Raw genomic sequence first — 144179 nt, 5'->3', positions numbered from 1 at the left:
AGCAAGGGAACATGTAAGCAGAGCGGATATCCAGCTCAAACATGTTAGGGATACTGTAGTGATATACTCGGCCAGGTATTTTACAATCTTGTTTATATCACCATCTGTATTGCAAAAATGCAATAAGGGGATTCAAGGGATTGCTACTTTACCCAACCAATTGACCCTAAGCCACCGCCATCTAGGAAATAGAAATTGAAATACGTTTTTCAATGACGTGTTCAGTAATTTGTGTGAACGTACTGTGAAGTTTGCTGAACGCAGTAAAATATGACGATAGAAGGAAAGTACATTTGATTTTGTGTGACGTTAATTTGCCAAAAAAATAGATAATTGTGCAGTGTAAAAATGAAAACATAAATGCAATTTTATCAGAGGAATAAAAAGATGTAAGGGTAATTAAAGTGAAATTCCCTAGGGCTTGGCATGACTAGCCGATTGATCGTAACGGGCCAATACGACCTCCAAAAACGTCTAGACCGAATTAGAGGCCAAAAATGTGTGTTGGCACCCACACACCGAAAAGAAGATACACACATATAAAAAGCATGCATCACCCCCCCCCCCCCCCCCCCCCCCCCCGTGTGCTTTGGGGCACCTCAACATCCAGGACCCTCCTCTCCGGTTTACGGGCCGCCATCCACGGCAAACAGGTGGCTCTATTTTCGGGGGAGTCGTACCCTCTACATGGAGATACAGCCGCCATTTTCTATCCCCCGCCGGCTTGTGTTTTCTGGTGTGCACGTCTGCGTGCTGTGGGTTTCGTTTTGGGGAGGCTGCGTTTTTGGTACGTGACATTCCGTTTGATATTTGTCCTTGTTTTTAGCAGAATGAAGCTTTAATGGAGAAAAACTGATAGAAGGTGTATGTCGTAAAAAAGTACTATTGTCATTAGGCAGAAGTACAGAAGATGCAGAGTGTAACCGAAGAAGTGAAAGGATTGATTTCAGAACTTTATTGTATGTACTTATGTAATAATATAATGTAATACCATTCTGTGAAAAGTCGCGTTCGTGTAAAAAGAAACAAGTTGAAATAAGTGAAAATGTTAAGCGACAATTCAACACAAAACGGTAAAAAAAACCGCTGGAGTGAGTGAGTTGGGTTTTACGGCGAATCGACACAAAATGGTCATATATCGCCGAAGGTACCGTGGGACGGGATAACTAAAATGGACCCGAATGCCAGTGAACACAACCTTCAACACGGTATAAACCACTCCTCATCTTTGACGGAGGCCGAGAGTTTAGAATGCATAACAATCCCTGAAGGATGAAAATATAACAATATTGATTGAATGTACGGGGAGACATTTTACGGCCGCCACAAGGCACAAACAAGGCAATTGTGAGCATAAAAACAAGCAAGAATATCCAACAGGGAAAGCCACGTTCTAAAAACGCAGCCTCCCCAAACGCGCACACGATCAACACGCACACCACACACACACACACACACACGAAGCAAACACAAAAGGACAAAGCAAACAACTGAAACATGTGTAGGATTCAAACGTGCCTCCCCGATACAGTCACAGCTTTTAGAAGAAAAAGAACTGATTTAAATTTGTCAGTTTGGTCTCACCTGGCGGGGATAATTTTTATTTACACTGTCCTGTGACTTTGCAACATGGTGGGGGTAAGAGTGATGTAAGATGGTGCACCATAAACCGGTTTAAGGTAGTAAGACTGGTCAGGTTTTTTTCACTGCATACGGTAGTCGTTTTAAAAAAAACAACAAAATTTCTCGGACCCGCGCAAAGATGGAAAACATTACGAAATTAGTGAAAGAACGGTAGATAGACAGCAAACAAACACTTATTTTCGCTTTTTACAGCGTCTTTTCGTGATTTAAATTTACGACATCATGAATTACCTCCCTTCACGCGGCACAAGCTTTACTGCGCAACAGACGTAATGTAAACAAAACAAAAAATGATTTTTTTGAACGCCGCTGCTTTTGAGAGAAAAAGGAATAGAATGAGGGAAGAGAGGTGGAAGGCGGGAGTTCGAGGAAGTGTAACAGAACCTCCGATTACAACAATGTTAATGGATCTCGATCATTTATATAGTAGTCGCAACTTGACCGCGATGGTTGATTATTTCATTGTAGAAATATGGTGTGCTTAGGTTAGCCGTGTGTTTAAATGTGAATGCAAAGACATGAAGTGTTCAACGTACACTCCTTTTCATTATGTATTATAATACAAAGGTCAACCATCAGGGTCAAGTTGCGTCCACTATATTGTAAGCTATAGTACTTTTACCACGCTATAAACATGATAAATTATGGCAGTGGTTAGGATTACGGATCGTAATTTTAGAATCGGAGGCGTACACATTATTTATGCAGGTTTTATGATGTATTTGGTACATGTAACTGTTATTCTAGCCTATCCACATTATACTGGCTTGCTAGCGAAGTTTTTTAAAAAAAAAAATTTTCAAGGTCAATGAATTTTCAGGGAAGTTGAAATTGGCAGTGGCTAGGTAGCCGGTTCCGGTTACTTAGACCAAATGCCTAGGTAGCCGGTTCTGGCTACGTATAGCCTACTAAAGGTCTAGGTAGCCGGCCCTATAATCATTATTATATATATACCAACTGTATTGTAGAGGATGATTACATTATTAGCTCACCTGTCACAAAGTGACAAGGTGAGCTTTTGTGATCGCGCGGTGTCCGTCGTCCGTCCGTCCGTGCGTGCGTGCGTGCGTCCGTAAACTTTTGCTTGTGACCATTCTAGAGGTCACATTTTTCATGGGATCTTTATGAAAGTTGGTCAGAATGTTTATCTTGATGATATCTAGGTCAAGTTCGAAACTGGGTCAGGTGCCCTCAAAAACTAGGTCAGTATGTCTAAAAATAGAAAAACCTTGTGACTTCTCTAGAGGCCATATATTTCACAAAATCTTCATGAAAGTTGGTAAGAATGTTCACCTTGATGACATCTAGGTCATGTTCGAAACTGGGTCACGTGCGGTCAAAAACTAGGTCACTAGGTCTAAAAATAGAAAAACCTTGTGACCTCTCTAGAGGCCATATTTTTCATGGGATCTGTATGAAAGTTGGTCTGAATGTTCATCTTGATGATATGTATGTCAAATTCGGAAGTGGGTCACGTGCCTCAAAAACTAGGTCAGTAGGTCAAATAATAGAAAAACATTGTGACCTCTCTAAAGGCCATATTTTTCATTGGATCTGTATGAAAATTGGTCTGAATGTTCATCTTGATGATATCTAGGTCAAGTTCGAAACAGGGTCATGTGCGGTCAAAAACTAGGTCAGTATGTCTAAAGATAGAAAAACCTTGTGACCTCTCTAGAGGCCATACTTGTGAATGGATCTCCATAAAAAATTGGTCAGAATGTTAATCTTCATGATATCTAGGTCAAGTTTGAAACTGGGTCACATGCCATAAAAAACTAGGTCAGTAGGTCAAAAAATAGAAAAACCTTGTGACCTATCTGAGACCATATTTTTCAATGGATCTTCATGAAAATTGGTCAGAATTTTTATCTTGATAATATCTAGGTCAAGTTCAAAACTGGGTCACATGAGCTCAAAAACTAGGTCACTATGTCAAATAATAGAAAAAACGACGTCATACTCAAAACTGGGTCATGTGGGAAGAGGTGAGCGATTCAGGACCATCATGGTCCTCTTGTTTTGTTATTTGAGTACCATTATCTATCTTTATGATGGATCTTTTAATCGATAGTCTAGATCACAGACGAAAAGGAATCTGCATTTGTCTCTTAGATGACTGATCAAACTTAGAGCAACTTTATTTGTTTGAAAAGATACGCAAAGAACAAGTGCATTCATGAAAATGACCCACTATCTGATTGAATGAAAAATATTTCTTAGGATTTAATGGGCAATTTACGAATTATAAACCGGTCGATAGAGAATTTGTTTTACATGCAGGCAAATCAAATATATGTCAGGCATGACATAGTCATTTTCCAACTGACTGCTTAACTCATTCATGTTAACCATGGCTAAATGACCCAAATGGCCGACAGAATTTCATTTTGCCTGCCGATCGCGGTTCTGGCCATAATAATATATCTCATCTAGTGATTTGTCGTTGAATAAATCATTGCTTGGAGTTCAGATGCGAAGGAATTATATCACGAGGGCGCAGCCCTCGAGATATAATAATACGCATCTGAACGACAAACAATGATTTATTCAAGAGCAAATCACTACATGAGATATATTATTTCGATTCTAACACGTTACCAAGGACTTTTAAGTACATCCTTGATGTCATTCATTTAATATTTGCCCGTTTTCAATTGGTTTCTTTTTCAGCGCGCCGCTAGGCCGTTTGACGCTATGACGTAATAATTGTGACGTCAGAACAATGATTTGTTGTACAATAATTCACTGTTTTCATCCTTTGTTTAATAGGAAAATGAATCGGATCGTGTTAGAAGCAATGATATTTCAATTATATCAAAGCCGATTGTACAGTTTCTATATAAATTATATATATATATTTATAAAAATTTTTTTATTGTTAAAAAAAAGTGGCCGCGCCTTAGCTCCAAAATTTGACCTAGAGTCCCCAAAGTTTACAGGAATGTTGGTCAGCATTGTTCAGTTTTTGCAACTGGGGTTTCGTTTTCCTTTCATTCAGTGTTGTAGGAGTTTTGACCACTTATTCACTTAGTCTCTTGTTTTAGCTCAGATAGACTTGTGTTTTAGCCTAACCTTCATTTTAAAAAATTTATGCAGACATATTTTGATTTTTCTTTTCCACATATTTTTAATGGTTTACCGTATTTTTGTTCATGGATTATGCACTTGTATGTATTTGTTTTTGAAAACTGTCACTTTTGTTAATTGAAAAATTCCTATTATATTCTTGGTGAAATAATTAATTTTGTTGACAAATGGGTATTCCATTAAGCATGTATGGAAATACACTAATCATTTTATCTACTTTTTGGGTTTATGGACTTGAAGTTGATGAAGACATTTCTATCACCGTAACAGTATCTAACACTGAAGTTAATACTAGTGAAGTGACTTTAATGTAGCAACCCTTGAGGGATTGGGAACTGTGAACGTTATCTCAATTTTAGCAACCCTTATGAGGGAATCTGGGACTTTGGGTTAATGTAGCACCCCTATTAGGGAATATGGGACCATTGAATGTGAGGTAAATGTAGAAACCCCTACAACAGAATTTCGGACTAATGAACATGAGGTTAATGTAGCAACCCTTATGATGGAATTTGGGACTAGTGAACGCCCAAGAAAATTTAGCAACCTCTTGACGGAATTTTGGGATAGTGAAGTATTAAATGTAGCAACCTTATAAAGGGAATTGGGGGATAGTGAATTTGGGTAAATGTTGCAACCATATGCGGAATTTGGGGTTAGTGAGTCAAGTAAATGTTGTAACCTCTTGACGAAATTGGGATTTGTGAACGTGGGTAAATGTAGCAACCCCCATGATGGAATTTGGGGATAGGGTGAATGTTAGGTAAAAAGTAGCAGCCCTATGATGGAATTGGGACTAGTGAACGTGGAGGTGATTGTAGCAACGACTGAAAGAAGAGGAAGAAGCAATAGGCCTTACTGGAGGGAAGGAGACGAATTGTGGAATTGGGCATTTTAGCTGATGGCCTGTGGGTTGCCGTTTTTGTGGTGTACCATTGCATCTTAACCATACTACAGACATAATCAGCAACCTTGAAAAGTAAGTTCCTGAATTAGTGTGCCACAAATGGGTAAATTTTGACAAATTGAGCTTTTGTGATTAACTTTTTTTCCGTCCACCATCTGTGTATCCATAAATAATTCCTGAACAAATCCCAGATATAAGATATTTCGCATAAATAACATCATCCAAATAATGACCCAAGGATCCAAATAACCCTGTCACAGGGCTTATCAGTTTACATTGCCTTGTAGTGTCAAAACCTCAGAATAATTGGAACTAATCGGTCATATGATCCTTTTGGTAAAATGCTCTGGGGATATTCTAAGTTTTAAACTTTTTGACGGCGTATATCACAAGGTAAACCCTTAGAAACCTCGAGCTGCGCTCTCGGTATTTCAAACGGACTACCGAGGGATACATGCCGGCAAAAAATTCTATAACAATCGCATGAACGCCTACTGATTTTTCTTTTCAGTTCCGTGTTCCAACACCACTTGTTTAAATCTTAACAGCGTCCCCACTGGGAAAAGACATGGCCAAATATGGGCTGGAAATACTAAGCTTGCAACAGGTATAAAGAAAATGTAATTGAATGACTTTTTAAAAGAGACTCTTGTTTTACTGGATTGCAAAGTCGGCAAGTGATCACAAATGAAAGACTTACACAATTGTATGAAGGATTTCAGTATAATTTGGAACAAATGTTCACTAAAAAGTAAAGGTCACAGAAATCATATATTTCTTCCTTTTTTATGCCACCCACATCTAGTTATTGACTGAAGTGTTAGTCCACCCATAATGCAAATACAGCCACCAGCTCTAGTTTACATTAATATGAATGTTTGTAACTTGTCACTATGTCAATCATATGTTCTGTTTTCAGCACTTATTTATGCAGGCTTGACAGGGGAGCAGATAAACAAAGTATTTCTGTCTCTGAACATGCCAATAGTAAGTGGGTGTTTAATGAGAGAACAAGGGAAGTTGGAATGGTTATAGAGGAGTATGCAGAAGAGACGATGAATGAATGTTTACAAGAGGAGCTAAGATTAAATGAAGAGTGAGTTTACGTATCTTTTTATTTTGTTATATGTATCCTTTGTGTTTTCAGTTGCAAATGGGCAGGTACATGTAATTATTCTTTTTGGTAAGCGCCCCTTGCCAGCGGGGGGATAGAAAATGCTGGCTGTATCTCTATGCAGAGGGGTACGACTCCCCCGAAAATGGAGCCACCTGTTTGCCGTGGGTTGGCGGCCCGTAACCCGGAGAGGAGGGTTCTGGATGTTGAGGTGCCCCATGGCATCCAGGGGAGATGATGCGTACTTGTTTGTATGTGCGCATCTTCTTCCCGGGATTTGGGTGCCAATACACATCTTTGGCCTCTAATTCGGTGTAGACGTTCTGGCGGTCGTATTGGCCCGATACGATCAATCGGCTAGTTATGCCAAGCCCTAGGAAATCTCACCTTTACGTTTACATTTTCTATTGCTTATTTCAAACTGCATCTTTATGTGATAATTTTTATATTTTCACAAACACAACTTTGGAACAAAATACGTTACACAAAACCTGTCTTTATTCTGCTGTATTGTCACATTTTACTGCGCTCAATAAACTTCATATTACGTTCACACAAATGTATTTAACAATATATTTTCATATGTACTTCAATCTATGTTTCCTAGAAGGCGGTGGCTTAGGGCCAATCGGTTGGGTAGAGTAACAATCCCTTGAATCCCATGTTTGCTTTTCTGCATTACAGCTGGTTATATGAACAAGATTAAAAAATACCTGGCCGAGTATATCACTACAGTATCCCTAACATGTATGAGCTGGATATCCGCTCTGTTTTCATGTTCCCTTGTTGGACTCCGCGGCGGGTGGGGGCTGCGAGTGACGAATTATAAACATTTAATATGGAAAACCAAAATAAAAAACGACCGCATACCGAAACAGATTCTAACGACACGGAAGGTGAGAATCCTCACCGACCATACACTTCCAACATGGCATTTCCACGATTTCTTTTAATCCATTCAGACGAAACATTCAAAATGTCAAGCCTCTCGCCATTTATAATTGAAAAAAACATCGAAGGTATTGCTGGTGTACCGAAATCAGTCAAAAAACTGCGAACTAGTGATCTGCTTGTTGAAGTTGAGAAAGCCTCACATTCACGAAATTAACTTTCCTTAACTTCATTTTACAACCGGCCATGTAAGTGCATTGCACACCGTACTTTGAACACCTCAAGGGGGGTCATTCGTTGTCCTGACCTTGCAGGGGTTTCGGAGACGGAGATTGTGCAAGGCCTTTCAGATCAACATGTCACTGCTGCTAGACGTATAAAAATCAAGCGATTAGGAAATGAAATTCACACAAATACTATTATTCTTACATTTGGCACTCCGTTTCTTCCTTCAGTCGTAAAAGTTGGATACCTCATTACAAAAGTTACAACATATATTCCTAATCCTCTTCAATGCTATTATTGCTTTAAGTTTGGGCACAATGAGAAAAACTGCAAAGGCGATTACACTTGCCCAAAATGCGGACAGGATGGACATTCTCATGACCACGACACTTGTAGTCGTCCATTGCGTTGTGTGAACTGCAACGAGCCACATTCAGCCAAGTCTCGTGACTGCAAGACATGGAAAATCGAAAAGGAAGTTCTTCATGTCAAATTCACACAAGGAATTGGATTTCCAGAAGCAAGACAAATTGCCAATGCCAAATTTACATCTCCAACACTTGCACAAACTTATTCATCAATAACTAAATCTGTCTCTAGCAAATCAACACAGTGCATTGATGCCTTTACTCAAACAGATTCAGTGACTGCTCAACAAAGTCCAACTCAAACTTCTGTACCAAATGAAAAGCCTAAAGTACCAGCAAAACCTTCAGAGGCATCTCAACTTCAAAGGGCAGCTGCTAAACCAACACTGCCACCAGCTATACAAAATGTTCCTAAGTATTCAGGTACGCCGTCGTCACGACAAAACGTTTCATCAAACACTAATCAACGTGGGGTGAGTCAAACACCCAAACAAAAAATTGACTTGAGAACTGATGGGTTTGGAAAGGGATCAAATGATCCCATACAAACCCATAACCGGTTCCCTCATGATATGAACCGGTTAACAGGGGAGGATGATGACGATCCGCCATTATCTGCTCCGCCTAGTTTAACCAGCACAAAGGAGGGGAAAATCAAAAGGTTCCCTCCTGAGTCAATGCAACACTAATACTTTAATTTTCCAGTCGTTTAATTTTTGTTTGCCATTATAAATGGAAAGTAAAATTATCCAGTGGAATAGCCGTGGACTTAAAGCAAATTATAATGAAATTTTCCTTCTCTTATCAAAATATAATCCTTCACTTATGTGCCTTAGTGAAACATTTTTAAAGGAAACGGACAAAATAGCTTTCAAAAATTATTCAGTGTATAACTTCATAAACACTAACACTGATAGAGCGTCTGGTGGTACATCTATTATTATTAATAATGCATGTCCGCACAGACAAATTGTTCTAAATACAAGTATCCAATCAGTTGCAATAAACGTAACATTACATCGACCGATTACTATCTGTTCGATTTACACACCTCCCAAATTTAAACTAAATCTTGAAGATCTTGATGATCTTATAAAACAATTACCACAACCGTTTTTGCTTATGGGAGATTTTAATGGTCATCATGAATTCTGGGGCTGTTCTGACAGCAACACTAGAGGTCAAATTATTGAAACTTTTATTGAAAGAAATGCCCTCTGTTTATTAAATGATAAATCCAAAAGTTATCTTCATCCTGCAACAGGTAACCTTTCTTCGCTTGATTTGACAATTTGTCAACCGAATATCTTTCTTGATTTTGAATGGAAAGTACTGGATGATTTGCATGGTAGTGACCATTTTCCAATTATTATTTCAAATACTTCTAATCTGCCATCAGACCACCCTTCATATTTCAAATTTAATAAAGCTGACTGGAAGCAATTTGAAACGCTATGTAAAAGTGATTTGACTTTGGAGAATTTTACTAATTTTTATGATCCTATTGATCGATTTTCAGTTCTTCTGTCCGATATTGCTGACAAGTCCATTCCTAAAACTTCAAGAAATGGTAAACATAAAAATAAGCCTTGGTATAATGATGATTGTAAGACTGCTGTTCGAAAACGTAGAGCGGCCATTAAAAAGTTCAATATACGGCCGACGAAAGAAAACCTACAATCAGTTAAGATTCTGAGAGCAAAAGCTCGCAGAACTATAAAACAAGCAAAGAAAAAATCATGGCATTCATACGTTTCAAAACTTAATTCTAGGTCATCGGTTAAAAAAGTCTGGGAAATGATAAGCAAAATAAGTGGAAAAGGAAAATCTTCAAATGTTTCCCATCTTACAAAGTCAGACCAGTCTATTGCATCTAGCAAGGACATTGCCAATACAGTTGGTAAAACTTTTTCAAAAAACTCTTCATCAAACAATTATGATAAAAGGTTTCAAAACATAAAATCGACTAAAGAAAGTAAACCTTTAAATTTTGATTCAAATAATGATGAAGATTATAATAAACATTTTTCACTCACAGAATTGCTTGACGCTTTAGATAAATGTCACGATACCGCAGCTGGCCCGGACCAAATTCATTATCAATTTTTAAAACATTTACCACAAGAATCATTAGACCTCCTACTAGAAATTTATAATATTACATGGAAAACTGGCATTTTTCCAGATTCCTGGAGAGAAGCTATAGTTATTCCAATACCAAAACCCGGGAAAGATAGCACTAACCCCAGTAATTATAGACCGACTGCACTTACCAGTTGTTTATGTAAAACGCTAGAACGTATGATCAATTCTAGACTAGTTAGGTATCTTGAATCTCAAGGCCTAATTAAAAACTTTCAAAGCGGTTTTCGCAAGCAGCGCAGCACAACTGATCATCTTGTTCGACTGGAAAATTTTATTCGTGATGCATTTGTTAAAAAAGAGCGTTTAGTGTCTGTCTTTTTCGATTTAGAAAAAGCCTATGACACTTCATGGAAATATGGTATTATGAATGATCTTAACGACTTAGGTTTAAAAGGTCGTCTTCCAACATTTATATCGCAATTTTTATCAGATCGCAATTTTAAAGTACGTGTTGGTTCTACCCTTTCTGACTCTTTTGAGCAAGAACAGGGAGTTCCATAAGGTTCTATTTTATCTGTCACACTTTTTAGCATCAAAATTAATAATATTGTGAAATGTTTGTCACCAGGGATAGATTGTTCATTATATATTGATGACTTTCTAATATGTTATCGTTCAAAAAATATGCGTACGACTGAACGCCAATTACAGCAGTGTTTGAACAAAGTTCAAACTTGGGCCATGGAAAATGGTTTTAAATTTTCCCAATCAAAAACTCAGTGTGTCCACTTTTGTCAATTACGGAAACAACATTGTGACCCTGAGCTTTTTCTAAATGGTACAAAAATACCCGTTGTTGACGAAGCAAAATTTCTTGGTGTTATTTTTGATAAAAAGCTTTCTTTTATACCACACATAAAATACCTGAAAGCCAAATGTTTGAAATCGTTGAATCTTTTAAAGGTAATTTCAAATACTGATTGGGGAGCAGATCGCAAGGTTTTGTTATGACTGTATAGAGCTTTGATTAGATCCAAGCTAGATTACGGTTGTGTTGTTTATGGTTCAGCCAGAAAATCGTTTTTACAGATGCTGGATACTATTCATAATCAAGGTCTTCGTACTGCTCTTGGCGCATTTAGAACATCGCCTGTTGAAAGCTTGTATGTTGAAGCAAACGAACCCTCCCTTTACACGAGACGTGAAAAACTTTCATTGCAATATGCTCTGAGGGTAGCTGCCAACAAATCCAACCCTGCTCATAAAATCATATTTAAATCCAAATACCACGATTCATATGACAGAAAACCAAAACAGATTAAACCTTTTGGATTTCGCATTGATAATTCTATGAAGGAAACAGTTTTGAATTGGATGATTTGAAAGATAATTTAGTTCTGAATACACCACCATGGATTCTTAATTCTCCAACAGTTCTTTTTTTGATATGAAAACCGCATTGAAAAAGGCTGAAACAAACCCTGAAATATTCAAGTCCAAATATAACAAAATCAAATCGGCTTACAAAGATCATTTTCCTATTTATACAGATGGTTCAAAAGATGACTCAAAGGTTGGGTGTGCCGCCGTTAGCCATCTGCATCAATCAAAATTACGTTAACCAAATAACGCTACAATTTTTTCAGCAGAAGCAAAAGCAATTGATTTGACCCTTAATTTTATTTCAGAATATAATGAAGAAAAGTTTATCATCTTTTCCGACTCACTTTGTGTATTACAATCAATACACAACCGTAATACAGAAAATCCTCTCATTCAAAACATTCTTCTCAGGGTTCATGAACTATCTTTTAAAAAGTCCATCATATTCTGTTGGATTCCTAGTCATGTTGGTATTTATTGAAATGAAGATGCTGATACTGCAGCAAAGAAATCACTTTCATTAAATCAATCTAAATTGAAATTACCATATACTGATTTTAGGTCAAATATCAACAAATACATTTTAACTAAATGGCAGTTCTCATGGAACAATGCTTCGTTCAATAAACTTCGTGAAATTAAACCTACTTAGGTGAATGCACCAAGGAATAGATCTGTTCGCAGGAGGAAGTTGTTCTTTCTCGTTGTCGATAGGTCATACTCGGTTGACTCATTCGTAATTGCTGAACAATGAAGATAAACCTGAATGTATACCATGTCAAACACCACTTACTATTAAACATATTTTAATCCACTGTATAGACTTCGATTCACAGCGCAACTCATACTATAATGTTGAATCTCTAAAAGAGCTGTACGAGCAAATTTCAGCCGACAAAATTTTGCAGTTTTTGAAACAAATAGGTATATATCATAAAATCTGAACCTTATTTGATTTTTATTCACCACTTTTATACTTTTTAATGTTTTCATTTGATTTTTTACACTATTTATGTATATACGCTTTTACTTTAATAGTTTTATTTATGCTTTGCAACTAACGTAATCCATTTAACATTTTCTCGGCGATATATGACCTTTTTGTGTCGATTCGCCGTAAAACCCAACTCATTCATTCATTCTTTTTGGTAAGATTAACTATGAAATAATGCACGGAGGGGTATCTGGGGTCTTCCTCCACCATCAAAGCTGGAAAGTCGCCATATGACCTATAATTGTGTCGGTGCGACGTTAAACCCGACACACACAAAAAAAACAAACTTTATACACTTTCACAAAAACATAGCTTTATACACTTTCACAAAAACATAGCTTAATGACGTATAATTGTTTTGATTAGTTCACTGCAACATAATTATATTTTTCTTGTTCAGAGAGTATTCTATCATGATTAAAGTAATACTCATAGACAAAATCCAAGAGCTTATCAAATACGATTTCCTTGCGGCGAATAATAAAATCAATCTTTAGAACATAATTATGTCGAAAGACATTAGCCATATAGCTTCATATAACAAAATGATAGGATAGGAAATGATTTGTTATATTTCGTAGGATTACAACTGATGTTGTTTTGCAGCAACAAAAGTAGATTTGGTCTGGTATTTATGAAGAAAATGAGATTGTCGCTGAATGTTTAGAGGAATATACGTATTCAACACGGAAACTGTATGTTGAATATTTACCAAGTTTAAAGAAGACTATTCTCATTAAAATATATTCAGAACATGCTTTGCATATAGATGACCACTTAGCAGTTATTTTGCAAATTTGTAAAGAATTAAAGAAACATTAACATTCATTTTGTAACAGGAGAATACAAGGCAACCAAGCAAAATTATAGCAGAGTCGAACGACTGAGTCATTTTGTAAGTTTAAAAACCCCTTAAGGGACTCTAAAAGACCAGAAATTACAATAAAACTGTGTCCACTGTGAACCACTACCCAGCATTATAATAGCACACTCGGTTAAATGAGTCTGGTCGTAAAGGGCAACCAATTGATAACAACCCCTCACGCTCCCTACCGATGGCGTATGTGGAATTCTGTTGTAATTATACCGGACTAAATTATAATAAGAATGAAATTTGTAATCCCAAAATACTTGAAAATATAAGAATATTTAAATGATAAGCCATATTACACATTGCTGGATTTAAAGTCAATGAGTGTCGCACTAATAAACAAGTGAATTGAATTATTTTGCTTTTACAAAAAACAGTTTCACAACACTCGTTCTCAGCTGTAAAAAATCTTTGTTTCTAATACTGTCTGGTGCCTCATCCATCTAGATTTCTACAGAGCAGTTGTGATGGGTGACGTGTAGAAATAAAAAAAATACTCTGTCTTCGTTAACCTAATAAGTAAGAAAATTACAGAATATTTGGAGAACAAAAAGGATTAACAATATAGAAATACTGACGTAAGTGGATGCATCGCCAGTAATAGACAGCGAACTAAGAAATGTGGCCCGCTTAACAAAGCCATAGGTATTGCCTCGTACCATACGGTAACATACCACAAAACGTTTTTAATTCCTCTTCTACTCAACCAGGGTAGATACAAAGCTCAAACCTTCATTCTGAATTTTGATGAGGCCCAAAGGGTGACAATTATTTTTTCTCTCCATTTTTAAGTGTAATTATGAATGATATTCATTCTTTTATCATTACTTGATGAAAATGTGTATCTTTTCTGTATTAAATTCATTGTAACATGAATAATCTTGTTGGTCGCCATAATTATTGTAGAAATTGAGGCCCGTGCAGGTTTTGTAAAACATATTTCAAACCTTTACAGACATGTGGCAGATATATTTGATATATTTGTTTTACACTGTTGAACTAAGAGAGGCTATTTAAGGTTCATGTGACAAGCATTCTGGTAAACAAGGAATAATAGAAGCATTAAAAAAATGGATATTAACTGTATTATAATCGATTAGAGAATTTTCGTTGAAAATTTTAACTAAATAGAGGATATTTGTTTGTTTTAGTGTAAGATCGAAATATATTTCACCGAGTGAACACTATAATGCAATATATTCACGAGTGGTGTTGACGAGTGAAATATATTTCGATCTTACACTAAAACAAACAAATTTTCTATTTATTTTATGTTTTTTAAATGGTTTTAACAAAATTATATCCAGTTGTCCGCGCAACGTCACGTGCATCCCATCATGACGTCATTATGTCGTGACGTCAGGATGTAAATAGTTCTATTACGTTTCCTGATTTCTTGATAGAATGTATATATTTATGATCCTGTTAGTATTTCTGTACATTTATATCTTTACTGAAGTATATTTTGCAAGGAATTACCTATCATCTATATAATTCAAATTCTTTCGCATTCAAGTGTAGTTCCGTACCAGTGAAAAATAAAAATGATATTTTCACTGTTTGAAACAGTGAAAATATCAATTTTATTTAACTGATAAATTTCATTATTCCACTGAAGAGCATAAAATAAAGTGCCTTGTGTTTTAGTAACCATAAAAATACCAGCACTTTTTCTTCAGCTGTTAAATATATAAAGCAGTTAATAATTTTAAATAGTGTACATGTCTTGAATGAAATGCTGGTCAATATTCAAAACCACTGCCCGAGGTAAATACATGACATCAGATACTTATTTTCAGTGTTATTTTCACTTATTATCCAAGTAAATATGTGTTGAATATGGAACAGACATATAGCACTATGGACTTCAGTTTATATTAGCAGTCATGTAAAAATAACTACACTAAAATGTAGACAATATGAATGTTTATCTTGCCTCCTACAAGTTTCTTGCATTTCTATTGGTCAATAATTGGTCAATAACGTCACGTGGAGACAGGATATATTCCATATCCTGCTAGTACATTTCAGATATGAATTTTGATTAAAAAAAATGGCTGCCGCTTCGTTAATTTACAAAATATTAGATTATAGCATGTAAGTAAAGGGCAGTCGGCAAGATAAAATCGTTACAATATGAATTTTGATTAAAAAAAATGGCTGCCGCTTTGTTAATTTACATTTGATATGGATTTCCTCGACAGCGTATATCCCGTATCCTGTCACCAACAAACAGTGTAACTAATAATACACCAGGTGCACATAAATTAAACATTTGAAAATTGTTTAATCCGTCTCAAGTATTTGCAAAATTTCTTAAAAGTATTATGCTTGCCGACAACTTTTAATATGTAAGTGAAAATACTTATGTTCAGAAATTAATTCAATGGCTAGAGTTTGGCATTAGCATTTTTTAGAAGCGAAACGTATGAATTTCGTTATGTACAGTGTCGTGGTTTACTTATTATCCGGCGCCGAAAGCGGAGGGATGATGATTTTGCGTTCTCCGTCCGGCTGTTCGTCCGTGCGTCCCTGAGCACGCATGACTCTCCCACGATTTAGTATCATGTGGTCATTCCATTGTTTAAAAACAAAAGAATGATCGCTTAAGGAACAAATAAAAAGTGTTTATGGAATGAATACAATGGATTTCTTTTGTCTTAGACCACATCTCCTGTCACCTAAGGTCCGAAATTAAACATACTCATAATTCAAAAAGTTATAAACTAGAGTCGCCACACCTCACATAATTAGCTCACATGAGCACAAAGTGCTCAAGGTGAGTTTTTGTGATCGCCCTGTGTCCGTCGTCCGTCGTCGTCGGTCTGTCGTTCGTCGTCGTCAACAATTTGACTGTTAACACTCTAGAGGTCACAATTTTGGCCCAATCTTAATGAAACTTAGTCAGAATGTTACCCTTAATAAAATCTTGGACGAGTTTGATATTGGGTCATCTAGGGTCAAAAACTAGGTCACCAGGTCAAATCAAAGGAAAAGCTTGTTAACACTCTAGAGGTCACAATTTTGGTCCAGTCTTGATTAAACTTGGTCAGAATGTTACCCTTAATAAAATCTTAAGTATGAAACTCATGAGAATTGATCAGAATGTTTGCCTTGATGACCTCTGGGTCAGATTCGAATCTGGGCCATGTGGGGTCAAAAACTAGGTTACCAGGTCAAAATAAAGGAAAAGCTTGTTAACACTTTAGAGGTCACATTTATGACTATCTTCATAAAACTTGATCAGAATGTTAATCTTGATGATCTTTAGGTCAGTTTGGAATCTAGGTCATGTGGGATCAAAAACTAGGTCACTAGGTCAAATCAAAGAAAAGCTAGTTAACACTCTGGAGACCACATTTATGACCATATCCTAATGAAACTTGGTCAGAAGGTTAATCTTAATGATCTTAAGGTCAAGTTCCAATCTGGGTCAGGTGGGATCAAAAACTAGGTCGCCAGGTCAAATCAAATGCAAAGCTTGTTAACAATCTAGAGGTCACATTTATGACTGTATCTTCATGAAACTTGGTCCGAATGTTAATTGTTATGATCTTTAGGTCAAGGTCGAATCTGGGTAATGTGGGGTCAAAAACCAGGTCACTAGGTCCAATCAAAGTAAAAGGTTAGTTATCAGGAGTTAGAATTATGTCAGGTGGGCGATACAGGGCCTTCAGGGTCCTATTGTTATTAATAAGCACGTGGGGGTTTTTTTGTCCACATGTAGTATTATATCCCCTGACCCAGTAAAAGCAGTTTTTCTCCTTGATTTGAAAAAAAGAAAATGTTTATAATTCAAAAGGTGTACAGCTAGAATTACCAAACCTCACAAAATATTAATTTAGCACATAACCTTTGCTCACATATTGTAATATCCACTTTAACCAAGTGAAAGCAGAGTTTTCCCTTGCTTTGGTAATAAAAACAATGCTTATTATTATAGAAGTATTTTAATAAAAACACCAAACCTTATATAATAACTGATAACATGATCTTTGCTCAGTCACATGTAGTATTATCCACCTTGGCCACCAAAATAGATTTCCCCTTGGTTTGTAAAAATAGGGATCCTTTTACTGTATCTAAGTAACCTATTCATCCGTATGAAACTTAATACAAATGTAGATCGCTATATCTTCAGGATTACTTCATTAACCAGAGTTATTGCCCTTTAATTAATTTACAGTCCCTAAATTCCCACATAACAAAGTAATCCATTGATGGACCTTCATGACATTTAATACAGACATATATCACTGAAGGGCGTCGGTGCATGCATATTGTCATCAGGATCTCTTCAGTAACTGCAGTTATTGTCCATTAAAATTGTTTTAAAATTCATCATTCCACAAAACAAAGTAACACATTGATAGATCATCATAAAATTTGATACACATATAGATCGCTATAGGAAAGATCTTTTTCCCTTGATTTTGTACAAAATAGGAACCAATAAACCATTGCGCTGCCCTTTTGTACATAATTTGTATATCTGGAAATTAAAGGCACTGACCTTCAGATTCTTGTTTAAAAATGATTTGACTTTAAAACTGAAGTTTCGTCCTACTATGTACATCTGAACACGAGCCTAAGCCATGCCAAATGAGGAAAGAAACATGACTGAGTTGGGGATAGAACCCGGGCCGCCGCGCAATAAAAAAATCCTGTGTTTACTTAAAATGGTTGTTAAATTTAAAGCATTAAGGCAGTTTATTCCGGTTACCCGTTACAAACCCTTTTCAATTTTGAATGGAAAATTAGTAAACTCAAGTAACTTTTCTATTTTATTATCACAGCAGCGTTGTTTGTGCCGTGTGGCTGTCGTAAAAAGTCTCCCCGAACATTCATTCAGGGCTGTTATATTTCGATCTTCTCACATCGTTCAGCACGACTTTTATGTCGTGTTATTTGTAGTGTTTAATTGATCAGCTTGAACATTTCGGCCTGGATGGTTCCAATACTTCCGCTTATAGCTTTGGGTATTGTATAATCACCCCTTGGATATGGTGCCTGCTTTTTAATTTGTCTTTTGGCAGTTCCTGTGACATGCAGGCTCCATAACCTCAGATCCCCTTTCTAAATTCCAGTTTGTTTAGTTCTTCCCATTGTTTTCTCATTTAGGGCAAACCCAATATTTTAACTGGGGACCATATTCCGCTTTTCATGGAGTTACAACCTAGTGAATCATTGAAGGTTCCATGTGCACCGCCGTATGAATACATCTGCGGATGTTTTTAATTGATTTTTGTACTTGTAGCATTTGTAAATGTTAAGTTCTGCTCAACCCGGGGTTAGAGGGCGCGGATGGTAGCATGCATTTCCACTACCGCCCATGAACAGGCTCAATCAAACCGAGCCTGCAACATTTCCGTTTAGGTCGTGTTGGGCGACCTGTGGTTTTCCAATTTTGTATTTGTTTCATGCTCCTATTTTACGTTAAGTGCAATGAAAAAATACTGCCGACAGAAGACAGAAACTGTCTTCTTTTTTTTTTAAAGTTTGAATGTAAAATATGTAATGTGCTGTGGAAAGAGGTTCGCGACATCAGTAACTATATTTTTAATGGCAAGTGGTGCTTTACATGATATTTATTCAAGATGGTCTAAATTTCAGAATATAAGAAAGAGTTAAACGGGTATGACCTATTCTAAAGACAATTCATCCCTGTGAACAGGTATGTTCCCTTGGTTTAATTCACTTAAAGTAGGTTTTATCAAGAAATATATTGACTGAAGCATGGTTCCAGTCCAATAATCATTTAGATAGATTTATGTATTTACAAACGTTTAAGATCAGTATATGGTTATTTCGAATAGGGATTATTTTGCTGTAGTATCAAAATTCCCATTTCCTCTAATACCAACCTTATTCGGACTCCCACAGAATACCGGTATAACAGACTTTTAACGAATAGTGCATGGATCCTGATTGAAAAGCTTTTCGAAATTTCGGCATTGAATCGACTGTAAAACAGAAAGTGAGACCGAAAAAAAAATAATTAGGGCATACGACATCATTGAAATGTTTAAGCGAGATTGTCTTCTTGTACAGCCGATATACGTGAAAACATTTCCGTATATTTGGATCCAATTTCTTTCATTAATGTAGTATTATTAGTATTTATCTTAAATAAACGTAAGACAATAAAAAAAGTTTTGTTGCCGTATCTATTTAAATAATTCGGACCCAAACCAACCATGTTCCCATAAGGTGATGGGAAAGTTCTCCTCGAGCACATTCCCTCTCCAGGAACAGCTTGCCAAGACATTGTCTAGATATCGAGAGGAATATACGAGAGTCTGCCATTGTGATACTAGTTAAAATCAACATCACAGATGAAGTCCTGCGTTGTAATTGTTACATATATGAATACACGTGTGCTTGAAAACAAATACCTGTACACATTAAAAGAAGTCATAAGAAAATGTGTTACTGTAAAGATGTCTTGATCAAAGTTTCATTCAAAAGCAAAAATGAAAACATCACAGCTTTCTGTAAACTATTTGTGAATTAATCTGTCAAAAAATTCTTTAGATGTATTGGACACAAGCAAGCAAGCAGTAGCAAACGGCTGGTTTGATTGTTTGCTCATGAACATTTAGGGTTAAAGCACCTACACAAAAGGAACTCTTATACAGAAATCTGAATGTATTACATGGTCCGAAATAATCAGTACATATAAGAGCAATGAGTTCTTTTGACGGCCACTGTACTTAACTATTAAAGCACATAAATTAGAAAAATTCGATTTAATCTTAGAACGCAACCATGCATCATTATAGCGGTTTTAAATATGATTGCATGTAGTTTTGTAGATTCGTCAAGTATTAAGAGAAGACCAGTCGGGACATTTTTATGGAATAATACTCATGAAAGCGAACAAAAAGACTCATTACATACTAGTAGTGTTAGATCCCTGTTATAAATATATATTTTATTGACTTTTATAGCATTTTGTTTTTACCCCCCTTTATTATGAAATTATTTAAAATGCTGAGTATTTTCTTTTATTTCAATGTATTTTCTAGTTAGTTTTACATTTGCATTTGATAGATATCGGTATATTTCAACACTCTGAACCAAAACACAAGTTTTAAAACTGTGCCTGGCTTCTAAATTTATTTAATTTCAATCTATGTTGGTTGCGCTAACCAATATAGGAAAAGGGAGGTTATAATAATAATTCAGACTTGCATTTCTAATAAATTTCAACTAAATATATAGTTGTTAATGCAAATAATGAACAAATATAATAAAGTAAGTCCTCTATTTATATCATTCCTTAAGCAAAGTACGTTTATCAAGTTTATAATCATGCTTAAATAACTCTATCTTAGTTGGGCAACCAGGATAGAAAAAAGCAACAAATTTTAAAAACATCAGTGAACATCTATCTTGCATAAAGCGCCCAGTGAGCATCAATAAGTGTAAATGATCAGATGATAAAGTTTGGAAAAAATCCATTACATGATCAAAATCTGACCGACCACCAAAGACGCATTTGAGAATATGGTCGGTACTTCTATGAATTGTTCAGAAAGTCAGGTTTAACACCACGTTTCAGAAACTGTTACAGCATAAAACAATTGGTACTCATCAGTTAGCTTATTATCACCACTGTATAAAATTGCAAACACAGGAAAAACACATTTGGATGCGTAACAGGAAAATTTTGTAACAGTACAAGGTACAAAGAAAACAAGGACAAAGTCCAACAAAAAAATCACCTTTCAAATAATGCGCCAGCCAAGTACAGCGTAAGGTCCCTTGATTTTCATGGTAAAATGGAATAATTGTTATATTTTAGTAGTTTAAGATAAGTATAAATATTTATTCACAAAACATCACTAGGTTTGTAGAAAAGATTATGACGCAGATGTTATGTCTATAAATATACAAAGCCTTTAAATTCCTGATCTGAATGTATTATGTGGAAGTATTTTTGTTTTCATGTCGGCTTGTATGCCTCTGTAACATTTCTGTGTTTGCTTTCTTTTGAATATATGTGTGATTTCATTATTTAAAATCTCAGAAAACTATTATCTGTGAACTAACATATATTATGAATATTTTATTTGGAGTAATTTACCTTTAATGTGAATACCTTTCAGATGTATTAGAACTATTCACTTTGGCAACATTCACTAAGATAATGTACTAGTGGTTTATACGTTCGACGAAATCTTGGCGCCCTTCGCATTATTTGCTTTGTCCATCACATTTAAGTTCAAAGGTCTGTAAGTGATAATCATATCCTGTTAAATATTTAAGACTATTTCTGCTTGACCCTTACTAGATACATTTGTATGCGCTAGAACAATGTCTGTTGTAATATGATTCACTGCGAGAAGCGTAACTTCCTATTTAATTATTTGTGAAAACGAACATATGGTCTTTCTTAAGTCACGAATGAACATTAAATCAACAAGATGTACAAGGATATTGAAATAATGATCGTGCAGCAACATCATAATTAAAGACTAATAATACATCTCAAAGGAATCTTTGTCAGAATATTGCTGAGTAGTGTGACAATTGCCAGAGGCATATTACAGTTATTGTTAAGTTTGTCATGTTTTGTTATTTTCCTACATATCTGCGAAATGTCACATGTTAGCGCCTTTGAACGTATATTCCATATGAAAAGGGCGCTCAACAAATCTGGTATAATAAATAAAATAAATTAATTAATTAAGTACGTTCCAGATGTAGATATATTTCCCAAGTGGCACTTCTTTTCTGTATTATTTGATGAACTAAGCAACCAGAAATAAATTTTTAAAAGTAAGATATCGTTTATCTAATAGACAACACAGGCAATAGGCAAAATAAAATAAATCTTTGCAAATAAGACGAACAAAGACTGTATAATCGTGCAACAACATCTTAAATCAAAACTAATGATATATCTCAAGGGGATATTTGTCTGAAATTTACAGAGTAGTTAGAAAATTGTTGGAGGCATATTGCAAGAACTGGTATATATAAGCCAGAGGGAGATAGATTTCCGTGGTGGCATATAACTCAGGAGATAAATTTCCCTGGTGGTACAATTATTAGGTACGACTGCGAGTGCTAAAAAAGCCGATGAAACTGTAACAAATTTTATGACTTAAGACCTTTTTGACTGATGTATGAATATTTTTTATACTGAGGTAAATTGGCAAAATATGCAAAAGAAAATATTCTCCAATATTTTAAGTGGATATTTAAAGACAAAATGTAACTTAAGGTATTGTATCTGCAACCTTAAATCAAATGCACATTAAAGGAAAAAAACACACGAAGGTTGGCGTATTAAAATTGCACTGTCAGTCCCTGTGTATGCGTGCGTACGTCCGTGTAAATTCTTGTCCGGGCTGTAACTTCAGCATTCATTGGGAGATTCGAAAATAATTTGGCAAAAATGTTTACCATATTGAGGAGTCTCGCGCTTATGATCCGGGTCTCTCAGGTCAAACTCACAAAACAAAATGATGTGATTTTTTTCTTGTTTGCTTCGGGGGCATTTGTCACTAATAGTGACAGCTCTTGATTTTTATTTCCGTTTTTACCTCTTGACGGCCAGTAACATCAGTCAATCAAAACCATTGCATACTCTTGAAAGAAGACCATACAAGGATGCTACAAACCAATTTTGCTGATGATCCATGGAGATGAGAAGTCGGTTAAAGATATTTTTCTGTTTTAGATTTGCCAGCTTCTAAAACAATTTTATCGGAGTTATTTGAATCAAATTTGACAGAAACAAGGTAAGGGTAAAGTTCTGTGATGATACATTAATTGTTTCATGAGAAGAAGCCATTTGAAGATTTATCTAGTTTTAGCTCTGGCGGCCCAAAAATCCGCCTTTCGATGCCTTTTGAAGAAATTTGAGGGAAGATATTACAAAGATCTTAAAGATTAGGTTTGATGATGATCGTTCTAGAGGTTCAGAAAAAGTCACTTAAATATTTTTAGCTCACCTGTCAAAAAGTGACAAGGTGAGCTATTGTGACCGCTTGATGTCCGTCGTCAGTCGTGCGTCGTCCGTCGTGCGTCAACAATTTCTAAAAAAATCTTCTTGAAAACCACTGGGCAGAATTACACCTAACTTCTCAGGAATGATGGGCAGAATTACACCTAACTTCACAGGAATGATCCTTGGGTGGCCCCCTTTCAAAATTTTTCAAAGAATTGAATTCCATGCAGAACTCTGGTTGCCATGGCAACCGAAAGGAAAAAATTTAAAAATCTTCTCAAAAACCAGATGCCCTAGAGCTTAGATATTTGATGTGAAGCATTGCCTAGTGAACCTCTACCAAGTTTGTTCAAATCATGACCCCGGGGTCAAGATTGACCCCGCCCCAGGGGTCACTTGATTTTACATAGGAAAATCTTAAAAAATCTTCTTCTCAAAAACCAGAAGCCTAGAGCTTAGATATTTGACATGTAGCATTGTCTAGCGGACCTCTACTAAAGTTGTTCAAATCATGACCCCAGGATCAAAATTGATCCCGCCCCAGGGGTCACTTGATTTTACATAGGAAAATCTTCAAAATTTTTAAAAAAAATAAACCAGAAGGCCTAGAGCTTAGATATTTGACGTGTAGCATTGCCTAGTGGACCTTTACAAGATTTGTTCAAATCATGACCCCCGGGATCAAAATTGACCCCGTGCCAGGGGTCACTTGATTTTACATAGGAAAATCTTCAAAATTTTTCTTAAAATAAACCAGAAGGCCTAGAGCTTAGATATTTCACATGTAGCATTGCCTAATAGACTTCTACAAAATTTGTTCAAATCATGACCCCAGGGTCAAATTGACCCCGACCAATGGGGTTACTTGATTGTAAATAGAAAAATCTTCAAAATTCTAAAAATAAACCAGAAGGCCTAGAGCTTAGATATTTGACATGTAGCATTGCCTAGTGGACCTCTACAAAATTTGTTTAAATCTTGACCCCCCCCCCCCCCATGGTCAAATTGACCCAGCCCCAGGGGTTACTTGATTGTACATAGGGAAATCTTCATGAATTTGCTAAAAATAAACCAGAAGGCCTAGATCTTAGATATTTGATATGAAACATTGCCTAGTAGACTTCTATAAACTTTGTTCAAATCATGACCCCCGGGGTAAAATTGCCCGCCCCCCCCCCCCCCCCCAGGGGTTACTTGATTGTACATCAGAAAATCTTCAAAAAAAATCTAAAAATCATCAGTTTGACATTTGAAACATGTAGCTCATATTACTCAGGTGAGCGATCCAGGGTCATCTTGACCCTCTTGTTATCTAGTTTTATTTGTGGCGGCCCGAAAGAAGTCAAACGAAATCATTTTCATCAGTTTGAGAGAAGAACTTACAATGTAACCCCATCTGGTGTAATTCTGACCATTAGTTTCAGAGATGTTTATGAAAATTTTGGACGATGGACGCCAGACCACCACTCTTCACTAATGGGTTATACTAATAGCTCACACTGAACCTTCGTTTAGATGAGCTAAAAATGTACCGAAAAGACAGTATATTTACCTTCAATTGATTAGTTAAAATTGTGTCGTTATGTTATTTAACGTAAAAACAAGGAAGAATATCAAACAGGGAAAGACACGCACACCACACACACACACACACACACACACAAAGCAAACTCACAAGGACAAAACAAACAAATAAAGGAACACAGTGGGGCATCGCCTTGGAACGGTCAGTGGCTAAACCACTACAGGGAATAAACTGGTTTATGGTGCACCTAACCTCACTCATACCCCACCATGCCAAAGTCACAGGACAGTGTAAATAAAAGTTACCCCCGCCAGGTGAAACCCCAATATACGCAAAGGCATCAGAAGGCATGTAATGTAAAACAACTTATGTTGGTCATATAGACAGCAGTAACACTGTCGCCTCTAATGTGATGTTCTAATATGGCTGTATGGTGTCTATTATGGTTACTTTAAACACATTTTCTTTACAGTTTCCTAACGGACTTATTTGTCAAAGAATGCCATCGAAAATGACATTAAATCCTTATTATAACACCCTACAGTGACTTCATCGGCCAAAAACAGAGATGATTATATTGTATGCGGTATGAAAGACAGAACTGGCTTCTTTTAGTGTTGTCGGATTATTTATTTTCTGCACTTGCTCTGTCTTTATTGTCCGTAAAGCTAGATAAGAATGCCATTTTATTACATAATTTCTTTTTGCCTGTTTTATGGCGATTAATGGTGATTTTTACTTTGCTCTGCCGCCAGTAAAACACTGGGTACATGTTAATATGTTTTAGGTTTTGTTATTTATTTATCTTTTTTTTTCTTGTTTACATAACGTGCCTTTTGTTGCCATCTCAGAGTCCCACAGTATTTATTCGTCTTGCAAGCGTCGTACAGCGAAAGTTTTACGTACCTCTTTATTAGCGCTTATACTTCGCATTCACCGCGCAGTTCGTTTTAATTATATACATTTTGTATCAAATCAAGTGAGGCCTTTGCCGTGTTTCCCTGTATAGAACATCTGTGTAAACTACGCAGAAAAGAAATAAATGGGTAAAATGGCCATTTCGAAATATGTAACGTAGTTTAATACTTCAATTCGAGTTCTATTTGTTTAACGCATAAACTTGACTTAACCGCATAATAGTCAAAGACAAATAACGAGAAGCCAAAATACACATGTTTTCCAACCAAGTAAAAATGGAAAGTGATGGTTTTCATGTTTGGGTGCACTAGTGACATTTACTGCTGTTACTGAGGCCCAAGCGTTTTTACAATACAGTCAAACCTGTCTATAAAGACCACCCTTGGGAAAGCCAAAATGTGGTCTTTATTGGGAGGTGGTTTTTATTCACAGGTTGAAATACACTGTAAATGTTAAAATGGGAAGCAAAACAGGTGGCCTTTAGAGCCAGGTGGTCTCTGTTCAGAGGTGGTCTTTAACACAGGTTTGACTGTACTATGACAATTTGTCAGTAACTTCATTCATTTAAAGGTACGTTTGTTACAATATAATTATATGCAGATATAAATTTTTATTTAGAATAGGAATGGCAAGTGAAATGTAGTTATTGAATAGTTCATTATTTTATGTTTACTTAAAGGTCCAATACTAAGGAAAGTGAACATTTTAATTTCTTTTAAAAAGCACAGAAACTATTTCATTTTATTGGAAAATGAAAGTTGGTATGTAGAAATTCGAAATAAATCGCAGTATATGTACAATTATTTTTCTATGAAGTATGAAGAAAGTTAAAAAGACCTGGGGGGTCATTCTGTCGATTCATTGAAATTTCAACATAATACACATACATTTCTTTGAGTTCCAGAGACCTTCTGTAAATTTTGACCTGCCAATCTTCATGATTTAGTGTCTTGCAGAAGTCTATGCACTGGCTATGAAAAAAATTGCCTACTCACTTTCCCTTAGTAATGGACCTTTAAGAACGCGTTTCAAAGTATTTTCTTAGGTTTCTAATTCTAATTCAGAGACTGAACTTTAAATTTGCATCCCATCATATCGGCCGTTTGAAAAATCTTCATCTGGCGGCAACAACACAAATGCGCGAGGTTTCTTTACAAACTATTTACACATCTAAAAGGAAACATGGAGACAAGAATGACATTTCATTTTGTTGATGACACATAAATTGTATTTTCTATGACCACAAACACAGTCCAGATACGGGAAACTGTGGCTGCTACAATAATTAAAAAAAAATATCAAGATCTTTCATCCAGGGTTAGCTTTACAAAAAACTAGAAAGCGGCCCGGTTCGTTCTTTTTATCAGGTAAGATGTAGACATGTACACAGCATATGCAAAAAACCGTTGTGCAGAAATCGGTACCTGAATATGTATGTGTATGCTTTATAAGGAAAGACAAAGCAGCGATATAAATATCTGACTAATTTTGGTTGTTTAAACAATCTGTATTGTGTGAGGCCTAATTTTTTCTGGGAAACTTCAGTGTAGAGAGTTAGTCTAAGAAAACGAAAGACGCGAAACGGAACGAAAAGAGCCCGAAAAGTAAGTCACTTGTGACATAAATTAGAACGTTTTCTGTTGCATGTGTGACTCACAGTATGCACTAACCGTGGCTCCCTATCAGTACCTTGAGTGCTTTGATCTTATGACGTCTCTTTTCGTTTTAAAGACATATTTGCGTTACTATACTTTTACGGCCGCCAAACATAGGGGTAAACTTTGTACTTTGTAAAGCCGATTTATATTGGTTACTTTGCAAAAGGTAATATTTGGTCTCCGGGTTTTTGATTTCTTGATACGATGAATCCAGGTTGGTCCTAATTTTCGGAACGTACCGAGTTCTATGTGTGTTCATGTTGATTTCCTGTAAATTCCTAACGTAAATCCGGCTCGCTGAGGCGAGCTGGCAAAACCGTGTGCAATGAGAATATGGAAATTAGGATATTATTTTGTTATGCTTCGGCTAGCACTAAAGTAACTGTGACGGTACTTCGCAGTGGCTAATCCTTTCCATCCCTCCCTACCCCCACCCGCAGCCCAGCTCTCCAAATGATACCGCAAATAATAGTTGCTGGAATAACGCCTCCGATCTAACCGTACTATGCGCAACCCTATTGTAGTGGGTTGAGGTCGGTTGTAGCCTAGCAGATGCACAAACATATTTATCTAGTTACGATTGGCTCATTACGCACCATCGGTGCAAATTTGTGAGACCAGTGACAGAACATGGTACTGACAAGAACCTAATCGATTGTATCCCAATCATCATCGAATATGTACACTTTTTGGGACAATAAATTAAATAAATTAGAAAAATAGATTACACTTTCAACTAATTTGTCAAAAGTACCATGACATAAGACGAAAATATTTCAAACGATATTATTGTAGATGGTCGAATATGAGACAATTCCAAACATTATTGTCAAGCAAAAAACTCTTTTCATTTTTGTCGAGCCCGCTTGCGGATGCGAAGACATAGTCGTCCAAATGGCTGTTCGGTGTGTGTTCCTATTTTAAAGGTCAAGGTCACAGCTGAAGGTCAAAGGTCATGTCAGATCTTGTCCGGCCCATAACTTTGACATGCATTGAGGAATCTTGTTTATATTTTGAATGAATGTTAAACTCAATGATACGGAGTGTCATGTACAAATCCAGGGTTCCTATCTCAAAGGTCAAGGTCTGAGTTAGGGATCAAATGTCATTATAGAGCTTGTCCAGGCAATAAATTTGATAAGTATGCAGCAATCTTTTCTTTCTTTGGCGTAAACGTTCACCTCTATCAAACGGAGTGTTGTGTGCAAACCTCGGGTCCCTATCTCAAATGTAAGGAGTTGACGTCATTGGCGTGGGCCGCACATCATATCCTTTACTTATATAAATAATCATAGCACAAGCATACTGCATGGTAACAATTTGGAACATTGGCAGAGACACTATGTTACAAAATGATACAAACGTAAGATGCCTTTATTGGCTAGTTTATTCCTTGTATAACAACAGTGAGTCTAAGCGCGGGGAGACTTTTACTGCCGCCATACAGCACATAAGTACCGTTGTTGCGATAGTTCATAAATCCTGTAAGAAGATGATTTGGAAGCACATAGGTTTTAAAACTGGAACACAAGGTATTTTGGTATATCTTAATGTTGTCTAAGATCTAAGTATGTAGAACAATTTAAAAGAAAACAAAGTTATTCCATACTGTTAAATGTTAATAGCGAGTGTATTAACATTCCCTTAAAATGACAGATTATACTTTTAAGATGTGATTAGTTCTAATTATTTTAAATAAATTGAGTTTATACTGTTCCCCAGTGCAATAATTTACCCTTTCTAGGTAATAACTTTTGATAAAATCTACCGTAGAGCGTCCCAAAATGTTGAAAGATGACTGGCATGGGAATTGTTTTACATAAGACTAGTGCATTATGGTCGTGGCCAACCTTTATTCAAATGTAAAGGATGCCAGTTGTTCCAACATTACTTAAGCTTTCACCATTATTGTCAGCAAGTATTTATGTTTTAATGATTTAAATGTTTTTGTTTTGAAACTAGTCTCTCTTATCTTTGACGTTTTCATAGATAATACATGATAATACATTATAATTGTATTTGAAAATGAAATTTGAGACTGAAATATAATATTGTATCGATTGTAATGGTCTTATATTAATAAGAAAGGATAAGCTTCATATCATATTCATTTATTTCATTAAGTGACAGCTTTGCCAAAAGCCTTCAATAAAAATGGTATTTTACTAAGAACTGAAAAACCTGTTGCAAAGATACGATAAATGTATCTTTTCGTTGATAGAGCGATGTAAATTCATATTACGATATCATAGAAAATATCATGTGGTATTCAAATGTGATAAAATTATATGTGTATGATTATATAGATATATTTATATACAATTCACAAAAAAACACACAAAAAACAACGTTATATCGTAATCTGATTTTAATGCTGAGTTCCCTCCTCCAGTTTTACACATAACAATTTAATGTACTTATACATTAGAAAGAAGGAAAATGAAATAAAAAAATGTCGTTTGTTAATAAACATATTTTATAAACTTTAAACTTTTCTAACTATTGCTTTTTAGGTCTCCAGATTTATCATAATTTATTTTACTGAAGTGTATAACTCCTATACGGAAGCTAAAGGTTCAAGAAAATAATCTTCACATGTTTTAGCCTCCTGCGAGTGTTCACACATTAAATGCCATTAAGTACATAAACGCCGGGCATGTATATAAACTTTTCTCGTCCCTTCTTTCAGGGAGGAAAACTCGATATCCAGTTAATGATATTGGAAAATGCGGCAGTTATTTGACACGATAATCCTGGCTTAAAGTGGACTACAATTTAAATAGTGAGCAACACCGAGCGACGAACTTAATCAAAGAAGTCAGCTAGATTATTTGTTATCTCCAGGCTGTAATTTCTTAACATCTGGTGCTTAATTACGTAAACAAATAAAGACATGGTCATTGTCAAGTATTGCTTGAATACCAATAGATGACAGATATCATTACATCTAGACAGCATTAAAAGAACAAATATTATAGTACAGCTTTACTCTAAACAGACCGCTTCACATTGAGTTTGCACTTCTTTTATCAACAAACGTAACAAATACTGACGAAATGTAGCCCTTAAAATAGATAATGTCTGTGCGAGATTTCAATCGGATAGATATATTCCTTTACCTCATTTCAAAATAAGAATGTTCTAGACACTTGTTCCATCCTCCATAATTTGGGAAAATGTGCGTGTTTTCTTGGAGTCAAAATTTTCAAATGGTGATGACAAATAACGCTTTTTCCTGGTACTTGGCTCAGATGTTGAATCTGTTAATGACATATGTGACTGTACCTTTGCACAAAGCTGTATGCACAGCGTACTTAAACAGTATATATATTCACGACTGTATATGATCACTGGTGTGTGAAAATAATGTGGGAATTATGAATATTTCAGATGATGTTGTACTATCAAAGTTTTCATAAGATTAAGATAAATCATATTTCTAATCAAATTGTCATATCCTATTAAATATCCTGCACAAAGTTTATCCTCCGAAACGTCCAAAATCACTACATTTTCAAAGTTTTAATATCCCACGATGAGAAACGAACTTGCCGCCATGATCACGTGTCAAACAATTATTGTGGGTTTTATATGATATTATATAGGATTTCACTTCTTTGACATTCTGTGGTGGCTCTGTGTCCAAAACAGCCTGGATCTTGGATTGTTGTGGCTTGAGACTTTCTGATGTCAGTGTATGTGGGCCGGTGGTCTAGTGGTAACACGCTTGACTGCCAATCCAGAGGTCCGGGGTTCGAATCCCGGTCCAGGCACTGGAAATTTCTGAGCGTCTCCCACCTAACTAAGAGGCCTGTACTGGTTCTTCCCAGGAAAGACGGTTTCGCGTGTATCGGTGGTATACACCGGGCACATTAATGAGCCAGACTGTCTATTCGCAAAGAGCTAGGTTAAGTTAGTCGGACAGGCCTGTATCGAAAATGATTTCTCTCTATCTGTTCTGAGGGCTTTATCTCACTCTGTCTCTCTGGTCAGATCGCTTTGTGTCTGTACTAGCAGAGGATGAATTTCGCGTCCTGTGTTGCTGCTCTTTTTCTTACTCCTCTTGCTGACAGATAATATTCAAATCTTTTCTTTTGCTAAATTTGTGTTTTATCCTGAGACTTTTCGGTGTTGGCAAGTCCAATCTTCTTGTAGCAATCTCGAGAGAATAGATCAGTCTTCATTCTTGCAAAAGTTGTATTATAAATATTTATTAACCTTTATGGCACTTTTTTAATTTTCCATAGTCACTATTTCCATGCTCGTCGCCAAAAATGTAATGTTCTTGTGGGTTCTTATATGATGCGGGGCTTATCATAGCAGTGGGCAGCTTGCTGACCAAAAGTCGCAATACATTACACTTCACCTATGTTGTTTTGTATAGTAAATGTTACATCTGGATCATTTCTTTGAATGCATTTCTATGTAAGTATAATTTGTATTACACTGATCTACTGACAGTAATGTTGACTTATAAAAGAAAATACATTTTAAAACAATATAGGACTGGTATACATTGTCCCTCATAAAGACAAAATAAAAGCATTTAAAATTTCTGCTGCATTGAAATTACTCTATACGTACGTTTAGTTCTATGTTTTCTATGTACCCATGTTTTATCAGAGTAGTTTGCTCAATTCCTTGCATATATTGATCTGAGGAATGCACAGGCATAGAAACATCTGCATAACACTTTACTTACTGTGACAGAATTTTTGTTCACACACTTACTCCTATCCGACAGGGAAACCAAGCTTACTTGTTTAATAAAATAATTGATACTTTAGTTTAAACATAATTTATTGCATACAATATATGTATTTATATAATTACTGCACATGTATCTATAAAATTCAATCAGTTTATTTCCCCCAAAAGTGCCGTTTTCAAGAGCAGATAACTCTTTTTCAGTACTGATGACCTATGACCTTTATTGCATATCTTTGCTATACGTAAAGCGCCTTTGAACGTGTTTAACATGAAAAGATTGTCCTTCAATATCCAAAGTTTGAAGAAATTCTATTATTGGGAGAAATTTCGCCCATCTCATTTACTCTAGCGTACGCCTTTAATAAATAGAAACCCACTTAAACAACACAATCTGTAAGTACAGATAAAGAAGTAAATTTGAGAACGACTACAAAAATTCTTATAAGGATTCTTTTTCATTTCCTTACAACTAACTCGTTCTGTTTAATACGCGCGTGTAGAATGTATTCTGAAAGCGACAGAATCGCATGTTTTCTCTTCGAATAAATAACTGATGTCAAATACTTTTGATAGTCATTTTAAGGATTTTATGACAGTCAGATTGTATGTCAATAATGCAGTCTGAAAATGGTGTCAAATAAATCATATTGGTAAAACCTGGATGCGGACCGCAATATGAGCTTACACCAATTAGTCGGACTTTGCTCTCAAAGTAAATTAAAAGTCAAAGGAAAATCAAGTATAACCAGAGCAATAGGGTGGTCATTTTAACTGTTCGGGTTTAACTACTTCCAACATAAAGGTTTTGGTGTACTAGTATGTAAGGAAATGAAACACATGAAATCCTCAAAAATACCATTGCACATTTTTGAGATACTGCATCTGGCCTACTACCTATTGTGGCCGTTACTGTGAACCATATGCAAAACTGTTGTACTACTGGTATACTATAGCATTACAAAATGTAATGTTTGCTTTGAATACCAGAAAAAAAACGTTGTTCTTTTAGATTTCTGTTTTGATAGGCTACCTTTAGTATTTTACAATCTTTGTCAGAGAGTTGCGGGATGTCGAAATTCAGAACATAGAGAATTTCTAATCAAATTAATACATACAGAATTCTAAATAAGATTTGCCGGCATTTGAGATAAAAATGGTTGAACACAAAACATGTGTATCTCAAAGTCGAAACAAGAAAACAAAACATGCAAAGGGGAATCGTAAAACAAAAATGTATTCACAAACAGTTACTGCGGATGAGTGGGGTACTTGATAATATGAGCCGCGCCATGAGAAAACCAACATAGTGGCTTTGCGACCAGCATGGATCCAGACCAGCCTGCGCATCCGCGCAGTCTGGTCAGGATCCATGCTGTTCGCTAATGGTTTCTCTAATTCCAGTAGGCTTTAAAAGCGAACAGCATGGATCCTGACCAGACTGCGCGGATGCGCAGGCTGGTCTGGATCCATGCTGGTCGCACACCCACTATGTTGGTTTTCTCATGGCGCGGCTCATATCAACTTTTGCTCGAAAACCATAAACAGTTATAGCAATTACTTTTAAAATGCTTCTTCAACTGCTTAATGAGTGTATTTGAATAAAAAAAATGATACTAATATTTCGTTTACTTCATTTTGTTATATATATTTCAGTAATTTGTTTATTATCAAAATCTAAAGGAAGCTGTCCTTAAAAATCAATTAAATCAACTTAATTGTCAGAGTTACATTTCTTTTGAGGACATTTTTTCCTGTATTTCCTAAGTAACTAAAGATTATAAATCACCAATAAAACTTTACGTTGGAATTAGTATAAAGTTCTGACATTATTTCTAGTTATATACCCAGCCTACAAAGCATCTTAAATAGGACAGCACACAAGGCTGAAATTCGCTACAAACGGAGTGATTTCGGGATCTGAGTCATTACAGTACAGTCGAGTTAAAATTCGGAAAAGAAGCGATAAATGTTTTACGAGATTTACTCTATCGGTAAAAAGGCGGAAAATATTTTAGAAATAGGTGACAGTCTGTCTTGCACTTGTTCCGGTTGTAAGAATAACCAATTTAAATTTGCTTATAAGTTACATTAGGGCAGCATTTAGGACGTCACGTACAGACGTTATGGTGTATAATTTTACGGATCCATGAAGTCTGAATTCCTGCGAATGATATTGCATATTTAGCTTCTTAGGTTAAGATAATAGATATTCAATATGAAAGAAATAGCTTTTATTTAAATAATGATCGTAAAAGGGCCTACTTGATCCCAAAAAGTATAAACTTATTCCAGCATTTCTCCTGTAGTAAATTATAGTTCATTACATGAATTTCCCTTAATGGTATTTATTTGGTCCTGGTAGGGTATGCGAGGCGTTCCGCTATTATTCTGCTTTGGTGTGTCATTTGCTTCCAAAGGATATTCATACGGGTCTGTTAACATACAAATATATATCCTACTAAATAGACAAGAGTGAAATAAGTAATTCTTAATGCTATTAAATATTTTTGTTGGCTGAATTTTGCATTATCATTAACTGAGCATAATGGATTCAATTCTACAACAGTCAATTATATCTCTATTTTTTTCTAGATTTTTCAAACTGCAACGGAGGGTAATCACAATGCATTTTTATGTCTGTTAACTTCACTAGTACTGATCCATTTCTGAATAGTGTATGTGTTTCTTTGATTGGGTTTAACATGTTTTTGTCAACAATTTTAGTCATATAAACGAACGTCGGTGTCTGTGCAGTTTAAAGTTAGTCCCGGTAAGTTTTCGAAGACAGGGAACATGTAATGGAAACCGATTAATGACATAAGAAGTGCGAGTTTAGCAAATCAAGTAGAACGACTAATTCTAACATGCTATTCTCTGTTTAAACACTCATACGCTAGAATGACGTCACGTTAACGTTCGGTGACGTCAATGTTTTTGTTGCGACCAAGAAAGAGCGCTACTATATTTCATATACTGTTCTAGATTAAGGGCATATTAGAATCGAAATAATTTATACCAAAACCGTATTTTAACACTATTTATACACTCGGTCGGTAATACTTCGTACAAATAATTTCACTCGGGCTACGCCCTCGTGAAATTATTACGCCCGACGTTAGCCGCCCATCGTGTATAAATAAGTGTTAAACCCTCTTTGCTTCTGAAAAGTTGAAGTAATGAGACTACCATGATGAAATCAAAAACTCGAATCTACGATGCTGGAAAGTAGAAACAACGAAATTACGATTGTGAAAAGTCGAAAATAATTTCGTACTTTCTTCATTGTACTTTCGACCTTAACCATCGTGGTCACCAAGGCGTTGTCATTCCACTAATGTAACATGTCTGTCTGTCGTGCACTTCATGTCATTCTATACGTTTTGATAATTTTTACGGCTGATAACATAAATCTTCACCTTTTAGATAATTTGTAGTGTTGGAATTACGGCAAGATCATGTCAAAGCAAAAAATAAAAAAAGGGGAATATTTTGGTGCCGACTTCATTCTTGGAAGCCATTTATATAATGGTTTGTGATGAAACTGGTCAAAACGATAGATAGCAACAAGAGATCGAGCCTAACTTAGGAGTCGTTAATTATTCATGTTTTGTGCACTCATTTTCTAGTTTTGTATGGAACATAAGTTTAAGACTAACGAAGGGAATTTCGTTAACTAAAGATAGTGACAGCTGAAAGAAAATGTAAAATACAAGAACTATTAAACGTCTGATATCATTATCTGATTTACCACTACTTTGTAATCAAATCCTGTATGTAAAAACTTTCAATGAACTTGAAGGAATTTAAAAAAGTAATGCTTAGACATAAGACAGTGTGTCTTGTTAAATCAATACTTACTGATATATCAATTACAATACACCTTAAATTGGTAAAGTGAAATTAATGTAATAACGCCATTCAATGCAATTGTTGTCTATAAATGAAAGTTAAACATTTTAATAAGTCATTTGGTTGGTATGCATGTTATCATCGAGATGTACTTATATATTGAACAGGTACACATATATATATATATATATATATATATATATATATATTGGCATCTGGTATATATATATATATATATTGGCATCTGGTTAGTTCAGACAGGCAGTACATAGTCCAAGATTACTAAAAATGTGGAACTGTAACAGTTTTTGGACTAACATCATAATGCTAGCTTTTATTTGACGACAAAATATCACATTAGCAACGGTCTTTATTACGAGTTTCTGTAGGGAATTTGTTATCTTCTGTTGTAATAACTTAACTGGTACTTAAAACCAAAGCAATTAATATCGATACTGACAATGACCATGTGAAGAATGACCTGACATTGCTAGGCAATAATTGTTTCTTTAAGAATGCCATTAGAGGGCGCATGCCATTTTGTTCAAGTAGGAAATAAAAGACACGCTACAGTGCAAAATATAAACCCAGAATAGATTAGGCTTACGATCTTGGAACGGTCAGTATTTTTTAAAAGGAACTTTGGGTTTTAACGTATTTTTAGATCATCAATATTTTACTGGCTGATTTAAATGACGTTATGTTTGGTGTTTCGTATTTTACATATAGTGTATATTAGAAAGTTGCACTATTAACGTGTTTTCCCATTGAGTGTTTGTCGCAAAGAATTATGCGTTGCAAAGTCAGTAAATGGTATTAATTAAGTAAATTGTATATGTAATTACTTATATGAGTAGTCCTTCCTGATTGCCTTATTTGATTTATGTGTTAATGAACATATCGTATTCTATTATAAGAGAATAAGTGATTACCTTTTCCAAATGCACGTATGGCATTTTTCGACTAGATGAGTAAAGAGTTTCCCTCGTGTTTTACTAAGTATTTCTTTCCAGCAGCGTAAACAGCTTTTGTTCTGATACCCTCTTAATGCTTTTGCATTAAATTATTGACCTTTAAGTAAAGCATGCAGCAAATCTTCTTACAGAAATGAAATGCCTCTTCGATTCTAAATAAGCAGCTAAAGTAGTGTGTCTTCGATAATGAAAGGTCTTTGCATTTTGAATAAATCGCATTCTAGCGGATGTTTGATACTTTACAGAATTTGTACTGTGTCAAGCCTTTGCATTTGTAAACACTCACTTGGAGTCCAATATGATAATAGCAATTAATCTTCCGTCTTCATGCCTGGATTGTAATTATTACCTGAAATATCTATGATGTCGATCTAGCTCCATATAATCATAAATCTGTTTTATCAAAAAATGCCATCATATATAACTTAAAAGCCTGTTTGCTGTAACACCCTGTAATGAGACAACCACATCAGTTCTAACAGATGGTAACTGTATTGCATAGTTTATTTTAGAAGTAACTTATAGCAACAGAGTACTACAACACCTTTTATGCACGATGGGCGGTTATACGCCGGGCGTAATAATTGCACGAGGGCACAGCACGAGTGCAATTATTTGTGTGACGTATTATCGCCCGAGTGTATAAATAGAGTTAAAACACTCTTTTTCTATAATTTCTTTCGATTCTAAAAGGTCCTGAATCTAAAACAGTAGATAAAATATAGAAGAGCTCTTTCTTGTACGCATGTTAACGTGACGTCATTCTAGCGTAAGAGTGTTTAAACAGAGACACACATATTAGAATTAGAAATATATTGGCTTTTGAATATAAATATATGACATTCGTAATCATTCTGTAGACGTTTGATAATGCTCCCCGAGTTTTACCAAATAAATATTCATTAGATTAATGTGCTTTAGAAATAAGCCAGTGGGAAAAAAGGTCAGTCACTTAGAAAAACAAATAAAATAAATAACTGCCACTAGAACAAAGATAGGTGAAAACAATGGCAAAGATCCAGTGGGAATAACTTCGTCAACAGAGCGGAGCATCTTAAACCAAACACCCCTACAGCATACATAAATACATTCGCACAAAAATAAAGACAAGAACATACTGGGGCACCACCATTGGAACGCACATTGTAAAACCAGAACTAATTCGTTTTCAGTTTTTCAAACTACAGGACAGTGTGGAAAATATCCCCTCATAGAATATATACTTACTAGTAATAGTAGCAATAACCTTTTCTAAACAAATTTCTAAATAATTAGAAGTATAAAAGGTTTTGCGGAAATAAAACACAATTCCTGCAAATAATATTTCAAATGTAAGAGATGTATTTGGACGATAAATATTCAGTCTGGGAAACATTTGCATTTAAGGTTTGGTATTTAAATGATGTGTCTTGCATGGGCTTAAAATGCAGTTTATTATATGCATTTCTCTTGATAATATGTATTTGACTTAGGATGGAATAATAAACACTGTCTGCTTTATTTGCTCTTGTAATATGTATTTAATTGCGTGATAAAATATATTAAGATCGTGAGGCTGTAAGTGTTTGAGGTGTCATAATTCAAGATGCAGGTTCAAAAAAACCTACTCTAGGGGAATGGCACCAAGGGAACAGATGTGTTCGCAGGGAGGAAGTTGTTCTTTCTCGCTGTCGAATAGGTCATACCCATTTGACTCATTCTTATCTTTTGAATAAAGAATATCGACCCGAATGTGTTCCATGTCAAACACCGCTAACTATTAAACATATTTTAATCGACTGTGCGGACTTAGCTACACAACGCAGTACTTACGATGTTCAATCTTTGAAAGAGTTATAAATTTGAAAACTTTTCAGTCGGAAATATTTATCGCTTTTAAAGCAGATAGGAATATATCAAAAATCTAACATTTCGTATTTCTATTTACATCTTTTGCAATATTATCATGTTTGCAGCTGATATTTTAACTCATACATATATACATTTTACATAACTGATTTTAGATATACTTTACATTTTTACATGGATGATATTAGATGTGCTTTGCATTATGCAGTGTGTTTTACATTTTTACATGCATTAGATTTTTTAGGTATGTTTTACATTTTTACATAAATGTTTATGCTTTACAGTTGGCGTTTGCAAAGTGGCTTCTTCTCGGCGATATTTGACCATTTTGTGTTGATTCGCCGTAAAACCCAACTCTCACTCACTCACTCACTCACTCACTCAAAAAAGCACTAGATGACATTTTCAAAAGAAGATATATATATATATATCACTACAGCAGTCTTTATGTGCCGTGAGGCGGCTGTTAAAAATATCTTCGTACTAGTTGTCAGTGTTTATGAGTCAATCAAACCGAGTCTGTTATTATGTCTATGCTTGCCAAGGATCTTTTCATAGATTTTATTTCCATTGACGTATGTAAATGCCTGCCACATTAGTGAAACTTAGTAAATCAAATATTTGTATCATCGTTGATAGATATGGAATATCTAAAAACGATATTTTTATGTTACGTTTTGAGACTTGTTATTAAAGATGTCTCCATAGTTTCACACCTGAGTTATATTGTTGTATTTGTACAAGAAAATCATGGAAATTTAAACTTATATGTTGAATACATCAAATCGACATATTACCGTATATAAAGATCATACTTTCGCCATGTTAATACAAAAACATAATAATGATTCTTTTGGCATATTTATAAGAGGTTTTAAGAAAAGAACTTTAAAATAAAATAACTTGGAACGCTACATACTGACTCATTATAACTCCACAAAAGAAGTATGGGTGCTATATAGGAGTGAGCTTGCCGGTCGGTCGGTCTGTCGGTCAGCCGTAAAATTTATGCAGTTTTCTTTTGAATTTATATGTGAAACAAAAATTTATATTTAACCAATTTTTGAAGTTATTCCATAATAGCGATAATTAAACATAACATAGAAAAATGATTAATAATTCATGAAAGTGTGTCAGTTTTCAGCACGTTTCGCATGGCAAGTATAACGAATTATTCATGTCCTGAATAATCAATGCTACAGTCAGATTTGAATTACAAATAATACCAAGCATGCTGAAATATCGATTAGTGTTCTGTTATTCCTGAAACAGTTATTATTTAGATAAAACTAAGCAGAAATACAAATGTTCAAAGCGGCTGATATTAATGTATAATGTAATACTGTTTTTTTTTCTGAGTGCATAACTACTCAACAGTTTAAAGTTTTTTATGTTTGAATTATATGTACAATAAATATACCAGTGGTAATCAAGGGAAGCGGTGGTCTAGAGGTTAAGGTGTCGGCCACTCAACTCGGGGTCATGAGTTTGGGGTCACGGCCATGACTCCTCATATGTCATCCGGGAAGCGTACTCGAGAGTGGTTCAAATAAGCTTAAAGCTTTCTTCACAATTGATCTAAAATAAATTAGTATAAACTTAATGGTATTCATATTGTAAGCATAAGACACCGAATATCATTTTTTTTAAAGAAATGGGAATTCAAAGGTAATTGTCGTGTTACACATTATAATATATTCTAATAAATTTTCAGACAAGTTGTGATGTAATCTATCATTTTAACGTTTGAATATCCAGGAAGAAGAACAAGTTAATTATTGTGGAGTGTAGTTTAAAGCTTATAAAGGAAACTGGATAACTTCTGTTGGTAGTTAAATTCTTTGGCAACATGTTCTTTCCTTGATTTTTACACCAGTCTATCTTACCTTTTTCATTTGGAAAGAAGTAATTACAGGTGTACCCATTCTTCACTTAAAAATCCGAAATTAATATTACCTGAATAATAAAAGTATTTTTCTACCATTAAGCCTTTCTTTGAAGAATGAATACTTTCAACCCTTTGTTGATTGTTTAATAATGCATGCCAATTTTGTAGATTTTAAAGGCACAACGTACACTTTAACACTACAATTCGTGTTCCAGATAAACGTGCATTTTGTGACATTCCATATTTTAAATTTAGAAACGTGAATGACATCATTCTAGTACCTTTCCAAAACAAACTTATTAAAGTATAACTATATCAGTTACATGTTTTATTCATGTTGTAATACAAATAAAACTTTTGTAATTGAATATCCAGGAAATAATTTGGAATACATCACTGTTAGTTCCTTTTTGGGGGCCTCCGTGGCCCAGTGGTTAAGGTCGCTGACTTCAAATCACTTGACCCTCACCGATGTGGGTTCGAGCCTCACTCGGGACGTTTGAATTCTGCATGTGAGGAAGCCATCCAGCTGGCTTACGGAAGGTCGGTGGTTCTACCCAGGTGCCCGCTCGTGATGAAATAATGCACGGAGGGGCATCTCCATTAAAGCTGGAAAGTCGCCATATGACCTATCATGTGTCGGTGCGACGTTAAATCCAACAACAAAAAAAAACAGAAAAAAAAAAGTTCCTTAAGTTTTTGAATTTGGAAATGTTTAAATGCAATAAAACGCAATATTATGCTTCAGTCACTTCCGTTAAGAACTCAAAACACGGGTTATTCTACGATAAACCACACTTAGGAACTTATTATTTTTTTTAAATAGGCAGCTAAATAATCTGCTATTAGAAGCGGAAAGGTCTTTGCATTAAGTTTCCGCCTTTAAATAAATCGCATTTAAGCGGATTGATGGTATATTCCGAATGCGTGCCGGTTAATCGTATTCCATGATGTGCTATAGAGTGTATCGTCTTATACCTGCATGAGTCCATCTTTGCTGTGATAAAGATATTGCGTGATCTTGATTTAATTTTCAAAATTCAAAATTTTAAAGATGATGGCAAGATGGCATCAAAATAATCCTTATGAGATATGGCTTTATTTTATTCACGTTCGAGCTATTTTTCACTGGAAACAATCGATGATTTTTTGCTGATAGTTTATTCAACAACTTTGAAAAATTGTATTGCTGACTTTGGTAGGGTTTGTAGAAAATTAATTATAAAAACATGTACGTTTGTTTGTTTGTTTGTTTTGGGTTTAACGCCATTTTCCAACAGTATTTCAGTCATAACGGCGGGCAATTAACCTAACCAGTGTTCCTGGATTCTGTACCTAAATTTTACTTCTGGTGCTTAAATCTGCTTTTGTTCATCTGTATGAAATTTTGTCAAAAAAGAGTTAGTATATGAGCAACATGTACATATTTTATTTACTTCTATAATATGTAGTCTCCTCTATTACATTCCCGATGTATTGCATGGAACTGATATCATTGCCTGATCCTGCTCACTGCATTCTCATTCTCTGTTTATGAGATAGATAATTATGAATTGTGGCTCATTAAAAGCGATGTCGTTATATTTAAAAGACAAATTACAGTTTTGTAATATTGAAGATACTGTCATACAACATGGAACGTGAAAAGCATGCATAAATTGTATCTATTAGATTTCAAAGAAATTTAACATAAAATAGCAACTGAGACGAAATTAAGTGATAAAGATTCATTTTAACGAAACTGATGGCGTAGGTATATTTTATTCACTATTAAAACTTATTAGAGTGTGTAGCGTCCCCGATACATTGTGTCTTGTTGTATAAATAGATACATTATTCAGAGGTCAGTGATATAAATAAATAACGCCTGCAATTGTCATTATTCACGGTCAAAATGATATATGATTATCGTCATCTATTAATACAAATTATGACCTATGTACGAAACAATAAAGCAGGCATTTTGAAATATCTTGGAGTACATCCTCCTCGTAGATATCGTGCTTGTTATTAGAAAATTACATGACGATGGAATAAACATGTGATTGAAAAATGTCGACAAGCTTGACAACGCATGATGAATTAAAAGGTTGCGATAATCTTCAGGTAAATTTTCAGTTATGTTGAAATATTCTAAGAACATGATGAATGTATTCAATCTGCTTATGTCTTGATGTAAGTGATTCGTGAAATTCTTCCAAACAATTGCATTGTTCACCTTTGAACCGGACCGCATCACAACGTTAGAAAAAAGTAGTATTTTTTTAAGTTTATTTTTTACGTTTATTGTGAGACAAATTTGTAGATTTTAGCAAATGAAATATAAATTGTGTACTGAAAAGTGAAACCTTGACTGAAATTCAGTTCAAATTATACATGATAGCACTGTCTATTATACCGATAAGGAGAGGTAACACTGTGCCGGAGTTTGCACGCGGTGATACAATCGCCACAATGAAAAAAGAAAAACGATTATATATTATTCTATTCTAATCGACTTTTGTCAATATCATTCATATTACTAAAATCGAGTACTAAATTGGTCACATATTTAGAAAATATGCTATTACTACAATGAAACAAAACAATGGTATTGTATTGAAGTACCATTCAATTAAGATATCTCAAAATTTCGCGAACTCGTCCCAATTTTAAAAGGTCACAAAAATGTAGAAACATTTTTAAAATTTATAATTTGAAGAATTTCGTGATAAAGTTAGTCTGTCATGACCAAAAAGAAAGCATTTTCTTAAATTTGCCGTATATCTGAAATAAATTAAATTCTGAATTCATATTGGAAACAAGTTAGAAAAAAATCAATATATGCACCTCTGCATTCTTATCAGTGACACTTAATTGTTTGAAAAAACTGTCTGTAGTTTTTTATTATTATTTTTTTTCAAAATATTTGTAAAGATTGTAAACTGAATTTTGTGATATCTTTGAACAATTCGATTTCGTCGAAATTTTTATTTATTCTCAACAACGTTTTTTGTCTTAATGTCTGAAAAATATCATAATTATTATACCGATATTTTGCAGAAATTTTAAGAGGGCGTTAAAACTTGCAATTAGTGTATATGAAGACAGATATTGGCTTTTGCCAGCGCCTGCGGGAATATAAATATTCTGCAGTTATATTGTCTGTTACAGACGTTTGATGACTCACTTCGAGTTCTATTAAATAAAAATCCAATCATGAATTTTGGAAGTATGTCAGTGGATGGTCAGGTCAGTGTTTAAAGTACGTTATAGCGAAATTCCAAAAGTTTATACATACAATGTAGATAAAACTTTATAGAAATTAGATTTGATAACGCATTTTATACAATATACTGCATCAGATGCACAGTCACTGATACATTTGAATATGTCTAAAGAGTTATTATATTTTGGTGTATATGTAATTAACATGATTTATAGAAAAAATGATTAACATGTGTTTTTGATTTGAGAAAAACATATTTTCGATTTGCTTATCACTTAAGTTCTCTGGATTAACCCACACATTTTCGGCGAAACATAATATCTCTAAAAAAAAAACATAAAAATGTGTATTCTGAAAGTGACTAGTGACTAAAAGTTAATTAATAACCAAATACTTTGTGCAGAAGGTAGTTAATCGTTGCAACGCTTTTGAAGTAATTAAGAAAATTTACGTTCTTCTTGCATTTTTACTAATATCTAACTTATATTTTTACACAATTAATAATCTTTCAATGTCATATAATATATTCTATGCCAGACTTGTTCGAAATGAACATGTTAAAAAAACACCCGATCTGTTGGCGAGTAGCTTTAAGTTTTCTCTAGCTGGGGCAAAGCATTGGGCGTAATCCGCTTCATAATGCGACAGAAATTGCAGAAGACATGCCTTTTATCAGTTTAGATGAAACAGTGAAGTAGAAGACATACAAAAATGAGAATAACAGTTGAATGTTTGCCATTTTATTACCTCATAGCTCTCGCCATATATGGACACTTGATTCTTTTCATGGTACAAGAAAAAAACATAAAGTGTAAGTTGCTATTTTGCTCCTTCTCGGCAGCAATATTTTAACATGTAATTGATTTACCTGGTACATAATTCATTGGAAGGGTGTCAAATAACCGCGAGTAAATTATTTTATTTCACATTACAAGCATAAATACCACTAAAGGAATTATTCATGTTGTCCTGCATAATCAATCACATTTTAATATCTGCACGGAGTACAAATACAATAAAATATAATGGAACGCTATCTGATGCCGATTTATTATGCGTCATAGAAATATAATATAGCTGAAAATTCGCAAAAACTATTCAAATCGCAGGTCGATATTGAATATAGTTACATGTAGGCATTATCCAGTGTGCGTGTTACTCATCAGCGTATGATATATAGAATATATACTGAACAAACTAGATATAATGATATTTCGTATACTGGTAGGATGGAGTCAGCCTTATCTCCAGGTTAGATTCACATGGATTGAACCTTAGCAGTACCTAGGAGTTGATGTAGTTCAAGATGTTACTGCTTAACTCTCCTGTTTGTTTATCTATGTCCCGTTATCACCTTTTTTAAGTTATCTAGCTTTCTCTCGTAAATGTAAAAGATATATTATGTCGCTGTGCTCGTGTTTCCCTGGTAACGAATTTTCTCTCATTTTAGGCATGCATTCATCATAACGAGTATTTCAACGGCTTCAGTGTTATTTTCTCATGACATATCTAGAACACACTATTTGATATATATCAAACATCTGACTTGGTACCAGATTGTATGTGAATGATTTTAGTACCTATTGGGACAGTGGTCATAAATATGTATTAAATATTGCATAGCGTCGTAATTTTCTGCAAAACTACTAAATTTTATTTTTCATGTTCCATGTAGCTTCAATACATTTTATTTTCAAGTAAGTAATATGCTTGCTCTCCTTTTATTTATTCCATTTATTTAACAAATAGCAAAGCTAAAAGTACTTAAAGTGCTCCTCATCTGACTTTTACTCGGAAGGCACGATCACGCTTTCTCATATGCCACAAGTACTGGTTTTTCCAGGAAGAGGACTGGAGACTAGATTAGGTAAGTTTGAAGCTTTCATCACAATCGAGCCAAAATAAATAATGACAGATTTAAAGGCCGCGTGTTTCCTTTCCATGTGCCACCTGTAACTTTAAATTTGTTCACGATTGTTTTAGAATTACAGACAATTCTAGCATAGGTATTAGTATACTGATACTTAAATATCAATGAAAAAGATAATATAGATGTAACGAATCAAATATTGTTTTGACAGCCAGAATCCTAAAACGGTACACGATTGTTTTTTTCCTACTTTTGTGGGTGCGTTTGTATGCTTGTGAGTCTATAACGGTGCCCTACCGTTTTCTTATGTTTTGCTTGTTAGTTTTTCTACGTTATTCAGTTAGTCGTGGTTGTATGTTTATCTTTGGTACATGGGTGTCTGCGCTGTTTTGGTTTTCGTTGTAGTGTGACTATTATTAAGGAACGTGGCATTCCCTTTGTATTTTCGTCCTGGTTCAACTTCCCCTACGGGTTCCTTTTCCCTCTCCCCCCCCCCCCCCACCACCGGCCCAATTTTACCCCTTACCATTTCCTTCCCCTCCATCTATATTTGGCATAAATTAATATGTACTTGTTTTGAAGCAACCCGTCTGAAATATTTGTCCATTACAGCTTCTTTTTGTTGTGGGCCTTCTATGCAAATGCGTGGCTCTGGGGCTGTGTTTTTGGTGATCTGTGCTTCCGAGAAATCTACCCTTACCTCTTATCTTTCCTAATCCTGTTGAGAATGCCCCTTATTATTAACCTGGTACTGCTTATTTTCGAATTCAATTAAGTTATCTCAACAACCATTTTCTCACAATCTGCATGACATTAAAATAAAAGCTGCAAGATATTAGAAATCTGATAATGAAATGTTAAAGTTTGCTTAAATCACGTTTTAAAGGCAAAAGCTGTAATATTGCTAGGTTATTGACACGTTACAATATGACCTATAAGGCGTCATTTTAATGCACATTATTTTTATTGCATGTTTGGCGTCGCGGGAGTGTAATAAAGCCAATAAATAAAAGTGATAATACACTACTGCAATAAAACTTTGACGTCGACGTCGTTATTAGTAACGGAAACGTTTGTCAAATTGACTTGTTTATTTAGTAAAAGAAAGTAGAATGTTTGATGTTTCAACAGGAAAGGCTAACATGTGATAAGAAGAATATTACATTTGTAACTTTCAACCTTGAATTTATTAAACGAGTTGAAAAAGATAATTAAATGCGAGGCTCTTTATCACATGTTTGTTTGTTTGTACATGCACCAATCGTGTGTTCTGTTATTTTTTACCCATTTAGCCAAAAGTCATTTTAATACTTCAAGTCCCCAGTCACAAAATTGAATATTCCGTGCGTCTGTATGCCGTACGATTAATTTTCATTCATATCTCTTACAAATCTTGATTATTTTATGTAACTTGATACAACATTTATATTGCGGTTAAAACGTCGATTTTAGGTCTTTGGCAAAATTGGATTGAATGTTATATACAGATGAGAATGGCAGGGACATGCAAAACACGTGACCAATAACGTAATCATATTTCTAGTAAGCATTCTTTTATTTCCCAATGACTGGCTTACTTTTTGTACAGACCATTAGTGAGAGATTATTAAAGGGATTTTAATTAAACTTGAACAAGGTAAAACGAACCAACATGAACGATAACGATGTTTGTAATAACCATTTATGTGACATTGCAGTACAATTATGTTTTATCTGAATATGAACTTCTGGTAGGAATTTAATGAAACTTGCCAATATTATAAAATGAAATGAACATTGCTGGTGTAAATACCATTGCACTATCAAGAATAATTATTTGTAAATCTTCCTGTTGTAAAATTAAATGATAACATTGAAATATATAGATGTAATTGTATGTATATAGCGCAATTAAGAGAAAACGCAACAGCTCAGTTTTGTATAGATATAGAGTTAAAGATTCTTTATGTGCTAGAGTTTCTCGTTTTGCCTGCACAATACCAAACGGAATTCAATTAAGTTCGGTATTGATGATTATTATACCTCACATAAATGCCCAATGCAAATTTCTCATTAGTTTAACTTTAATTATATATCATATTCCCCAGTGATTTTATACCTCATGCGCAAAATTGTTATTTCCAATTTCTGCGCATGTGATATGATCATTAATTTCATATCACATGCTCAACAGCGCTATTTCGTTTTTCTTCGCATGCGAATTTTTTTTTTGCATATCTCCCGTTGAGAGATTGATACTTTGGCATTAATTAAAAAACTGAGACGATAAAATTTTCAGACGAAGAGCTATCAAATTTGACACGGTTTCCTCTAGCGGGAAATAGTGTATAAATGCAGTCGTTTTAGTAGAGTGGTAAGCCCTGCTTCGTTCAAGAGCTGAAGACGAGTAAAAACTGTTCCTTTATTGACAAATACTTTTTGTAGACAAAATGTCTATTGTATCTGTTAAGAGGTATAATAGCTTAAAAAAAGTTTATACATTTTTTCTTTATATGATATAAAGATAAAAAGCTTTGAAGATTTTTGTGAAAAAATAAATAAAGCCTTGAAATTTCACCAAAGCAGTTTTACTACGGCGACATTTATAAATATATTAAGGCGTGCTTTGACAAAAGAAGACGCTCATCAACAGCTGGTACCTGTTGTATAATAATAGCATTACTTTTAGAGACTCGCCTACAGATTTGTCTCCATTTTATTTTTAAATTGGCAAAGATTTTTATGCTGATAAACACTTTAGAAATAGTGCGGAGCACAAACTGCGATTTTGTAGACGTTAAAAACAAATCGGACCGGGTTAGAATCATAAGTAGCACAATGTCCAATTTGGTCACTCTGCTGTTTTGTTTTTTCATTTCTTATTTCATAGGATTTGGCATCAAATTATAATAACTATAAAAGTTATAGTGATACAACCGCTCCAGGAGAGTCTGTTAGTTATAGAATGTATCGCATACTATATAAAGACAGATATTGGCTTTGCTTTCGTCCCTGAGATTATAAATATACTAAAGCCGTATTGCCACAGACATTCGATGTTGTTTTTACGATACCAACAAATGAAAATTCACAAAGTTTTTTGGAAGTAGAACGTTTGGATAATCAGGTCAGTGGTTAAAATTAATTCCTTGTTCACTTTATTAAAAATAGTTGATAAATGAAATGCAGTTCATAACAAGTTTCAACAACAAATAATTTACGACGCCTCTAGTTGTTTTTGCGCTCAATTTTCCCAGGGAGTCTACTTTTTATTTTTTTAATTTTAGACAGTGCACTAAATAAAGTTTGGAAAACATAGTCAGCAATAGTTCATATGAACATAATTTTATATGTAAGCAATATATAGATAGTTTATCAGTTTATCCCACTACAGCTACGAGCATGCGTACGTGAAAGTACACATACGCATGCGAGCGCGTATATGTGTATTAAGTTATACATATTACACCATTTATTTACGAATATTTGTATTTATATATATATATGTATGTATGTATTTATCAGAACGATTCTAAAAAAATGAAGAAAAAATAAAACGTTTAGTCAAGCATGGCCTCTGTCGCATGAACGTTATAAATATTTTGGAACTATCAAATGTAAAGTCTGGCACGCCTTTAGATAATGTACCAAACGAATATTCTAAGTTTTCTAGTTTTTACAAGTATTTTTATCGTTAATATCTTATATGTCAAAGCACACATTATTACAAGTAATTTCTATACTCAGTCACTTCAAAAAAACCACTGTACTTCATTCTTGCTACTTGTATTCAAATATTTTGATGTTATTTTTATCACTTGTTAAATTTGATCAAATATGAAGTAATTTTGTGATATCTGAAGCTTGACTGTACATGTACAATTTGTGTAATTCTGTCTTACAAAGTTCACAGCGTGCATTTAAAAAATAAACATAACATGTTGAAGTCAATTGCATACTCGTGGAAAAAAAAATATCTTCAAAACTAAACCAGGGGCCTCGCTGACTTCAAATCACTTGCTCCTCATCGATGTGGGTTCGAGCCTCACTCGGGGCGTTGAATTCTTCATGTGAGGAAGCCATCCAGCTGGCTTACGGAAGGTCGGTTGTTCTACCCAGGTGCCCGCTCGTGATGAAATAATGCACGGAGGGCATCTCGGGTCTTCCTCCACCATCAAAGCTGGAAAGTCGCCATATGACCTATAACTGTGTCGGTGCGACGTTAAACCCAACAAAATAAATAAAATAGATAAATAATTTCTAAATCTTTAGCATCGACCAGTTACGCAATAAGGAAAAACTTTCATTTAAAAAGAATCTCTTTTAATGTATATAGTGAGTAGTCATCAAGCTCTCTTTGGTTCTATTCGGGTACCCAAACATCACTAAAATAATGCTCGGACGGGTCTTCCTCCACCATCAAAAGCTGAAAAGCCGTCATTTAACCTAAATAGTGCCAAAGTGGCTTTAGTCCCAACAGAGACAAAACTAAATCTTTGTACATTGTGTATCATGCACAAATATTACTAATCTTTCTTTGTATAATGTACATATCTGTCTGTAAAAAAAATAAGTTAAGGTATTTAAATACACAAAGTTTTTATATCAGCCTACCATAAAGAAGCAATGGATTTACAATTATATTTATAAATGAAGCATAAATAAAGTATAACATTTACGTCATCAATTATGACATAAAACGTAAAGGTGCATGCACTCAAAAATCGTGCATATCTTCTCTGCGATTAAGATAATAAATATTCAATAAGGAGAGAAAGTAGCATTTCGGAGGAATAATTGCGCATAAGAAGGCTCTTGAGAAGCAATAATATCATTTTATTTTGTTTAAATGAGACCCTGAACTTATTTGGAAATACAAGCACTAAGAACAAATACAAAAAGTACGTAATTTCTCATGAACTATTACACCAAAAAATGCATCATATCCTTAGGCCACCGTGCACATATTTAATTTACTCTCGCAAGACATATGTATGTTTGTGAAAAACACAGAATATGACTTCAGATGACCAACATTTCCCAGAAGTGTTAAACTTAAAATTAAAGTACACAGGCTAAACTTTTAAAATGAACGTCGCATTTGTACTGCGGGTCCACAAGTAAAGGTCAACCTGTCTAAAAGTTTGACGTATATCTTTTTTTTTCTAATATGAAGTCAGCTTTAAGCCCTTCTTATGTATTGAAAATATCTGGGGTTGAGCACGATAAGTCAGCTTGCTACTTATCTATGAAAAAGTATTTGCAGACAGAAAAACACAAATTCCACAGGAGTCCATAATGGAACAAAGATATATGGAGTTTTTTTAACCTTGTCAAATCGTTCTGATTTTGTCAAAGAGTGTATTAATATACTTCAGATATTTCTGTATTTGATAGCTGCTGACCTAGAGATGTCAGCATGTTGATTCTACGGAAGCGTAGAAGGGCCATCAACAAGCGTCTGCATGCTGTCTAAAATATCATACAATACCTTTAGTGATATGTCGTTCGACATCCGATATCTTTGACTTGTCACGACTTGTATCTGATTATGACTGATCTTTCGAATGGACATGCAAAATTGTGGGATTATTTGACGGCTAGAGCGTCCAACGATCAAACACGACACAACAGGTCAGTCAAGACATAGCAGAATGATTGCACGGCTGTTGAAAACCTACTTAATATCATTTACGACTGTAGAAAATGACCAAAAAAAAAAGAAGATAAAAAGTAAATAAGAAGAAAAGAAAAAAAGAGTAGATAAAAAACATTTACTAATCGTTACCTGGATACATGCATTTTAAATATCGTTGTTAAAACTGCAAGTGAGAGCGGATTCTGTTTGCGGACGAGAATAACGTAATTCATAATTCAAAAAGTTGCAATCGGCAATTTAATACTTTTTAAAGCAGATCGGCATTTTACGTTGAATAATCACTTGAGTCACATATTTTGCAATATTATTGTTTGCCACCGATAGTTTCAACCCGTTATATGTATATACGTTTTTACACATATATTCATAGAGATGCTTAACAATTTACGTTCTCAATGCAATTACTTTTTAGCGATATATGTCCTTTTTGTGTCGATTCGCCGTAAAATCCAACTCACAAATTCAACACAAATAAACTTATAAATTATGTATACAAAAAACCGTAAAAATAAAACCTACTTAATAATAAGCAAAGCTAAATGAAGCAAGTCGTTCAGTTGTTCAGCAAGAATCGTTTATATTACACCTAAAACGTCATTTTGATTTTTTAAGCAGGATATAATTTTAAGAATAATTTGAATGACATGTTTTCATGTTAAGTGCATCCGGCGTCTAATGAATAAAAGCAGTCCAGCGTTTTCTTAAAAAGATGAAATGGCGTGTTTCTTAAAAATATGAAATGAGAAAATAATCTGCACCGTTATGTTCAAAAGATCATCTCAGCGACCATAATAAATTAGCAAAAGATATTCTGGATGACGCCATTAACACTGTTTCCGTGACATTTTGTAGTAAGTCTGAAACGATAAGGTTGCTTTTATTGGATTAAAGCGGCTAACAAAGAAGCGCACTTGGCAGCAGTGATGTATTATAAAGGATGCCTGTGTATTACAACATGAATAAAACATGAAAACATACAATAACACTATACAGACATTCAGTTAGCTGAAAGGAAAAATAATGTGTATGAACAATGTTCACAATTTATCAAATACAGGGACAAATGTTACAATAAAATAAAAGTATCTTTAAACAGAATTTTGCGTTTGCGTAAAACAAAGACTGGTTATCTTAATCGGCCTGCAATTTTCAGCTATACTACAACATGGAAATCCAGACATAAAAACTTTAAACCAGCCAAAATACGAACTCTAATTTGTCATATACAAATTCCAAACAATATATTTGAATATAAGTAGCCTGGTATAAGAACGGATAAGTTTGAAAAGGTAAAGATTTTACCATAAAAGACACTATAAGTTCGAGTCTAGTTTTACATGTCATTATCACAACAAAATTGATATTTTTATCAGGCATACCTAATACGAGCGTCCGTACTTATGCCGTACACCATATAGGTGACCACAAAACACCAAATGAAACATGTTAACTTTACAGCATACCACGTACATTTACAACGTACATGTACAAGTTGTGGAAATACCAATACCATGTCCAGGGATATGGAACATGTGATACATGTATTTGACACGATAATCATGGCTTTTACCGTACTACAGATATAAGCAGCGCCGGGCAACGTACTTAATCAGAGAAGTCCGCTGAAGCATTTGTTATTTTCAGTTGTAATTAATTACCATCTGCTTTATCAATTACTGACATTGTCTTTGTGAGGTATTTCTTGACAGCGTTAGGCTATTGTATTTATTTGAAGAAAACCAGTATATGTCATATCTTATTATGTCTACATGGCAATAAAGAGAACATTCTGCAATAGAAGTGGTAAATCAACAGACCACGTTATTTTGTATTTGCACTGCGTTTATTAACAAATGAAATAGAAGAGAAATGTAGCCCCACAAAATATAAACGTTCGGCAAAGTAAAATTGTTAATGTCTTATTTCAAAATAAAGTAGTTAATGTTAGGAGCCCAATATGATCCATGTATTTGCCTAAACATTAGTGTGCAGTGCATCTTTAGATTTTCTGTAAAGTAAAATATCGAACCCACCAAATTTCTAAGGTGTTGAAAGTTTTTGACAAAAAGTAGAGTTTGGGCATTTCCATTTTAATATCTATTGCAAATTACGTGTCAAATTAGAGCAAATCACCTAAATTCATTTTTATACACTTCAACCTACAATAAATAGATTGAATTTATAAACGTCGCTTTCTCACATTTTATGGTAAATTTGAGTCATGTAAAACATTCATTTCAAGACCACATTCGTGTAAACAATCCTGACTTTGTTAAGGTTATAATGTTCGAAGGGGTGTTAAGTAATCCAAAGTTTCGAAATGGTGAATGATATGTTCGACAGATACTAATTTAGAGTTTCACTTATTATGTTATTTTCCTACGTCAGAGATATAATTCACATCGTACCATGTATGTAGGCATGTAAAACAATGGTTACAAATGTGAAAACAGTCCTAAATGTGTATTAATTTAAGTGCTTAACAGTGAAAGCTAGAAATGGAATGTAAGGGAAATCATAGCAGGCTTTGTTTTTGTTTGTTTGAGTGTTCATATGTGGTGGCGAATATGCAAATTTTCCTTACAGCGTATAGTGCCAGCTAAAGCAGAATGCAACATAATTATTGATGATGTAAAGACTGCAGATATTATATGTTTGATATATTAAATCTCATTTGCAAACTCATTGTTTTATTTCTGATTAAATTCTATCTCATGGTATATGACATTAGCTTAATTTCATTACAAAACCCTGTAGTGACACGCCTGCACCAGAAGAGATGCAGAGATTGTATTAGATAGTATGTAAGTGGTTATATATATATATTACAGCCTTATTGTGTATAACAGACGTTTGATGATGTTCTTACAGTACCTTGGAATGAAAAGTCAAGTGAAATGTTATATATAGAGGGAAAAGTGATTCAAGTAAATACTTCTGGCAGTTAAAAAAAACAATTATTTTATAAGATGAAAAGAAAAAATGTTTCTAGTTATATTTCACAACAACTTAAACTGTAGATTCAAGTACTGGCAGATCTACTCCATAACATATTTTTATTGACCTCTCTTTTAACATAATATAATTAATTGTTAATTTCATACGAAACAGTATTTCAAATAAGTCCCAATTTTCACCACAGTGCATATACATCCATATTCATAAAATATTCATGAAAACCTTTCTAAAAGAAATATGAGAGACTATATATTATAAAACAAAAAGAAAGGGGCAATTAAAACATAAAATATTTACGTACTATAGATGGCACTGTATTATAGTTATCAAAAGGTATTATTTTCCAACATCAAAGTTATGGCTATTTCATTTAAGATGTTATGTTTAAATGGTTTTACGGTTTTATATGACCTACGAAAGACACACTCATTAATCAGCGCGAGAATAGTTCCCATTCTTACATTATAAAAGGTCCATATACATTATAATTTAAATTAATCTACAAGAGCCTCTGGGGGGGGGGGGGGGGGGGGGGGTATGAACTACTTATTATCTGACTGCAGTTATTTAACTGTACATCAACCTGCTTTACGTGTAACGCCTATCTCACCTTAACCTGACCCAATTAGTTTGATATATACCCAGCCGACCCTTGGATTCTACACAATGTTTGGTCTAATCTATACAATAATTAGAGAATTATCTTCTATACATGCTACATAATAAGTTACTTGGTTATGCCGCAATACCTTTAACCCAGCTGAATGAAAATGAAAACCAATTCATACCATTCTAAGTACAGTGACCTAGATCTAAGACAACAACAGCAAACACCAAATTATATTATTTATTCGGCGAACGCCGTCTAAATTCGTTTTCGTTACCTATGCCACGTGACTTCAGTTTGCAAATCAAACTACTTGATAACGCATTAAAGATAATTTATCAAAATAGAAGATTTATGCAACACTCTGCCTGATTGGACGAGAGTGTCAATTTCTTTCACTCTGTTGATTGTGCTACGCTGAGTGAAATGTAGACAAAGCGTTTATCCTAAACGACGCTGTTCACAGTTTTAAAGCAAGAATATTGATATATCTCAAAATGATAAGTAAGTTTAATAAATATGATAAAAACCTGTTCAAATACCAACATATATCAAATTAAAGAAAGAACTGAATACGGTCTGCGTATCGCATGAATAAGGGTGTGATAAGAGTCTTTTATGTAGAGAAGTGCTTTCTAAAAGATTTTCCTTGTTACAATTGTCGTCTGTATATGAAAAGGTTTCTTGCTTTTGTGACTTATTCAGATTGCATATTAAAATGAGTACTTGTTTGCTTTGATATATTTGTTATAAATTATTTAACTGATTTATTATATATGAATATATTTCTTTAGCATGGTATGCAAATATTGAACTCAGTTGAAATCTGTTTTATTACATATATATGCTATATAATGACTGAATCTCATTACACTGAAATGAAGGTACGCTGCATACAGTTTATCTATGTGATATGACTACGGTCAAACTTTGCTTATGAAACAGCAATATTGAAATAATTACAATTGTATGTTTTGCTTGACCTTCACTTTTTTATAGGTGTGACGTCATTGTCCAAAGATTCATGAATAGCGAAATTCAATATGCATTTGTTAAAGCGGGATCAGTTGGCCTATTTTAGAAATAAATAAAAATAAATAAATAAAAAAAATCGGTTAATTGATTTTTTTTCATGTATTCTAATCAAACTTGATTTGTAGCATCTTTATTAGGCCCGCAGCCAACTTTATTCAGCTGGGACATTTGACCCCTTTTAGGGGCTGCTAGAGCTAAAACTAGAAATGCCTTTATACAGCGTCTCATGAACAACTTGGTGGATCTTTGTCATACTTGGTCTGGAGCATCATTATAAGGTCCTCTTCCAAATTTATTTATATAGGAACTTGGGCCCTATTAGGGACCACTATAGCTAAAAGTAGATATGCCTTTCTTCGCATTAACCACTAAAATGTAATGGATTTTTATCAAACTCGATGTGTAACAAAATCGGAAGGTCTCCTGCTATTTTGTTACAATTGGGGATAGGGACCAATTTAGCTAAAAATATAAACACGTTTAATGACCTCTTCTCATGAACCGCTTCATGAATTTTCATCAAACTACTGCTGTAATTATTCGTCTAAGGATAAACGAAACGAAAATTGCAACCCCACGAAACCTTTGCGAAAAATTCAAAGAGAACCATTTAAATTGTTAAAGTGCGGTGTTTAGTTTTGCAATTTGAAAAATGTTAGATGAAAGATGAATGTTAGATGAAAAATTCATAAAGTTTTAACTTCTTTCCTTATTACAATTCGCCGACCATCATTTTTAAAGATATTCCTTGTTTACTATAATTCAATGGTTTTTGTTGAAAAAAAAATAAAAGTAAGAAATTAAAAACACATTGATCTTTAAAGACAACACTGAACAAATCTTCATTGGCGAAAGTGGCCCTTACTTCACTGACAAATAATCCCCTTGGTTGTCCTTATGGTCCATATGCTAGTATTTCCAATTACATCATTTAAAGAAAATAAAACTCAAATATAAATTAGATAAAAGGTATCACCTCTTATCTATGAAATAATACTGTATAATTATCATTCATAAAATCTTACGTTCCTATCATACTAGAACTCTCGGACCTATATTCATGTCGCGAATACACGCTGATAGGTCAATCTTACTACTGTTTGCAGATCAAATTGCCCTTTCGCCTTTTCTTAAATCGATAGACTTGTACCTTTACGTCACAAAAGAAGCGATGCTGAAGCTATTTTTGGATCTCGTCTATACAGGTAACTCCGCCTTTCCGAAACGAGTAAAAAATACTGAATGAACTTGTTTACATTGGGTGCATCACCGAGAAATGATGATTTAAATACTCATAAATACTGTTCGAACGGGTGTTTAACCGGCTTGTAACAGATGTACCAAATCTAATCTTCATTGAATCTTGCCACAAAGCACACTACATTTAGGTAGCGTGGATGTGAAAAAAAGACACCCTCTTATACATTACAGGCCTTTTTCTGCCTAAATTTCAGTACCTTCTGCTGCAGAATTTTCTTTTAAATAATGTATCTCGTGTTTACTTTTCACTATAATTATAACACGTGCCTGACTCGAGTTGTTGGATTCGATCATCATTGATTGAAGGGCATAAGTTCGAATCCCGGAACCGACCATGACTCTTTAGTTGAAAACAAGTCGGCAATTTCTTATGGAATATGTCACTGAGTCTTAGTCTCACTAATTTGACGCGATTCTAGGAAACAGTTACGAGTTATTTTCTCCACTCGAAAGAAATTGTCATCGCTAGATTTGGGTTTAAATGCTGATGAGATAAATTCAAATAAAACTTAACGTATCAAAAGGTAGTCCAAATAATTGTACTCAGGAGTTGAATATCGTTAAATTTTTTACTGGTCGGTATCCCCTTTAGGTAGACAACGTAAAATATCAAAATGTAAAATCGGTCTTCCCGAGGTCTCATTATTTAGACTAATCAAAAGGGGGATTCAATTCCTCATTAATTTATGTAAAAATTATCATAATTCCCCTTAACACGAGTAACGTTACAAATAAAGTGCAAGTGATAAAACCAATAACTTTACATGACGGTGTGCTGTTATTTATCCTCAATTATTTTGGTCATTTTAGAGTGACTGTCACAAATATAAAACAAACTAAACATCGAATTATTTTGACTTATGTGAGTCTATAACTGGTTATTTCCATGAACGAATGCAGGACTTATCAACTGCCTGTATGTAAATAACTGAAATAGTGTTTAAACGACTTCAAATAAATAGTAGATAAATTCACATACACGTAAACCCCACCAAAAAAAAAAACAACAACAAAAAAAACTAGATCTATAATGGAAATAGATTTGCGATAGTTAAGCTACAGAAGACTCTGCAAAAGTTTGAATATCAAATAAATCAGTTTTTATGGATATGACAATTAGATCTACAAGTGTTACGTAGCGTCGATAATAATTGTCATAACAAACAAAAAACGCTGTTTTCATTTGAACGTAGTTGAAATATTCTATATTCTACTTTTTATAACAAATCCATTAACACCTTATTGCACTTTACAATGTATGCAAATATGGCGATACTTCAAGATAAAGTCAGAGCGCGCGCTTTGTGTGACGTCAAGATAAAGAAAAAAAGTTTCACGACAAGGTGAATGAATAGTTTACTGTGGATGAGGCGGGGTTAACCTGTCAGGGTTATTCCAAAAATAGCTCCAGCTTCACAGTTTTTGTGACGTAAACGTGCAACTCTATCGATTTGAAAAAAGTTGAAGGGGCAATTTGATCTGCAAACAGTAGTATCAATAATGTCTAGGTCGTTTAACAAGTCTGACATGAGCTTAATTTCACTATTTGTAAACAATGACAAACGTTCATATGATACTAGAAAATAATCCACAACCGAAGATCCTTGCTGGCTTACAAAAGTGTAATTATTGTTAATATAATTTCTCCCATTTAAAATACAACAGTTACTCTCAATAATAAAGTCACATAATAATTCACCATATTTGTTTGCACTGAAAGCAAAAGCATTATGTTCACAAATATTGTCTACACCGGCAATGAAGTCATCCAAATTTGAACATCTTGCATTAAAATCACCACATACTTTACAGATGTATTTGACATAAGAGTGATTCTAAAAAGTCATTACAATCAATATTTCGTTTTGAATTAATTGGAGGTAAACAAAGAAAATCTGTAAACTTACTTTTACTATTTGCCTCAGACTTAATCCAAAGGATACCTTCCAGTGTATTATCTACTTGTCTAACATTAAACATATCTAACAAATACCTCTTAACGAAAAAACTAACACCCAAAAACCCTTGTTGTCCTTTTCATACCTAGGAACTTTAGTATTGTATAACTAATAGGATCGTTATAAGTTTCAATATATCATGAAAAATAAAGCATTTTCAATTGTTATTAAAGCTATTACAAGCTATTTAAAATTTTCATTTTTGGCTACACTTGTAGAGAAATTGTAAAAATACTCACTAAAATTAAGAAGTCGGCTTAGATTTGAAGATTGAATACTGCTTAAGCCGGTGCTAGGGGGCGTGGGAAGTGTTGCATTTTCCATTACTGCTCATGAACAGACTCAATCAAACCGAGTCTGCAATTTTCACTGTTTGCCTTGTTTTCGGTGCTTCCGAGGGATCTACTTTTCAGATTTTATTTACAAAAGTGTCTATGGTATTAATTCCTGCAGGCTAAATCTACATTTTATACATTTAACTTTGAATAAATAACAACCATATTTCATCCTTAAAAATCTTCCAAGACGTACGGATTAAACGTTTTAAATTTTCAGTTTTAAAGATTTTCCGGGATGGGCAATCCATTTTCAAAACAGAATGAACATTTTTGTGGTAATTAAGACAAAAGAGAAAAGTAAATGACCATACAATAGAGGATTGTGAGTTCAAATCATCGCCCTTCATAACTCTTACCCATTTGCCGCTTTGTCCCCTCCACATATGCTCGCCTTTGAAACCACTCAAATGCCCATAAAAAACGTATACAATCAGTATTTTTTCTGAGAATAATAGTGGGCAAGATAACTTGCTCATGGTAAAAGGAAAGAGGCAGCACATGCAAGGAAGTGTAAATGCAAGGGAAATGGATGGGATGGGAAAGGGGAAAAATGTGTAAGGTTTATTTACATAGTACTAATAACTTAACTACATGAAAAAAGACAAAGCTATAGATTGATAAAACCAATATTCAACGTTTCATGAAATTTTCAAGCTTACAAAATACAGCTGCAAAATTGCCATGACCCAAAACCTTACGAAGTCTGCTAACAATTGCAACCACCCCTTAAAAGTCCAGTTTTGAGGTGTCTTTATTCATTCAATTACTTTGACTTAGTCTTGCTTTTTTAACACAAACACTTACGCGTAGTCTAATTAGGACAAGTCTGTATTTCGACAGTTGTTTTGTAATGCTCAGACAGAATGTGATTAGTTAATTTAAAGATGAATAGCGATCTTGAATTTTTTCAATTACATCTACAGTTAATTTAAATGAAGTTCATTTAAAATTTTGCTATTTGATATTTCTAACATAAAAAATTGAACAATTTTCCAGTATAAGCTGTTCTGTCAATATAAATATGTGATTTATTGAAAATATATATAAGAACAAAGAGCATATGCATGCATCTATGAATTGCAATTTAATTATCATGTCAAGTATTGGCATCAAATCCACATTTTTCCTGATAAAATAAGGACTTTTCTTCAAATGTAGGTGTAATTGCGTTGAAAAGCATGGACATCGTTTCTCACATTTGTAAAGTGAAATTAGGTATCAATGCCAAATGTTTTTTTTTTTTTTAATAGAATAAGTCATCTATTTCATACACACCAGCACAGTGTTCAAATTAAATGTGCAGAATCAAACCGAGCCTGCAACATTTTCGTTTTTATCGTGTTGAGCGACCTGTGAATTTTCCATTTTTTCTATTTTATTATCACTGCAGCGTTGTTTGTGCCGTGTGGCGGCCGTAAAAAGTCTCCCCATACATTCAATCAGGGCTGTTATATTTCGATCTTCTAAGATCGTTCAGCACGACTTTTATGTCGTGTTATTGGTACTGTTTAGTTTCTCAGCACGACCATTTCAGCCTGGGTGGTTCCAATACTGCCGCTTTCATAGCCTTGGTTATTGTATAATCACCCCTTGGATATGGTGTCTGCTTTTTAATTTTGTCTTTTGAAGTTTCTGTGATATGCAGGCTCCATAGCCTCAGATTCCCTTTCTAAATTCCAGTTTGTTTAATTGTGTCCTTTGTTTACTCATTTAGGGCAAACCCATTACTTTATCTGGGGACCAAACGCCGCTTTTCATGGTATTACACGCCACAACACGTGTATCTTTGAAGGTTTCATGTGCACCGCCGTTTGAATACATCTGCGGATGTCTTTAAATTGCTTTTTGTACTTTTAGCATGTTTAAATGTTGAGTTTTGCTCAACCCGGGGCTAGAGGGCGTGGACGGTAGCATGCATTTCCACTACAGTCCATGAACAGGCTCAATCAAACCGAGCCTGCAACATTTCGTTTTTGTCGAGTTGAGCGACCTGTGAAGTGTCCACTTTTTCTTTTTTAAAACTTTAATATTGTGTTCTGTAATTCCCTATGGAACCTGGATTTAAAGATTATATTACAGAATATATCAATACAACTCTGTTTGGAATGAATAATGTCGCTTTTAGCCGCATTAGTATTAAAAACATGCTGCTGTCACAGATACAGTTTATTTCTGTCATGGTAACATTGTAGAAAATGCGTTATTTAAGTACTTTAAAATAGGACATAGTACATAGCTTATTGATATTTGATTTTAGTTCACTGATCGTTGTTGGTGATTAATTGAAATACCTGTGCCGATTTGTCGTGTCTTCGTGTTCTTGCGTGCTGTGGTGAAGACACGCGGACACGGAATATTCAAATGAAATATTATATTGGCATACTGTCGTGTTAGCGGGTCTTTATTTGTCTTGTGTCCTTGTTTCCGCTTCGAACACATGAACACAAAGAGATTATTCAGGTCAATCAAATAGAGTCTGCTAATATTTTGCTTGGTTGCATTTCCAAAGAATCCTCGAAAAGATGTTACTGGATAAACAAGTTCGATTTGAAATACCAAAAAGAAAAAAATGGAAAATACTCCCAATGACCAATTAAAATGTTAAACCTATTAATGGGCGGTAGTGGAAATGCAAGCTACCGTTCACGCTTGGTTGAGTATTGCTCAACCCGGGGCTAGAGGAAGTGGATGGTAGGATACATATCCACTGCCTGCCATGAAAAGGCTTTAAAATTATCAAAAAAGCAAAGAAAAATATCAAACAGGGAATGCCACATACGAACAAGCAAATTTGATGAATTGGTATCCCCCGCCGAAAGGGTTTGTGGTGAGGATTGGCAAAAAAATATATCCGCCTAAAAGTTAAGGATGTTACTAAGAAGCAAATAATTTCATTAGTCAAAATCAATTTAACAGAAAATGAATGCTATTTTTTGGTTGGGGTGGGGGCAGCGGGGGTGACCGAATGAGGGTACAAAACATCACATGTTGATTATAAATATTAGGGGGAAGTGATACATGTTCGGGGTGGTGGGCATGACTGGGTGGAGGAATGACGTGGGGGAACGGTACAACTTTGTATGTTGATAAATATTCATGGAAGGTTTGAAAAAAAAAAATAAAAAGGAATAATTTTTTTTTTTTTTTTTTTTTTTTTGGTTGGGGTGGGGAGGGGGGTGACCAAGGCAAGATGGTGACCAGGTGTGGGTCCACAACTTCACATGTTCATAATAAATGTTCTAAGAAAAGAATGAAAGAAGTTTAATGAAATTCTACCAGTTGGTTGGTTTGTTATGTACAAATCTGTAGATTTTTAAACAATTAAAGGGCAATAACTCTGCGGAAAATTGACCAATTAAAAAAATGACAGGCATCATCGCAGTATGTTGGTTCATATTTATTTCAAGTTTCATGGAATTTTACCAGCTTAATTGTTACTGAGAACTGGCTGCAGACGAGGATTTTTCATTAAATCAAGGGCAATAACTCTAAGGGAAATTGACCAATCAAAATAAACTTGACGGGCATCATCGCAGTATGTTGGTGCATGTTTATTTCAAGTTTTATGAAATTCTACCTGATAGTTACTGAGAAATGGCTGCGGACGGACATTTTTAAATTTTAAATCATGGGCAATATGGGCAAAATATGCATCTTCATCTGATTTTAAATCAATATACATTGGGCATTTTTCACTAAATCAAGGGCAATAACTCTAAGGGAAATTGACCAATCCATAAAAAAAACTTGACGGGCATCATCGCAGTATGTTTGTGCATGTTTATTTCAAGTTTTATGAAATTCTACCCGATAGTTACTGAGAAATGGCTGCGGACGGACATTTTTAAATTTTAAATCATGGGCAATATGGGCAAAATATGCATCTTCATCTGATTTTAAATCAATATACATTGGGCATTTTTCACTAAATCAAGGGCAATAACTCTAAGGGTAATTGACCAATCCATAAAAAACTTGACGGGCATCATTGCAGTATGTTGGTTCATGTTTATTTTAAGTTTCATGAAATTCTACCTACTAGTTACTGAGAAATGGCTGCGGACGGACATTTTTAAATTTTAAATCATGGGCAATATGTCCAAAATAAGCATCTTCATCAGATTTTAAATCAATATATATATATATATATATATATATATATATATATATATATATATATATATATATGGATTGTTTTGCTGTGATATCAGCATCCAAATGTGGCCCTATAACTACATTCTGATATCACGCTGCGTCTCAAAAAGGACAAAAAGGCAAAAAGCTAAAGATTAAAGAGGCAAATTGCGTGTCGGTTTCATACCTTTTACACCCCTGGATTAATTTCCATGTAACTTGATATAATGATAGATGACAATAAGGGAACATGTAAAACACACGAAACGTAAATTAATTCCATATTGGGTAATTATTTCATCGACTTAGTCTTTTATGCAAGACTTTTGAAAGGAATTTAATTCATCGTGATATAGTAAGAAAGTGCATTAAACGAGAACCAACATGAAGCAAAACGATGCATGGAAAGATCATTTATCTAATTAAATTTTGTCTGGCACAACATTTCAAACTACTGGAGGAAAATTAATGAAACTTGTCATTAAGAACAATGGAAATGAGAGAATGTAGGTGTATATACCACTACACTGTCATGATTAGTTATTGATATATAGCTCACCTATTACAAAATCCAGACAAAAAACTGAAATTGCTAAAAGGAACTATTTAAAATTACAAAAACAAAGGCAGAAAAACAAACAGAAGGACGCAAGTCCTCATACAGCACTTAGTATTGAATAGTGTGTGTGTAATAAGTTTGAATTTATGTCCAATATGCTTATTTTCAAAGATTTACATGCACGAAAAGGGAATTTACAATACAATATTGACGAATGGCAATAAGCGTACATGTAGCGCACAAGACCCATAACTTTCGGTAACTTAGAACAAGCTTCTACGTTTCACCTAGCTATGTGAAATTTCAGCAATAGGACATTATTGCAAATGCATCAAAACGAAGACATATAACAGTTCTTTGAAAACGGTGAGTGTTTAAAGGCGTGTACTGTCCGAAAATGTGGCCCCTTTATGCAGTCCTTTTCTGAAATTCAATGTATAGATCAGTAAACTAACAATTGTTTTGTAGAGTAACATACATGTTTTATTTGCTGTTTAATTGTCATCTGCAACAACCCTTTCTTTCCGATTTGGTGTTGTTTGAAATGTGTTCTCAAAATGTAAGACTAAGCTTTAATAAAGAACCTGTTATTATAGACACAGCACTATTTTTATATGCAGAGAAACTATTATTATCAATATATACATAAAAATCATTTTTAACATTACACTTTTAAACGAATGAATGTGTACATCGTTCCAATGAGGAAAAAAATACTTAGTATTTACATCACTGCTGCCAAGTACATTTCTTTCCAAAGAAAAGCAACATTTTCGTTACATTCTTGTTTCAGTGTCACCAAAGATGTCACAGAAATCCGGTTAATGGCATTATTCAGTACTTTTATTCTTTTTTATTATTGCCGATGACGTATTCCTTTCAGAAACATGAATTAACAATCAATATTTTATTAAAACAAATGGTACTGTTCATGATTCTTCCAAGATAATGACTGTACTAAATAACATGTTCATTCTCCGGATTTGATGTCCATGCCTTTAAAAGAGGTTTAACTATGTCCATTTGTTTTACATTTCAAACAATTTGCACAAATACTGTAATAGTTTGGAAAACATTTAGTTAAGAAAACCATAAAGGTGTCGTAAATGTAAAATAAAAATGATTGCTAGACACGTACCTAAGGCATATCTTCTGTGAAACAAATCCCTGTATCAGATATAATAGCAATTTGACTAATAACAGCCTTGATAAATGAGATATATTTGAAATAGGTGTTCCAGACAGCCAAAGATAAAATCAATGACATTTGAATATGTTATGAAGTAACTTTGATGTATGAATTTTATAAAGAATACACTATATTTAACAGAGAAACGACGTAATACACATTGATCATTTAACAAAAAAAATGAATGAATGTCTATCCTCAGTCAACAAAAAGGTCCGTGTTATAAAATGTTTGAAACACTTAATGTTTATTTATCTTTTTATGGCACTGCTGCATTATTCCATGATATTTTTCGGCCATTTGGAATCATAGAATAAAAAAGTGGAACTCCAAAATGACAATGTTGCAGTATAACTGCATGCTACCTACACGCCCTCTAGCCCTGTGTTGAGCAGAACTCAACATTTGCACATGCTATAAGTACGAAAATCAATTTATAGACATCTGCAGATATGTTAATTAATTGACTGTGCAGCACTAGAAATCCTCGAAACGCGTAGGGGGCCTCACAACATTGAAAATTCCCGCTTTTAATTTGTTCAGAAAGATATATCCTTGTTTTTTTTGCTTTCTTTGCGCTCTGGCTAAAAGCAATGCTCTGATACATTTTAAGTACGTCTATGGACGTTACAATAACAAATGACCATAATAACACCCAAATTCTCTTGAAATGGGCTCAAATAACAATAAATTATAAAATCTATAAAAAAAATTAAATTAAAAATAAAAATTATAGTTACACAGTTTTTCCCTTTATTCTGCGTTAGGTATAAGATAATTAGAAACTTCACAGGCGGAAATTATTCCTAATTTTCAGAAAAATGTCTTAATCAGTTTTCAGTTGATGGTAAAATATAGGACGTAATCAGTTATTGAAATGAAGGACAGTATGGGCACAATTATTTTTAAAGTTTCAATGTTGAAAAAAAATCTTTTAAAAGTCTTTCAAGATTACTTAGTTTGCTACATTTGGAAGTGAAATATTTGAAAACTTGTTTTGTAATGAATTTAAATAGTTCAGAATACAAAGTTAACAAAAATGCATTTTTGGACCTTAAATTAAAATATCATTTATATATCAAAATTTCAGAACTGTCCTAAGTGTCACTTGCTAAAGGTTGTTCAGAATAGAATTTTATCTACATCCAGTCTTCATATAAAAAAACTCGGATTTTGCGAATCAACAAATAGTTTAACATAAATTTATTGAAAATAGGTCATTTTAACATATGAAATACAAGATCAAGAATTTCAATAGAAATTCGTGTTAGTAATATAATTTAATATCTTATGGGCTCAAATAACAATAATTAATAAAAAAAGATCCCTTGGAAGCATAGAAAGCAACCAAGCAAAATTGTAGTATGATCTGTATGATTGTGTCTGTTCATGTGGGAGACAGTGCAATGTGCAAAATCTATCACACCACGTAGCACAGGCTTAATCTGAATGCTACAGTACTATGGTTACAATATATGTACTCCATGATCCCAAAGGACCAGAAAATGTAACAACACCGAGCCTAATACGTGGAGGCGTGTTACAGTCGCCGTACGGCACATAAAAACTGCTATTGTAAAAGTCAATATAATCTATAAAAAGATCCTTTGGAAGGATAGAACGCATCAAAGCAAAATATTACGTGCTTGATTTGTTTCATACTAGACACATCGACTATTAATGCATCATAATACGTATTTGTAACTGCATTTAGTTACACCTCCTTACGCAGTTTATATTATTTGCAAAGAATTTATTTGATAACTTCAATCTCCATGATATTCGTAAGGAGAATTACGTTTCGATGCATGTCACTTTTCTGTTTATGTTTTATTTCCTGTTCTAAGGATACATTTTCAGCCGAGGCAAAAGCTATTGATTTGGCCCTAAATTTTATATCAAGATATAGTGAAGAAAAGTTTATTATTTTTTCCGACTCGCTTTCTGTTTTACAGTCAATTCACAACTGAAACATGGAAAATCCTTTCATTCAAAATATTCTTCTCGGGGTTCATGCACTATCTTTCAAAAGGTCTATCATATTCTGTTGGATTCCTAGTCATGTTGGTATTGATGGAAACGAGGATGCTGATACTGCAGCAAAGAAATCCCTTTTATTATCACAATCTAATATGAAATTACCATATACTGATTTTAGGCCAAATGTCAAAAAATACATTTTATCTAAATGGCAATCGTCATGGAACAATGCTTTGTTCAATAAACTTCATGATGTTAAACCTACTTTAGGTGAATGGCACCAAGGGAACAGATCTGTTCGCAGGGAAGAAGTTGTTCTTTCTCGTTGTCGAATAGGTCATACCCGTTTTACTCATTCTTATCTTCTGAACAAAGAAGAACAACCTGAATGTCACATGTCAGACACCGCTTACTATTAAACATATTTTAGTGGACTGTGTGGACTTCGTTCCACAACGCAGTACATACTATGACGTTCAATCTTTGAAGGAGTTGTTTGAAAACATTTCAGTCAGCAATATCTTGTCCTTTTTAAAGCAGATAGGCATTTATCACAAAATCTGAAATCATATATTTTTCTTTACACATTTTGCAATATTGTTGTTTGTCACTAATATTTTAACCCTTTATATACGTTTTTGCATAAATGTTTTTAGACGTGCTTTACAATGTGCTTTACATTTTATATGTTTATACATTTTTACATAATTGTTTTTAGAGATGCTTTACAATTTACGTTTTCAAAGCGCGTGTTTTCGGCAATATGTGGCCTTTTTGTGTCGGTTCGCCGTAAAATCTAACTCACTCACAAAAGTGGGTGAAGTAAGTACATCATAATATACAAGTTGTCTTCTGACCAGTTTTAGAAATTCAGTTAATATTTTACAGTAAAAATTCAGATCACATATATGTCTATGTTATTAGTATGGATACATTTAGAAATTTGATATTTCATAAATATTTGCAACCATATATTGAAATACCTGTTCTACAGTTTTTCCACTCATACTGATTGGATTTTCTTGCATTATCTATTACTGGTGCATTATTGTTAATGCCAAAGTGTTTTGCGTTCTGTTTGTCTTTAGTTAAACTGGAGCAAAAAGAAAACAAAACAGATATTTCCTTCTTTTTCCCTCAAATATATTTTTCGCTTGCCGCCTTACTTGTTAGTTTTTAAAGGAAAAATCGGATGAACACTTTTTCAGTTTAGTATGGTCTTATATCCTCTATCAATAAAAGACACTCGTGTATAATAATCTTCATACCAACAAACCGTAGCTCATGCAAGCACGTCGTGCTGGTTGTTGAGAGTAAAACAGAAGATATAAAAATATTATGTTTGGTGCGATATTGCCCTCTTTTCTGAAATAAAAACTTTTATATGAAACTTCCTGTTGCATTAACTTGAAAATTGAAGCAGTGAACTGCAATTTCATTTAAGAAAATGTAAGGTTTGTAATAAATTAAAAAAAAGAACTGATAAACCTACCTAAGAGATACAGGCTGTAATTATTATTGGTTTCTTATATAATATCAAATACAACATCGGCCAATAGTGTCGCTCACTTTTCAATCTGCATTGTAGTATGACTTTGAAGCCTGTTAATAATACCACCCTGCAGTGATACAAATACAAACAGAGATTCTAGAAGATATAATGATTGTATCGCATATTGTATGAAGACAGATATTGGCTTTTCCTAGCGTCACCGACAATATAAATATTCTGCAGTCGTATTGCCTTTTACAGACATTGTGTGATATTCTTACGGTACTATGAAATGAAAATTGGAAGTAAGATGTTGCACAAACAGGTCAGTGATTCAAATATGTAGTTATAGTAAACTTGAAATAAAATGACTATGAACAAATGCTGTCAATTAAATTTAAAACAGTTACACAGTTTACCCTTCATTCTGCGTTAGGTATAAGATAATTCATATATCAGTCTAAGGAACTTCACGGGCGGAAATAGGATTATATACCTAATTTTCAGAATATCTTATTCAGTTTTCAGTTGACGGTAAAATGTAGGATGTAATCAATTATTGAAAATAAGGACATTATGAGCACAGATAGTTTTAGAGTTTCTATTGTCACTATATTTGTCGAATAAATCTTTAAAATACAAGTTGAAAAACTTGTTTTGTAAAAAAATCAAATAGTCCATAATACAAAGTTAACAAAAATCTAAATTTTCTTTTACCTTAAATTAGAATCATTTATATTTCTAAATTTCAGAACTTGCTAAAAGTTGTTCAGAATATAACTTTTATCTACATCCAGTCTTCATAAAAACTCGGACTTTGCGAATCAAATAATAGTTTTACATGAATTAATTGAAAAAAGGTCATTTTGACATTTGTAATGCAAGATCAGGATTTCCATAGTAATTTGTGTAATATATCAATTTAATACCTTATTTACATGTATCTTAATGATATTATCAGGATAATGAAAATGTATTTAAAAATGCAACAAATTGTAAATTGATGTACAACATATACAAACAATATGCACAGACTGTAATAAAAACTGAGTGATAGGAACAAATATAAACAATATTACAACAAATATTCGAAAATGTTGACGAACGTAATGAACGTCGTAGAATAAAGTGGATGTTTACATAAAAATATGTTTTCCTTGAAAAACTTGTATTCCCGGTCTTGAATGAGGTATCCATAACAAAATATATTAAACATATAGCGTCGAACTGTAGTTAAGGCATTTGTGACAAAAATGAATTCCCAGTTTGTTGGTTTGTCGATTACAGTTACATGTAATATACTTGCGTTTCGTGATTATAAGGGATCATCTATCAGCACAGTTTTCTATGACTCAAAAACCAGCATTCTCATTCATTTCATAGAAAAAAAAACTGAATGACTAAACCAATTGATAGTCATGAAAAAAGCAAGCTTGATTTATTGCCAATATAATGAGCTTGTGATAGCTTGTTATCTCGGAGGAAAAATAAGAAATATTTTGAGATGTTTGAGGGAAGAGGCACAAATTCCATATTAGCAATAAACATAGCTTTGTAATCGAAGTATCTACTGTATATTCTTTTAAAGTCGAAACTCAAGAAATAAAATTGATCTTTGTAGATCTTTTGAAAGCGATATATTTTCTTTCTATTTTCACTCCGATGACGTTAGAGTTGTAAAAACATAAAGTGAGGGTTTCGTATTGTATAATTTATAACAGTTTTACATCATCCAACAGCATTTAAGGTATTAATTTGCAGTGTGATTCCTATTTGAATAACTTATATCAAGCTTTATCTAATACAGTCATTCAAATAAATCCTCGTTTTGTTATATGTATATCAGCAAACTTTCTACTAATAAGTTGAAATCTTAATAGGCTAAACGGTCAGTCTGATCCTAAGACAGATATCATTTAAAGGTTAGTTATCACCCTATTGCCATGCTATTAGAGATAGCTTATCACTGCAAGAACGTAATGAATTAGATTCTATTGCTGTCACCGTAGTACTTGGCTGTCAGAAACAGATAATTATTGGATGTTCTGGTTTTCCTATAGTAATACAAAATTATACTTCTAAACTATGCCATCACTTAAGAGCAATACTTGTTAAGGGAATGTTTCCGTAAAAAAAAATTGTAATGAGGTGATATTAAAAATCGACTACTTGATTTGTCTTTGAGGACACTTTGTATGTATTAATTGTTTTCAGGCAATGGGAATTTCTCAGTGACATTTTAAAAGCCGTTACAGGAAATTTTAACGAATGTGACGAATGTATTACTGCATCTTAAATGGTACTTCTACATTTCAGGTAAGATTTTAGATACATTGTTAAATTGTGTCTGATTTAGAGTTAGATCAAGTTAAACTGAAGCACTTAATTATCTATGACACGTTATGACACGTGTATTGCATTCGTCATTAATGTGTACTGTATAACCACAAGTTACATCACTGTAACCATTATATATTCTGAAGATTTTAACTGAAAATATTTACAGATTAGAACAGCTATTTATTATAATCTTTTAATGTTTTTAATCATTTTCAATCATGTCCTGTTATTAACATAGAAACATACAGTAACATTACATACATGTTCATTTGGCTGGAAGGAGATGTACAACATTTGTCTTTCAACGGAATATGGTATAAATGTGGACAGCGCATATTAATTTATAGTCTTTTTCTAAGAATCTTTCGTTTTCACACATCAAGTAAATGAATATCAAAGACCTGAAACCAATACAAAGTAAGGCCAGTCACATGTAAAACTACCTTGCCAATATGACCTACTTCTTGATTATACCTCTTACAACAATCTACAGTACTTACGTTCTCAGAAACGTCACCCTGGGAGTAAACATCAGACCAATTATATGCAGTTGATTCTGGAATAGTATGTACACGTTTGTACACCAGTTATCATACCTTCTCCCCAGTGGTTAACTGTACTACATCCATATATACTTATTGATATGACAAACGCACGCATCTAAAATATAGACTAATACATGTTCACAGTTGAGGACCCATGTAAAAGTAAATTATTCCACTTAAATAGTGTGAGCTTTTAAATATTCGGCTGTACGTCCGTGCATGCGTGCGTGAGTACGTCCGATCGAAATTCAAAACTTTTATCATTTGAATAGTATTTCATCAAACCTCACATAAATATCTATTAGCACATGACCTTTAATCACATGTAGTATTTTCCCCTTGACCCAATCAAAGAGGTTTTTCCCTTGATTTGTTTGGAAAACAAATGAAAATTATTAAAAAGAATTTAAACTAGAATCAATAAACCTCATATAATGATTAATTAGCGCACGACCTTTGCTCACATATAGTATTATCCCCATTGACTTGGAAAAAACAATTTCCCCTTAATTGGGTTTAAAAAAGGGATTTTTACTGTATCTGAGTCATATATCAATCGATCATCATGAAACTTAATAAAAATGTAGATCACTATAGGGCGGTGGTGCATGCTTGGTTTAGTCATGATAACTTCATCAACTTGTATTGCCCTTTAATAATTTAACAATCCATAAATGCCCACAAAACAAAGTAATCCATTGATGGATCTTAATAAAATTTTACAGAAATACAGACCTCTACAGTGCGATGGTGCATGTACATCTTTTATCAGGATCTTTCCAGTAACTTCAGAGTTATTGATCTTTAATTGTTCATACATTTTCATGAAATTCCCATAAAACAAAGTAAGTAACCCATTGATGGATCTTCATGAAACTTGATACAAATATAAAACACTAAAGGGCAGAGTTTTCCCCTATGATTTTGTAAAACTAGGAAGCAACAAACCGTTGCAGGGTCCTTTTATATAATTTCTGTATATCTTAAAATCAAATATCTTTCAAAGTGTAGTTCCCACATTTACAAAACAACTTATTCGGCGGGGATATAAACTCACTGAATTTCTTTGTTTATGATGAAATTTATACGAACACTTCACGGTGTCATCGTTCGGCATAGAATTATACTAGAAATTTGCAGGAATAATTGCAAGTGTTTGAGACGAGCACACACAATTGAACCAAATTAACGACCAACGACAACTATACAAATGAAAAAGCTTCCTTATTCTAAACATAACTCTGTGATGTATGTTTCGTTATGTTTTGTTGCATTTTAAGTCTCGATTGATATGTTTTTATATTGAAAAAAGGAAATAAAATCCAAAGTTTGCTTACAGTGTAAGTATGAAAACAAAACAAGGAAGAGTGTCGAAAAACAAAGCAACTATGACCAAGTGTTATTATAGCCAGACGCCAGGAAAATATAATAGCAAATAAACTGTTGAATTATTTACCAACTTTACAATGGAGACGACCATAAAGAGCTCTTCAAGGCGAGGGCTTTTCAGTCTAATACGTCAGATTAATCAGTATCGGACAGTTAAACCCTTGCTTTAAAAGAGTTTTCATCAACGTATAAAGTCACGTGTCCAGGAGCATCCATTAGCGTTAATAGTCACGAGCCGAGGATCATATACAACCAGGTCTTGTCATGGTTCAAAGAGCATCAAGCAACTTTTAATCGTCACAAATACAGAAGCTAGCATCGGCACACATATATTATCAGGTGGACATGAGCATCTATCAAGGTAAATCGCTATAGTTCAAGGAGACTCGATGAATATCAATCAATGTTTTAGCGTAACGTGTCCAGAAACATTGATTGACATTGACAGTTACGTGTTCACGACTCCCGATACATGTCTAGAGTATCAGCCAGCATTTACGATCACATGTCAAGAAGCACTGACCACCGAAAATCTTCACATTTCTAAGGGATCATTAAACACTGGTGGTCAGGTATCCAGAAGCACCAGCCAACATACATCTTCACGTGTTCAGGGGGATCAAAAACATTGACGGCCATGTGTCCAGAGGCACCAATCAACGTTTGTCTTTACATGTCAAGCGGGATCCGTTAACAATTTGGTCGAGTACTCAAAAGCAGCGGTCAACAGCACGTCAGTTGTCACGGTTCAGTGAACATCATTCAACATTTATCAACCTTTGTCAAGGAATGTAAATCAAAATAATGTATATCGTTACTTGTCAATGACTACCAATCACTGTATATCGTCTTTTTGTCAGGGAGATCAAACTACGTATTTTAATAATGCTAGTGACACATGAAAATTACAATGCTAGGGAAATACAAATGTAAAATCCTCAGGTTTCATCATAATTTAATCTTATTACATACTCGTTTCTATTCCCCGTTAAGTTACAATGGTACCGGAAACGTCAATATTTTTCCATACACTGACGTCTGAATTTCATATCGGGTGCGTGGCGTAATTTATTGTGTATCGTTGCATTAATTCTTTTATTTAGTTCAGTATTGTCAATCTTATTTAAGTTATTGAACAAATTCATAATATCTTCATTACATTTTATATGTAGATACGTATGTAATACAAAGGTTATTATCTTTGCATCAGGAAGTATGCACTCGTTCTTTAGCGGCAGAATATTGCGCTCCTAAAGTCGTGCAATATTTCCGATGCAAAACTCGTGCATATTTCTCGATCCAAAGCTAACAACCTATAAATATTGAACAGCTGAATATATGCAACAGCATTTAATTACGTTTAATTACAGTAACTGTTAAACACTTATTGAATAGCTTGCTGGTCAATATTCAAAAGAATGCCGAAGGACGGAGGGCACACCGTTTTGACAATCGACCAGCAAGTTGTTCAATAACGGTTTCATTACATTTTATCAAAAATATCTTTCTCAGTTTTATCATTAGCGCCAAAAACTTGTATTGAATATATAGCGGTCATATAGCACTAACAGTATGCACCGGCGATTCATATAAGGTTTTAATACCTACAACTCCCCTTTTATGGCATGACAAGTAAATATTTCACAATAAAGATTTTGCTGGTACTGTCATTCTAATTATAACTTATATTCAAACTATTGGCTAAACACCGATAACATCTTGTAAACATCATTAATCATTTAATTGATTATTTACTTATCAAATTCTAATTTGAAAATTTAACTTTAGAAATAACATCACTATTTAATCGTTTTTCCGCCATAAAAAGTCTCGTCAACTCTATAGTCTTGATAAAATCATTTATTTAAGAAATAATTTATAGCAAAAGAGTGTTTTAACACTAATTTATGCACGATGGACGGTTATATGTCGGGCGTAATAATTTCACGAGGGCGCAGCCCGAGTGAAATTATTTGTATGACATATTACCGCCCGAGTGAATAAATAGTGTTAAAATACGGTTTTGGTATAAATTATTTCGATTCTAATATGCCCTTAATCTAAAACAGTAGATAAAATATAGCAGCGCTCTTTCTTGGTCGCAACAAAAACAATGACGTCACCGCACGATAACGTGACGTCATTCTAGCGTAAGAGAGTTGTAACAGAGAAAAGCATATTAGAATAATTAAAATAGCACCCGCCTACTGTGCAACGCCAATTTTGTTGATTAAATACATCGTCAGCAGACAGGGTATAAGGTGTGAATGAAAGCAATCGTCAGATCTTCACCTCAACTGAGTTTTACACCTTATTACCAGGATGCGCGAATCTAGTGGCACTTGTTCAAAAGGAGGATGGTCACATTAAGTCAATTGAATGCAATGTTATAACAAAAAAAAAATGCACATCGACAAGTTATAAATGAAATGATCAACCAGAAGCTACTGAAGACACTCACACAATAGACTAAAAGCTAGGGAATGTCTGTGATTAAAGAGGGAGACATTTCCAGAGAAAACAAAACACATGTTTGTACTTACTCTGTATAATCCAGCGGTGAAGCAGTGGCGCACCTAATTCAATGCTATATGAACTTGGCGTTTATTGTGCTTGATGTTATACCTTTTCACAGACATTGTTGCTAATTTTTATCATATCGATATAATTTCTAAAAATATTGCGTATTAACTTATATATAATAGTGTTATTATAAAGGTCAGATATAAATATAATTGCAATCCAGCTGGCTTATGCAAGGTCGGTGGTTCTACCCAGGTGCCCGCTCTTGATGAAATAATGCACGGATGGGCACCTAGGGTCTTCCTCCACCATTAAAAGCTGGAAAGTCGCCATATGACCTATAATTGTGTCGGTGCGACGTTTAACCCAACAAAAATAAAATAATTGTCTTACATATAGGTGGGTATAAATGAAAGAGACATCGCTATTCTTATAAATTTAATTTAAAGGTGAAAATATCTTACTGTTACGAATACAGCAACATTATTTATTGGAACGATATCACATATGTCGTGCAGTAATATCGTTATTTTTCATTATTAAATGAAATACGCCATCATTATAGATGTACGTGGTTCAGAATTACAGCTTAATCCTACGCCGGAATCCCACGCCTGAACAGCAAATTATCATTTCTCCATGAAAGACATCTTTTATATATTTGCTTGCGGAACTCCTTTGACACCTTATAATAATATAACGCAGTTTTAGTCTGTCAAAATTGCAGCATTATTTATTGACAATTGTATTATAGATGACATGTGTTTACACGTTTAGAACTGGTTATCGGACACTTTTTGTCCAACTATAGCTTAAATTATTATCCCCCGCAGAAGGCGGATGGATATTGTTTTGGTGTTTTCCGTCCGGCTGTTCGTCCGTTCGTCCGAAAATAAAATGCTTATAGTTCAAAAAATATTTAACCTCACATAATTATTAATAAGCATATGACCTTCACTCACATGTAGTATTATTTCCCTTGACCAAAAAACTAATTGAAATAGCTAATAATTCAAAAAGTATTTAAGCTCGAATCACCAAACCTCAAATAATTATTAATTAACACATGACCTTTGGTCACATCCTTGATCCTGTAAAAGTACAGTTTTCCCTTGATTTGTTTTAAAAGGAATGCTAATTATTCAGAAAGTATTTAAGCTAGAATCACCAAATTTCTAATATTTATTGATTAGCATATGATCTTTGCTCGAATTTTATATTATTCCCTTTGACCATGTTAAGAAAGAGTTTTTTCCCTTGATGTGAAAAAAGAAGAAAATGTTTATAACCCAAGAAAAGCCAAGAAAATAGTTTAACAAGACCACCACAAATCACATAATGATTAATTATGCGAGGTGACCTTTGCTCACATGTAGTATTATTCCTTTTGACACAGTAAAAGCAGATTATTTGGTAAAATAGGGAGTTTTGACTATCTGTGTAACCTACTGATGGATTTTTGTGAAACTGTACACAAATATAGTTCACTATAGGGCGTAGGTGCACTCGCAATTTAGTCAGGATCACTTCATCAACTTTAGCCCTTTAATTATGTTACAATCCATAAATTCCAACGTAATACAGTAATCCATTAATGGATCTTCATGAAATCTGGAACTAATATAAATAACTATAGGGCGGTGGTGCATAAATATCTTTCACGAAGATTTATTGCATTTCATTAGTTTTTCTAAAGTTCATAAATTCCCACAAAAAAGTAACATTTTTTATTGCTCTTCATGAAACTTAAGGTTTAGCAGTATATCACAAAACAACCGATTTTTTTAGTAAATAAACAGCATTTTGACAAACAACTTATCTGTCCAATACATGTTTTACTGTTCTGTCCCACAGAGTTGGATACTTAAAATATTCTTAATGAGTTGTCCCCCTTTAAATAAGAATGCCATTTGTAACGAAATAAATGTAAACAATTGTCAAAAACGATGTTTTACCTAGTTATGTAAAGTTTAAACACTCGCACGATGTTGCAAATGCATCAAAACGAAGACATGTAACAGCTTTTAGAAAATGGTGTGTTTTTAAAGCCGCTGAACTGTCCAGAAGTGTGGCCCCTTCATGCAGTCCCTTTCCGGAATTCAATATATATATCAGTAAATTGACAATGGTTTTGTAGAATAATATAAATGTTTTATACGCTGTTAAATTTTCATGTAAAACAATGCTTTCTTTCTATGATTTGATGACGTTCGAACTTTTTTCTCCGAAACATGGACCTATACCTTAAGTAAAACTATAGATCATTATAGGACAATACCCACCCCACCATGCCCTCCTTGATTTTGTAAATTATAGGAAGCAACAAACAATTGCAAGGTTCATTTGTACATTACTTGTGTATATCTTGAAATTAAATGTATTAAAAAGCATAGTCCACTCATTACATATTCGGTGGTGGATATAAATTCGCTGAATTTGCTGATTAATTTGAATTCCTATTTTGTAAAAAATATGCATTGTATGTTTACATCTCGGTTGGATAAGCTCATTTCAAGTAATTGTGCTTTGTTTTGTCAGAGCAATAAGTATGCTATTGTCTTTCACTTGCTGTATTTTCCAGCATACCACCTTCACCTTGGGTCCTGTTAAGTTCTGTAAATGACTGCTAATGCATTTGGACTTAGGATATATAAACAGTCGTCTATCTAGTTCAGATAGCCTTTGCTTTTGTGTTGGTAGGTTAATAATGTTAACCAAAGGACAAGTGCCTTTTAATAGTCTCGGCACATTGTCTGCCTCAGGAGGAGTTTTACCCTGTCGTATCCGGTCATTGATACCGCTGCGATAATTACTGTAAATTTCTATGGTGTATTTAAGACAACTATACAATGGATACCGCTAATGCCGATTTCATACCGCTTATTTTATTCCTGCCAATATACAATGATTTCATACTTACCTAGAGTGAAGCGAAAGAAGAAAATATAAACAATTGAAACGCACCTGCGTTCAGGGTTTAGCCATCAATATTTTTGCCTCAGTAAATGTCTGATTTGTTATAATTGTCATCATTGGTAGCGTAAAAATACCAACAAATAAAACAAATGCCCTGTTACACAAAGTTTAGGATGTTCTTATAACTAAGAAAATACAACCAAATTTGGAGTTTTTTTCAACAAGCACTTAAACGCACGAATCTTAATATCCCCAATAGTACACGTTCAAAATAAACTTGAAAAACAAAGATAAGTATCAAAGTGCGGTTACATTCAAGTTATACAAATCATGTCGTTTTCTTCCAACAAGGATGGTAAGGCTATTAAAAAGGCAGCAGTTTTGTGAAGCTTTCATTTTAATAATCGGAGGAAGTGATATAAATGTTTAATACCAAGCAATCCGATTGACGTCTTGTATGTGCGTGTGTTTGTGCTGCATGAAGTGATTTCCACGACTTTCTTTGCAGGGATTAGATAATAGTTTAAGTAGATTTCGGATGACAGCACCTAGTCATTTGTTAAATTTCATCCAATGAATATTTTGGTACTGCTTTATATGTTTTTATTCTGTCTTTGGTATGACGCGGCCGGGGATAGAACCCACGACCTCCCGCACTCGAAGCGGATGCTCTACCACTAGGCTACCGAGGCGCAGGACACATGCCAGCGAGTCTTAAAAACAAATGTAATTCTTAAATTCTATTAGATGTTTTCCATTTTTTCCCTCTTTTTAAATTATCTCCTTGCAAAGTGCATGCTGTAATGTTGGATAGTTAGACAAACATGTTTAAGGTATATATAGAAAGAGAGATGCAAAACTACTCGTAAACATTTGTACTGTTTGTTCACACAATGTAATGTTGTGTTTAATGTTTTGTTAACACTAAACCAGAAAAAAATCTTTTACACCGTTTTACAAATTTAAAGGGGCGGTCTCCATAAGGCTGTTTTCCTGGTACAAACAGATTTTGATATATTTTTGCTAACAGTTAGCCTTATGAATGGGCATTGCATCCCAGAAATAGTTAGTCAATCTGAGCTTCAGTTTTGAGATAATTATGTCTTAAGTGTGGTTGGGGTAATTTCATACCTGTCCTGTCTTACAGAACAAATAGGTAGTTTTCAATGTTTTTGTATCAACTGACCTAGAAGTAAAGAGGTGTAATGTGTACATTATAAACACATACTGACATGATGTAAGACATTCGATTCTGCAGCATACCTTTACAAAAATACTCCACTTCATATGCTCTTTGTAGAATCTTATACATTTTGCATCTACCGTCTTTGCGGAAAACCACAACATTTCTTGATACAAGAAGAGGGACAAACCCAATTTATTGAGAATACTTGTTAATGCCTAGACATTGCAGAATTATGGGGATTTTTCTGCGCTTTGCATGGAAAGTGACTTATTACCCCTTAACATCAGAAAAAGACATGAGAAAAATGCAAAAAATATCAAATTTTCTTATTTCAGAATTTCAATTCATTTATGTGTAAAAGTAACCCATGCTCAATTGTATTGTACTTAACTCTAAAAACATATGTTCTTGCTCAGTTGCTATCAATTTGATATTGCCAGTTTTTTTTTTAACTCTCTAAGTGTTGCCGTACTGGTGAAAGCAATGGGTTAAATATACAGACTTTTCAACGAAATATAAGAGTTTGATGTATATGAACTCCTTATGTTATGTTTTCTGATTTGACTTTCTGATATTTCATTGTATATATGTTATTCTGCATTACTATCACTTGAGGAGTCACTTTCGGTATCCCCTACCTCATTTGCAGCATCTGTCAAAAAATTCATGAATTTATCATGTGTTTTTGGGTGGCTTTCCTTTTGCTGGTGACGTTCAAAACCTAAATACCACAGAACGGAAGCAATATGTGCACAACAGTCGACCACCCTAGCCCCTGATCTACATGTACAATACCAGCCACTGATAGGATTTATACCCGTATTGTGCTCAATCCAGAAATTGTAAGTTTTGCTGGTGGTATATCTCGAACGGATCTAGGCCTTCAAAATGCCATCATGCTCTTTGTGAATCATAATTTCATACTTTCCATCCTCTGTTATATGTTCTTTAGCGTATGATTTAGCTTGACGAATTTGGTAAACACCCATTATCAGGTCCCTAAGTTCATTCTCTGTCAGCTGCGGGAATTCAGCCAATTCAGCCTCATCAATATTCTTCCAAATGACACGCTTTTTATCCTACTTGTTCTCAATAACCTTTTGATGCAGCTTGTTAGGTGATTTTACCAATGTCATCATTCTTGTGGTGGTCTAAAAGCATTGCATAGTGCACAGACAATCCTGGCATAATCGCCTGCAAATGGTATTTGTGAATTTGAAAGGACATTACTTAATGCCTCCCACTATTTATACGACCATTAGCAGATTCCACTACCCACCTTACTTTAGTTACGAGTCTAGACTCGTTTGCTTCTCTAGTGCTATGTTGCTTCTCACACTTCTTCAAGAAATGGGGCATTTCCGTCTTTATCCCACAGTCATTAAGTAAACTGGTTACATCTCTGAATCCTCGATCAACGATAAGGACATTCCCCTCACTAAACCAATTTCTAATATCTTCAGTATTGCTATTGAGCATATGCTCAGTAATTTTAGCATCTGTATTCTTCCCATCTGCCAAATAAGGCCCAAGAACAGTGAGTATGTATCCATCTGTTGCCACAAGTATGATTGGTTTAATCAGTGGACGGCCTTTATGCACAGAATAGGAGCGCCTTTGAAAAGAATAATCACCACTTTTCTTGATATATATATAGGTACCATCTCTTCTGAAAATAATGCCCTTACAAACTCTGTGGTATGATCTTATTTCTATCTATATGTGCCAGACCAAGATGCTTTGGTACAAAGCTGGACATTAGGCTTACCCTTGCAGAATGAATAGCTTTACTACAGCTTTTTTTCTTCACACCAAACAATGTAGAAATAACACCCAAGGACAAACTTGTTCGTAGTTTTACAAGCAACATTGCAAGGTCAGTACGGGTCTTTGTTGCTGAATAGCGTACTGATGACAGGTATTCATGGACAGTGTTGAATTGTTGCTTTGTTATACCAGTCCACCTTTTATAGTCTTCATCTGTCATAGCCTCGTCACTGTCGAAATTCAAAGTATTAGATTTTTTCATTGCAACTGTGCGCAGCTCAGTCAGCAGTTGTGTTATTTCACTACTATTGGCATTTGTAAATGGTGACTTTGAAGTAACTCTGCTGTAGCAGTCTTCTTTAAGACAGCCATCATTTACATGGTAAGAACAAACTCTTGCCCCTTCAGTAATAATAATGCCTGTTTTTATAAATATGTCAGCTCTCTGTTTTGGCGAAAGCTTTGTCATATTGGCAGATTTATGTTTATGTCTATCTTTTTGACACACACGGCACTTCATAGAGGAAGGTGTTGCTGTAGGAATGCTTAGCTTTATTTTATTTTTTTTCTCAGTGGGTGATTCTAGTTCTGAAGTGCTGGCATTATAATTAGATTGCCTTTCCCATAAGATGATTTTAGGCAAGGAGGAAGCTTGAATCCCATAACATTTATCACAAAGCAGATCACCTTCACTAACCTTTGCTTTTAATGAAGGTAAAACACAAATATCATGTTCATTCAATCTTCTAAGTCGGGACCAACGTCCATATCTGACTTGGCAGCCTTTGCAGATTTTGTCTCTTGACTTTGCCATATTATATTGAAAACAAAGTGTATACAAACGTAAACTTGTTATTATATATGCAAAACAATAACCTCCTAGGTTTAAAATTCAATTCCTTTCAATTAAAGTATTAACAGTATATCACTACAACCATACAGGTTATAAAATATTGTATAAATAAAGCACAAACAGATTCTTTGTTGAAACAATATAAGAATTCAACAACAAAGTTATCAATAAAGCAAGGTCAACTTGTCAAATAAACACAAGATATACAAAACATTGAACAGTTCCTTATTCCACCAGAACATATAAAGTAATGGTTTGTGCACAGAATGTGTTATGCAAAAGCAAAAACCTTGCCAAATAAACATGAAATAAAGTTTCAATTAATGCTAAAGATGAACTTACAAAACTTTGGAGCAAATGTCAAAGAGAATCTTTCTTCCAGCAAAAGATCGTATGTGATATATCTCAATAGATATGAAAATATAGATATATGTATCAAAATCACTGTGGATTTTTTCACTGGGCAATGCTAAAGAGGTTGCAGTTTTGCTGAAGATTCAGATTTTATTTTCACTGCGAAAAGGGTAAATTTATTGGACACTGGGCCTAAAATGATACCTGCAAAATTGTAAAACTCACTATGCATTTATTTCTTTTATTGTGACACATCCTTATTCAAACAAGGCAAATCTACAAAACAGCACATTACTGAAGACGTACCACAAGCATTTGCTAAATTATGAAATTAAAGCTAATTTATTGTAAGTCAGGATTTGACAATACAGTATATAGGTTTGAATGTATAAACAGTTAAAATATCAAAATGAATCTCTGCTATACACTGAAGCAGATAATATAACTGCTAAAATGAAAATGATGTTGACATTTGTGTACGCCTTTACTAGTAAAGGAATATGTAGAGAATTAGCAACACCAAATGAATAGAAGATTATCTCTATTTATGAAAGTGATGAATAAAATGTTTTTTCTTAGTTAAATACAGTATAAATCAATGGGCCAGGGTTACTTTTACACATAAATGAATTGAAATTCTGAAATAAGAAAATTTGATATTTTCTGCATTTTTCTCATGTCTTTTTCTGACTTCAAGGGCAAATAAGTCACTTCATAGGCAGAGAAATCCCCATAATTCTGTAATGTCTAGTCATTAACAAGTATTCTCAATAAATGGGGTTTTACTCTCTTCTTGTATCAAGAAATGTTGTGGTTTTCCGCAAAGACGGTAGATGCAAAATGTATAAGATTCTACAAAATGCATATGAAGTGGCGTTTTTTTGTAAAGGTTTGCTGCAGAATCGAATGTCTTACATCATGTCAGAATGTGTTTATAGTGTACACATTACATCCGTTTACTTTTAGTTCAGTTGATATAAAAACATTGAAATCCACCTATTTGTTCTGTAAGACAGGACAGGTATGAAATTACCCCACCCACACTTAAAACCTAATTATCTCAAAACTAAAGCTCCGACTGGCTAACTATTTCCGAGATGTAAGGCCCATTCATAAGGCTAACTGTTAGCAAAAATATATCAAAATCTGTTTGTACCAGGAAAACAGCGTTATGGAGACCGCCCCTTTGTGATAAGTACAATTTCGTAGGCCATTATTTTGAAAAATGAATTTCATGAATTTCATAAATTTTATTTATTATCCCCGCCGTTAAATCGGGCGGTGGGGGGGGGGGGCGGGGGCCGGGTATTGAAATGGCGTTGTCCGTCCGTCCATGCGTCCGTCCGCAGCCATTTCTCAGTAACTAGCAGGTAAAATTTCATAAAACTTGAAATAAACATGAACCAACATACTGCTATGATGCCCGTCAAGTTTTTTATTGGTCAATTCCCCTTACAGTTATTGCCCTTGATTTAATGGAAAGTCCACGTCTGCAGCCATTTCTCAGTAACAAGCCGGTAGAATTTCATGAAACTTGAAATAAATATGAACCAACATACTTCGATGATGCCCGTCATTTTTTTTAATTGGTCAATTTTCCTTAGAGTTATTGCCCTTGATTTAATGAAAATTCCACGTCCGCAGCCATTTCAATTTATGAAACTTGAAATAAATATGAACCAACATACATCGATGATTCCCGTCCATTTCTATTTTGGATTGGTCAATTTTTCTTAGAGTGATTGCCCTTGATTAAAAGAAAAATCTACGTCCGCAGCTTATGAGTAACTAGCTGGTAGAATTACATTAAACATCTTTTATTCTTTTCCATGAACATTTATTATAAATATGTGAAGTTGTGTGCCCACACCTGGTCACCATCTTGCCTTGGTCACTACCCCGCCCCCCCCCCCCCCCCCCCCCCCCCACTCCAAAAAAAAAAACACAAAAAAAACCCATTCATTTTCTGTTAAATTGATTTTGACTAATGAAATTATTTGCTTCTTAGTAAGATCCTTAACTTTTTGCCGGATATATTTTTTTGCCATTCCTCACTACAAACCCTTTCGGCGGGGGATACCAATTCATCGAATTTGCTTGTTACACATGTTACGTACTGTATAAAAGGTAAATTATAGAATTGCAGAAAATAACAGAAACAAACAGCTAACAATGACAGGCGATATCAAGAGCAGAATGATGCCATTTTAAAGAAAGCAAGCTTAAAATGCAAGGCACTGTCTGCTGTTTCATCCATCACATCGGTAAAAAAGTTTTTGTGAATTGTGGCTTAAATTTGCAAGACCAAAAAATAAACTATATCTCATTTCAAAGGTATTTGAAAGTCGCAGTACGGCCTTTTTTTTATTTTTAATTTTTGAAACATCTATAGTGATATCAATTTTACGACCAAAAAACTGCAGTTTCCTCACTGTGAAAATCGGGTCAAATCACAAGATTCTTTGTAGAAATTTTACACAATTTTGGCATGAATATGATGCTGTTTTGCTAACAAAACTATCCTTAAAATTTTAAAACGGGAACGTTAAACATTTTGGGTGTCAAAATTGTTGAAATTTACCAACAGAATAAACCTTTTTAGAATGACGCATAATACCATTTGGTGTTGTCTTATTTTTAAAGCATTTTGTTACGGGACAGTGAGTTAATGCAGAGTAGGCAATCGTTTCAGAAGAAATATGACATAGGTTGTGAGTTTATTAGAACTTCAATTTGTGTATATTTTAGAGATATATCCAGAGCTTTACTAGCTTAGAAGAGCCGGTTGCAGAGTTGTATACGTGGTCGTGCGTGCGTGTGTTCTGCACGTACAAAATACATACATTGTACATGATGCCTGCAATAAATTGAAGTTAAATGTTGAGAAACATACTTACAAAGAGCTCTATTGTAGATACTTAATGTAAAAATAATAATAATAACGGTATTGATTGTTCCTTATTTCTTGAGGAAAGAAACCACATTGCTTATAGAAAACAAATCTAATTCATACTTCTTAACTTACCAAAACTATTTAACAAACTTGTATTTTGTGAATAGAATCAATAACGAGTTTCTCTTGAAGCAAATAAAGCAACCAAGCACAAGAAAACTTGATTGAGTATTGTTTCCATTACGGATTCCATACACGTCACTGTGATATAAGCCGATTTAAACAGCGAAAGCTAACGGTGATTATATGAAGATGTTAACAAAAAATTGTTTTGGTGAAACAAACTGTATTCATTTTATAGTACAGAAAAAACTACGTATATATAATTCTTAAACAAATCAACATAATGATAACTCTATATTTTCCTGAAGAAAAGTAAGGTTTTACTTTTTACTAACTTCTATCAAACATACAGTCCCTGGAGTAACGTAAGACATGTTTCGTTGATTTGATTTAATCACAGGTTTATTGATGTATCTGTTTCTCTGTGAAAGGCATGTGTCTGTTTTATGTTTCCACATGAAACAATCAATAAACCCTAGGCTAGGTTTTCTCCGACATTTAAAATTTGGTGTCATACTAGCCTTACTCATTTGGCTTATCGGGATAACTTATTTTATGATCTGATATTTTATAGTTGTCATCCCTCTAAGCCATACCCGTATCTGCATTTTACTGTTAGGAAAATCAAGACATTAAAAAATCCAAAAAAAATCATAATATACTTCTCAGACTTATTTGCATTAATGAATTAAACATTAATATTCATGTAGAAACTTCAAATGGGTTGAATTTAATTTATGATTTTAAATAAGAGACTTAAATCTTCGAAAATATGATGGACAGGTGCGAGGAGATATCTACCCTGACAGCGGTTTCATTAAAAAACAGACTGCCGATTTCACAATTGCAGAAACACTTAATATACATTCATAAAATGTCGGCGAGGCTAGTTTATGCTTTAATGTCAACATAAATTCATTTTCAGAGATGTAATCATTACAAAAACTTTGTTCATGTACCAGAAAACGTTCCCAATGGATTTCAATTTGGGATTTCCTAACAGAAATATACAGAATAAGTTTAGACGAAACGTCCTATTATTTGGACTAGTGTAATACTAATACTATTTATCTGATGATGCAATACTATACTATAGAAAGAGAAGTGGATAAATGTGCAATTGATCAAACAACGTTCCACATATAACTTGTATAGAAGACCCTGTCCAGATATACAACGCTATATAAAAGATCAGTTGCAGATGTATAGCTTGTATATTGTATAGACTGGTTCTAGATCATGCCGAGATGCAATAACTGTATATAAATGACAGGTTCCAGGTCTACAAGATGCATAGCTTGTATGCAAAAACTGAATCCAGATCTTATCCAGATGTGTGTTAGAGTTCGGTTCAGATATATACAACTTGTAAATAAAAGGCGGGTTCGAATGTCCTTATATATAACCTGTATATAAAGACCTGTATGAAAAAGACAGGTTCCAGATCCTACCCAGATGAGGTCTGTATATAAAAACGTGTAGGTATTTAAAGCTTTTATAAAAGACTGGTTGCATATCCTGGCCTGGTATATAGTTTTTATATACAACACTTTTTTCAAGATATTGTCAAGGTGTAAATAGCTTGTATATAAAAGACTTGTCCAAATGTGTTGCTTGCATATAGAAGACGAGTTCCATATCCTGACTAGACTGTCCCGATGATCACTTGATTCATTTGCTTTTTAAATTTGCAAAGTTAACTGAAGTCATTATTGTTTGAACAAGACACGGAAGAAAAAGGTATGGAATGGCGTTGCCCTAATTACCAAATAATATCAAATATACCAAGTATCAAATATATCAAAAATACCAAGTACCAGCTGACTAACCCCAAATGTCAAATGCAGTCTACCAAATTATATTTTCAAACGAAAACATCCAAAATGTTAAATGTGAATCGACGATTGTCATATGTTTATTGCTAAGTGCCTATTCAAATATGAAAAAAAATAAAGAAGAATATCCAACGGGGAAAGCCACGTTCTCAAAACGCGGCCTCCCCAAACGCACACATGATCAACACACAAAGACACACACAAAGCAAACACACAGGGACAAAACAAACAAAGGAACACAGTGGGGCACCGCCTTGGAACGGTCAGTAGCAAAACCACCACTGGGGAGCTTAAACCGGTTTTTGGTGCATCTAACCTCACTCTTACCTCCCACCATGTTCCAAATTCATAGGAGAGTGTAAATAAAAGTTATCCCCGCCAGGTGAAACCCTAACATACGCAAAGGAAACACAAGGCATGTAATGTGAAACACAAAAATATGAAGTATAGTGTTGAGGAAATAGAGGAGTGCATCTTTTTAAATATCCATTGGCCTTCGGTACATAAATGTCACCTTTTTTTCAAACACTTTGCAAACATTTTACAGACAACTGTTTCAGTCCTTTGTTCGCACGACAGTTAGAAAATTCCTCTGAATGAATTGAAAGTACATTTTATTATTTTATTAAACTAGTTTAATAAATTCAATATGAAATTTTTTGTTAAAGTAGAGGCCCGGATCTAAATTTACGTTAACATGCGCCTGACGTTGTTTTCGTTAAGTTAGGTGATTTATATTTTACCTGGGGAAAACTCATATTTTATTAACATTGCAGTAATTAATTTCATTTACGTATTGTTTTAATGCTTGATAATTGAACTTTCCAGAATTGCTTTCAGTATTTAACTCACCGAACATTTTAACTGATTGGCAATGGAAATTTGGCGATGATATTAAAATAAGTCTGTTTCCACGACAGTTTCCTTTTAGCGTGGTAAAATGTAGAAACGAACATGTTGCCTCTCTGTCACTGTAGTTTTGTAATCAATAAAACTCCTACAGTCCAGAAATAAATAAATAACTTGCATTATCAGAAAGTCATTTATTTTCATATTTGTTTTAATGTTAACGTTCCTTTAAACGAGAAATTGCATAGATTTTTTTCTAAAATAAAACTGCTTTCATCAGAATGCCATCTTGGACGAACATGAGCTTCTGCAGTATTCATATCAAATGGAGTTTTTTCTCAATAAATGATGTGCTTAAATTTCGTGTTTTACATTTAAACGAAGCCAAGTTTTGCGGGTTTCAAATTCCACTTACGTCAACCAGTTTATAATTTAGCCGCATGTGATCTAAATAATTGGAATTTTGGAAAAAATGATCCACTTAATCATGAAGTGGTACAAAATTAATGAGTAAAGTTCTTGAATGCTAACGATCTAGAATGTTATTAGTTTGAGCTAAACCTGCATTTTATGTTTTCATTTAAATAAAAATGTCATATTGTGTTCTATATGTATTTATATATTTTTTATATCGCATGATTTTGTGTACAAACAATGTTGGCCACACCTCCCAGGGAAATTCAAATTCAAATTTTCTCTTGACAGGCTTAAACTTTTTGCTCAAAGTCACCTTTGCAAAATAAACAGAATCAGAGTTTTGAATAAGATGTTGTAAAAAGTCACAATCTACAAATATGCCAGTTTGAAAAATATCTTTCTACTGATTTAAGGTTATTTCAAAGAAGGGTTCCCTGTGTGGTTTAGTTTAGTTGAGACGGAGATGTTGTTGATTGATGAAAAGGGGCGTTTTAACTATAAGTCGGTTATAGATACACTTATTGACATTCTAATGCATTAAGTTTTGCCTTCACTACGCTGCGCTCCGTTTCGGCAAACTTAATTGCTTTAGAATGTCAATAAATGATCTATAACTATACATAGTAAGTAACCAAATATAATGAAATACACCGTGGATGTGTGATGAAATGCCACATTTCGATTGTTTGCTCTTTGACATTTTGTTAATCAATGCCACAATTCGTTAAATATTGAAGAATTGTACATTCGTCCTGTTTACAACATTTCAAGACCAAATCAGACTACAGTCATAGGTTCCTGAAGCAAACAATTGATTTTACGTAATGATGATATAATAAGTATGTTTAAACGTCTGAAACCTGAAGCCTAATTACCTTAATTGTTAGCGTGTAGATGGTTTCTCATACATTGTTCAATTAGAAATTCTTTACAGGCTCATCTCCATTCGAGTTTGCTAGGTTTAATTAGAAGGCGTCTGTGACAACTTTCGAATCATGTGGAAAATATCTGTATCTCCTACAGGATTCTGAGAATTATTTCCTCCTTTTTGCTGTGATTGTGTGGAAGCAGTGTCCCATCAACTACAATCAGTAGTTTTCCCGACTCTGACATTTGTTTCAAACCACCGGCGGTATATAATTTTTCTTCCTTTGAAAATATTACCTGTTTTTACAGAATTATATCCTAATTTGACACGCAGTCTTAACAGTCATATAATCGTTTTTCTTAATCTTAACTCCCCGCTAAATATCATACATTTGTAATACAGTAAACATGATGAAAGACTTACATTACCCTTGTCACAACGATGACACAATAGTAATTCTCCTAAAGTCGTAATTGAATCTGAAAGCCGTAACTTATAGCCAGAAATTGTATTCCTATGAAGATTTATACGGAGTATTGTACATGATCGGATTTCCACTATAATTGGTTCTGTTACTTCGGTTCTATGACAAAAGTATTATCAAGATAATTATTTGTTGGGTTTAACGTCACACCGACACAATGTTCGTACCGATGAAATCGTTTTTCTTTTATTAGTGATCTTGACCTAAACACCGCACCCCCACCCCCCCCCCACACACCAAAAAAAAAAAAAAAAAAAAAAAAAAAAAAAAAAAAAAAAAAACAGCAAAAACCTTTGTCAGAATGTAAACCTCTGAGAAACAGGTGGACAGACAGCTCTATTCTGTAATACATCCCCTCATAAATAAAGGTCGTCCTGTCGTAAATGATGGACGTTTAATAATTAAAAGTTCATAACTCAATCAAGAGATAAGTAATTAATTGTTACTTGGATCTTTTTAGCAAACTTTTACATAATAAAGAACGGACCGTATTTCTATTAAGTGAAAATAGATTAAAACAAAAACTATCGCACTTTCATCTTTGTGGATATATTTGTGTCCGGAAATGTATATTACATCATAAATATTGCTCACCTGAAATTATTAAAAGTAAGATTACTTTATTTGCTGCTGGTTATATTGAAACAAAAATAAGCCCCAGTTAGAAACACTGTTTGAGAAGGATGTTAAAACTATTATAAAGTTATAAGTTGTTATTAGGCTGTGTTTATATTACTGGAATTCCTTCTTAACAAGAATCAACCCTGTATAATCGGATTGACATTTTGAAAAACTGCTCTAGCATTATGGTTCAAGGAATTTACTTGCGGGATCAGGTGAAAGTGTAAGCAGACTTTATCAACGAGCCTATTCTTAGACTAGTAATAAATAAAATGACCTTTTTTGATGCTGTGTTAATGTCTGTATTTTTATGTTTCATTACCTTATTATTTACCTGTCCGACACCTAATGTAAGCAAAGTGTGTTTCGTGAATATCTTTTTAGCTTTACCTAGATAGACCTTGCGCTAAATGCTGCGACCGTTTAGCGCATAGTGAAAACGTTGATCTGAATGAAATGATGATAACTGAAATTGGAAAATACTTTAAAATTGCTTATTTGTTAATTTATTCATTTATTATATTCAGTTTTGTTTTGTTCATTTATTTCAGATTATTCTTAACCTTATTTACCACATGTTTCTGCAGAAAAAAACTTACATGTGATAAAAAGAATATTACATTTGTGTCTCTTCACATTGAATTTAGTAAACGAGTTGAGGCATTTGAGCCCCGCATTTTATTATTTTATTCAACTAGTTTAATAAATTCAATATGAAAAGACACTCATGTAATATCCTCTATAGCAACGATTAAAATGTTTTTGTTAAAATATCAACCCGGATAAATCTGAGAAAACATACAGTCCTCTATGTGAGACTTTATATTAACTGTAGAATGGCGCTCGTCTTTCAATACCATCAAGCCGTTTCACTGATACCTTATGCTTGTAAATGTTGTTGTTAAAGACGCAGTAGAGGCCCGGATCTAAATTTACGTTAACATGCGCCTGACGTTGTTTTCATTAAGTATGAAGTTAGGTGATTTATATTTTACCTGGGGAAAACTCATATTTTATTAACATTGCAGTAATTAATTTCATTTACGTATTATTTTAATGCTTGATAATTGAACTTTTCAAAATTGCTTTCAGTATTTAAAACTCACCGATTGGCTGACATAACTGATTGGCAATGGAAATTTGGCAATGATGTTAAAATAAGTCTGTTTCCACGGCAGTTTCCTTTTAGCGTGGTAAAATGCAGAAACGAACATGTTGCCTCTCTGTCACTGTAGTTTTGTAATCAATAAAACTCCTACAGTCCAGAAATAAATAAATAACTTGCATTATCAGAAAGTCATTTATTTTCATTTTTTTTTTAATGTTAACGTTCCTTTAAACGAGAAATTGCATAGATTTTTTTCTAAAATAAAACTGCTTTCATCAAAATGCTATCTTGGACTAACATGAGCTTCTGCAGTATTCATATCACATGGAGTTTTTTCTCAATAAATGATGTGCTTAAATCACGTGTTTTACATCTGTGCAAACTAAACGAAGCCAAGTTTTGCGGGTTTCAAATTCCACTTACGTCAACCAGATTATAATTTAGCCGCGTGTGGTCTAAATAATTGGAATTTAACAATTAATCTAGGACTTTTGATTTACAACGGATCCATACATACACATCTTAAAAGAAACCAAAGGGTGGATATAAACAAAATTTAAACACATATGACAATACGTTCATTTCCGAAGATAAAACGAAGAAGGCACAACAACGTGCATAACTTCACACACAACTGGAAACATAGACGTGAAAACATTCTAGATTTTTTATTTTAACTCATTAAATGTTAATTATTAATAATTAACTTACGCAAAATCTGACAAATTAATGCTGAATAAGGTCATCTTTATCGTTGTTTTTTGTCTTCTACCGAAGGCAGAGGGTCATATTATTGGTGTTGTCCGACCGTCTTTCCGGCTTGAATCATATCTAAGCCATGGTTTGGAATATTCCAGTAAAAGATGGTAGAAATGATAATTGTAATAGTTATATTCGTTATGCTACAATAGCAATTCGATGGCTTCACATAATGTATCAGATGGCAATTAGAATCTGCAAATATTAGTTTCTTGTGTACGTATATCCATATCGTCATAATTATTTATTTTTCAAGTGGACCTCCGTGGCCAAGCGGTTGAGGTCGCTGCTTTGATATCACTTGCCCCTTATCGCCGTGGAGTTGAAACCTCACTTGCGTTGTAGAAGTCTTTGATGTGAGGAAACAATCCAGCTTAGTTGCTGAAAGTCGTTGATTCTTCCCATATACCCGTCTGTGCCTGATAAAAGAAGAGTTTTTTTTTTCATCCTTTAAAGCTGGAATTTCGTCTTGCACGACTTATGATTAGATGAAACTAATTTGTTAATCCATACTAATTTCACATAAACAACAGTTAAGCATGTTATATATTGTACAGAAATATATTGAATTGAAAGAAGGTCATTCCCCTACATACTTTATACCTGTAATTTTGTCGGTGTGACGTTAAATCATACAAAATTAATTAATTTTGTCACAATTTTGAAACTGCAAGATGTTTTTAAAATACTGAGCATTAAATTTTGATGTTTTGCACAGAAATTGACGTGAAACTAGAAAGTCAGTTTCAAAATAATGTTATTTATAATGGTTGCTTTTAAAATCATCAGTGCATGAAAGCATACCAAGAAATATCGAATGAATATATTTTCAGGTAAAAAAAATAAGACACAAACATGCTAGTATGATTTTAAAACACTATAGTAAACTGGAAATATGACTTTCCGAAGGGTTGATCAGTGAATGTGACGTCAATTTTCAACCTAACCAATAAGGGACGCGCAGTAATAAAAACGAGTAATAAAACGACATAAATGATAAATAAGAGTATATGATAACAAGTATACCCTTGATATATTTGTATGTGGAATTTGTTTCTGCACTGAACGCGATAACACTAATGTTTCGTTCAAGCGCAATGATTCTCATAATTTTATATAGCTACAACATGTTTTATTATCAACTAAAAATAAAAGGAAACATCAATATATTTGTGGCTAACTTTTCTTTATTTTTCATGTACAATTTAGCACTAAATATATTAAAAATAGTATTTTCTTTGAAAGGAGAGAAATAAAAACCTGACAAGTTAAAAATTGGCTCGTTGGCATTTTTTGAATGATTAGCAAAACATGTGCCAATAGACTTAAGTAAAATTGGAAATATATAGAAGAAGAACACGAAGTACATTTTGTATTGTTGCTTCAGACATAGATAAAATCATTAATTAATTCCTTTGTATACTGTTTAGATTGTGCGAATTTTTGCAAGGCAATTTCTGTACAAGTACTTTGTCATTCGATCACGCGAGAAATAATTAGAATGCATTGTGAAACTGACAACTTGGGAATACTGAAAATATATCTTCATCTCGTAAAACATCTGTGAAATAACTGCCCCTGTTTTACTTTGATTATGTTGCAACCGTTCCCAAGTAATAGCAAAATGAAAGTGCACTGATATTACATTCATCTTACAGATTAATATTATGCAGTTTCTTTACAAAACAAGACTCACGTAACTATCAGAAAACTCAGTGCCGTTTGAATGATTTTAATAAGTTTCACCGTGCTTGCATTCAGTGTTGTTATAATTTCTTTTCCGTTTGGACTTTGGAGCCCCTACTATAACAGAAATCCGCTTAATCCGAAATTTTTTTATCTGTTTCATGCTTATTTTCCGTTGATTTTGTTCATTTGTTCCATTTGTTCATGGTAGTCCTTCTATGACACGATGTCAAATTTCATTATTGGGATTCAACATTAGAAAATGCTTTCATTCTATATTCCTGTATATGTATATATTTATGTAAAAATAGCAAAACCTTATATTGAACCTTCATAGATTTTAAACAGACATTTAAGACAGTATATATGAAGCAGAGAATTAAAAGACCTTTTCAAATCTATACAAGCACGATACGATAGTTACTGCTAGTGAAACAGAAGTATTTGACTACCTACCTGAATCGAGACAGGCTATTTAGTCTAGTGTTGGTTTGTTTATAAATCAAGGAGCTGACTTCAGCCATAGCAAAGTGAGGATCGATCGCATGGTGTCCAGATGAGCCAAGATGTAGTTATTAATCATAGTGTTTGCAGATGCTGTTCGTACTTTCAGAAACAACTGTAGCAGCAGACTCAACACTGTACATCAGCACTTCATCCTGGCATCTTTCACTGCAGAAGCGCTGTCTTTCTAAAACTGGTACTAAGTTGCCGAAAAATTAAAAAGTTGTTTAATGACAAAAATAGTATTCAAATGCTAAACTTTCTTAATTATCTATACAGTTCTAAATTTTATATATTGTTTGTCACTTTCTACAATGGATTGGTTGAATGTATAGCCTTAAAAGTTAAAAAGGTATTGTTTTTATCAAAATTGTGTGAACGATGTTTTAGTTTCATGGCTGTGTTTCTTCGGGGGAAATTCTATGTGCTAATACCATATAATGAGGTTTTTCTGTTTAGCTGCAGTTGGTAGCCTATGTACAGTGCAACATATTAAAGATGAAAATCAGGCATGATAGCGCGGTAATGCGTACACTTGATGCAAGGATATAAAATGTAGCATTTGTATTGTACTTCCGCATCGTGCAATCGTTCCATATCTCCGTTTTTATCGAAATATCCCTTAATAGGAAGGGTAAAGGACACGAGAACATGATTCGAATTTGAAATATCAATGGAACACTCATGCAACTGCATCGTGCTTTCGCATAAGCTCAACTTAATCCAGTGCTTATTTGTCAGCATGGGAACTAGCAGAACAGTGATGGACCTTATTGGACCCCATTGGAAATAAGTGATTAGTGTTACTTTGATGGGTCATCCCATGTGTTAAGATCATATCTTTATTCTATGTCATAAATTATAAAATATACTTGACCTAATCTTTCATGTACTGATTAGCATATCTATTTAAAGATTTTTATAAAATTCTAATCAAAGCATTTTAATTTATACTGGTCATTGTATACATGTATTTTTACTGTATAAGTTATATATAATGTTTTATGATCTTATGCCTGAATAAATTTGAATTTGAATTGAATTGAAAAGAATACGGTAGTTATGTCCCTAAGAGAACACCATATATATTGTTAGTAACACTGATGTTGGGAATTTCTTTTTCATTAAAACTATGTTCTTATACCCGTAGGACATAATGTATATTATCGTGTCAAAGTATAGGCCTGTGGTGTATTGAAATAAACTTGACGTGTGACGTTGAGAACTTACAACAAAAGAAGTCAGTGCAGAGAATAATGTTTTTCCTGTATTTTCAAACATTCTGCTATCGAATATATATATAATTACTCACGAAAAGATGTTACATTTGTAGAAATTGTTGCAGGCTTACTGTACTTGCTGGCAAATACATTCTTAAGTGGCACTTTACTTCAAATCATTTCTATTTACTCATAGCGAATCCTCTAACATTTGACCTTATTTCAAAGTATTGTGAAAACAAAGCCCCCAAGTGATTCTACTTCAAACGTCCATTACTCACAGTCAGATGATTTCCATGTTTTCATTTAACTGCTCCCGAATGAGTCTTAACGTAAAGTGAGTTTTCTCTACAAACAGAACCCATTTGAATTAGAAACTGGAATAAAAATATACAAACACTCGCGCTTCAGTAAATACTTTGTAACATTAAAGATGAAAGCGTCACGGAAAATGAAGACTTTGATTGTTTCCGAGTTGAATAGGAGACAGTTATAATACTAAACAATTATAAATAACACTGAACTATACAGTCAATCCGCCTTGTCCACATTGCCAATATGTAAAAAATTACTTAAATTGATTTTCTTACAATAAGCATATTATTAGATTAATGTTGTCAATAGAGTGTTAAAATTTCAAAATGTAAAATAAGGCAAGTACATAATTTTACTAGTACAACTTTAGTTTTTATTGCTTTAACATATTTAAAAAAACTGTGTTGTCACTTGCAACATTGACATGTAACAAAGTTATATATACAGAACACTTACAAAATATTTCAACCATTAGCCTACAGCATGATAACTAAACATTGTTCTGTTCTAATTTAATCACATATATTTACTGTTTCAGCTGACAAATGCTGTCTAGATGATAATTTGTAATATAGCCGTTTGTGATAGCAAACTTTTCCACTTAGCGCATTTATTTGTAATAACATCAGATAACGTCCTATGGAACATCCATGGGTGATTATATAACTGAACAAAATACGTTATAACCAGTAAATCATAAGAAACGCAAAGTTAAAAGTCAGTTTGTGATTAATTTACAAAATAAAAAAATACATAAAAAGCTGTTTTACTAGAACAAACGTCTGGTGTAGATTTTACGACAGGCGCCAGCTGGATATTATGTAGTCTGTAAAGGTGTGAACAATTGCACGATGATACATCTTAGCGTGTAAAACTCTATCATGTGAGGAAGTTATCCATTTACAAAATCTGGAAAGTCGTCATGACACCTACAATTGCGTTGACGTGACGTAAAACCGTGTGTTCTCAACTGGTATTTATCACTCGTCAAAGAATATATTTACGTTTAACGGCTACACTCTACTTAAGGTAGTATGTTTCAAAATATGTCACCAACAAATGGACAATCTTGCGGATCAGCATTTTGTGGCGAAAGAATGTGTTATATTTACGAATGTCCTTAATTCAATATTGTTTTCTTTTAAATTTTTCGTAAAACTAGACACTAAAACGCGCATAGAAAGACACTAAAATACAAAGTTTCTTTCAGAGGGAAACAGTCAATAATTTGCAAACTTCAAATATTTTTGAAATTGTAACCACCCATCTTACTAATATAAATCAGCTTAAATCAATAGCATCTGCGGGCAAATAAATGATTACGAAATTTATATCCAAAAATGTACATTTTACATGTTTTTCAATGCATTAAATTTACTGAAATATTTTGTCAAGATATCTGGTAAATGATTTTCCCGTTATAGAAATACAGGACAAAATGGGAAACACTGAAAAGACATAAAATACGAAGAAAGTCTGTTTGCTTTATGTAAGATCAAAATATCTCTACTGCCGAACACTAGATAATACCTTTTCACACTGAAGCAAACACGTATGGCTTTTAGTAATGGTAACGGAAACACCCAAGAATTACGAATTTCTTAACATATAACAACATAACAACACGCTTTGTGTAGATACTGTTAGTGATTAATTGCTTTGTGCATTATTTAGATTGCGTGATTTTGCGTGGCAATTTCTTTACAAGCATTTTCTCATTCCATTACCAGAGAATAAATTAGGATGTCTCAGTGAAACTAACAACTTGAAAGATATCTTTATCTCGTTAAAGAATAGTTTGGCTGTTTTACTCTGATTATGTGCAACAATGTCTGTAACCGGTATTATTGTCTAGCGGACACGGGCAAAAGTCACAATGAGATGGCAGCCATAGAGAAAAATAGTTAATATACTTTCTATGGAAATATATTGTAGTGTTAAACGTATCATCTACAGTTCAAGTTGAAATTCTGCTACAATATATAAAACATTATAGATTTGCATCCTGATGCGAGTAGCGCAAATACTTTTTGTTTATCATGTCGTTTTCTTATGGTGTATTCAAACTGGTTTTCATTTCTTTTTGCCTCATTGCATATTCTGTAAATCTATATGAGGCACGAGACCTCATCTCAGTGCATTGCAAAACAAAAACGATAAAGTGATCTAAGTGATTCTGTTAAAAACATATTTTTCGTAGTCACTGTTCTACAATTATAATAGGTATGAGTTGTTCCTTCCCTTTTTACCATAAACAGAATAGAACATTAGAAAACCACTCAACACAACATAAATGAAAACGTTTGAGGTTCGGTTTGATCGAGCCTGTCCATAGACGGTGGTGGATATGCAAGCTACCGTCCATTAAATAAAAACTCTAAAACTTTAAGAATCAACAAAAAATGATAATTGACAATTTTAAGATGATAATTATCTATTTGTATACGGGCTGAATTGACAGTAATTGGACAGAATTTGATAAAAATCAAAAGGGGATGGGGGCGGTAAAGTATCCGTCAAATTTAGCATGGGGTCTTTGTACGTGTGTGGCATGTACACCAGATGGGATTCATCTGATACCCCGTTAAAAATATTTAGATTTAGATTTTTGAAACTCCATGAACGGAAATAAAATGTCTACTTCAATTACTCTTGATTAATCTTGAGAAGTACATTTTTAAATAGGACTTCTAGTGATATTATCATGTAAGCTTCTCCATCTTCTTCTTTTCATTCCATACTCATCCAAAAATCTGTCAGGCAGACATAGAGCTGCAGGTGTGGGTGTCGGAGGGGGGCAGGTATTACTTGTGCTTGTTCGGCGTCAGGTGCTCCATTGAAAAGTTTATGACCGTGATAGGTAATATCAGTTTTCCATTTATCTTTAACCCTTTAACCTAAATTTATCCAAATGAAAAATCAATATGGCTGAAGAATAGTTTATTGCCTGTTCATCATAAATTTCTTATTACCATTTATAATTCATTTGTCAAAGCAAACTGTTAATCTGCAAAGGATAATATAACTAGAGTTTTCTTTTTCCTGCACTAGTTATTCAATATAATACAGACTCATATTGACAAAATTGATTGAAATGTGATATAACTTTAACATATTTTACATTCTGCAGCCATGTCTTTTTGCCTTACATAGATTGCTCATGCGCAAAATTTTACTTCCGTTGCTAAGGACCAGGTCGATCTATATATTTAATGCGTATGTAACGCAATGCGTACGTAACTCAACGTCATTATAAATATTTGAATACAGTTTGTATGGTTGACACAAAATGTACATCTTATTTCTAGCCGTTTAAAATCCTAATAGTACAAAGTACGACCGAGTCTGTATTCAGGTACTTCAAATATCCATAGAATTACATCCCATTCTTTTCAAAATATATATGCGATGAAAATGAAAAGAACTGAACAAAAGGACTACAATTCATATTCTTCCATACCTTAATTCTTGTTTAAATAGGCGACTTTTGAGAAACTTGACATGAATTGATAACGTAGATCAAGTTGGTGGAATTTAAGTTTTTTCTTTTCATTAAGAGTCTTACATTTTCGCTGATTTGATAGATCTTCCATACAGTCAAACACATTGAATACTGTCAGTCTCAGATTTACCTTAAGGCAGTGTTCGATAATTACCATTTTCTGATCTCGGGAACACTTGATTAAACCTAGTGTTACAAAGAAAGATTCCCAAAGTGAGAAAAAACATTTAAGGACCCTGGCGTTTGGCCAACTATGTGACTGTTTTAAAGTTTGTTTTATACCGTAAAATTTACAATGAATAGACTTTCAATTCATAGGAAATAGGTATGAACTGTCTACAGTAATTAATTTACATTTGTTGAGATGAATTAAACTTTTGTATCACTGTATATATCGTGCCATTTACTTCTAAAATATTGCCTTACTTTGTATATTTCAAAAATGGTGCGTACACTTGCGTCTGGAAATGTAGTTATGTTTAAAATATTTGCAAATGTTGAACACACATTCATAACAACGAAGATATAACTTTGAATTATCCCTGGTAAAATTGTTAAATTGCAGGCAAATGTGTTTTCAAAGCAGAGTGTAACTATGTTTCTATTTCTAATATAGAACGTAACGCACATCCTGAGTATTCCTTTGGTACACAATTTACATCTTATTAAATTGCGTCTAGTGTTAACTCGGTGAAATATATTTCGATCTTACACTGACAAATTAATTTATATTACACAGTATACGCATTAAAATATATCGTCAACCCGCGGCAATGTCTAGGGAATACAATATCAACTCTGTTAAATGAAGATAACTAACATAAAAAGATGATGGTTTAAACTTATTATATTGCATACCAATTTATATAACATTTACATCTCACATTTACATTAAGGACCACAATGGAAATAAGAGTTTATTTTAACTCTTTTTTGTGTAATCCTTAACATATAATGTTGATTGACATGGCTATATTAATTCATACATGTTTGTTTATTGTTTGATTGTATGTTTTAATTATAAGTCGCCATGTAAATTGTACAATTTATGTTGAAATAAATCTAAATACTTAACAACGGTATATGCAAAAGGGTTGGGTAACAAGTTCTCTCAACATTATTACATACCCTCCCCATTAAAGACGGCAACTGGATATCAAAAGGTTTAGTTCGAGTGTTTAGGAAAAGCTTTCAGTTAAATGAATATATATATATTTACGTGACAATATGAGACCATCAATAATTTTATACTCAGTAAAACTTGTAACCTTTATGATTTTCCAATGATTTCTTCTTGAATATATAACAGTTATCAGCGCTGAATAATTACTCACTGTCAGAACAGTTGTCTGATATGATTATTTATTTTTTCTAGCATAAAACTGTTATTTTTGTCGTTTTCTGGAGCTGTTTTAATAGGGGAGAACAAACGTGTGTTAACAGATAGATTCTCGTACTCACACGCTGTTAATACACCTTTTCATTGTAATAATGAAATCCGTGTGAAAAAACAGTAATCTGACAAACCGAGTCACACCCTAGAATCTGACGGTGTTGAAGATGATCATTCTTGAGCCAGATTTTATAGCACTTTTAAGTGTTCGTATATTCTGTAAAATATTTGAGCCGCACCATGAGAAAACCAACATAGTGCATTTGCGCATCCGCGCAGTCTGGTCAGGATCCATGCTGTTCGCTTTCAAAGCTATTGCAATTAGGTAAACTGTTAGCGAATAGCATGGATTCTGACTAGACTGCGCAGATGCGCAGGCTGGTCTGGATCCATGCTGGTTGCAAACGCACAATTTTGAATTTCTCATAATGCGGCTCAAATATGGTTTTGTTATTGTTTCTGAATTTCATAATTAACTCGTTTAATATGAAGCATTGACAGATCAGACTGTTTGCTTTGGTCTCAGTGTAATTTCAACAATCTGAACTTCTGGACAGTTTGAAGCTTCAGAACTCATTCAGAATTCAAGACAGGCAATGGAGGTACATTATGTAATACTAATTTTAAAACATTGCATTTCTGCCAAATATGTAATTAAGTATTCAAATGTTTGACAACTTATCTTATAACTTCATATTTGTGTTCTTTGTATTGAAAATAAATTTTGTCAATATTACACTTATACTAAATAAGCTCTGTTTTAGTAGGGCAGCCAGCCATTTAAGTATATCCCAAAAAGAAAAAATACCTTCAGAGAGCACATCATTGTAATTGGTCAGGTTTTAAATTTTCAAATGTATCACTTGTACAAAATCTTATTAACCACCTTTAAGATTTTACACAGGATCCTTTCCAAGGGGGTCTGTTTTTAATAATCAGGAAAATTGTCATTAAAAATCCGATTGACGTCTTACTCTGAGGTCTTTTAAGCAGATTCCGTCTGAAATAATATTTACCAATCGATAGACTAAACATTCTTCTCATCTATTTTCTAACTTGGAAACTGTGTCAGCTTAACTGAAGCCATGTTAATTAGTAATTGAACTATATCTTTCATCGCAAAACACCATATACACTCACTGCCGTTACAAACGAAAATTTAATATTATATTTGTTATAACTTTTATCCTTGTCATAATCAAAGCAATACATTACCAATTTCATTTGCAAACAAATTTCAGTAGTCAGTCATTTTTCAATATTTTCTTGATTATCAATTGCACTTTGAAAACAAATTCAGCGACAAAAACTATCGTATACTGAAGTACATTCTGTACCGAGTGTATTCTACCTAGCTTTTGAAACTGTTTGACAAAGAACTCATACTGTAGCCTATCTTGTATCTGTATTGATCACGAGTCTCGAACAAATGATCGGGTTGTCAGGAAATGCCACCAAGAGTTCAATTCTGACGTAGCGTTGTTACGTATGGACAGCTTGGACGTAGTAGAATTGGCTATATCCCTTATTCTAATTTACTTATGACGAAATGGGAGACTCATCACAAACCCGAAATAAATAGCAACAGCTCTATACGTTCAACAACAAGAAAACTATCAGATTGCATGTGGTTTCAAAGCTACAGAAAATATCGTTCATAAATATGTCAATAACACATTTTTCAAAATAGCGACATTTCATGTAAAAACGTATTGAAATAAGAACATGCAGGAAATTCCTATGCACAAGCATTTTCAGTCGATTTACACTTCATTTGTTGAATAAAATGTTTGTCGATTGTCTAAATGATTGTTTGAAAGTTTATATAGCATGAATACAACGGAAAATGTAGACAAGTAAAATACATGCATTTGCTCTGAGGCTGTTTTTATGGTGCTCTGTGCTTTCGAGAAATCTACCCTTACCTATTATCTTTTACGACATAATGTATACATTTAATGTGTATTATGATGCAAGAGTCCTTACAGTGTCACAGAACATGTAGCATATTTCGGTGAAAGATGTGGAAGCAAGAAAAAAAATTGTGCAGTCTTGCATGTGATGAAAAACTAACAAACAAAAATGAAAACCAAGCTATCTATTTTCTGAAACCTACGAAAGAGAACACTACGAAGATAATGAATGATATAGAATTGTTGTCTCCCATAACACAGACGAACTTACATAAATGTAAGAACATCACCTCACATAGAAATGAAATGCGAAGAGGAAATAAAGCAACATTGATGTAAAGGTTCGGCTTCGTCATACACGTGTCCTAAATCGTTGGTTATAGGGGATGGATGTTTGTTTTGAGTAAATATCAAATATAACAATGCTAAAACTGAGAAAATTTATATATATTTTCACGAGCGCGTAAAAGTGCAATATATTCATATTCACGAAACCAGTCGGGTTTTCTTTTTATTTTATGATGCTTAATTATGTTAAAATGCATTTTCTACAACATCAGGTTGGGAAATATATGCCCGTTAATAATATTGTATAAGTATATAAAAGAGTTTATATTAGATTTAAATCATTTTAATAATGTTGAGATAATACAGCGTACTAACACAATACGCATTTTCTTAACAAAAAGGGAAGCAGTGTTTTCTCAACATTCAAAAACATCGATTATGAGTCTATTTTTAACCCTTTGTATATAACACGGATTGTATTTCAAGCGTTGGTTTAACTCACTCTTGTCTGTGTTTTCGGCTCGAACGTCTGGATTTGGGATAATAACACGAATTAAAATCTAATGCATAAATCTACTTTAGATTAAATTTGGTTTTTTCAAAGATCAAATTTGGGATTTTTAATCCATAGCCTAAGATCAATGCACTGCACAATTGATGAAACTGCCCTTACGGAATGGCTAAAAAGATGCGAACACACCGCGAACATATTCATTCGCAAGAAGTATTCACGGGAAATTGTGACATTGTAAATTTAAATTAGTCACAGACTCAGATTTCGAACTTCTACAACGCATTCATAGTCTTGTAAATGTACCATTAACTAGAAATCAAATAAAGCCTAAGAAAGGTAACCATTAACGTTGAATCAGCATGGCTGAGGCAGAAATCAGCCCCCATTCTACTACAAGCTAGTTTGTTTACAGTGTCTACATTTTGACAGGTTTTTCATGATCATGGCTGTAAGCTTGTTCGTGACATGTTCGCTGCAACCTGTTCGCGAGATGTTAAAGCAATTTGTTTTCGGGATATTTGGAGAAACATATTTTTGGGATGTTTGCAGGTACGTGATCGCGAATGTTCAAAGCAACCTTCTTATGGGATGTTCGCGGGAAGTTCACAGGTCTGATCGCGGTACATTTAATTTGCATGTGAACATCACTTGAACAGTATATTTTTTTTCTTTAAAATAGTTTGGTGTGTGTGTGTTCGGGTTTAACGTCTTTTTCAACAATTTTTCAGTCATATAAACGACGGTGTCTACTTGTAGCAGTGAGCACAATGCCCAACTTTAAAATAGTTTGGATTTGTTCGTATATATTTCGCTGCTAGTGACGGAAAACTAAACGCTTCATTGAGTTGTATGTGTAATAATAAAGCGATATAAGAGTTAATCTGATCAAGTACTTTTAATGGTTACATCGCTGTTTCTTAAATAAATTCAATCGGCCATTATTTCTTTGTACACTGTATATGCATTAAACATTGATCCAGTGCAATTTCTGTACAAGCACATTTCCATTCGGACACGCAAGTTTTAATCAGAAAACCATTCATCAAGCGGGAGCTAGTAGTTTTTAACCGCGAAACAATATATTGCAGCTGATATATGAACACAGTTTAAATAGTACACATAGGTTTGTGTGCTATCGCGTGTAGTAAGTATTCAAACCATGCTAGTTACTCGCTCCAATATATCACTATGTAATGGTATGCCCTTCATGAGAATCAGTGCCATATCAAATTGTGAGATGTATTTCCACTTAATTCAGTAAACGTTTTTTTTTTGTATTTAAACAATAAATAACTACGCTGTTTACGATGTTTTAGCTCGTAGGGCAATAATGTCTGTAAACCATGCATGACACTAAATATTGAAGGATAAGTTTTCTGTGGTCAAGTATGATCACTGGGGTGTTTTCCATTAAAATAACTTTGGGGGACTAAGTTCTTGGAATATGGTTTTGCCTGTTGTATACTTACCCTTGTTTTACTAGAGCTACTAAAGTACATGAAACAGTATATGCAAAAATATGAAGATATTCGAAATCACTGAATCTCTTGTATACTTATGATAAAATATCGGATGTTTTCTAGCAGGTGACATACTTTAAGTAACTAACCAAACCTTTAAATAGCTGAAAAGGATTTATTTATCATTTTAACACTTTTAAGATTTTCTTCTATATAAACAAAGAACGATTTTACCGTGTATTGTCTTGTCGATTAGAACACGTTTCGCAAAATGACCTACTTTTGGCTATTCCGCTTTACTTCCTCAAATTTAAAACCGTAGTTATTCCAGATTAGTATCCCTTCCTGGTGTAATTCGAACGTGTTAGAATGGAAATATATTTTAGTTTTGCGCGCTTTGTCCGCCAAGTTAGACCAAGTGACGACTTTCTTACTGTAATGAATGACCGCATGTGTTCCTCCGGGAGTTCATGGTATGGTATGTGACGGAGCCGCCAAACTTCCGCCAGGCACGGCAGACTTCCACCAGGCACCTGATGGAGCCGTTGAACTTCCACCAGGTACCTGATGGAGCCGCCAAACTTCCTTCAGGCACCTGGTGGAGCCGGCAAACTTCCGCCAGGCCCCTGGTGGAGCCGCCAAGCTTCCTTCAGGCACCTGGTAGAGCCGCCGAACTTCCGCTAGGCACGTGATAGAGCTAACGAAGTTCCGCAAACCTCCGAGTCATAAGTAATCGACATCATCGAAATGCATTGTAATGCTTATCTTCTTGTCTCACACCAGAAGAATTTTCTGAACTATACATCATACGTCTGTAATTTTAATTCACTTACGTTGGTTGAGATAATCACTTTTACAAAGATAATAAGCGTAAAAGAAATGAGAAATTTTCCTCCTGTGTAGAAAAATGCCAATATAAGTCTATAATTTTGGGGATATTTTTCTTAAAATGTGCTTCAGAAACGTGAAGATGCGCCATATATTGGCTTAATAATGGCATAGGGAGAATATTTGTAACGAAATCAATAGAGATTAGTCTTATTTCCCCACACTTTTACAAACTAAATACATTATTTTGCATATATAAACAATACAAATTACATTAAGGACTGGAAGTCTTATATAACATACAGATATACTGAAATTATCCGAACAATTTAATAGTAGAATTATCATCTTGTTTTCCACAAAACCTATGTTGAAGGAACTGCATACATATCTCGTTTTAGTCTCAATAAATATGTGCCCATTTATTAAATTTTACACCGTGTGTGCTTTTCATAAAAAAATCTTTAATGTGTGTCATTCAAGCAAAGGAACATAACTGAGTAAAAACAATACAATGCAATGCAATGCAACGCAACGCAACGCAACGCAACGCAACGCAATATTACTTTATTGCGTCAGATTACATGTGCAACAACAGACAATGTTATAATCAAAAAAAGAAAAAAAAATACATATGGGTAACAACAAGAAAGTACATAGCAATAACTTTTTTATAAATTTATAGTAAACTCTATAAAAGGTCGTGGTAGTGGTTTAGAAACATAGATCATAAGATACATGACAAATCAGGTTTACTCACGGAGGAATGGAATTACGTGATAACTACATTTAAAATTACGAATATAAAGTAATATTTATATCTTTAAAACTTATTAAAAATGAAACCATGGATTTAATTAGAATAGATGTCCTAACAATTTTTAAGTATTGACCTGAAAATTAATTTGTAATCGTTTATGTAATAAAATGGCGGAATCCGTAAACAACCTTACATGTAATGATTTTCTTTCCATAGGTAATTTGTCTCGCCACGAGCAAGGATTTAAATTAAGGCTATGTGAAGAGTAAAAATCCGAGTGAAAGAGATTTATATTCTCTAATATTACAGTCTTGCCAAAACCAAGCCAAAAATTAACCTAAAAGAAGTTATTAAAGATTTCATAATGTAAACAAAGCAGTACAATATTTTACCATCAATATGTTTTCACTCATGGATGCACACAAAACAGTCGATATTGTTATAACTGATCGCTTGGATATAACGCTAAATGTGAGACCCCCACAGATTTTTTTAAAAAGTGATTAAAACAGCTGATATGAAATTTATGTAGGTTGTAAATTGCTGTGGAATTCTAGAGCCACTGGCATGTAATTGTTTGCAACAATATCGGGGTTTAGATTTACTGACATTTGATTACAGCAGGCCTTGCAGCGAAGTACACCTGAAGTGCCAGAGAATTGCTTTAAACTGAGTAAACCATGTGAAACACTCTTTAATAAGAATGAAAGGAAATGATGAATATTACAAAGTTCTACATATGTCGTTTTTTTTTTTCTTTTTTGCTTTTGCTATTTCTAATTGCCTGGTCAGATATACATTTTATATCAAGTTCTTATAAGCAAACCAAACTTATTCTTACTTACATAATGTACCTTACATACTGAAGCAGATCTATGTTAATGTTTTTTAAAAAATATGTGCATAGAAATAAAGCAAGCTAGAGATAATAAGTATTACATATGCATATCATGAAAGCTGATGATTAAAAGCACCAAAATATAATGAATTATGTGAAATAGCTGAAATAGCTGTAATAACTTTTGTTGATAAAAGTTCTAGAATTTCTTTACTAATGACTATGATGTTTTGTCTGGACATCATCTCAAATAGAAAAGACCGCGATAGTAACAGGTAGTTAAACAAATACTGATGTAAAGATCAGGTTAACGTTTGTCCTTATTATGCTTTTGCTTATCTTCTAAAAAAATTATTAAATGACTATTGTATTATCATGATTATAGTAGTCATGTCATATTTTCAACTGTAACATCTCTTATTTTGTTTAGAATAAGAGAAGTTATTGTGTCGCTGACATCGTCTTAATGGGTCAAAAACGATGCATTACCAAAGGCGTATGCTAGAATTTCACCATTTTTCCCCAATAACAGATTGTGTTCATATTTAATATATTGTTAATTCATTCTATACATAACTTAAAAATAAAAAGAAATATGGGGGTCACCGACTTCGTTTTCATTTTATTTCAGATTATAATGCATGACCAAGGTACAAGTGTGTCCTGAAATATAGAGCATGTCTGTCATAGCATATAACATCAAGGAATCAAACAAATGATTCATGAAGTATAACTGATAGTCAAATGTCATATGACATGATTATTTCCCTTCAAAACAAAAAGAAATTTTAATACAATCCAAGAAAAAGTTACATCACACTTGTGTGTTGTTGTTTTCTAAGTAAAAAAAAAAAACATCATAATTATGAAATATTGTATATTTCCTTCAGCAGTTAATATTTTCAAATCTACATAAAGGAATTTGATTAAACTTGCAAGAATAGCAGAATATAATGTTTACTTTTAAAATATAAAAAGAAAAAGGGTGGTTTTTTCACATTTTCATTTTGAAATATTAACCTTTATGATACTGGTTTGTGATCTTCATGCCGAAAAATAATAACTATTAAAAATCAAAAATAGTCATAAAATACTGGTCAGACTCCAACAGATTACAAATAAATATTCATAAAGAAACGTCAGATGGGTTAAATGTAACTCATAATTTTAAATAAGAGACTAAAATCTTTGGAAATATGATGTGAAAAAGTGCGACAGATACCTACCTCGACACCGGTTTCAGCCGATGACACTGAAATGACAGAAACAAAGCACAAAACATACGTTCATAAATATCAGCGAGACAATTTTATGCTTTAATGTCAACATAAATTCATTATCAGACCTATTATCTTTACAAATACATTCATATGTACATGTACCAGAAATCGTTCCCAACAAACTTCATTGGGGGTTTCCTTACATAAATACGCACAATAAGCTTGGACGTGACGGGACTGTGACAGTCAAAAGTTATCACGCTGTCCCCAAACTTACATCCTATTATTTGGAGTCGTTTTGGTCAAGCATTAAAAATAAACACAGCGATTGTCCGAATATCCAAAACCATGCAACTTTACCGGAAACGGTGAGTCGTGCGATTTCTGCCTCGTGAAAATTTTACCTTGCGTACGTTTTCATTGTTGATTTCCTTACAGAAATACTCAGAATAAGCATGGACGTAACGGGACAGTGATAGTCAAAAGTTGTCATGCCGTCCCGAAACGTACATCCTATCATTTCGACTAGTTTTGACCAAGCGTTAAAAATAAACGCGCCGATTGTCCGATTATCCGAAACCGTGCAACTTACCGGAAACGATGTCGTAATCAGTGCGTCGTGCGATTTCTGCCTCGTGAAAATTTTATCTAGCATACGCCTTTACTGACAGCATAGCATTAAGTTCTGTGAGCTTGTAATATGAAATTAGGCGCTGCCTATCTGACGGGAAAACCTAGTGATAGTGATACGAATTCTTTCTTTTTTTTCTGCATTAAATTGTTCTTTCTGATTTTTTTGTTTGGCTTTCAGTTTTGACAGTAAGCCTGATGGTTTTGCTAATGTTATAAAAAATAAGAAGGGGAAATGTTTTAAAAAGTTTTGTTTAAATGAACATAGATCTAATCATTTCTTCAAATGTATCAATACTAGACAGACAATGGAAAATAGTGTTCATGAGTTAAAGATAATAGTGATATTTGGGTGCACAGAATCTACTCCCAGAAACGCACCATTAGTTGTACTGATGATAAAATAGAGAAAAGTGGAAACTTCACATGTCGCTCAACACGACAAAAACGAAACTGTTGCATAAACCTGGACAGATAACGGGGGTTTTTGACCTGTCACTTTTTTATTTCTGCAAATTGTTATCATTTATTGGTATCAAAATAATGCTTTTGCTGAAAACTTTACATAATTCAAATTTATATCTAGTAAGCAAATTTTAACTCACACGAAGTGAGCGCCGGAAAGGGGTATGTAAAATGGGGGCTGTACGAACATTGATAAATTCGAACACTTTGTCATTTACAAAATTTTCCTCATAGTATTATATATGGTGCAACAGTCATTCAAAAGTGACCCAATATCAGGCCTTTATGTGTTGTCAGTGAGCATGCGTAAAACACACTCTTCCTCAGTAGTTTTGGATAAATATTTTATTATATACAGATAAATGCAAGTCATTTATTTATACATAATATTACCAATTTTGTTTCTGTTTACAACGAACATGCCTTTGCTATCAATATGTTTCTCTAATACAAATTTCTGAATCCGGAAATGCACATATTCTTTTCAGTTCATTTGTTACAAACAAATAGTTTCTAAAAACGACAAAACAATCCAAAAAATAAAACAACAATTTACACATTATGCCTGCGTAACATCACATTCGAATCAATATCATCGTGTTCTGATATTCTTTTGTAGTATAGATACCGGAACTTACATAATCCTGCTATCCTAAACACGGACTATTTTAATTCTTTTAAATGCCATTATTGTCAAATGACACTCTTTTAGGACAAATTGTGTTCCACTAATACAGCTATGGTAAAACTCGTGTATGTGAGAATGACAAACAACCATTTACTTGTGAAATTCTCATTTCAAATTCATTGTAAAAAGTTCTTGACCAGAATTTTATATATAACACTAACACTCTTGGTCTAAATTAAATTTAATTTACCTAACTGCTAACAGTCTGGGACCTTTTTTTGAATATGATTAAGGTTAATTTCTTAGCTTGATAGTGATCGTAGTGAGTAGTGTTTCATAATCGGACCCAAAGTGCTATCGATTATCAAATCGCATCGGAAGGGTACAATCGATTGATTATTAATCGAAACACTCATATATATTATACATGGTAATGTTAATTGGTTTCACCACCGGCTACACTCAAGAACAGTAATGACAATATATTGTCCTTTAATTTATTTCAGTTGAAATGTATACAAAATGTACATGTAATGACAAGAGTAACATTCAAAACAACAAGAATCAATAGTTGTCTTTAATTGTATTGTCACATGTTTCAAACTAACAATTTTCTCCAACCTTGGTGTATTGATGTTATTATCTCCGGATAATAATTAAAATGGAAATATGACATAAAATACATTGGTCACCATTCTTGTTTAAGAGCTTTTTCCACTTGAAAATAGCCAAAATCAACAAAATATCAAGAAAAAAAACTTGAAAAGGAGCTTTCTCCAAAATAAAAACAGTGATCTTTATTTCATACTTTTATTTTCTATTTCCTCCCAACTGTTTGTACACACACACAAAACAAAAATATTTACAGTAAAATGAAAAAAAAACACAAAAAAAAAAACACTAGCTGTTGGCACATAATTATATCTCCAGGTATTATATTTCTGCTTGTTAAAATCAACGAGTCCACGAGACCTACAGAGATATCTAAAGGATAGTGCATCACATCAGCAGTACATTCATGTCAAAGATCAAAGCGGTACTCTGTTTGAAGTTTAAGAATTTTGATTGACAGGTAGAAGTGGTTACATCTGGGTGTGATGTCACACTGTGTATTGCAAATATTACGAATCTTATGAATTTCTTTCGCCAGTTAGGGTTATTGGATTAATAAGATGTTTTAACTTTTATAAGTTTTTAGGGTAAGAAAATTTTGTTTGAGTAATATTTTGACACGTTTATTTGACTTGTGAAATATCAGTGTAGTTTTATCCCCTGAGCAGATTGAACAGATTATGCAGTGAAAAAAGATTGAAACTGAAATTAATATTTGTTTGTATAATTGTTTGAGAAATTATGATTGTAATAAATTCATGATTGTTACATATACGCAACTGACAGAATGATAGCATCTTACGATCAGTAAGATAGTTGATTTTAACTATCTTTTGTGTATGTGACAAATCCATTTGAACAAGAATATAATTACGTTTCCCCTCGATTTTTCTCACTTTTTTGTTGGTAAACAATTGCTTCACATACTTCACATACTATCCGAACTTACAGGAACAGAAAATTTTCCAAGTTACCGGTATTTCAATGCAAACAAGTGCTCTTCCTTGACCAAAAATTTTGGTAAAATGGCGGAACAACTCCCGTCGTCGGAATCGGGTCCTGAATACGTGTAGCCTTATTCAGCAGGTTAAAAATAAATACATGGAAAATATCTCTATTATTACCCGACAATCGATTGCATCTCACACAATCGATTGTCGACGACATGGAAAAATTAACGACGATTATTCGATTGTTGGCGATAATCGGGAAATCACTAGTAGTGAGCCTTTCAAGTTTATAGCCAACATTTTTTTCCAAGTGTAATTTTACTAAAACTCTAGTCAATGAATTGACTTTTAGAAAGTAGTTGCAATGTATGTGAAAGATTGTGGAAGGGAGGGGAGATAAGCAATATCGATATATGCTTTTCCATGCCTTCGAATATTTTGTTCAAAATTTACAGACAGAACACTGGTTAACCATACTTATTTTTGATTTGTGTTCCAGTAATTGAAAAAAGTGTGATAAATATAAAAAAAATAAATAAATTGGGCCTAAGCTAAAAAAAAAAAAATTCAAGCATCTTACGAGATTCGAACTCGGACCTCGCGCATGGAAAATATGTGCGTTAACCACTGGGTCACAGTGACTTGTGATATAAATGTGCGATAAAATTATGTATATAAATAAATTTTGTTAGGACAGCGTGTCTATATTCGTTTTACATTGACATTTTTGAAATTATTGGCTTTTTTACATTCATACAAATAAATAAACAATGGTTTTGTTATTCAAACAGTGCAGTAATGTAGCTTACATCATAATTCATTATTGGAAACAAAAAGCGGGCCGCTTGAATCATCCATAAACTCATTTCATGAAGAAACCCGAATAACACCGATTTCTATTGATACCGCGAATTTTCAACTGAATAGAATAATTTGTTTAAATAATGCGGCGCCCGATCGTTCATAAGAAATTTTATAAATTTATCAAATGTCGTCCTGAAAATTATTTATTGCGCAAGCACGGCAGCAGGTCCGGTAGAATTATGGGAGAACAACAACAACAAAACCGGTGAAGGTATAGAACATATTCCCAAGTTGAACGTTATATAGGTTTACTTTAACATGTATACACGTACACATTATCTATAGACGGAAAAACCTTCGGTTTTCCCGTAATATATCTTGACAACAGACTTTTAATTGTATCGGCAGACCGTGCTGTTATGCAATTTCGGACATAGATGCAATCAGCAATGGTTTCTATTACATATACTGTATAGTTTGTTTGAAACATTGATGCAGTGTAATTTCTTTTCAAGCCAATGCCGTTCAGACACGCGAGATTTAATCAGAAAACTTCAATGACATTGACGGACTGGGACTGTAATAACTGATAGCAGTCTTTATCTAGTAATAGATGCTGTGTTCTAGAGAAAATGTATCATCTTTGTTGAATCCGTTTCAGTCTGATAGATTAGTTTTTGTGTCTTTATGTAGTTTTCAAAGAAAAGATTAAGGTGCGGAATTTATAGGGCACTCATAGTCTTATTAAGATCAATGTTAAAGAGTTTTGAAAGTATTACTCCCGAATGGGTTAAATTGTAAACTAATTTTCCGCAAGAGCTGATATGCCTTGTATCTCGAATTTTGACGCAAATATTGCATGACTAATGCTTGGTAAATTTCTTGTAATCATTGTAATTTGATTACAGTATATTGTATCCGATATAAATACACACACACAATATACGTATCATATGTTGTTTGGTGTGTTAGCGGAATTAATGAATACTGTCTAATCATCAGAATTATAACAATAGGCTGTATATGAATTTGATCTAGGGACTAATCTAATGATGTTCTTATCCTGAAAATCAGTATCATAACAACATGAGAAATCTATTTCCGGCAGTTTATCATGTACCAACAATACATTACTGCCCTGTTCGTTATCTATTTTCGTTCTTGCAATGATAATGTCCATCAAAACATTTCCTGTTCTATCGAATTATTTGAATTCGCAAAACTGGTCTTACTTTTGCACTCTAAATACAAACAAATAAAAATGGTGTTTTTCGTGGATAAAACAATTACAAACTTTTCAACAAAAACATTGGCTATCATTTTAAGGGTTTTATGGGCAGGTAACAGGTAAAGGATCACATGTCTGTTGGTTTTGTTGGGTTTTAAACCACACCGACAGAATTTACGTTTTTGACGACTTTGTAGTTTTAGTGGTGACGGTATACTGGAGCTGACACTCCGGGTATTATTGTAAAGGTACATGTATGACCAGGCATAACAGAAGTTTTCAGTAATTCATTAGGATACTATTCATTGTAGTGTTTACCTTTGCACACAAGCTTTCCATCTCACAAAATCTTTTTTTAACTTTTATGGGAGTACCAAACTTGTTTCCATCATGGTACGTCCTCTATTTACAATTGAGAAATGTTCATGTTCTTCTGGATCAGCGCATGATTAATCATACAAAAATATAGCAGTTTAAAATAAAATTTTGCAGAGAACACTGATGACATCTAAGTGACAGACTACATATTTGTTTGTTTGTTTGTTTTTCGGGTTTAACGCCGTTTTTCAACAGTATTTCAGTCATATAACGGCGGGCAGTTAACCTAACCAGTGTTCCTGGATTCTGTACCAGTACAAACCTGTTCTCCGCAAGTAACTGCCAACTTCCCCACATGAATCAGAGGTGGAGGACTAATGATTTCAGACACAATGTCGTTTATCAAATAGTCACGGAGAACATACGCCCCGCCCGAGGATCGAACTCACGACCCCGCGATCCGTACACCGACGCTCTACCTACTGAGCTAAGCGGGCGGGCTGACTACATATTTGAATTAGTTGATATTAATTTGTTTTAGCTTGATTGTGACGAAAGCTATAAAGCTTATTGGAACCACTCTCGAGTCCACTTCCTCGAAAAACCAGTACTTGTGTCATATGAGAAGTCATGGTCGCGACACCAGTGGGGCTCGAACCCAAGACCCCTGGACTGAGCGACCGACACCTTCTCAACTAGACCACGCTCCGCTTGAATACATGTGTAAATTTTGTGCAACATCACAATGTATAATGCTAATGAAAACTTAATATTAGAATTTTACTCCTTTTAGAAACATTTGTTGATCAGAATTATTATCAATACGCAATTTTTCTATGGGTATCGATATGGTCTACCCATGTTTTATTTGTTTCCTACAAAATTGTCGACCAACTTATATTGAATGTCGCATAAAATGTTCATGATTTTAGTTTTATAGAAAACTAACAATACAACTTGTTTTGATGTTTGTAAGTATTTAGTGTCTGGCGTATCAACAACATATGATTGATAAATTATAGTAATAAAATACTTACCACTATCTTCGTCTTGATTTTGAAATCATCTAATCTAAGATGTATCACTTATCACACACATTGTATCTAAGTCTTTTCAGTTAAATAAAATATATACACCGGCTGAAACTCAATTAAGAGTTTTTCGTACATATTCTAAAAGAATCGTGTATTTTCTCATTATTTTGCACTGACCACTATTAACTGTTTGACATGTTTTTACATAATGTCTCATTTTGATTTCATATATTCTTTTTAACATATCATCTATTTTATTTATTATTTCCTGATTCTTATCTCAGTGTGCACAAGGTACAGCACCCCAGAAGAAGCACTGCTGACCCAGCATGATAATTGGAATTTTATTACTGGTAGTCAATTAACCTAATTTGTGGTACTGATAACTAGAGCATCAGGATGATGCTGGATTTGTCTGTAAGTCGTAGGACTGATTACAGATACGGGAATTATTGGCAAAATAGTGGCCTCCAGGGGAATATTTGTAGGTTAATGGTATTTCCAAAGTCTGATGTAAACATATTTTGAACACATTAATGGACATATATTCACAATACATTATTGATATGACTATACACATATACGTACATTAGCAATGATACTGTTCATTTTTTATAGGGTAATTTTATATAATATCTTCGTTTTGACCTCAATAAATGTTACCCTTTACACTAATTTTACATATTGTAACGTATTCATCGGAAGTTTCAGTAAACACGAATCCAAGCCAACGGAATATATGAAAAATTGTTCAAAACGATGTACTTTATTTTACAATATACATTAATCTAAATAAACAAAGTAAATATAAGTCCATTAAGCTTTAATATGAAAAATAGGGAATGGGATTATGTGTTTCAGTACCGAAAATCATTAAAGGTTTGGCATAATTGAAAATCGTATGTTTTTTTTTTTTTTTGTTTTTTTTGTTTTTTGAGTAACAATGTTGATTCCCTTTTATTCATAACAAAACAAAATGACATGTCACACAAACACTCATTTAGCAATATAAAAACAGTAATTCAAAATGATATTACACTTCATTTTCCAACTAAAAGTTGATACATTTTTTTTTATAAAAGCTACCGATTCATCTTTGAATTCTAGGTATTGACTAAGTGACTTAAACAAGTTTATACTATTGACTGGTGATGACCTGCTGTCACTTATAAAGTATGCTTTATAGATACAATATCCAAAAATTGACAAAGTTAAGATAAAAGTAATCTGGATAGACTATTTTGTATCCTAAAACAATTGTATATAAAGGTCTAAGATTTTTTGATATGCCAATCTTGCATAAACAATTCGATAAAAAAAACCCAGCATTCTGTAACTTTAGGACAAGTTATAAAAACATGTTCATACGTTTCTATTACATTACAAACACTACACAAAGGACTATCTACCATTTTCCATTTGTACCGAATTTCCTTGCATGGAAAAATTCTATTAAACAGCTTATATTTGAATTGTTTAATTTTATTGTCATATAGACTATTAATGAGTTTATAGAAGTAGTGGTAATCTATTTCTTGGTCTAAGTACTGATTCGAGTATCTGTGGATATAAGGTTTCATAAATTTTGTTTTTATCAAGAATTGATATACTAGTTTGTTTCAAGTGTCTTTCATTTCGACCTTCGTATGTTTTGTTTTCTGATATGTTGAAAAAAACTTGTTAAATGAGTCAGTGTGTACTAACTTAAGTAAATTACTTTTCATCAGAAAGTGTATACGTGCAACTTGACTTTGTTTGTTCAGTACTGGCAAGAAAAATCAGTTTGTCATCGGTTTTCTGATAAAATGAAAATAACCGTGAACAGCCTTACATGTAATGTTCTTCTAACGCAAGGCGTTTTGTTCTTGTAGCGATATGGGTTTCGCCATTTACTTTTGGAAGAAAAGCTTACCTCATACACGTGATATAAATTAGTATATGATATAAACTTGCATTGTCCGAAACTATTAAAGAATAGAAATAAACAATCAATGTTTAAAATTTATAGCCGACCCACTTCATTATAGTAAAACGTCCAAGACATTGAAATAAAGTGATAATATATTCAAAACTGATAAAAGCTCTACCAAAATGCTTTTTGCATAGAGTGCTGGAAGAAAAAAAAAATAAAAGAAATATAAGAGGGCATTTCCTTGTCAAAGACATTTCAGTGCTAAATTGATTGGAAATATATGGATTAAAAAATTGTGATTTGCGTACTACGAGGATTGTTCAAATGTGAATGCATCTAGAACGTTATCTCGCTGAATAATGCGAAAATCACGAGGAAATTATAATTATTGGGTAGATAAACATGTTAGCTTTACATTGATACCACACCCATTAAAATCCGTTCACTTTAGCTGTGTCTATCGCTCGCTAAACATTGCGTACTCGTGTCAATCTGACTAAAGTACTTGATCTTCTAAACGAACATCTGAGAACGACCCATTCACATTCGTCTTCTGTATATTTTGGATTTCCAATATTGCTATTTCTATTTTCGCAAATCTATTTTTATTTGAACCAATCAGAAAACTTGTTCGAATGTCAAAGAGTAAGAAAAATTTGCAGTCAATCCAGGGCTCGAACCCGGGACCTCTCGCTTACAGAGCAAGTGCCCTACCGAGTGAGCTATACGGCTATCTGACATCTTTCGACATAAAAGTTATAGATATCAAAAATCAAGGCTTTTTAAAGCTTGCAGAATGTTGTAAGTTAGCTTTTGATTGGCTAGCGGAAGGGTCGCCAGAACGAGGCCATCAATAGCTCGTTGTCAGATCCTATGCGTAGCGTAATAGGATATGTACTTTAGTCAGATTGGTACTCGTGTATACTAATACAAAAATGGTTGAAGGAAGGTCAGCGTACGCCGTTGAAATACGGTCCTATATTAAGAATCGTTGTATTCTTGGCATAGGGTGTAAAGACATTTTTGATGAAATATGTTCTGTTTATGGGCATAATGAAATGTCTTTTTCGACAGTTATTCGTTGGTTTAAGAAATTCAAATGTGGGTTAGTTTTAACAGAAGATGCACCACATGGCCGTCGGCCGAAAACAGCAACGTCTGCCAAGATGGTTGCTAGAGTGACAGAAATAGTTGCTACTGATGCAAGATAAACCGCTAGGCAAATAGCTAGTATGGTTGGCATCTCATTAGGAGCAGCTCATACAATTCTGAACGTAGTTTGAAAATGAGAAAGATCTGTACTAGATGGATTCCCCATCTGTTGACAGATGAGCAGAAAAAAGGCACACGTGCAATGCGCAGAATTGTTGCTTAAACAGTTTCCAAATTACAATGCACGGTCTTTCGCAAATGTCGTCACTGGTGACGAGACATGGGTTCATTTTTTGAGATCAAACGAAAGATTCAGAACAAAATATGGGTAACAGTCTGGCAAAAGACCATGGATTGCAAAGCGGACCATGAGTGTGAAGCTGGTAATGTATGCCATATTCTTCACAACTCAGGGTCTTGCCATTCAGGTTGCTGAACCTAAAGGCAAATCCATAAATGCATAAAAAGTTTTACAAGACTAAAGTTCTTCGAAAACTGAAGAAATATTTCAAAAATCGAAGACCCGCAACTGGTTTGGCCAATGTCAGATTGCTACATGACAATGTGTCATCGCACAAGGCGTCTATTGTACAAGACTTTCTGAAGCAGGAAAATGTTGTTGTGCTCCCTAACCCTCCTTATTCGCCTGACCTTGCCCCGTGTGACTTCTTTTTGTTCCCAAGGCTCAAAAAATACCTTTCTGGTCGAATATTTGTGCAGCGCAAACACCTCGGTTCTGCAGTATTCCAGTGTCTTCATAGTATACCTAGAAAAAACTATGGAAATGACTTCAAGAATTGGATAAGAAGACTGAAACTTAGCTTATCTGTTGGAGGTGAATACTTCAAGGGGAACAAATAATTTTTTTATTGAAATCTATCAAGGATATATTTTTATGTGCTTAGATGCATTCATATTTGAACAGTCCTCGTATATTTATTCAGCTCAATATCAACAGTGTCATAGTTAAAAAAAATATAAAAATTACATAACAGTACATACTCTTTCATCAATATTTTATTTTATACGAAACTTTGATTAAACCAGATAGGTTTACTATTTGAAACTTAACTGACCAGGGGTCTTAATAGACTCTCATTGTCCTGAGAGTATCTTGTCTAACTAACGTGCGGTATCTGTTATTTATGTTGAAAGTCAACAGGAGGGACAATGTATCTAAAAATTTTGGTCAGCAACATCATTATTTTTCTTGATCCGTTATAGGCTGCGCATTCAGATTCCATTATTATTCATGAAGGCTATGACAAAAATAATTTTGTTTGATCTTTATGTCAATTTCTGTTAATGTCGAATCCAACCATTTCATGTTATTGTTTTTGAAACATTGTAATAAATCAGTATGTAATTACTTGCAAATGCGAGTTTCAGGGGTATGTTAAGGTATTGGACCCCTAATAGTAATGTTTAAAAAAAAGCATTTGCTTGATATATTCTTAAAGTTGACCATGTTTCGCACTGTGTTGCAAATTTTAAACTTTTACCGTGCTTTTTTTGTAAATTTTGTATAGTTTATGGGATTTCCTCAAGCTCAAGTAGAGACAAATTTCAATGTGATGGCCACTATCTAAAACGTTTGCAGAGAATTCATTACAGCATCAATTTTGATAAAAGAAACATCAAACTATTGTTAAACAATTATAAAACACAAAATATAACTGTAAATATAATTTTTTTCTAGTGTGCCTCAAGTAAACAGATTTAATGAGACAGAATTCTAACTCCAACATTGAAAACTTAACGAATCCTGAGGGTCTGTTTTGAATTTTGCTCACTTCATTCAAAAATAACCTTGGGGCAGAAGTAAAACCTACCTGCATTTGTTCCACAATATGTAATCTAAAGAATAAAGGCAAAATAGAGAACTTTTACCGCATGTAACTCAGTATTTTTAAAGATGTCTAACTCTACCCACATGATTCAGAGGTAAATTCACTTTGAACAGCAAGAAATCGCTTACAAAATGAAAATTGTCCACTTTTGTACAAAACATCCATAAAATGTCTTGAAAGAAGTAAAAGCTTACTAGAAAAAAATTCTGGTCCCAGTGGGGCTTGAACCTATGCCCCCCTCCCCCCCGAAAATTGCAGTCAAAGTAGGTTTATGGTAGGAATTGAATACTCTTCAAAAAGGAGGTACTCTATTACGGGTCCAATACCTTAAAACGTCTTAAACAGACATATTGTCTTAACGTACATCAAATACCCGAAATGTTTTTTTTTTTTCTCAGATTATTAGCGATGTACGAGCGGTATCCACCGTTTTGAAAAAAATACGTTTCTTTGAATATTTCTTGCTAACAAGATAAATGCTAAATCATCAAAATATGGTTGATGATATCATTAACCAAACCGATTCTACATGTTGCGTAAGAAATCAGTTTCTTTTGGTCGACATCTGCCTTAATGTGATGTAAAAAGCACAATAGGGTTAGGGTCGGTAATTTCAAATATCTATTTAAGAAAATATCTATTTAAGTAAATCAGATTTGGTTCTGATATTTTTCTGATTAACACATATAATGATAAGCTACAACTGAAATAAAAGTTCGTTATCAAGTTAGTATAAATTGAAACAAAAAAAAAAAAAGAGCTGAAATATCAAAATTCACCATTTTTATTTTTATTTTTCTAAATATATCTGTTAGATGCATTGTGATCCCATTTTTTTCCATTTTGTAGCATTTTGTGTGTCATTTAATCAGGAAAATATTTTTAAAATCTTAACTACAGACGTTTTGTCTTTTGTAGATTTCAATACGTTTTAATTGAAAAAAGTGGGTGGGGTAAATATTTCAACATGTTAAAATAAAAGAGATTGGTCTGTGAAATGTATGCTTACATAATACTGATGTCACCATGTATTCATAATAGCCTGTAAGACCTGAAATTCCTATGTCATAAAGTGGGATATTTTTATGTTTTATAAAGTACCCCTGTTTTTTCAATTTTACCTAATTATAGAAATGCTTAAACAGTGGAAGAAGAAAATGCTCTGTTAAATAAAACGACTGCGGTGACCCGTGCTTTTTCTGCTCATTAATGTCTTAGAAACTAATATTCTTCAAGCTTACAGTGTGCGCAAAAGTTCTTAATTGTAGACAAAAATTGATCCTACATTCTAAAGTATGCTGAATATATATAACATATTATAAATATATTGATGGCATATACTTCTGAATAAAGAACATTTACGTTTCAGTACAATTATATTTATGAGATTCGATCTGTTTACACTGGTAGTTATTTAGCTTTCTTTTTTCTCCCATCACTTCATGCTACTTTCTATTCAGAGTTTAGTATCGACCATTTACTTGTTCAATAATATAAAGATGCCTGTAAAGATTACAAGCTGTCAATCGTTGTATATAGTTAATTGCAGCCGCTGTTGCCACTTAAATATGCATTTTCTGGTAAAATCATATCAATTGTTCAGCTTGTAGATACACAGCATGTGATTCTAAATAAATTGAATGCTCTTTTGATCTAAAGTGCATGACGTGTATGAAAGGATATCCATGCCGAAGCATCATTCCATAGGTGCTATGTAAACAGACTTCATTGTATACTTTCAGGAATGAGACTGGTTCAACGAGATGTGATGACAGACACGCTGGTCCAGAGATGCGCATTCATGTAATTTCCATTAGCAGTTATATTGGATGAAAGTGTTTCGTGTGTTTTATGTAAAGAGATTCTCCTAAATAATTGGATTCCTAGGACTCAAGCTTCCGTAAAACTGTAATAATTTTGCGATAATGGTATCAAGCAAACATAAGAAGACCCTTAGATACTGATGTTAATTAAGGCACGCGTCCTGGCTGCCAGAGATATTGAAAATCCTTTTAAGATATTGGCAACATTTGCGTTTATAGTTACTTTACAATATAACCAATAACAACACTTTTTACTTTTCTGAAAAATAAAACTCGCAATGACAGATGTTATTGAATTATGCGACTCACTATACTAACAGTATTATAGCTACGAACTATAAATCATTGTGTGTGGTGGTTTTTACATATCACTTGAACAAACGGCAGTAATTGATTCTTTCGGATCTTATTCTTGGGACAACGTGAAAGAACAACAGTAGACAATTATGAGCGAACACGAGCAACGAAATCGGGTCGTACTCCTCGGTGCTGGTGGAGTCGGTAAAAGTTCAATTCTTAAGAGATTTTTGTTCAATACGTTTAGTGGAACGTACCAAGAAACTGTGGAGGATTTATACTGTAGAGAATACTTGATACAAGGTGCCGATATTAGAGTGGATTTCTTGGATACGGCGGGAAAATTAGTATTTCCGGCAATGCGCAGGCTTTCTATTACAACTGCACATGCTTTTATTCTTGTATATTCTGTAACTGATCAAGAAACATTTGAAGAAGTGAAAAGATTTTGGGAGCAAATAAAAGAAGTTCGTAGCAACTACGAAGACATTCCTTGCGTTATAGTAGGAAACAAAATAGATTTAGAAGACAACAGACAAGTTGAAAAATTTGATGCACTTAACTGGGTTTACAACGATGGAAACTGTGGTGCTTTTATAGAAGTATCAGCGAAGAACAATGAGTGTATTTTGGACGTGTTCAAATTGTTAATGGAAAAGGCTAAAAATCCTAGGTTACCTATAAATGAACCGTTTATGCCAAGACGCTTAAGTGAACATTCCTTAGAGGTACAATCAGGCCACGTAGCTGACAAAACAAATGGATCAGAGTCAAGTGCAGATGCTACAAGTAAAATAGGCAGAAGTAGAAGTCTTATTCGAAGGGGTAGTAAGCCAAAGGTCCGGAAATCCCATGCTCGCTCACATAACAAGCAAGACTGTGTTATTTCATAATTACACATCGCACTACGAACAGAATGCAATGAGTACGATTCAGTTGTGTACATTTGTGTCTAACTTTTCCTCAAATTTAACAAATGGTATGATGACATGCAAAAAGGTAACCAGAGTCAGTTATCTGTCTTTATTTTGTTGTTGTACTATCTGCAGTTCTTACACTTTATTTGATACTGTGACGTACTATATTACTATCATGTAGATATTGCTTTTATAAAAGTTTACTCTATGTCTTGAACTGACTGACAATGAATTTGCTAAATGCTAAAATCCGTGCAAAGAAATTGTTTAGTATTCATCATATGTCTGTATTTTCTATCGACAGCTCAAACGTTTTGATAAAAAATAGTCGATACGAATTAAAATGTATTTTTCTTGAAAGTGAGATAATTATAGGGCTGTATTTTACTACGGTAATTGCCTAGGCTGTTTGAGAGAACACGAATCTTTTATGAACACACAGCCCCATATAAAACAAGAAGGTCTATTCCCAGTAAGGCGGGGAAACGGTGTATAGTTGTTATCCTATATAAATTATCTAATATTCATCGCGAACTATAAAAATCAGAGAGAATTACTAGTAAAAACAAATCTGATATACACTGCAGCATTCCATTATTGTCATTTGTACTATATGACCCTTGAACTTTTTTAATGCAAATATAATGAGCAAATTATACAAAGAAAAATGATTGGATAATTAAATTCATGAGACCCTTTGGAAGCACAGAAAAGTAAACTGACACCTCCACTACCTTTGCGCAATACACAATATCATTCATGCCCTTCGGCATTAAGAATGTCAATTTACGGTATATTACACAAACATACAGAGCACTTATGATGATAAAGCGCAGTATGTTATTGAATATTTCACAACGGTGTTATTGTCCGTAAGTATTGACCTGGCATTCATTAATCTTCGCCAATGTTTTCGGTCGTTTTCGTTAATTTACGCAATATTAGTATCCTGAAAGTATCTACATTACTAACGTAACATGTAAAGTCAGTCGATGACACGGTGGCGTAGAGGTAAGGTGTCTGACTTCCACGCACATTACCACTGGTTCGAAATCACTTATTGAATAGATCGTTTTTTTCAGTTTAATGTATTGTAATGTTATCGTTTACATTATTTTATGTATCATAATTCACGAATTTTAATTGTTTTTTTTTTTGTTATGTTTATTTTCTGGAACGCTGGCTACAGGTAATTTGTCTTTTTATCTAACATACTTTTAAAACAATTTTATGCCACTTTTTTACAACAGCTAAGTATGATTACTCTTAATAAATGAACCATAAGTACGATACGTTTGATCAAATGAATAGTAAGTCTGCATATAAAATTTGGGGGAAAAAGATATGGTCAGACGTAGGACTCGAACCCACACTCCTGATATTGGCAGGTAAACGCTTTGTCCGCACAGCTACCTGCACATGTGACAGTATATCAATTAAGAATTAGATATGTAATATTTAGTTATATTCTCTATTTATGATCAGGCATCGAAAACTAATTTACGGAAATGTACGTAATATTTATGAGTGCCAGGTCAATACTTACGGACAATACTTAACCATATACCGATAAACAAGACTTGTTGCTGTAAGTAAACAACTGTTTCCATTTTGCTTTTCCAATCATGTCTTTCCTTTATTCAATAACTTACTTACTTATATTTTCAAAACTGCGTTAGACGTATTTATTTTAATCCGGGACGAAACAGAAATGTCATGGAGTTATGATTTAAACTTTTTAAAGAGGCAGAATTTGCCAATAGTCTTAAATTTATAAATTGACTTTAAAATGCCGATGAAATATCCGAAAGTATTTCGACTTTTTTTAATTTAAGAGAGATAGTTGGCATATCTTGAAATCCTATATATCAAAACGTAGATTAATCTGGATCAACCCTAGGCATTTTCTAAAATCCGTGGTGAGAAATAACTAAATAGCACACAGTTAAAATGAATGTATCAGAAGATTCTTTCATAGCTTGAACACAACCAAACAAATTAACTGAAGGAACAGTATGTGTTAATCAACAACGGCACAAAATACCGTCAAGTTTTATCGATACACTCCTCCGCGTATAAAGTAAGTTTTTGTCCAATATATGCCCCATAAGCGGAGAACTTTGCGCTATAACTTTGATGACCATTTTAATCAATTTAGTTTATACTCATTTCTTTTGCTCGATGATGATGAAAGCTTCAGTATAAATTGAATCATTCTCTCAAAGCCGAGATTGCATTAACTGTTAGTCAGTGGCATCTTAAAAACGCACGTTCATTGTACAGATAAAACATAACCGGTCGTTTATAACTAAATGCGCATGTTACTTTGATAAAAAAAAGTTTATGTGAGGAAAGAGCCTTTATTATGCACAATGATTACCCATATCGATCTGCAAATTCACTTGAATCATGACAAAATAATTTGTAATTTGTAAAGGTATAATTTGTGTAGACTGGATAGATACCTTAAAAGTTCCATGAGATTTTATGTTTAATTCAGGTGCAATAATTATCAAAATAGATGTCGTGCATGATTAGAAAAGCGCTACTTTTAATACTGCACAGTAACAGCCGGGGCCTCCATGGCCGAGTGGTTAAGGTCGCTGACTTCAAATCACTTGCCCCTCATCGATGTGGGTTCGAGCCTCACTCGGGGCGTTGAATTCTTCATGTGAGGAAGCCATCCAGCTGGCTTACGGAAGGTCGGTGGTTCTACCCGGGTGCCCGCTCGTGATGAAATAATGCACGGAGGGGCACCTGGGGTCTTCCTCCACCATTAAAGCTGGAATGTCGCCGTATGACCTATCATGTGTCGGTGCGACGTTAAATCCAAAAAAAAAAACAGTAACAATAAAAAACAATAGGCTCAATATAATTTCCTTCTATGTTCATCAATATTCAAACCTTTGACAAATATTAGAGAAAATAATTATCATAAATAGGATTTAACAAGAAATGAATATATTTTATGCTCATTACTGAAAGTTGCTTTAAAATGTCCTTAACAAAATATGTTTGACGTTCTCACTAGAATCTGTGTAAACATCCTCAGTATGATATCTGTAACGTCCTCCCTAGGATATTTGTAACGTCCTCACTAGGATATCTGTAACGTCCTCACAAGGATATCTGTAACGTCCTCACTAGGATATCTGTAACGTCCTCAATAGGATATCTGTAACAACTTTAATAGAAAATTTATCTGTAAACATAGTGAATCAGTATACATTTGATATATAAAATGTACCTATAAGGATACAATAATCTTATTCGTGTACGGAGGTCGTGTTTTGTTTCAGGCGGCATAAAATTGTGATGAATAGGACAGATGTCCAATACAATATTTCTATTATACAAAAGAGCTAGATTAACCAGCTGTCGTAATGTTTTTGAATATTAAACGTATAAAACACTCCCGTGCTAGGAACCTAGCTCTGGTTTCTCCCATACACTTGTGGTCACGGACGACTCAAGGCAGTGTAAGTTGTAGACTTTGTTTCAGCGCCGACCTTAAGTAAGTTTTTAATAAATTTAAACTTCCAAAGTATTGTTGTATTTAAATAAGCAGGTGACTACTGAATACAGTTAAAAGCACTGACAGTTGCAAATTTCGCGGCATTTTCACATGATGCCTACTGTTAGTGTTATATACGGTAATGTTGTAAGGAACCGATATTCAAATTTCGTGTTGTCAAAGGATTTATCTATTTTGCAAGCTAAACAATGAACTTTCAGCAGACATACCATCTTTATTATATCAATAAACTAAGTACAGGCTGTGTAATGTACGTATATTTAATAACAGATCAGAGGTAATAATAATCTGTAATTAGAATGATCTGTAATCGATTACAGTTTCTTTTGTAATTAGTGATCGGTTTTTTGTATGATTACTGGTGCTGATGATAAACCAGGACAGATGATAAAGTCGATCACCTTGGAAATATTTGATTGCAATCAGTTATTTATAAAAAGAGAGCCAATGTCAGGCCTTCATCTTTCGACAGTGAGCATGCGCAAAAAACACCCTCTTCCTCAGTAATTTTGGATAAATATTTTTGATACAAATAAATGTAAATCATTTATTAATACAGAATATTAACCAATTTTGTTTTTGTGTACACCAGTTGGTGTTGTAAGTGGAAACTATTACATGGTGTGTTCAATTTTATAATTACTTGATCAGGAATGACTGTTGCAGCATTTGGGTGAAAGTTTCAATATAATAATATGAAGAAAATTTTGTAAATGACAAAGTGGTCGAATTTATCATCAGTCAACGATCATACAGGCCTCATTTTACAAACCCCTTTCAGGGCCTCACTTCGTGTGAGTTTGCTTACTAAATATAAATTTGAATTATGTAAAGATTTCAGCAAATGCTAAGCTTTATTTCTATACAAACCATAGATCACAATTTGCAGAAATAGAAAAGTTACAGGTAAAAAACCTCATTTTCTGTTCGGGTTTATCATCAGTACCAGTATATGTAATTGTAATATACTACAATTTTTATCATGATTTATTTATGATCGCATATTTTACCTTTATGAGGTTTGATTTATTGAATATAAGTAAATGAACTGTTATATTTTTGTTTTAAAACTGTAAGTCATTTATTCAAAAAGAAATACTTAAAAGATACATGCGAATTATGTAATCCACATACAAGCTATAAACGTACAAAATCAATAGCATAATAAATAATGTATACATTTATTAAGGTTTAGCTGGTGTAAGTCTTTTTGTTGTCTAATGAGTAAGTCAACGATTTCTGTTCTATTTCTCCTGTCGTACAAGTTCTAGTGACTTCACAGAATTTAGCAAAATGTCTTAATGGTTACGTCCCTAGTCAATTTCATCTCGCGATATTGCTCTTGTGATTACAATAAGAATGATAACATTTCTCGATTATTAAAATAGTTTTATTATTTCTGTGTGGCAGACATGCTGCAGAGTAAGGTAACACAGTGAACATCAAATAAAGATGGTTGTTTTTAATTCTATATCATGTAACACTTCTAACCTGTCCTCTGTACCCACGATTAGCGAAATTTAAGGCGTTGCTCAACAGTTAAGTTCAATAAGGATGAACTACTTGTCTTATCTTCATTGCTAAAGATCTATGCAAAAGTGCTAAATCAAACGTCTTAATCATAGAGAATGGATATAAAAATGTACAGTGCATAACTGATGTTTTTACCAAATGGTACTATTTTTTTCTTCATAAGTCCAAGGAATAGACAGTATCTGCATTTTTGCTTTAGTATATTTGCTGCTTTTAACTTTAAGTTCTTTTAAAATTGTGTTCTCCGTGGGAGAATTTTAGTGTTTTAACTTAAATTTTTCAGATAACTTCCTAATTTCAGAAATGAGAAAATAGTATCCATTCGAAAATTAAACAGAGGTGATCAAAATGAATTTGATAAAGCCTATGATTTTCATTAAATTTGGGTATTTTTCGTTTGAAAACAAGTAATTCCATTGCAGAATCGGAATATTGTATTACATCATTAAACACGAATTGCCTTCTTGTCCAGTATAATCATTTTCATCTTTATCATATGATATCTTTGAAATGTTCAAAAAATTTACATGAAAATCCTTTTAACTGCTATCTTATTCAGGCAAGGCATTGTAACTACAAAGCAAAGAGAACAGTTTACTTGGTTAATAAATTAGCTTAATAGAAAGTATATTGTATTTCCGCGAACAAGACATCACATTTTGTAAACACTTGCCATCTTACTATCGTCTTTAATCGAAGTATTGTGTATCTTGTATCTTGTACCTCAAGCACTGACTTAAATTACTTGCACCTCATCGATGTGGGTTGGAGCCTCACTCGGGGCGTTGAATTCTTCGTGTGAGGAAGCCATCTAGCTTGTTTACGAAAGGTCGGTGGTTCTACCAAGATGCCCCGCTCGTGATGAAAAAAAAAATGCACGGAGGGACACCTGGGGTCTTCCTCAAACCATTAAAGCTGGAAAGTCGCCATATGACCTATTATTGTGTCGGTGCGACGTTAAACTTAACAAGATAAATAAATAAATGTACCGCAAGCGATTTTTTTCCTTTTTAATTAGAAAAAGATAATATAGTGAAATTGTTAATTGTAATGATTCCTATATGCAAGCCTTTGCTACTTTCTTCTGTACACATCTTTATAACAGAAACATTTTCTCGGAGTGCTACCGCATACCCGGTATTTGAGATCTATTATGAAATTCATTACAAAGGATGTTTCTGATTGAACGCACTTCAGTTCGTGATATCACTACTTTACTGGGATTAAATGAAGATAACAAATCTCTTTTCTCTAAATTGCTAAATGAAGTCTGAATTGATTACAATAAGGTATCTCACACCACTTCTGTGGTCCATCAGGGCCTGTCTGAAAATAGTGAACAAGCTTATAGTACTATGACTGTTTTTTTATATTAATTTTATTGATGTGCTATTTTGACAACTTACTGTCAGTGTCAAGTCCAATGAGTATATACAAGTATTGCATCTTTAGCCGAGCAATCAATATTTCCAAACAGTTTAAACACTCAGAAAGAAATTACTTGCAGCTATTACTACACTCAGTTAGAATGAAAATGGCATATAAAATTCTTCTTTTGTCATTGTAATATTTGTAATGTATAGTAAAATTTGTTTTACGGTTTGTCTTTACATACGTAACAGAATTCATGCCACGTTTTACTCAGTGTTGACTTTTTGTTTGTTTGTAAAGGTAATTCTATAATTGTTTACTTAGGTCTTTGACTGCATTTCATATTACTTCTCTCGTCTTTGGATACAATAATAATAATAATATGTTTAATTTTCATTACACCATTTGATTCAGTTTAGTCGTGTTCATAAAGAAATTTTGAAAAGATGAATTCAGAAAAGCATAATGTAGCAATGATGATCTATAAGATCTTTACTGCCTATATATTAGATTTTTGACATACACATTTTTTGCTGAAGTGAGTTTGAAATTACCTATTCATGTAGTAGTATTATTGATGTTACACATTAACAATTTTAACTCTGTTCTGTATTAAATGACTGACTTTATTACATTAAACTTTGTTTGCCTTTTGCTCAATTGTTAACTAAAATTATTAAAGCCTGATTACTCTTGATAGTATGTATGTATATATTTTGCAGTTAATATTGTATAATCGTTGCTTGATGTTTTTGTATCATGTTAACATTTTGCACAACAAAAGTACAACATTAATTTAAATAGATTGCTTCTCATTATGGTAGCTTCCGTTTTCTCTCGAACTTATACATAACATGTGCTAATTTTACAGCTTTGAAAAGCAAAAGAAGAAATACAATGTACAATATTTTCTTCAAGGTTGACACAACACAAACTGTGCACACATTTTGTTTGTTTATTCCACTGAGGCGGGTAACGTCACACCATCACAAGTACAAGTCAACAGGCGACTTTCCAGTTTTGCACGAAAGGGAAAGACCCCGTGTGGTCATTCGTGTATTATTTCAGGCAGACACCTGGTTAGAACTACCGACTTTCTGCCACCCAGTTGGATAGCTTCTTCATAACACCTCAAGCAAGGTTTCGAATCCACAGCGGTTAAGGGCAAACGCTTTGAATAGAGCGACATTAAACCATTTTAATGACGTCATTCTATTGTATTATTCCTTCTTAGCAATATGTTGTCAGCGAATGTATGGTTTACAATATATCAGGCGGTATTAAGTACGTTCTTTCTTTAGTTACGATCTTTCAAAGATAGCTCAGTGTCTCATGCTCACTTGGATTCACTTGTCCCTCACTAATGTTGCTTGGGATCCTCGATTTGAGAGTTGAATTCATCATGTGAGAAAGTCGTTCAGCTGGCTGAAAGATCGGTGGTTCTGCATAGGCGCCCATGCATGAAACAATGTTCAGACGGCATCTATGGCCTTGTCCACCATTAAAAGCTAGAAAAATTACCATTGTCGATGGGACTCTAAATCAAACAAAAAGAATATATATATATATATATATATATATATATATATATATATATATATATATATATATATTATACCACTTATCCCAAAACTCAAGGGGGCTCCCAGGGTGAGTAGTAAAGGCCGCTGACTTCGATTCACTTGCCCCTCACCAATTTGGGTTCGATCCTCGCTCGGAGTGTTAAATTCTTCTTCTTTTAGGGAGAGGGGAATGAGATGATTGGTGACATATAGCCTACTTCTCGACTATTAAAACAGATAGGAAGTCTTCATTAGATATACATGCAATTTGTCTTGGTAACTATTTATGCCTGACCTAGAATTTCTTCGGCTAGTTTCGATGTGTAAACAGCCATTGAACTTTTCCGAATAGAAAATGTGTACTTTATCGAGAGACAAATGATTTGATTATTTTTGTTTTCCGATAGCCTTGTTCTCTCCTGTGATTGTCGCGATCAGTTTTTTATTAATCTCTTGGTGTACTCTCAGTTCCTGAATGCTGCGGTAGTAATCTAGGGTCTATTGTTAAAATAAGGAGATACAACCCTAATCCTCAGAGATCGATGGGTCCGATTTCATCTCTTGTTAGAATCATGCACAGCATCATTACTGTTCTCCTAAACAGACATTCGATAGAGACAGTAAATATGTATGATTTTCTTTAACTGACATTTAGTGTGAAAAGTATTTCTAATTTTATAAATCAAGCCAGCTTAGATCAAGTTTTTGTCAACAATCGTAACGATTCTCCGACAAGAATATGCAAGTTATATTTGATGACAGTAAATATTTCTTGATGTGTCAATAGTAATATGACCATTGAGCTTAATAAATTTCAAAAAGTGAAATAGAATATCATGGAAATAATAGATCCTTTTCTGTATTGTTTAATATCACAGCAATACTGATCACGAAAATGTTGCAAATGTGTAATAATTGAGGCAGTTCCATTCTACAGCTGTTCTTTTCAGATTAAAAAGGATAGGCATATTCGTATTTTTTAAGTTATGATCGTTATTACTGCTGGTAAACTTTGGTCATCAACAGATTGGCAATATCGCCATGGCAACTGAATGAAGTACCGTGATAATGGTATCATAATTGTTATAAATATTTATTACGGACTTTTTGAACAGTTCATCTGTAAGAATTTTTATACAGCGAATGTAGAAAAAAACATGAGAAATATCCAGGATAGATGGAACAGAAAAAGAGTTTCACACACTTGGGTTCCGCCTTCGAACGCAGTCTGTGGCAATAAACAGCGAAGGAGCTTAAACAAATGGACTGAGAACAAGTCATGTCACGAGAACTTTCTTTTTCAATTCGATTATTACTAGTAACTAGATTAAATTTGTCCAAAAAAATTGACATGTTGTTTCTATTTGTTTAGTCTCAATATATGAGCAATTCTTGCATTTGTTTATTTAAACTATTCAAATATGTATTTTGTTTCATTAAGAATCTCTGTCAGTTTTAAAGGATTAACTGCAATGCAGTCCTGTCATTCTAATATTTTAGCAGTATTGCCATGGTTTTCACATCATTTGATGACCAAATACTGTAAAAAATAACTTGTAACATATTTGTCAAAATCCTCACCTTACGATACTTTATACAAACAGTTTAAAAGTCATTTACGATATAAGGGCACGCATACATCAACTGCAACATAGTCTTATGTACTGCAGTCACAAAAAGTAAAATTATGATGTAAAAAAGTTGATTTAGAATTAAAGATTTTTCTCTTCTATTTGACCTGAACATAAACTACTTTTTCAGCGTCAGTTTTCTTGCTTGGGTAAAACTGCTAAATAAGGAAGCTATAGAATAGAGAAAAATGACATTTAAACGATTCATGCGCAAGATCAAGATCCCTATCTGTAATATTCAAAGTGACGTTTACAGAGCTATAAAAGAATTTCAGTTAATTTTGTCCTGACAATGGCTTTGTTATGGATTGTTGAAAATCTGATGCTGACGCAACATAACTGTGCTATCATTTAGCTTCCAATATATGTTTTGAAATCCCCCGAGTCTCAGCAAATGTATCTTCTGAATATGAAAAATAATCCCGATAGTGCTAAATATATGTAGATCCACACAATTAATTTAAATCCTATCATTTTGAGCGTGCATTTAGTTTATCCAACTCATGTGCATTCGTACACCACATTTAGTGGGCAATGCATTTATGATGAATAAAAAAAGCTCACACGCTTCGAGTTAAGTATTGCATGTTATAAGATATAACAAACATAGAATACCTGACCAAAATGGGTCCAAATTGTTAAATTTCTTTTCATAAAAAATTGTCAGAATCATGAGAAAATATTTGAAATTTTCTTTAAGGTACAGATATGTCAAAATATACCTAGAAATTGGAGGTACCATCCATGTTGTACCACAAGAAAGTGGTCTTGGTTTTTCCCTACGGCCAATATAATAAGAAAGTTACTAAATAAGCTATTTATAGTAACATAAAAAAAATTATTGTAAGTGAACAAAAGAAGGATCTGCCAAATAAAAACACGAGCACTGCAATGCAACGCAAATGCAGAGCAATATACACACAAAACAAAGTCATATGACCTAGACCCCTAAGTGTGACCTTGACCTTAAAGTGAGCCATCCGAAACATGCACTCTGCACTTCATTTCGATGAGGTGAACATTTGTGTCGGGTTTCTCTGAAATCCTTCAAGGAGTTCAAGAGTTACAGAGCGGAAGGGAAATTGCTAACCAACAGACAGACAGACAGACGGACACCGAGGCGATAACATAATACGTCTCTTAGGGCGTATAAAAAGGGTTCGAGATCTAATGGTGATACAAGTTGTGTGCAAGTTTGGTTAAAATCAAATCATCAATGAAGCTGCTATTGTGTAGACAAGGTCAAAATAGCTAATTTTGGCACTTTCATGGGCCATAACTCTGGAACCCATAAAAGAATCTGGCCAGTTCAAGAAAGGAATCAAGATCTTGTGGTGATACAAGTTGTGTGCAAGTTTGGTTAAAATCAAATCATAAATGAAGCTGCTATTGCGCAGATAAGGTCAAAATAGCTAACTTTGGCCCTTTCAGGAGCCATAACTCTGAAACCCATTATGGAATCTGGCCAGTTCAAGAAAGGAACCAATATCTTATGGTGACAGAAGTTTTTGTGCGGGTCTGATTAAATTCAAATCATAAATAAAGCTGCTATTGTGCAGACAAGGTCAAAATAGCTAATTCTTGCCCTATCAGGGGCCATAACTCAGGAACGCGTAACAGAATCTGGCCAGTTCAAGAAAGGAACCAAGATCTTGTGGTGATACAAGTTGTGTGCAAGTTTGGTTAAAATCAAATCATAAATGAAGCTGCTATTGCGCAGACAAGGTCAAAATAGCTTATTTAGGCCCTTTCAGGGGTCATAACTCTGAAACCCTTTATGGGATCTGACTGGCTCAAGAAAGGAACCAAGATCTTATGGTGACACAAGTTTTATGCAAGTTTGATTAAATTCAAATCATAAATGAAGCTGCTATTGTGCAGACTAGGTCAAAATAACTTATTTTGTCCCTTTCAGGAGCCATAACTCTGGAACCCATAATGAAATCTGGCCAGTTGAAGAAAAGAACCAAGATCTTATGGTGATACAATTTGTGTGCAAGTTTGGTAAAAATCAAATCATAAATAAAGCTGCTATTGTGCAGACAAGGTCAAAATAGCTAATTTTGGCCCTTTCAGGGGCTATAACTCTGGAACCCATAATGGGATCTGGCCAGTTCAAGAAAGGAACCAAGATCTTATGGTGATACAAGTTGTGTGCAAGTTTGGTTAAAATAAAATCATAAATGAAACCACTATTTTGCAGACAAGAAATTGTGGACGGACGACGGACGGACGGACGAAGGGCGATCACAAAAGTTCACCCTGTCACTACGTGACAGGTGAGCTACAAACTGACCTTGTATCGTGTTTACCTACTAATGTCCGCCATCTTATGTTTCGCGAACCGTTTTCTCTCGCGGGCAAAAATACGTTCGACCCCCCGATAAGTATCCCTCAGGTATACACCTATTGCAAGTAATCCAGACTGAATTCAGTTTCTCCAGGACAAGCTATACTGTTCGCCTTGTTGATCATTCTTGTTTGTTGCTTACTTTGTCAACACTTTAAAACAATGGGTTGATAGTTACTCGTATATCAATACAGAAGTAAAAGACCTTTTATCAGTTACAACTGTTAATTACGGTGTACTAGGTACTAGTACATAATTCATTAATCGTTAACAATTTGAAGAAAAAATAACGCCAGATGTAAAAATGCGGTTTGCTGGTATCCCCTACATAATTATTACTTTATTTATAAGTTAAAGTAATAATACGTGAGACGTAAAGTACGGAAACAGATCCGTTCCCATTCAACGTTTCTAATTATTGTGTTATGTAATACTACAATTAAGTAATAAGAAACTTTTTATCAGTTATTGTATCAAAGATATGATACAAAATAGAAGAAATCCTCTAAATTGCTGTATGTAAATTGTTTTCAATTGTCTTTTTTGTCTCTATTTCAGCAACCACAAATTGCAATTATTTTTAATTTCAGGTCCGTTGGTTATTGGCAGTCACGGATCCCTCATATAAATATATTTCAGATAGGTCTTAATTAATTATTTCTATTGCTGATAAAATAACCTCATTGACAATTTCTCAAAGTTGTCATGGCAACACGTTAAAAGAACTTAAACTATTCCGGTTTGTTCTCATTATAACATCATGTTATGAAAAGCAATAACGCCATTGTTTAAATAACTGTCACGCAAACTACATAGAAACAAGAAATATCTTGGCGAATTGTAATAAGGAAAGAAGTTTATGAATTTTTCATCTAACATGATCTTTCATCTAACATTTTTCAAATTGCAAAACTAAACACCGCACTTTAACAATTTAAATGGTTCTCTTTTAATTTTTCGCAAAGGTTTCGTAGGGTTGCAATTTTGTTTCGTTTATCCTTAGACGAATAATTACAGCAGTAGTTTGATGAAGATTCATGAAGCGGTTCACGAGAAGAGGTCATTAAACGTGTTTATATTTTTAGTTAAATTGGTCCCTATCCCCATTTGTAACAAAATAGCAGGAGACCTTTCGATATTGTTACACATTGAGTTTGATAAAAGTCCATTACGTTTTAGTGGTTAATGCGAAGAAAGGCATATATACTTTTAGCTATAGTGGTCCCTAATAGGGCCCAAGTTCCTATATAAATAAATTTGGAAGAGGACCTCATAATGATGCTTCAGACCAAGTATGACAAAGATCCACCAAGCTGTTCATGACACGCTGTATAAAGGCATTTCTAGTTTTAGCTCTAGCAGCCCCTAAAAGGGGTCAAATGTCCCAGCTGAACAAAGTTGGCTGCGGGCCTAAAAAGATGCTACAAGTCAAGTTTGATTAGAATACATGAGAAAAAATCAAAGAATTTTTTTATTTATTATTTTTATTTATTTCTAAAATAGGCCAACTGATCCCGCTTTAACAAATAGCATATTCGCTATTCATGAATTGTAATTATTTCAATATTTCTGTTTCATAAGCAAAGTTTGACCGTAATCATATCACATAGATAAACTGTATGCAGCGTACCTTCATTTCAGTGTAATGAGATTCAGTCATTATATAGCATATATATAATAAAACAGATTTCAACTGAGTTCAATATTTACATACCATACTAAAGAAAAATATTCATATATAATAAATCAGTTAAATAATTTATAACAAATATATCAAAGCAAACAAGTACTCATTTTAATATGCAATCTGAATAAGTCACAAAAGCAAGAAACCTTTTCATTTACAGACGACAATTGTAACAAGGAAAATCTTTTAAAAAGCACTTCTCTACATAAAAGACTCTTATCACACCCTTATTCATGTGATACGCATACCGTATTCAGCTCTTTCTTTAATTTGATATATGTTGGTATTTAAACAGGTTTTTATCATATTTATTAAACTTACTTATCATTTTGAGATATATCAATATTCTTGCTAAATATACTGAGCCAAAGTTAGCTTTAAAACTGTGAACAGCGTCGTTTAGGATAAACGCTTTGTCTACATTTCACTCAGCGTAGCACAATCAACAGAGTTAAAGAAATTGACACTCTCGTCCAATCAGGCAGAGTGTAGCATAAATCTTCCATTTTAATAAATTATCTATAATGCGTTATCAAGTAGTTTGATTTGCAAGCTGAAGTCACGTGGCATAGGTAACGAAAACGAATTTAGACGGCGTCGCCGAAAAACACCTGAAACATCACGAAATCCTTACACGCTGTAATAAACAATAATGCCAAGTCTTGTATGTGACTTAATTATTTGCTATAATTAAGTCAACTCGTTGCTTTTATTCTTGTTCGTATTACCCTTTTCAAGCGGGTGGTCCTACGCCTAGGTAGCTTATTGATCTGTTTACTAACTTGTATCCGACACGAATGAAGAAAATTGTTTTTGCGAGTCAAAAAAAAAAAGAGAAATATCAAACGGAATGCCACGCACCAAAAGCGCAGCCTCCTCAAAACGAACCCCCAAGCACGCAAACGCGTGCACCACACACACACAATCAAAGCTTACACATCAGGACAAAACCTTGGAACGGTCAGTGGCAAAAACACCACTGGGGAGCTCAAACCGGTTTATGGTGCGCACCCAACCTCACTCTTACCCCCACCATGTTCCAAAGACCTAAACGCAATATGAATGTTATCGAAAGTTTCCACGAAGGAATCCTTTATTCTTCATTCCACACCATTGTTACGATCTTACAAACGATACATTTTGTGTAACATTAATGAAAATCAAGAATATGTATTTAAAGACCCACCACGACCTAGTGACCTACTTTTTCCTCCCACATGAACTTCGTGCAAATCATACTGATAATACTAGTATAATACAGCTATTATACAAGATGACAGGTTTACAATTTAGGTCCTTCCTGAATAAATGTGTTTTCTCAACTTCGTCTGCAAACTTATTCAGTCATTCTCTTTTCAGTTATAATTTTATAAACATAGAATAATAACTACCTTACATTGTATAAACTAGAAGTGTGGTCTAAGCGCACCTTAATACATCAAGTACTGTGCATACTACTACATTTATTTAACAAGTAAAAAATTGCTGCAAGATGCAGCAAACAGATGGTCGCACGGCCCAAAAAAAACAGAGTGTTTGACCCATATTCAAACTTGACCAAGATTTTATCAAGGCAATAATTCTGATAAAATTTCATGAAGATCAATTGAAAAATAATGTCTCTATCGCATACACAAGGTTTTTCTTTGATTTGACCTATGACCTACATTTTGGCCCCAGATGACCCATATTCAAACTCGACCTAGATTTCATCAAGGCAATCATTCTGACATAATTTTATGAAGATCAATTGAAAAATACAGCCTCTATCGCATACACAAGGCTTTTCTTTGATTTGACATAGTTTCCTAGTTTTTTTACCCCAGAAAAACCATTTTCGAACTTGGCCTAGATTTCATCCAGATAATCATTCTGACAAAATTTCATGAAGATCAGTTGAAAAATAAAGCCTCTATCGCATACACAAGCTAAATGTGATATCGAGTGATCACAAGAGCTAAAAAAACCAGAGTACAAATATGCCCCCAAGAGTAAACAAAATAGTGGGGAATAAATTTATTTCAAGGTAAATACAGTATTACAGCAGTATAAGTAAATAAAATGCATTTTTATATTTTACCTGTAGATCTTCTATAAAAAAAACTGGAAAAATGTTAACTTCACAACGTGACAGTTTGCACAGCCAGACCAGGATTCGAACCTGGAACCTCCCTAAAACACAAATTACCAAACGTAATTTCCTCAATTTTGGGTTGCTCTGCCAATTGAGCTATCTGGCCAGTGGTACTGCAATATCCTAGCAATATAACTTAAGATAAATGTTCGATTTTCGTTTTTTAAAGCTGAAAGGGAGCATGAAAATGTGAAAAAATGGTAATGGGGATATTAGTAATCATTCAAGTTTTCTACCATGTCAACTCTGCATATAAGCTGATTTACCACCTTTTTTTCTATTGAGCTGCTGAAATTCTCCCAAAAATATCAATAAAGATTTTTTTTTTTTAATTTAATATGTTTTAACAAAAAGTTGAAAAACTGCACTTTTTATGTTTTAAACATAGTCAGTGATGTTAAAAATCAACTTACTCAAGGTAACTGTAACGATACATCGGAATTCATTTTATCATGATACATCAGTTTGGCGATACGCATATTGTATCACAGACCTGTTATTTCGAAATTCATTTTATCATGATACATCAGTTTGGCGATACGGGTATCGAATCACAGGTCTGTTTCACAATACAGAAACGATAAGTGAAAACTAGAAATATTGCATGATATCTTTCATACAATCAGTGTTAAAGATAGTAACTAAAGAAATGTATCATTCCAAGAGTATAGATATTGTTTAATTTTTAATTTTGTCACATAAATGCTTACATACGATACTCAATTCGTATCGCGATATGTACCGTATCGTTGCATCTGTATCACGATACATATTGTATCGTGAGACTAGCATACTGTTACACCCCTAGCAGGGGCCCAGTAGGCCATGGTTCCTAGATTTTGGGCTGGGACCCTAAATTGTTGGAGAAAATGCCCATATACCTAATGTTAAACATTTGTTTTTGACAGTCTGGGCCCCTAAATAAAATTAGCTAGTTTATATCCCTGTTACTGATGCTCTAAAGGAATAACTCCTTTATTCATATTTTTGTACACAAAAATAGTTTCCGAAAGGTCCCACTTGATAATAAAATCCAGATTTTTTTTAAAAATTACTGACCAGCTACCTACCTATTTTTCTTTAGCATGTTACTGGAAACATTTTTTTGGCCTTACAGTACATGTATACCTAAATTGTAGTCATACAGGGTATCTTAAATACTATATGATTTTTAAGACGGGAAAGTGTGCAGATTGGAAATTATACACTGTTTTTCAAAGTGAAAGCACCTAAGTGTATTTGAATGGGACTAAAATTACATTTTCATTTTTCATCGAGTGGTTGCGTAATCTCCCTATAAATCCATACCTACATTTAAGGAAATACTCTCAACATTCAACAATTAACTTCTGATCATAACTGGGAGGTCAGGGCAGTTGTTCTGTTTGTTTGTTTGTTTTGGGTTTAACGCCGTTTTTCAACAGTATTTCAGTCAAGTAACGGCGGGCAGTTAACCTAACCAGTGTTCCTGGATTCTGTACCATTACAAACCTGTTCTCCGCAAGTAACTGCCAACTTCCCCACATGAATCAGAGGTGGGGGTCAACAGTGATGGGCCGATTAGCGGATATAATCGATTGACAGCTAGAAAAGTCCAACCGATTCCGATAATCATTTATGTTTTCTCAGAGTCGATAGCGGGTACGAATCTACACGGGTATGAACGAAGTTTTCCGAAGGGAAATACGGTGCGTGAGAATTTATGTTTACCTTAGAAATATCCGAAATATGGACTACCTGCATGCATAACGGATAAAACAGAAGTATGCCGACAATCAAACGTTAGTAATTCGTTTCAGTTATCCAATGAAAATGGATTTAACATCTTACAGTTAGGATCAGCTGTTAACATGGCGGCGTCCATAGCGTCAATAAAAGTGGGGCCAAAAAAATTAGCGAAACTTTGATAAATTTTCGTATTTTACAACGGTATGCCCGAGGGAATTTATCTGTTGAAACTGGACACTAATGCAGTCAAATTTCCGTGTTCATGACATAATTTCAATACAAAGAACTTTGGTGTTTCAGTTGCAGTTGTCATAATTTTTTTTCTGCCAAAATTCCGTTTACCCAGTATCGCTGACCAGTGTACATATGGAAACAGATTAAACTCTGATTTTTATCTGATCATTTTTTACCAAGCTTCATGGCATTGTTATATGCCATAGCAACAAGTAGTTGGAACATGGTGCTACTGAGTAGTGTCAGGCTATGGTAACAATTGTATGAAAATATTAATATTACCGAAAAATAACTGAATTCATTTAATGATTTTCTACAATCACTATTTTTGTCAGCCAGAGAAAGACTGAAATATCTGTACTTCCTTGCTATATGCTAGATATGTTCCAGGTACAGGTATACCAGTCAACTGTCACAAATGACAGCTATGAGTATATGATACATGTATGTAAACCAGATTGCAATTTATTGTTGTTTCCCTGTCTGCAACTAATTAGTCATTACTAAACAAGTTTCTGTTTACCCTGAACCAGCTTTAAAACATCTGATTAATGGTAATTCTTTATTTTTCAAAAGAGCATATGAATTTTAAGTAAAACAGTCACTTTAAAGACATGACTATCTGAATAAACAAGTATGAAAATAAACAACATTCAACCGATTATTTTTCCGATACATCGCATCGGTTTGCTAACCGATTCCAACCGATAATCGGTTGGAGTTTTCCAACCGATGTCCCATCACTAGGGACTAATGATTTCAGACACAATGTCGTTTATCAAATAGTCACGGAGAACATACGCCCCGCCCGAGGATCGAACTCGCGACCGCGAGATCCGTAGATCAACGCTCTTACCTACTGAGCTAAGCGGGCGGATCAGGGCAGTTGTTAAAAACTATAATTGCATATTTTGTGCTACATTGATTTTATTTATTTGAAGATATCCCCAGTTTTTAACAGGGCAGTTGTTAAAAACTGGGGATATCTTCAATTAAATCAAATCAATGTAGCACAAAATATGCAATTATAGCTGCTGTCACTCATGCAGAAAAACCTGAAAAATGTGTTAGTGTCATAATCTAGGGCCTATATAAATCTTTATCACTTTAATTTTATGTCAAAAGCATTGATTTGTCATTCAATACATTCATACACTTACAAGAGTCCAAAACACAATTTTCGTCTTGTAATCAAAACTAGTAGAAAAGTAGTGGTTGTTATTTATCATCAGGAAGTACATGTATGTACCAGAAGACAGCGAGTCAAAATTTTTCACGAGGTCTCAAATCGCCCGTTATCTGGACTATCATTGGACCTTATAATAAGACGAAATGCCCCCTTGTGCAGGACATTGGATTATGTTTAACAATAGTTCGCGTTAATAATTGGAAAAACCTTGAACAGCGCCACCTGCCGAATGTAACATATGTACATGTGTAGTAAATTCGCGCCATAAGTCACATGGTCTATGCTAGGATTTCTTCGTTTTAAAATATATACTGTACAGTACATATATGGACCATCCATGATTTCAAAGATTTTTCTATCTATAATTTTACAGAACCTACAAAATCCTAGACCTCTGATCTCTTTAGACAAGCTTATACATCGGATTATTTCGACTATCTATCTCTTCATACTGCCTCGCGCCTCTTGTTAGGAAGTATGACAAGAGAAAATTCTCTCCAAGACACAGAGTCAAAAGTTCTGACGCGGTCTCAAATTGATAAATTAAAATGCCTTATGTTTCAGTAACTGTTTCAGGTTGAAAATTAGGCCTTGAGAAACAAAACTCATACAACAAAATTGCTGAAAAAATGTGTTCCACAGTGATAAAAACTCACCATTTTCGAAGAACAATTACACATGTTCGTTTTGATGCATTTGCAATAGCGTGTGAGTGGTGAAATTTCGCATAATAAGATGGAACACAGCTTTCAGCAATTGTTTATCTTTATTTCTTTACAAATGGTAGTCATTTTTAAAAGGAGACAACTTTTTCCAATTATTTTAAGTGCAAATGACATTCATTTCCAAAGGGAGATAACTTTTTCCGATTATTTTAAGTAATCATCGAGAAAAAGTTGTTTCCCTTTGAAAATGAATGCCATTTGTAAAGAAATAAAGATAAACAATTGCTGAAAACAGTGTTCCACCTTGTTACGCACTCGCACACTATTGCAAATGCATCAAAACGAACATATGTAAACGCTCTTTGAAAATGGTGTTTTTTTAAAGGCGTTTGACTGTCCGGAAGTGGGGCCCCTATAGGCAGTCATTTTCTGGAATTCAATGTTTATATCAGTATACTGACACTTGTTTTGTAAATTAATATGCATGTTTTACATACTCCTCAATTTTCATGTCAAACAAATCTTTCTTTCTATGATTTG

The 144179-nt window shown here is 33.8% G+C and overlaps 1 protein-coding gene across 1 annotated transcript; it reads left to right on the top strand.

Moving 5' to 3' along the window:
• The first annotated feature begins 69397 nt into the window (after window positions 1-69397).
• LOC123564167 (GTP-binding protein Di-Ras2-like) lies at window positions 69398-131277 on the top strand. The gene is made up of 3 exons (XM_045357536.2): window positions 69398-69454; window positions 71344-71445; window positions 122726-131277. Exon 3 carries the CDS (start codon window positions 123253-123255, stop codon window positions 123994-123996), a length of 744 nt encoding a protein of 247 aa, XP_045213471.1. The 5' UTR covers window positions 69398-69454; window positions 71344-71445; window positions 122726-123252; the 3' UTR covers window positions 123997-131277.
• Window positions 131278-144179: the final 12902 nt, after the last annotated feature.

This window comes from Mercenaria mercenaria, chromosome 2 (genome assembly GCF_021730395.1).
Source record: "Mercenaria mercenaria strain notata chromosome 2, MADL_Memer_1, whole genome shotgun sequence".
In the NCBI taxonomy this organism is placed as follows: domain Eukaryota; kingdom Metazoa; phylum Mollusca; class Bivalvia; order Venerida; family Veneridae; genus Mercenaria; species Mercenaria mercenaria.
Note: the sequence above shows the minus strand (reverse complement) of the source record. Positions and strands in the feature narration are given on the sequence as shown.

What these genes read in the sequence shown, in the direction of transcription:
- LOC123564167 (XM_045357536.2), top strand. Translation starts at nt 123,253, where the DNA reads ATGAGCGAACACGAGCAACGAAATCGGGTCGTACTCCTCGGTGCTGGT.